This window comes from Puma concolor, chromosome B1, assembly GCF_028749965.1.
Source record: "Puma concolor isolate L17-30 chromosome B1, mPumCon1.1.hap2, whole genome shotgun sequence".
In the NCBI taxonomy this organism is placed as follows: domain Eukaryota; kingdom Metazoa; phylum Chordata; class Mammalia; order Carnivora; family Felidae; genus Puma; species Puma concolor.
This window is the reverse complement of record NC_141670.1, coordinates 92,335,601-92,479,779: the sequence shown is the minus strand read 5'-3', so window position 1 is coordinate 92,479,779 and position 144,179 is coordinate 92,335,601.

Genomic DNA, 144,179 nt, shown 5'->3' with positions numbered 1-144,179 from the left:
GTACACATCACGAGAACACTCAAAGGAAAATAAAGTCTAATATAATCATTATTAAATGTTTATTAGTCACAGCTCAAAATCTCATTTATTGTATTGCTGCAAAGAAACACCTATTTCCCAAGCACAAACATCTTTAAGTTTTGATAATTAAAACTTTGGATGTCAATATTCTTCTAGCTCAAGGTAGGCGGTATTATGGTGCTTATCTAGTAATGAAAGCTTATTACTTACCATTCAGTTTTTCTATTTAAAACTAAACCACATTATTTTGTAGCTTTCCTTTCAAAAATATCCAACCTAATACTTTCAAAGTGTTGCTTTGTCACTGACATAGCAAAATATGGAGAAAGAATAAAACAGAAGATAAATAAACTAAGTAAAATGAAATACTTTGCTGGCTTACCATTATAAATTATGAAAAAGAACTATTTTGGGCATTTAGAACTTAGAAATTATGTTTGTACTTTTTCTCCCTATCCATGATAAATGCTTAATGAGAATGAAAAAAAATAACTTAGGGAACCAAACAACATTTTTTTTTCTTGTCAAGTTTTATTTAAATTCCAATTAGCAGGGATGCCTGGGTGGCTCAGTCAGCTGAGTGTCCTTCCGACCCTTGATTTCAGCTCAGGTCATGATCCCAGGGTTATGGAATCAGACTCTGTGTCAGGCTCCGTGCTCAGCATGGAGCCTGCTTAAGATTCTCTCTCTCTCTCTCTCTCTCTCTCTCTCACTCGCTCTCTTTCAGGCCACACTCTCTCTGTCTCTCTCTAAATAATAATAATAATAATATAATAATAATAATAATAATAATAATAATAATAGATAGATAAAGTCCAGTTAGTTAACATACAGTGACATTAATATTAGTTTCAATTTTAGAACTTAGCAATTCATCACCTACATACAACACCCAGTGCTCATCACCACAAGTGTCATTCTTAATGCCCCTTTATCCATTTAATCCATTCTCCCTGGACCTCCCCTCTAGCAACCCTGTTGTTCTCTATAGCTAAGAGTCTGTTTTATGGCTTGCCTCTTTTCTTTTTCCCTGATGTTCATCTGTTTTGTGCCTTATATTTCACATACAAGTGAATCATATGGTATTTGTCTTTTTCTGACTGACTTATTTTGCTTAGTATAATACTCTCTGAAGCTCCACCCACATCATTGCAAATGGAAAGATTATATTTTTTATGGCTGAGTACTATTCCATTGTATATATACATCATTTCTTCTTTATCCAGTCAGCAGTTGATGGACATTTGGGCTTTTTCCATAACTTTGCTATTATTGATAATGCTATTATGAATATTAGGGTTCATGTATTCCTTTGCATGAGTATTATTGTATCCTTTGGGTAAATACCTAGTAGTGCAATTGCTAGATCATAGAGTAGTTCTATTTTTAACTTTTTGAGGAACCTCCATACTGTTTTCCACAGTGGCTGGACCTGTGTGCATTCTTGTCAACAGTGTAAGAGCATTTCCCTTTCTATGCATCCTCGGCAACAACTGTTGGTATCTGTGTTGTTAACTTTAGCCATTCTGACAAGTGTGAGGTGATATTTCGTTGTAGTTTTGATTTGTATTTCTCTGGTGATGAGTAATATTGAGAATATTTTTATGTATCTGTTACCCATCAGTATGTCTTCTTTGGAATAATGTCTTTTTGTGACTTCTGCCCATTTCTTAACTGGATTATTTGTTTTGGGGTGTTTGATAAGTTCTTTATACATTTTGGGTACTAATCCTTTAACAGATATGTCATTTGCAAATATCTTCTCCATTCCAAAGGTTTCCTTTCAGTTTTGCTGATTGTTTCCTTCTCTGTGAAGAAGCTTTTTATCTTGATGAAATCTCAATATTTTTGCTTTTGTTTCCCTTGCCTCCAGAGGTGTGTCTAGTAAGAAGTTGCTATGGCTGGGGTAAAAGAGGTTGCTGCCTGTGTTATCCCCTAGGATTTTGATGGTTTCCTGTCTCACCTTTAGGTCTTTCATCCATTTTGAATTTATTTTTATGTGTGGTGTAAGAAAGCGGTCTGGTTTTATTCTTTTGCATGTTACTGTCCAGTTTTCTCAACACCATTTGTTGGAGATACTGTCTTTTTTCCATTGCATTTTTTCCCCTGCTTTGTCAAAGATTAGTTGACCAAATAGTTTTGGGTTCATTTCTGAGTTTTTATTTTGGTCCATCGATCCATGTGTCTATTTTTGTGCCAGAATCAAACTGTCTTAATGACTACAGTTTTGTAATATGGCTTGAAATCCAGAATTGTGATGCTTCTGGCTTTCCTTTCCAAGATTGTGTTGGCTATTCGTATCTTTTGTGGTTCCATACAAATTTTGGGATTTTTTTTGTTCTAGCTCTGCGAAGAATTCTGGTGGCATTTTGATAGGGATTGCATTAAGTGTGTAAATTGCGTTGGGTAGTATAGATGGATTAAAAATGTTTGTTCTTCTAACCCATGAGCATAAAATATTTCTTCATTTCTTTGGATCCTCTTCAATTTCTTTCGTAAGTATTTTATGGTTTTCAGAGTACAGATATCTAACGTCTTTGGTTTGGTTTATTCCTAGGTATCTTATGGGTTTTGGTGTAATCGTAAATAGGATTAATTCTTTGATTTCTCTTATCACTTCATTATTTGTGTATAAAAATGTAGCATATTCCTGTATCTTCATTTTGTGTCCTGAAACTTCCTGAATTCATGTGTCAGTTCTACCAATTTTTTGGTGGAGTCTTCTGGATTTTCTTTCTAAATACAGTATGTATCATCTGCAAATAATGAAAGTTTGACTTCTTCCTTGCTGATTTGGATGCTTTTTATATCTTTTTATTGTCTGATTGCTGAGGCTAAGATTTCCAGTACTATTAAATAACAGAGTAGACATTAAATATCAGAGTAGACAGGGTGAGAGTAGACATCCCTGTCTTGTTCCTAACTGTAGAAAAAAAGCTCACCGTTTTTCCCCATTGAAGATAATGTTAGCTGTGAGTTTTTTCTATGACCTTTATGATATTGAGGTACGTTCAATCTATCCTTACTTTGTTGAGGGTTTTTATCAAGCATCGATGCTGTACTTTGCCAAATGCTTTTTCTGCATCTATTGAGAGGATCATACGGTTCTTATCCTTTTTTTAAATTAATGTGTTGTATCATGTTGATTGATTTGTGAACATCGAATCACCCTTGCAACCCAGAAATGAATCCTACTTGATTGTGGTGAATGATTCTTCTCAAGTACTGTTGGATTCGATTTGCTAGTATTTTGTTGAGAATTTTTGTTTCCATGTTCATGAGGGACATTGGCCTGTATTTCTCTTTTTTAGTGGAGTCTTTGTCTGGTTTTGGAATCAGGGTAATGCTGGCCTCCTAGAATGAGTTTGGAAGCCTTCCTTCCATATCTAGTTTTTGGAATAATTTCAGAAAAATAGGTATTAACTCTTCTTTAAATGTTCTGTGAAGCCATCTGTATCTGACCCTAGCCTTTTGTTTGTTGACAGAGTTTTGATTACTGATTCAATTTATTTACTGGCTATCAATCTGTTCAAATTTTCTACTCCTGCCTGTGTCAGGTTTGGTAGTGTATATGTTTCTAGAAATTTAACCATTTCTTCCAAATTGCCTGATTTGTTGGCATATAATTTTGCATACTATTCTCATATAATTGTTTGTATTTCTGTGTTAACTGTGATTTCTCCTCTCTCAGTTGTGATTTTATTTTCTTTGAGTCCTTTCTCTCTCTCTCTCTCTTTGGATAAGTCTGGCTAGGAGTATATCAATTGTATTTTTTTTTCCGAAGACCAGCTCTTGGTTTCATCAATATGTTCTATTGTTTTTGGTTTTTTGTTGTTGTCGTTGTTGTTGTTTTTAGTTTTTATACAGTTTATATCTGTTTATTGTTTATTATGTCTCTTCTTCTGCTGGCCTTAGGCTTCATTTGTTGTTCTTTTCTCCTCTTGAGAGTAATGACTTTATGAAAAAGAGGTCATATAATATCCTGGGCCTGGCACATCTAGAAGGGTCTCTGTTGTGCTGTATGCACTCTGCTGCTGTGTTTTGGCCACTCTATCCCTTAGGTCAGGCCTCTGCAATTTCTTCTTGGCTGCAGTGGGCAATATTTGGGTCTTACCAGAGTGTGGTGAGTTTTAACTAGATGTGCTCTGGTCTGCTTGTGAAAGAACTGAACTTCACAGAACATTGGTCAGTAGGTATGGTGTGTGTGGGAGTTTGTGCTGGTCTTCTGGAGAAGGGGCCCACTGCACTGGTCCTCAGTCACAGTTACCCTGGAAAAGCAAAATCAGTGGAGCACTGGTGGCCGGCACTTGGTATAAGCATATTAGTCAGGCTGTGATGTTTACTAAAGTTGGTTTATGCTGAGGAGCAGAGGAGGGAAATGGTGCCCACTGATTGCTTTGTGCCCAGAGGCAATACTACCTCCTACAGATGCACTCCAAAAAGTATAAACACTGTGAAGCTCTAGAAATCCAGTCTTTGAGCTCTCCTGGCTGCAAAAATACAAAATTCAGCTGGTTTCATTTTCCCAGCCAATGGCTTTGGGGAAATACTCTTGTGCATATCCCTGTGTGCCCCTCCCTCTGTTCACCTCTCTCTGTGACCTGGGCTCCCTCCCCTCCACAGCACCTGTGACCTGTTTCTCCCACCAGCCAAGTCTCTGCACTTCCTATCTTCCTCAAATTGGCCTCTTCTCTCCCTCTAGTTGTGCAGTTTGTTCTGTCAGTCCTCAGGTCAGTTTCTTTAGTATTCAGAATGATTTGATAGTTATCTACCTGTGTTTGAGGGATGAAGCAAATCGACGATCCTCATATGATACCACCATCTTAGCTCCCCCCCCCCCATAAAAAATTATCAGGACTGGGGCGCCTGGGTGGCTCAGTCGATTGAGTGTCCCACTTCAGCTCAGGTCACGATCTCGCAGTCCGCGAGTTCGAGCCCCGTGTCGGACTCTGGGCTGATGGCTCAGAGCCTGGAGCCTGCTTCCGATTCTGTGTCTCCCTCTCTCTCTGCCCCTCCCCCGTTCATGCTCTGTCTCTCTCTGTCCCAAAAATAAATAAATGTTAAAAGAAATTTAAAAAAATTATCAGGACTATTTATTTAATAACCCCTCATAATTCTTTTTAAGCTTATATTTGACAAATAAAATTATAAGATATTTAGAGTGTAAATTGTGATATACTATACATGTACATTATGCAAGGATTCCTACCATTTATAAATTAACCATCACTTCACATATTTTTCTTTTTGTATGGGTGAAAACATTTACATTCTACTCTCTGAACAAATCTCACTCTTACAATACAGACTTATCAGCTATAGTCATGTTACATTAGATTATCAGACATTATTCTTCCCATAGCTGTAAGTCTGTGCCCTTTTACCAACCTCTCCCTATTTCCCGCACACCCCAGCAACCACTTTTCTATTCTCTGTTTCTATGAGTTTAAGTATTTATTTAGATTCTACATATAAATGATATCATGGCAGTATGTGTCTTTCTTTGTCTGCCAATTTCACTTAGCATATTGCCCTCAAGGTTCATCTATGTTGTGAACAACAGGTTTTCCATCTTTCTTATGGCTGAATGGTACTCCATCAAACCATTTATTTTCCATTCATCCATTGACAGTTACGTTGTTTCTTAGCTATTGTGAATAATGATGCAATAAACATGGAAATGCAGACATAGCTCTGATATCATGTTTTCATTTACTTTGGATATATACCAGAAGTGAGATTGCTGGATCATATTGTATTCCTATTTTTAATTTTTTTAGAGAATGCTCATACTCTTTTCCAAAGTGGCTGCACCAATTTACAATAGTGCACAAAGGTTCCCTTTTTCCACATCCTTGACAACACTTGTTATCTCCCATCTTTTTGAAGACAGCCATTCTGACAGGTGCAAAGTGACATTTCACTGTGGTTTTGATTTGTATTTCTTTAATGATTAGAGATTTTATTTTGAGCACCTCTTCATGTACCTATTGGTCTTCTTTGGGAAATGTTTAGTCAGATCCTCTGCCATTTTTTAACTGAATTGTTCATTTGTTTCTATTGAGTTTGTTATTTATTTATATATTTTGTATACCAATCACTTATCAGATATATGATTTCCAATATTTTCTCCCATTCCATGTGTTGCTCGCTTGCTTTTTCTTTTCGTCATGTTTCTTTTTTTGCTGTACAGTTTTTTAGCTTCATGTAATCCTATTTATTTGTTCTTGTTTTTTTGTGCTTTTGTTTTTAGTGTCTAATTCAAAACACATTGCGAAGACTGATGAAAAGTTCCTTACATTTTATTTTCTTCTATGTGTTTTATAGTTTCAGGCCTTCAATTTTAAGTCTTTAATCCATGTAGAGGTTTACTGTGTATGATGTAATATGGTTCAGTTTCAGTGTTTTGCATGTGGCTGTCCAGTTTTCTCAGCAAAACATATTAAATAGACTGTCTTTTCCCCATTGTATATTCTTACCTCCATTGCCATAGATTGACCATATATGCATGGGCTTATTTCTGGGTTATCTGTTCCATTGCTATATATGTCTGTTTTGATGCTAGTAGCATTCTGTTTTGTTTACTATAGGTCTGCGATACGGTAAAATAATTAAACATTTTGCCTCTGGCTTTGTTCTCAGGATTGCTTTGGCTCTTTAGGATCTTTGGCAGTTCCATGAATTTTAGGATTGTTTGTAATATTTCTATGTAAAATGTTGTTGGATGGGGCGCCTGGGTGGCGCAGTCGGTTAAGCGTCCGACTTCAGCCAGGTCACGATCTCGCGGTCCGTGAGCTCGAGCCCCGCGTCAGGCTCTGGGCTGATGGCTCGGAGCCTGGAGCCTGTTTCCGATTCTGTGTCTCCTTCTCTCTCTGCCCCTCCCCCGTTCATGCTCTGTCTCTCTCTGCCCCAAAAATAAATAAACGTTGAAAAAAAAAATTAAAAAAAAAGAAAAAAAATGTTGTTGGAATTTTCATAGAGATTGCTTCAAATCTGTAGATTTGAGAAAAATGTACATTTTACACAATATTAATTCTTCCAATCCATGACAATAGAATATCTTTCCACTTATTGTGTCTTCTTCAATTTCTTTCATTAATATTTTATAGTTTTCAGTATAAAATCTTTCACCTCCTTGTTTAACTTTATTCCTAGGTATTTTATTCTTTTTGATGCAATTATAAATGTATTTGTTTTTTTAATTTCTCTTTCTGCTGGTTTATTATTAATGTACAGAAATGCACCTAATTTGTGTATATGGGTTTTGTATCCTGAAACTTTACTGAATTCATTTATTAGTTCTAAGAATTTTCTTGTGGGAGTGTCTAGAGTTTCTGTATATAATATAATGTCATCTGAAATTACAGACAATTTTATTTCTCCTTTTCGCATTTAAATTCTTTTGTAGTTGTTGTTGTTGTTGTTGTTGTTATTGAATTCCTATGGCTAGTACCATGTTGAATAAAAGTGATGAAAGTGAGCATAGCTTCTTGTTTCTGAAATTAGAAGAAAAGTTTTCAGCTTTTCACCATTGAGTACAATGTTAACTGTGGACTTTTCATATATGGTCTTTATTATCTTGATGTATGTTTCCTCTATATTCAGCTTTTTGAGAGTTTTTATCATGAATGGATGTTGAATCCTGTCAAGTGTTTTTGTTTTCTGTATCTGTTGAGATGATCATATTATTTTTATCCTTGATTTTGTTAAGGTAGCATATTACATTGATTGACTTGCTGATGTTAACCATCTTCGAATTTCTGAAATAAACTCCCCTTGAATATGGTGCATGATCCTTTTAATTCATTGAATTAATTCATTGATTCATTGAATCCTATTGAATTCAACTTGCTAATATTTTGTTTAGAAATTTTGTATCTTTGTTTATCAGAGATATTACTCTGTAATTTTCTTGTGGTTTCTTTTTCTAGTTTTGGGATCAGGGTAGTGCTGGCCTCATAAAACTTAAAAGTGTTCCTTTCTCTTCTATTTATTTATTTATTTATTTATTTTTTTGGCACAGTTAGAGAAGGATTGCCATTAATTCCTCTTTCAATGTTGGTCCATCTAGTGCTGACATTTTTCTCTTTTGAGAGGCTTCTGATTACTGATTCAGTCACCTTAACGTAATTAGTCTTCTCAATTTTCTATTTCTTCATGATTTGGTTTTGGTTGTATGTTTCCAGGAATGTATCCATTTCTTACGGGATGTCGATTTGTGGGCATATAATTGTTCATAGCAGTCTCTTATGATGCTTTGTATTTCTGTGGTATCAATTGCAATGCTTGCTCTCTCATTTCTAATTTTATTTACAAGACTTCTATCTTCTGGCAAATCTAGCTACAAATTTGTTTATTTTGTTTATCTTTTTTTAAACCCAGGTCTTAGTTTTATTGATCTTTGGTATTGTCTTTGAGTCTCTATTTCATTTATTTCCACTCTGATCTGACTTATTGCCTTCCTTCTACTAATCTTGGACTTCCCTTGTTTTTCTTTTTCCAGTTCCTTGAAGTGTAAAGTTAGGTTAGTTTTTGAGATTTTCCTTGTTTCTTTTTTTTTTTTTTTTTTAATTTTTTTTTCAACGTTTATTTATTTTTGGGACAGAGAGAAACAGAGCATGAATGGGGGAGGGGCAGAGAGAGAGGGAGACACAGAATCGGAAACAGGTTCCAGGCTCCGAGCCATCAGCCCAGAGCCCGACGCGGGGCTCGAACTCACAGACCGTGAAATCGTGACCTGGCTGAAGTCAGACGCTTAACCGACTGCGCCACCCAGGCGCCCCTCCTTGTTTCTTAATATAGGCATTTATCCTATGAACATGGCTTTTAGAACTGTTTTTGCTAAATCTCACAGTCCTGGTATGTTTTATTTCCATTTTCATTTGTCTCAAGAAGTAATAAATTTTTTCAGGACTGTATATTTGATATTCCTTTATAAATCATTTTGTGATAGTATCAACTTTGGTCAGAATACTGGATTCTTGATGATGTTCCACCATGAAAAGTAGTTTGGTCTATAACTTTGAGGAATAGTTTTGTTCTTGTTTGTTTCTGAATTTATTTTTTAACAAAGGAAAACACCAATGTAGCTGATGTTACATTGTTCTGTTACTTATTATGGTGACTCAAAGTTAATCCACTACTGAGAAGGTATGTCACATAAATGCTAAGCCTAATGAAAAGAAGCCATGCTCATCCAGAAAAGCTAAAGTTTTCCATAGATGAAATAAATGAATATTTCAAATTCAGCTCAAGAGTACAAATAGCCATTTTGGCATCTGCAACATCTAGGAGCAGCTGCTTCCTTATCTAAGGAAATTCCAAACTCTTCTCAGACAAGAAAGTTTCCACCTTAAGAAAGTAGGTTGACACTACCTTTCTATGCTATCCTACATAAACCAATTTGTGAATGAGTAATCATATGAATCATATCAATTCACTCTTCAAAAGAATACTTTTACTCTATCAATGAATCAAATATAAAAAAAATACATAAGCCTACTACCAGGATTGCCAATCAACAGAGGTCTGGTGGATTGTTTTTTTTTTTTTTTTTTAATTTTTAATGTTTATTCATTTTTGATAGGGAGAGACTGAGTGTGAGCAGGGAAGGGGCAGAGAGAGAGAGGGAAACACAGAATCTGAAGCAGGCTCACCACAAAGCCTGATGCAGGGCTCAAACCCACCAACTGTGAGATCATGACCTGAGACAAAGTTGGACTCTAACCGACTGAGCCATGCAGGTGGCTGTAAATATTTTTTTATAGTTAAAGATAAATTATTTAACGTATTAATATTGTTAACTATGTTTTGTTTCAAAGTCTTTCGATGTCCTAAGTTTATAATTATGTCCCTTATTTTCATCATAATGTTAGAGATGCCATTCCTAAGGTCATAATAATGCTCTACTATATTTTTTACAGAATATGAAATACAATTTTCATATTTAATTCATTAATCTATTAAAACTTTTTTTAAAAGCATGAGCTAACATCCACATATTTTTCACACACAATTAAATACCCCAGAATTACTTGTTATTTATTCAATTCTACACCCAATGATTTGTCATGTTATATCTGTGATATACCATAGGTTCAAGTAAAAGTATACTTTTAAAAAAATGATTTTAGTGCTTATTTATTTTTAAGAGAAAGAGAGAGAGAGAGAGAGAGAGAGAGAGCAAGCAGGGGAGGGGCAGAGAGAGAGAGGGAGACACAGAATCCGAAGCAGACTCCAGGCTCTGTGCTGTCAGCACAGAGCCCAATGCAAGGCTCAAACCCACACACCTGAGCCGAAGTGGGATGCTTAACGGAATGAGCCACCCAGGCACCCCACGTATCATTCTTTTATCTCTGTTTGACTCATTATTTTGTCTAAAATTGCATATATCAAAATCTCTCAAATACTACAATTTACAATAATCGTTGCTATCTGAAGAGACACTCTCATTTTTTTTAATTTTTTTAATGTTTATTTATTTTTGAGAGAGAGAGAGAGAGAGTGGGGGAGCAGGAAGGTGGGGGAGGAAGCAGACAGAGGGAGACACAGAATCCAAAGCAGGTTCCAGGCTCTGAGCTGTCAGCACAGAGCCTGATACGGGGGTCAAACCCAGGAACCTGGAGATCATGACCTGAACTGAAGTCAGACGTTTAACTGACCAAGCCACTCAGGCGCCCTGTAATGGTATTGAATATTCTTAATACATTAGTCTAGAAAAGAAATTATTGCTTTTTTAAGAACATAAGGGGTTGCAGATATAGAGACCTTTTTTATTTACTTTTTGTTCTTTGCATTTTTTAACGACACTGGCTCTATAATTTTGAATACCATACAAATGATCTTTGGCCTATGTTCAAGGAAGAGAAATATGATTATATTTTTTCTACCTAGTGTTGGTATGAAGTTGGACATTTTATGTTGGGATCACTCTTTCCATAAGTAGATTTACTTTTTTGCTCACCCTATAACTGAACCTAAATTACATCCTAGTTTTACCTGGGTGTTTTAAGTTCTATTTTTCCACAATTGCTTGGGTAAACATTTCCTTCTAATACCATCTATTATCTTTATTTTTATAGTTTCTATGCCTCTATGTTTTTCATTTCAAGCAAATTTTGTTTCTATCATTGAGTATAATAATAATAGCTGAATTATTATTAACTATTCCTTATATATTACTAACCACTAGGTCATTTAAGAATTAGTATCAACTAATTTTGTTTTGTTCCACTTTTGTCTTGAGAATAATTCATTTTTCCCCCATTTCTTCATATGTTTAATAATCTGGAATACATTCAGGATAGTAGGGTATTATTTATTTCGACAATCTGGATGATGTTATATTGCTTGAAAGAATATTGGGCATTTATTAAATTGCTTCCTTTGTTCTTTTTTTAATGTTTGTTTATTTTTGAGAGAGAGCGAGAGAGAGACAGAGATAGAGCATGAGAGTGGGAGGGGCAGAGAGAGAGGGAGACACAGAAATGGAAGTAGGCTCCAGGCTCTGAGTTGTCAGCACAGATCCCCATTCTGGGCTCGACCTCACAGACAACAAGATCATGATCTGAGCTACTGTCTGATGCATAACCAACTGAGCCATCCAGTTGTCCTGCTTCTTTTGTTCTATGGGGCAGTTAATTTGGTTGTCTCAAGCTATAATCTCTATATTTTGAGTGAAAGGTCAAACCTGGGTTCACTTATTTTATTCTTAGCTGTGGTGCTTGGAGTCTGCCCCATACATACATATTTTACTGGCCAGTGAGAGATTTTGGTCAGAATCTTCTTGATTCTTTCCTTTATGTGTCCCCTACATGATCCAACGAGCCTGGTTACCCCCACTTTGAGTGTCGTTCTTTAGGTCACAAAAATAGTGGGCTATCTCTCAGAGATTTAGCCAGTCCCACATTGCTGACCACGGTTAACAACCCTAAAAATTTATCCCAAACCATTTTCTATTTTGAAGTACCTGCTTTTTGTTGCTCTCCAATGCCTTCAGGTGTTTTTTTTTTTTTTCTTCTTCTTCTTTTTTTTTTTTTTTTTTTTCTTTTTCTGGGGGCAGGGGGGAAGGGGGAAGGGGAATGGAGTTTGTCCAAAATTGGTAGCTGTTACCAGCAGGAGGGTCTGTCCAACAGGAACTTACATACCCATATCAGAAGCAAAGTCTACTGTCATCAACCCTAATGCTAACACTGGTATTTGACTCCAACATGGCCCTCACTTTGATTTAATGTTTCCTTCTGTTGTTTTTGTCACTGTTGTTTTTGATTGGGTGATGGCCTTGTTGGCTTTCTAATTTTGGCAAACTCATGAATAACATAACCGAAATAATTTATATTTCCTGTTCTAAGTAAATTTCTTCAGCAGATTTACAAATGCCTCATCTATTATGATACTGAGCAAGAGAAGGCATCGTTCATCATCCATGTTAGCATGTACATGCCTTTATTTTTAAGATCTAATACCTTAATATATCTATTTACATCTTCTATTTATATAAACATATCTATCTATATCCCCTACTTACATTTTTAATGTAAGAATTCTACAATGAAAAAAAATTCTAACAAGAGTACAAGGAATAAAGAGCTAGTTCTTAATGTTTTTCATGCAAATCATAAACACATTGGTTGTTTGTGGAAGAAGAATTCAATTTTCAATTCCTTTGTTGAGAAAAACTAGTTACATTTCCATTTACAAATCTCCTCAGGGATGAAGGAAAAATATTACGTAAATAAAAAAGCAAAATGTTTGGATGAGTTTAAAAAAAAAAAACATTGAGCTTGATATTTTCCTTAATACGAAGTAACATATATACACTTTTAAGTTTTAGCGCAATAAAAAAAATCTTTTTCTCTAAATTGGCTTGGAAGTTATCTGAAAAAGCACAAATCAATGATGCATCTGTTCTTCATCATGCTTATTTCCATGAAGATTTGTGAGTCTCTATGTGGAAATATTTACAGGAAATATAAAATTCTTAAAAGAGGAGGCACAAGAAGAACCCAAGTTATCTGATGACAGCACGGCTCAGTGACAGACCTGAAAATTGTTCTCACTTCCTTAAGGAATTAATGGAATTTGCATGAAAATATTTGAAGACATCCTAAAAATAATAAAATAGGAATGAGAAGAGCTTGTTGTCAAACTCGTAACTTGAACTTTGAGTTGATTACCCTAGCTCTTTGTTTTCAGTGCTCCCTATGAACAGCATAAAGCCATTTAGGTTAACGGGATAACAAGTGGTATGTAGGTTGTTTGAATTAAGTTCCCATTGGAGCTCAAGCAGAGCCATGGGTAGAGTAGAAAAAAAAAAAAAAAAAAAAAAAAAAAAAAAACCTATGGTGAAGAAACAAAATTCATGGCCTTTGTACTTACAGTTACATTTCCGTTTTTTACTAGGCACATGTCAGTTAACCTCTCTAAACCATCATTTCATTTTAAAAATTAGGACTAACAACACCTGTTCTGCCAAACCCACAGAATGTTTAGGAGACTCTAATGAGGAAGCGCATGTGAAATTATGGAAATTTGCGAAGAAATTAATAAAGAGAGAGACTTGAAATATGTCTTGGGAGCAGATCTGAAGTTAAAATTAAATTTCTTTGTAGTTTTCAGATACTTAAGCAGTATTAAGTACATTACAGTTAATCATTTATTAAGTGAGCAAATCAAACACCATCACACTTAAATTCTTTTGTTAAAAGGAATTCTTCAAACAATTATACTGATATGTATTTTTAAATTTATTTTTCAACAAATATTTTAAGATGTTACTATAAGCAAACTCTATACTAAATACAGTGAAAATGGAAATAAATAGCTTGATGCTGTCAGTGAGCTCACAGATTAGTAGAAATAAACATATACAACTTACTCTGACCCATCATATTAAGTGTCATAAGTGCACAGTATGAGTGCTACGAAAAAATAGATGAGAAAAGTAAATTTTTCACAGAATGTTGTAAAATAATTAACAGAAAAGATAACACTTGACCTAGTTCTAAGTGGAAAGCCAAGGAGAGGAAAGACAGCAATAGCCACCATTTCAAAATAATAGCCAGCAGTTACATGACACTTTATACCATTTAAAATGCTTTGCATTTGTAGACTGACTTCATTCTCACAACATACAATATCAGACAAAATCCTACTAATAAAGGTTAGGTGACTCTCCCAATAGCACATACCAAATTAGGAGGAGAGCTAGGATTCAAGCTCCAGCAGTCTCTGGCTACCATGCACATACTTAATCTCTGTCTTCTATTGCCACGGTTGATCATGTCCACAATTTTCACAAGTTACAAATGGAAGTAAGCATCCACACAAAAGAAACATGTGGAAATGTACTGGCCAGTTAGAGCAGAAGGAGGGACACACTGGGAGAGCAGTCTCTACTACGTGCACAGAAAGGACCACATGTTTAAACCAATATGACCACTTTATTGTGCTATATAGTCAATCAAATAATACTAAGCTTAATTATCCTCAATCACCTGCTTTGAGAGATAACCTATTGTCAGATAACTTATCCATTGCGCAGGATAGCAGATAGTTACTTTCTGCATGAATAGAAATAACTATATCTGGAAAACTATTTACTTAGCCTCCTCCTCTCATGCAAATGAAAGGAGTTGGGATTAATACTATTGCGATAAGTTCAGGATTGTCAGTGTGAACCTTCTGTTAGTAAAGGCAAAGAAAATTCTCAGACAACAAATGCAAACAATAGCATAACGTTTATAAGTAAAGGAAAATCATAATAACATAGATATATATTTTATATGAAATGACTCTATTTAAAACTAATATCGTGCTACTTAGTTCTTACATGGTATAAGGGATATCCATAAATTACAAGTCACATCTATAGTAACTAACATACTTTCACACTAGCTTAACAGAGTTTTATAAAAACAGATGAAGAATACAGGATTATAGGAACTCAGTAGTTTCCATGGTTTCAGAGTAAAACTAATGATTCCAGGATCAAGTGAATAGGTATGAAATTTCACAGATTCTTGAAAAATACAATGACAATGAGGTATTGATTAAACATATGCATCTGGCTGGAAACTGCATTTCAGAATTCAAGATAATAAAATATTGGTGTTCCAGTAAATCTTCAAAGATTACCGCTACTCTTTACGGTGAAGCTTCTAAGGATTATAAAAATGTTTTCTTTTTTAAATATGTATTGCCTAGTCATTTGAAAACTTCAAGCAATACTTGAATTTGGTAAACATTGAAACATCCCTAAAGACTACAAACTCATACATTCTTTCATTGTATCCTGAAGGTAATTTTAAGGTATTCATAATTCACTTAATTTAATATAAAATGTCATATTAATGTATACATAGAATTCAAGTTATCATTCCTAACAACACTAGTAGGCTCAGATAAATCTTCAGAGAAAAATTTTTAGATGTTCAGGCATGAATTAATAACCCGAAACTTTCAATTACATATTTTCTTTAAATATAGTTTAGTTATGTACCTTTAAAGGGTTCAGTAAGAGTGATAATATCAATTTACAATTATTTATTACCTTATTACTTTAAAATTGGCTAATGAGTTCTAACCACTTGACCTTTTTGAATAATCACGATGTGTGGGGCAGGCAATTAAACAATAAGAGTAATAGAGGTCCAGAGAGGATGATACATTGAAAAAGTTAAGAAGCTGAAATGAGAGTATGGTTTCCTTGATTCTAAAAGCAATTATTTTTTCCTTATACATTGTATCTTCTTCCAGGTACAGCTTGGTTAATCAAATCATCTATGGAAAAGGAGGGGAGTCTATTATCTTTGATACATCTCTATCAAATATATAGCAGCCTGCAAAAACTATACAAGAACATTATGGACCTTTAGTCAAGTCATCCTAAATAATTATTACACTGTATCAGTAATACTTGTTGTATTAAGGCTTACTGTTGCCTTTCAGTGTTACCTTCTCTGCTCATGTTAAAGTCTTCAAGGTTAAAATAAAAGGGGAAAAAGGCCTCATTAAGAGCAGAAAGATTACACCAGATGGGCTCCAGTAAGGCTCAGCAAAGTCTCTGTGGTGTCCTGAATGAATAGGAGGAAGAACTGATTAATTCAAGGCCTACAATGCCTATGTTCTTATCCCTATTAAAAATATTTGGATGTTTTTCCAAAGTAGTGGAGAACACTACTCAACACCTGATGCCTTCTCCATTTTTTTTTCTTGTTAGCATTTACCTTCCATCCTACTCTATATTTTATAGTTTATTCTGTTTATTATGTATTATCCCTACCTGAATATAAGCAATCCAAATGCCAGGCATTTTATCTCTTACCTTATTGCATTCCTTGTACTAACAACAGTTTCTGAATCAAAGTAGGTATTTCTAAACATTTATTTATGATTAATATTATATTGTCTGTAATTATTATTTTATGGTTAATATTTTAAATATTCATAAATATAAAAAAAATAATTGAATGAATAATTCAATTAATTATCTTTTACAAATCTCACCCAATTTTATTTTTGTTTAATAATCTATTAACTTATGAAACATTCCTATTGGTTGCCTATCATGTGCCTGGAATAGTACTGCAACAATGTGTATGGTAAGCCATGGCCTGTCTTCAAGGAGCATATAATCTTATGGGGAAAAACATATGTTAAACCAACTATTGTGTTTTTAACTATTACTGTTCATATAACAGATGGGCACATTTTATTTCTCCTGGGGGCATAGAGAAGGCCCCACAGGGAAAGTAAAATTTATTCTGAAACTTCAAGGATTATTAATATGAAAAGAATTATTAATGTTAATGTTAATGTCAAGGGTTGAAGTTGTGACCAGGCATAGAAAACATCATGTGTGAAATTCTTGAAGCAGAAATAAGCTAGGTGTGATCAAAAATAAAAGAAGTTTCATGAGATTCTAGTCTAGTGATCTGGGAACAAATACCAGAAAATATGGCTTGACCTGGAACCTGTCATGTAAGACCTTGTACATCATGAAGGGTATTTTTATCTTTATACTAAATACAATGAAAAATAATGGAGTATTTTAAGGAAGAGATGTGATTAATATCAAATTGACACTTTACAAGATGGGTTTTTTTAGCAAAGTGGAGATGAAAAATGGATTAGTACAAGACAAAAGTAGATGCAAAGGAATATTTAGGTTTATTTTAATAATCCAATTAAAAAAAACAAAGATGTGTTACCTTTGCTGCTAGCAGTGGGGGTAGGGTTAAGTGGATTCACTCACTCACTCACTCATTCATTCATTCATTCGTTCAGAAAGTTGGTTTTCAAGTATCTACTATTTTTCTTTCACTCTAGATACTGAGCTATTAGAGGTAACAAGACCCACATGGGGCTTGTAGTTTATAAGGCAAATCAAACATTTAAATATACCAGTTGTTGAAAGATGATGGCAAAAGGAACCTGCTTTCACTTAGGCTGTGAAAGTTGGCTTCTCAAAGACAGTGACCTGCCACCTGAAAACCTATATGATTCAATCCAAGCAAACAGAGGACAGAAATCACTGGCTAGAGATGAAAACGTGGGTAAAGGAAAATCCTTGCTGAAGGACACAAAGTTTGAGGAATTGAAACTAAGCAGAATTATAGCAAACAACTGGAAAGAAGAGAATGGGGACGGAAAAAAAAAAAAAAGTTCTATTTTACAGGCCTTCAATGGGTATGAATTATTTTTAGGTCATTGAGACTAATATATGAAAAATGGATTATACTTGAAGAAGAGTGAAACAGTTTTTTTCTTCACACTATAAAAGATATGTACTAATTAAATTGTGTTAAAATTTCTTAATTTTAATGTAGTTTAATTTATGACATTTCCTTTATGGTTACTGCTTTTTATGGTTGACTATCATTGTTCTTATTTATGCATTTATTTGTAATCAAATCATATGCAAATACACTATCAAATAAATGAAAAATGCTTCTAGTACAATACTCTTACTAATCTGGTTAATGACACATTATAATAGCTAAAAATGTAGGCAGTAACGAAAACATCAAGTCTCTTCCAATCTTTCCAGAGGATATACTTCCCCATTTGTATGCTACCGGGTTTTTTCTGCCTTTCTCAGTTCTCATAAAGGAAGCATGGCGGCCCAGTATCTCCTGGGTTTTCACTGCTTACAGTCAGGATGCATTCAGGTACACATTTCCTTTAATTTAATATTTCATTTCAGTATTTAAAGGTATTTAACTTTCGAGGGGTAGGAAGAATTTTAGGAAGGATATGTTTATGATATTTGGGAGGTTGCACATTTAACCAGCTTGGATGTTCCTATAACACATTGTCTGAATACTTAGTCATAAAGCTGATAGTTTACTCTTCATCTCCCTGAATTTCTCAATTATTTCAAAATTCAGAAGTGAGAAGAAATTGCACTCATTAGTGCTTTCAGATCCGCAAAGTGTGATCTTCTGCTAACATGTGAAAGGCAATCCAAAGATGTCAAATGATGCAAGTAGTGAATACTGCCAAATTTATGGTATGCAATCAATGGAAATATATCACTAACTCAATTATGAATAGATAAAATTTGGTTTAGATGAACTAAATGCACAAAAATATACAAATGACATAAAGGATAGTACTTTGGAATATATGAATAATAGAACACATTTTTTTAGGTTTCTCCCCACCACTAAAAATGAAAACAAGACAGAATTATGACTGAGAAAATAATGCCTTTGTGAGAATATTATATGCAATAGAGAAAAGACTAAACATCAGATATGAAGCATTCATTTCTAATTTCATATTATTTGATTTCACATTTATTTACTCCACTTTGTTCTTAAATCATATAACATTAACTGCTTAGTTTTATTTTTCCATTTAATATGTAGGTTAAAATGAGATAAATATTGTGTTTATAATAAAATGTAATTAGTTTAAAAATAAGTAAGTGACATTTGTGTGGTTTAGAAATAGTTTCTCTTTTTTTTTTTTCTTTTTCTTTTTTTTTTTTTTTTTTTTTTTAATTTTTTTTCAACGTTTATTTATTTTTGGGACAGAGAGAGACGGAGCATGAATGGGGGAGGGGCAGAGAGAGAGGGAGACACAGAATCGGAAACAGGCTCCAGGCTCTGAGCCATCAGCCCAGAGCCCGACGCGGGGCTCGAACTCACGGACCGCGAGATCGTGACCTGGCTGAAGTCGGACGCTTAACCGACTGCGCCACCCAGGCGCCCCTAGAAATAGTTTCTCATGCATTAAATACTTATGGTATTATTCCTTATACTAATCTTAGTGTTGATTACTAATTACCAATCACCTCCTTGCCAAGTACTATGCTAAGTGTTTTTCATGTATTATTTCAACCATTGAGCACAATTCTAAGGTTGTTCTTATCATAGATTTCAAACAAGCAGGCCAATATTTAATAAGGCTAAATAGCTTTCCCAATGTAACAGATTCAGCATGAGGAGTAGCTCAATTTCACCCGAAGAAATCTAACTCAGAGCCTCTTACTGTAATTCACATTCTATCCCAAACTATAGATCTTGTCTTATGAAAAAATGATATGAACTTTATATCATTTACTCAGAAATATACAAGGCCAAAAAGAAAATATATGTAAATAGGTATATTAACTGTGCTTGTTAATGAATTCACTAAATATTTTTATTTTTGTTTTTTTTTTTTTAATTTTTTTTTCAACGTTTTATTTATTTTTGGGACAGAGAGAGACAGAGCATGAACGGGGGAGGGGCAGAGAGAGAGGGAGACACAGAATCGGAAACAGGCTCCAGGCTCCAGCCATCAGCCCAGAGCCCGACGTGGGGCTCGAATTCACGGACCGCGAGATCGTGACCTGGCTGAAGTCGGACGCTTAACCGACTGAGCCACCCAGGCGCCCCTATTTTTGTTTTTTTATTCTCAAGTTCATTAACATACAGTGTAGTCTTGGCTTCAGGAGTAAAGCCCAGTGATTCATCTCTTACATGTGACACCCAGTGCTCATCCGGAAGACTGCCCTCCTTACTGCCTGTCAGCCATTTGACCCACCCCCACCCCCAGACCCCCATCAACCCTCAGTTTATTCTCTGAACTAAAATATTTTTAAAAGAGAATAAATACGTATATACTGAAACTATTTTTTTACATTCTACAATTAATAGGAAAAAGACATAAATTAATTGTTAATGAAAAACCATCTTTGTTAGGTCATATTTTAAAAGAGAAATGGTTCCAAAACGTTGACAGCAAAAACATCGTAAGTTTTACCTGAAAGGTGTGAATATAATGAAATCTGCTCTTCAATTACAATTCTGATCACCACGTTCGAAGGATTATATACAGTTGTCCAAATTTGCCATGTGGTTCTCCCCTTTTAACCAGAAACAGCTCTTATAAACTTGACTCAAGAGTGGTGACAAGTTATTTTCATTTCAAATAAAATTGTGCTAGTAGAAACAAGTTTTGGGGCACCTGCTTGGCTCAGTCGGTTAAGCGTCCCGACTTCAGCTCAGGTCATGATCTCGTGGTTTGTGAGTTTGAGCCCCGCATCAGGCTCTGTGCTGACAGCTGGGAGCCTGGATCCTGCTTTGGATTCTGTGTCTCCCTCTTTCTCTGCCTCACCCTGCTTGTGCTCTCTCTGTATCTCAAAAATGAATATTAAAAAAATAAATAAATAAAAAAACAAGTTTTAAAGCTATGCATGTATGGCATTTAAAATCACGTTTCCAAAACAATTTTGACAATTTGTTTTTCAATCAAATATTTGACCTTTTCAAAACATAATATAATTGACGGTTTCTTGGAACATTCAACACTCTGTCTGAGCCAATGTGGATGGACTAAAGAGGTCTCAACACAGATTTGCCCACTGTGGAAACCATGATTGTGGTTCTGGTAGGTGTATGTAATGAACAATAATGTGTTTCAAAAAAGTGAGCCTATAAGGAACTATAAAGAAAATAAAATAACAATGGATGTGAAAAATGAAAACAAGAGATTGTAATGAATCTGTACAAATGCACACATTTTTTTAACTAGAGAAATTCAAAGGCAAATAAATTTAAAACTCAGACGAATATTTTTCATGAGTTATTTTTTTGCTTGTTTTTATTTTTTTATTTTATTTTATGTTTTTAATTTTATTTTTTATTTTTTAAAATTTACATCCAAATTAGTTAGCATGTAGTGCAACAGGAGTAGATTCCTTAATGCCCCTCACCCATTTAGCCCATCCCCCCTCCCACAACCCCTCCAGTAACCCTCGGTTTGTTCTCCATATTTTATGAGTTTTTTTTTTAATTTTTATTTGTTTTTGAGAGAGAGAAAGAAAGAGAGCGAGCAAGGGAGAGGCAAAGAGAGAGGGAGACACAGAATCCGAAGCAGGCTCCAGGCTCCGAGCTGTCAGCACAGAGCCCGAGGCGGGGTTTGAACTCACAAACTGTCATGACCTGAGCTGAAGTCAGACGCTTAACCGGCTGAGCACCCAGGCGCCCCTAGGCACCCCAAGTTATTAATGTTCCTTGGTCAAGCACATATTTGAACATCTTCTCTAACGTTTCCACATTGTACTTTTTTTTTTTTTTTTTTTTTTTTACTTATTTGTGGACTATACGTACCAGACCATAAATGTATTTAACACAGTGACAGCAGTACCTCCTATGGGTACCCACTCACACTATATTCTCAGCCAATAATTGTTGTTATTGAAGTTGAATATATTGACTACTACTTCTGAATAAATTTCAATAGATATTTGATCAGCACTTATTCACTGTTCTGTAAGTTCTAGGCTTTCACCTTGACAGCTTGCAAAAGAAACCGCTACTAGGTTTAATTACTTTTTTCCCATCATGCAGAACGTTTTCTTCAGGCACATCAACCATTAAACATTTATAATCTTTCCGAGGAAACGCATTGAACTGGTAGAGTCTGAGATGCCATAAGCACATTTCTATCTTTATCTGGAGGTTATGTTGAAATCTGTAAAGAATCCTGAGTTTTTAAAATTATTTTGTGCAACAGAGGGAATTGGATGGGGGGAGGCTAAACATGTATGTATATTAATTGTTCCATGCTAATTTCAGGGAGGACAGTTCCACACTGAAAAGGATATTTAAGCTAAGTTTGATCTTAATTCTTTTTATAGATTCTCATTGATCTGGTTCTGAAGCAATTACTTGACAAGGACATAGAAAATCATAAAGGAGAAGCTCAGCTAATGACAGTATAAAGACACTTCTGATAAGTGGTCAGAAATATGATCAAGGGCGATTTGAGTTGCTTTAATCACTTGGTATGGGTTTCTGAATTGCATTAATGATGGTCACATTTGTGTGTTATTAAGCCTTATTTTATACAGGCAAGTGCATGCCAAGAATGTAATAACATTTAAGGCAAAATATTAAAAGTATAATGGTTACACTTTCTACTTTTATTTCCTATTACTTGTAATCGGCAACCAGCTTTAAGATTCTCTAAAATTTATATTTTTAATGCTTTTAGGAACTTCCTTGGACATTTGAAATCCAAGAAACAAAACTCATATAAATTAATTATACATATAAATTAATACTGCTTTTCTTTTAAGTTGATCAATCAAAATAGAATAAATTGAAACTTATGGCATTATTAAATATCTGGCACCATTATTTTGAACATCCTTACCCAGAAAAACTTTCTATATGATTGCATACTTTATAAGCAGGATAATAATTCCTAATGCCTAGGAACAGCCACAAAATCTTAGCGAATGAATATAATAGAAGTCTACCTCTCATATACATTATAGTCCATCACAATTAAGGTGTGCTTACAGTACTGCTGTCCTCCAGGAAGGATCCAGATACCCAAGCTACGTGTATCTTGTGACTCCATCATCCCCATCTAAGGTCTGCCTCAGAATCATTCCACTGGATCCTCTGCATACAGTTGGCCAATGAGCAATGAAAATCTTTGATAGATAGGCTCCTGAATGGCTCAGGCAGCTAAGCAGCTGACAGGATTTCAGCTAGGGTCATGATCTTAGAGTTTGTGAGATCAGGCCCCATGTCAGGCTCTGTGCTGACAGCATGGAGCCTTCTTGGCATCTCTCTCTATCCCCTCTCTCTGCACCTTCCCCACCCTTGTGCACGTGCACTCTCTCTTGCTCGTGATCTCTCTCTCTCTCTCAAAAATAAGTAAGTAAAAAAATAAATAACCATAAACAAAAGAAAGCCTATGATAGAAACGATCTGTTGTGGCCAAACCTCTGAGTGTGTAAATACCTCCTACTCACAGTCCTTTGGCAAGTCACATAGGAAGCAAGGAACCACAGTAGAACTGCAGTTCTGGGAAGTATTGTCTCCCATATGCCCAGGTTGAAGACACAGGATTTGAGAGAAATAATCCAGTCTCTGTCACACATATTATCTACTTAGGCATCCTGTCACCCTCTTTTTTAACTAGGAAATGGATGAAAGCCTATTTATTCACCCAACAAATATAAATATCACAAGAAATTACAGTTCTAAGCAATATGTTAGGTGCTAAAAATACAACTGAATAACATCAAAAAGGTCTCTTGTCCTCCTGAGGCTTATATTTCAGCGAGACACCAAACATGGGGCAAACAAAAAGTTAAATAACTAGAGTTACATTAGCTCTCTGAAAGTAGTAGCTGGGATAATATTTTCAAGATTCTATGGGAGATCTTTTAGATGAGGGAATCGCCAAGATAATATTTGTCAGTTGAAATCTGAACCACAAACATGTGCTATGAAAGGAAACCAGGGAAAACATACCATGCAGAGGGAACAGAAAAATACAAAACAGCATAGTGGCTGAAAAATAATACTTTAGTTGTATGACATTCGTTAAGTTTTGCCTTGGATATCAAGGGAAAAGAACAGATTTTTCTATATTCCAAAGTTTTCTTTTGAAAAGTTTACCCTGACAATATTTCAAAAAGTATATTTATCATAATATGAATAATATTCAAAACTGCTTCTATTTTTTAGAAACCAAACCACCTCATTTAAATGTTTTCCTTTTATAATATGAAATATAGTACTGTATGCTTTCCATGGGAAGGTTATACTGAACTTTCAGACTATCTGAAATCACATAGTGTTTTCCATATGTAACAAGCCATTTCACATCACGTTAGTTGAAGAGAAATATCCTATTCATCTCTTCCTAAAATCTAAGTTACACACCTATATATAAAATAGATACATATATACTTTTGGAGTATTGTATCCCTTTATAATGTTGAGTTTTGGAAATTTCACACTACATGTGGAATTATTTTTCCCACTTTATCGAGATATACTTGACGTAAAACATTGTGTAAGTTGAAGGTGTACAAAGTGTTGATTTAATATACTTACATACTGCAAAATGATTGCCCCCATTACATTAGGTAACATTTGGTACACATCACCTAACTACTCTTTTTTTTGTGTGTGTAGTAAGAACATTTAAGATCTACTTTCTTGGCAGCTTTGAAGTATGTCGAACAATATTATTACCTATGATCACCATGCTGTACATTATTTATTATTCATTGTTCAACTAGAAGTTTGTACTCTTTGACCTACTCATTTCTCCCACCCCTCAGCTCCTGGTAACCACCATTCTACTCCCTATTTCTGAATTCAGCTTTTTAAGATTCCACATGTAAATGATACTATACAGTGTTGGTCTTTGTCTGACTCTCTTCACTTAGCATAATGCCCTCAAGTTCCATCCATGTTGCAAAAGCAGGAATTTCTTCTTTCTCATGGCTGAATAATATTCCACTCATCTGTTGACTAATACTTAGGAGGTTTCCATATCCTGACTATTGTCAATAATGTTGCAGTGATATGGAAGTGCAGATATCTCTTCCATACACTGTTGTCATTTCCTTTACATGAATACTCAGACATGGAATTGCTGGAACATATGGTAGTTCTAGTTTCAATTTTTTGAGGAAACTTAATACTTTTTTATACTTCCATAGTGGCTGCCCAAATTTACATTCCCACCAACAATGAACAAGGGTTCTGTTTTCTCCACATTCTCACCAACACTTGTTATCTCTTACCTTTTTGCTGATAGCCATTCTAATAGGTGTGAGGTGATATCTTATTGTAATTTCAATTTGCATTTCCCTAATGATTAATGATGTTAAGCACCTTTTCCTGTACCTGTTTATTTGCACATCTTCTTTGGAAAAATGTCTATTCAGTACTTTTCATGTTTTAATCAGATTGGGGTTTTTTGCTAACGAGTTATATAAGTTCTTTATATATTTTGGATATTAATCCCTTATCATATATACAATAAGCATATACCAGTAGGCATACAGAAATCAACATGTATATACAGAATATGACTCAAGCTTAAAGAACAGTATATGTTGAAGTACCTGGGTGGCTCAATCAGTCAAGCGTCCAACTCTTGATCTTAGCTCAGATTATGATGTCACAATTCAGGAGTTTGAGCCCACATAAAGCTTTTAGCTGATGGTTTGGAGCCTGCTTGAGATTCTGTCTCTCCTTCTCTTGGACCGTCCCCGACTTGTGAGTGCTCTCTCTCTCTCACTCTCTCAAAATAAATAAATTTTAAAAAAGAGTAATATATGTTTGTTACATATGAAAACTAAATTTAGACATATTTTTCTATTTATTGGCACTTAAAATTGTGACAAAAATCTATTCTTTCAGATACAAAATAATGTATTCCTTTGAATAGTTCTTAAACTTTAAATTTTAATGAGCTTATATATTTTGTTTTAATGTGTTATTTATCCTTGATTTAAATTTCAACTCACTTTATGACCATAATGAGATCCATAGAAAAAGCACCATTAATTCATATTAGAAATTCCCCAAATCCCTTTATACTGATTCCCAAAATAAGTAGCATCAGCCTCTCAGAGACATAATGCTAATTTTTATTGATGGCTACCATCAGGAAATTAGCAAACAATGCATTCTAAATTTCATTGTGAAAATCATAGAAAGTAAAATTATGAGCTTGCTGATGTTATATTGTTATATTATGCTAAGAAGTTCCAAGAATATTTTATTGGAACATTTTGTAAATACCAATCATTTTCAAATCAAAGGCAGAAAAAGAGTAACAAATTATTTGTAGAGAAAAATTATCTTAATGTTCATTGTTTCTTAAATTCCATATTTATTTAATATATAAGTAACAATCAGAATATGTGGTGTTTTCTTAACATAACATCATTAAACTTATATTTTCATAATTATTATTATAGTTAGTTTACTATTACCTTTCCTTCAAATATTCATATACACTTTGTTAAATATCTGTGCATATATTCTTTTTTGAAGAGTTTCTCTTTCATTTTGGTTAAGTTATTTTATTAGAATTATTCAAAGAACATAAATTACAGTTATCGAAATTTCATTTATAATACTTTTTTCAGTGGTGATCATATAAAATGTTTTTTTTTAATTTCCAGAAAATATAAATTAAAATATATCTACTTATTAATTGATTTTTATGAATAAAAAAGGGAACCTGAATGAAACAATAGATGGTTTGAATTTATTCTTAAAGTAACTCTAGTTTGAATTCTCAGTGAATTCTGTGTAAATGACTAGATGAAGGGCAGGCTCTTTCTTTCAATATTTTATAAAATGTTTGAATCTATACTGACATATTTTTTGTGTTACTTCTCTTCCAAGTGTGATTTGTTGCTGGTGGTATAAAGAAATGTAATCACTTGGGTTGAAAATGATTTGATTTGAATAGTATGCATAAATGATTTGAATGCAAGTATCCTTTCACTGAAAGAACATTTAAATAAAAATTAGAGAAATATGGCTGAGGGATAATTATTGTCATATGAATGAAATTGAATAAAGAATAAGAGAAAGAATCTATTTGTAAGCCTAACTCATAATTTTAATACTGGGCATTAGCATTCATTGGACTTGAGTTACTAAATAATCGAGAGATGAATTACAAGCATTTATATTTTGGAAAATAGTATCAGTAAAATGACAACACACAATAAACACATAAATTGAATATCTGAATTCCATACAATATGTCGGTTCTTCTTTGTGGGTTCAGATATCAGAAAATGTACAAATGCCTCTCCATAACCTCTGGCGTATTTGTTTGAAAAGATCAGTGAACTGGTTTCTACCAAGTAGTTATCTGAAATGAGATATTTAATCTGGAGAATTGAATTAGAAAAAAAAACCTACTAGAGCTCTATGGGAAAAAAAATAGGCATTTAAATTACAACTTGTGTCTATAAGTCAAAACAGAAAAGAAATATGTGATTTGTTCATAGTTTTATTTAAAAAAGCATACTAATAATTACAAACAATGTGAAATAATAAAATAAAGTTTATCACTAAGGAATAAATTTACAGTTTTTTCAGTCTGGGTTACATGATAGTAATAGACCAGAATCTTAGCAATTTTAAACAAAAAATATTAATTTTTCAACCTATCTACATGTTTATCACAGATTATCAGATCTTTAGGGGTTTTCTGCTTATCATAGTCACTCAGGACTCAAGGCTGATGAAATAGCCACTCTGGCTGCCATTTTCTAGACATGAGTATAAAAAGCTGAAAGATCTCACACTTGCAAATAAGTGTTTGACTTATACATAACAAACAACCAGAACTAATTTTGTGCCTTCCTCCCAACCTACCCATCTAAAAAGTACCGAGAGGGGCGCCTGGGTGGCGCAGTCGGTTGAGCGTCCGACTTCAGCCAGGTCACGATCTCGAGGTCCGGGAGTTCGAGCCCCGCGTCAGGCTCTGGGCTGATGGCTCAGAGCCTGGAGCCTGTTTCCGATTCTGTGTCTCCCTCTCTCTCTGCCCCTCCCCCGTTCATGCTCTGTCTCTCTCTGTCCCAAAAATAAATAAACGTTGAAAAAAAAAATTAAAAAAAAAAAATAATAAAAAAAAAATAAAAAGTACCGAGAGTATATACATCCAATGTGCCCTTGAGGTTAAGATCTGAAATAGTGCTTGATTCAGGACTAGCTACTATCACAACAGGCTCTAAACTACATAGCCTTCAATGCCAAACCAACCTGTTCTTCTATTATAATGCCATGTTAATACAAGTGCATAAATATGCCATTCAGCACTCTTTAACTATCTATGAGACTAAATAGACTATAACAGACAAATACTAAGTGAAAATTTTGTTCTAGAATCTAAAAAGAGACCAAAGGAAAAAAAATCAGGTAAATGTACACATTTGTAAAAATAAGTATATAAATTAAGAACTACTTAGAATATTGCTGTCCTATTGCCTCTCTTATTGGTGTATTTAATAAATTGTATAATTGCAATATCATATTTCATTACCAGTCATTTCTAACAAATTAGTTTGATACATAAGAACCCACAAGTTTTGATACATGAAACAAAACAAAACAAGTCATAAGCTTGTTCCTTTGGGAAGCTGAACTGTAGATGCACTAGTTGTGGCAGCCCATGTCTTATTGCCCCCCACCATAGAACATGGCACAGAATTGTCTCCTGAGGGATAAATGCAGTGAAAATGTACCCACCAAATCTCATTCATCATTGGTCGAAAGTCACCCTGTGAAGTGTTAATACCTTATACTTTCAGATTTGCACATGCCTGGGTAGTTAAGCAGGCTCTCATAGTCTATCAGAGAAGTCCCAGGACATAATGTAGAACATAAGTAACATTTTTGAGGAGATCTTCAGTCAAGTTACAACTATTTCAACCTGGTATTCCCAAAAACAATTCATATAGAAGACGGTCAGAGATAATTTGAAGTAAGACACAAGATGTATCCACAGAGAAAAACAAAATCATATGACTTCACTCATATGTGGAATTCAAGAAACAAAACAGATAAACATGGGAAGGGGGGTAAGAGAAGAGAGAAAAGCAAACCACAAGAGATTCTACTGATAGAAGAGAAACTATGGGTACTATGGGTTGATGGAGGCAGGTAGGTGGGGGGATGGGCTACATGGGTGATGGGTACTAAGATGGGCACTTGATGTGATGAGCATTGGATGTTGTATGTAAGTAATGAATCACTTAATCCTATTCCTGAAACCAATATTGCATTGTATGTTAACTAAACTTAAAAAAAAAAAAGAGATGTATCCAGTTAAGGACCATTATTAGTGTTAGCTATTGTATTCAACTCCTTAGCTGCTCCTTTAATTTTCCTAATGTGAGTTTCTTCCAGTATATATTTAAAAATGAGGTACCATACCACATTAATTTTCAATCTCCTATTTAGATATTTCTTCTATTTTTTGTGTGTGTTTCTTTTCTACTCCTTTTTTTTTTCTGCCTTTCCCCTCATTAATGCTATTCTTGGAACTCCTGGACACAATTTTCCATTAGATGTTGCTTCCTTAGTGGAAGTAAGAAAGTAAGTTGACAGAATAAACTGGACTTTCCTCACCTTCTCTGTGTTTATTTTCCACAACACTGACAGACAATTGTATCAAATTTAACTGAGGGATTTGAGGTAATTGAAACAAAACAACAAAAACAACTGCAATATAGGAGCAGAAATTTCATAACTATATGCTAAATATAACATTTTGTAAGTCTAGGGAAAATAGGTTACCATTGCCAGGTTACCACTGGTGCTAACCAGGCTTCCTTAACCTAGGTCTCTATCTTTCCCATACTCTACTTATTCTAATCACTACTTTTCAAATTTGCACCTATCAGTAGGGATACTAACAATTGCTCCAGGATCCAACTTCCTAATATATACAATCTTCATATATTCAATACACAAATGACTTAATTAGCATATATCCCTAAATTTGATACATTTAGCTTTGAGTAGCATCCCAAATAACTTCAGTGATGGACAAGGACATACCAGATATTTTTAAGACACATAGAGCCTCAAAGTATGAAGTCTTTGTAGATCATTTTGAGTAATTATGAGAAACACACACACACACACACACACACACACACACACACACAAAAGCACACACACACACACACACACACACACACACCCATATTCAGGCATTGAGAGTGCTGTTGGCACTGTATAGTTTAAATCCATAGAAGATAAATATTTTCCTAACTGGCTTACAATTTACAAGGATCTAATATATGAGATTATCAAGTTCCACTATAGCTATATTGTTCTCCAGTTCTCTTTGTTAAGTATCTTGCTAGTTTGTTTATGTGTTTCCTGTTCGAACAAATATCACAACCACAGATGAGCTGTGATGTTGGTATTCCCCACATATTTGTCGTTGAATTGAGAGTTTTCTTTTTTTTTTTTTTAACATCCCCCTTGAACATGGGAATTTAGCGTGCACTGCTCCAAATCAAGTCAGCCTCAGATGCAAAATTTCTGGTTTTCATGACTTGCCCTGCCTTCCTAAAATTTCCATGCTGATGTAGCTGGAAGGGGGGGACCTAGCCTGAAATAAAACACTGCATGCTGTCGCTGTTTTTACCTGAGCTTTAGTCATTTTCCTTGAACGATTACTTCGCAATTTGTTCTATGCCTTGGGTTCATTTCCAAAATCCTGATAAGACTGTTTTTCACACTGTTGCCTAATTTCAGCATTGATTTTATTTTTTTTAATTTTTTAAGTTTATTCATTTATTTTGAGAGAGAGAGAGAGAGAGAGCAGAGGAGAGGCAGAGAGAGAGGGAGATAGAGAATCCCAAGCAGGCTCTGCACCATCAGGGGGGCTCAGATTCACAAACGGTATGATCATGACTTGAACTGACACCAAGTGCTAGATAGTTACCAACTGAGCCACCCAGGCACCCCGCAGCATTGATGTTTAGAGGAAGAGGATTTGTTGAATTCCTTACTCTAGAGTTTCAGAAGTCCTGCTTCATTTTAGCTACTGAAAATATTCTCTAGGTAATTCTGCCATAGCAACTACTGTTACATGATCTTCTATTGATTCCCTTTCCCTGGAAAACCCTAATATGAGAACTACAAAAAGAGAAAAATTTATTTAATAAACACTGTTAAATACATACAGCTAACTTTCAGAGATGCCTTGGTGGAAAACAACAATAGAACACCTTTTGCCTAGCTATTTTTAACATTTTTTAATTTTAAATTAATATATTTTCATATATATTTTAGAAACCAATGCATTCCCTTCCCCTGACCTTCTTGTGAGACATAAATCCCTATCAGAAATTTCAAACAAACAAATAAACAAATCAAAAAACACCTGACGTGTAGGCTTTTACATTTCACTACACTGATAATAAGCAAGAATAAGTTGTGCAAAAAAAAAAAAAAAAAATCTATAATGCTTAGATAATGCCAAAGCAAGATCTTTCAAGTACTGGTTTCTCAGAAATCAGCTAGCACCAGGCCTACCTGTTCTCAGCCTAACCAACTGTAAGGTAAAAGAGATTCTGGACAGGGAATGCAAGATAAACACAAGGAGATGCCACCACCTGTCAGGTTGACAGACCACTAAATGGCTGCATAACAGGCCTGTTACAGCTGCCAATAAAATGAGTGAGAGAAAAAATGGGAGAAATATCAAGAAGAAAAAAGAGACAGCATCCAAATTTTGCTTCTTACTTTCCATCTCATACTAAAAGTTTAATCCAAAACCAGAAAACAAAAAGAAAATAAAGAATGAGCACGTGGTGGTGGGGGGGCACCTGGGTGGCTCAGTTGGTTAAGGGCCAACTTCGGCTCAGGTCATGATCTCATGGTCCATGAGTCTGAGCCCCGCGTTGTGCTCTGTGCTGACAGCTCAGAGCCTGGATCCTGCTTCGGATTCTGTGTCTCCCTCTCTCTCTGCCCCTCCCCCACTCATGCTCTGTCTCTCTCTCAAAAATAAATAAACATTAAAAATTAAAAAAAAAAGAGTGAGCATGTGGGCCAACTTCTTGTACACAGAAACAACAAATAAATTCATTTCTGCATCCAGTATCACATGGGGGAAAAAATCTCAGGAAACAAATCCCAAAGAGAAAAACAGACCACATTGCAAAGGCTATAGTACTGTAAAATATCTTGTTTTTGCATGAATGTGTAAGAAGGGATTAAAGAAAAATAGAAAAAAAGGACTTTGAGATTCTTCAGGAGGCTCTCAACACACACACACACACACACACACACACACACACACACACACACACCAAGATCCTTAAATCTCCCAATTAAAAATCATCTGAATCAGCATGCCTCATATTTATGAAATATTTACTGATTTTTAAGCACACAAAAACACACTAATCAGAACATTTTCTGTGCTGTTACATATAATTATTTAAAAGGCAATGTGACATTTCAGAATAATAATAATAAGGCAACATTTCCCACCTGTATTCTAATATTTTCTATCATAATAATAGTTTCCTATGGTAAAAGAAGAAAAAGGAGGAGGAGGAGGAAAAAAATGAAGGATGAGGGGTAAGAGGTAAGGAGAAGGAGACAAAGCAGAAAGAGGAGGAAGAGGAAGAAGAAATGATTATGTTCTTAAATATATTCTTAAACTGCATAAAATGTTGAAGGAGATATTCATTCTTCCATTCAGTAAATACGTGCCAATACAATGCACCAGCATGGTTATAGAACTTGAAGAACATAAAATACTGAAAAACAATTATTTCTATTTTGGTAAAAAAATGGTTTCCCTTCTATCACAAAGTGGCTTCTATGGCCATCAGCCATAACTGGGCTGGCTTTGTGACTTGCTAGACCAATAGAATAAAGCCAAAGTGGCAATATCTGTTTCAAGGTTGAGACAGTTTATGACTTAATGCTCTTAGAAACCAGCTGCCGTTTAAGAAAGCCCACTGCCCTGTTGGAGAGCAAAGCCAGGTGGCTACAGAAAGACCCTGGAAAATAAGAGACTATGAGGAGAGACAAGAGGTCCAACCAGCCCCAACCATTCTACCCACCCCAGCTTAGGCAGATATGTGAATGTAACCATCTTGGATCCTCTCATCCTGGTAAAGTTCCCTGAGCCAATGCAAACTAATCCCAGACAAGATGGAAAAAGTATCAGAATGAATTTCCCACAACATTCAAATGTAAGTATAATATCAGGACCAAGTTAGTCACATTTTGCCATATTAAAATAAAATAAATAGCCTGAAAATTGTGTAAGCACAATAGTAAGCTAAAAAGAGGCTAAAAAGAATATAAAAGGCAGATGAATAATTCCCATTGGAAGAGAATATTTTCCAAAAGGCTGAAATTGATTTCCCTAATGTTTTGAAGAATTTACTAATTCCATTATACATAGGATCAAAAAGGAGATGATAAAATAATGGAATAAGAGAGCTGAACTAGGGAAATAAATTGAGAACAATCTATTGAACCACCATTTACTTTCTAAATAAACCTGAAAAATAACAATAATATCTAATATTTGTTGAGTAACTACTATATGCCAAGAACTCTTGCGTGTGTTACCACTGTCAGTCCTACAGTAATACTTCAAAATACTAGTCTTTCCATTTTAAAGATTATGAAACATAAGGCACAAATTGGCTACACAACTTTCCTAAGTTTTCCTTAGGATAGTGCATTATAAAGGAAGCATACAAATCTTTGTTGTATGTCTTCAGAGATACTGCTTTTAACAAAGTACCACCATGGTACACTGCCTCTAAAGAATAAAATCAAAGTCAATGTCATGCAGGGAATAATGCAGAGGCAGGAAAAAGACAAGATGATTAAAATCATAGATAAGGAGAACAGATAGCACTAGTTCAATACAAGGTTAATTTGTGACAAGTGACAAAAAATCAATAAACAAAATAGAAATTCAAATACATAATAGCAAGTTTCTTTTATGAAATAAAGGAATAAATGAATACTTTGATTGAATTTAAATTTTAAGGGGATAATTTGATTCAAAATTGCCAGCCTCAAAGCACATTCAAGTTATATTATTATTCAACTATAAAGATATTTTCTTCCGCCATCCAGATAAGAAAAACATAAGCATCTAGACACGAACATTAACATGAGAAAACAAATGCAAACCGGCCATGAAATACTGAGGAAAAATCTAGAGTAGTATATAATCGGGCAATTTGCCCCTGTTCTGTAAAGACATAAGGTAGAAATTCTCAACCATCAATGAGTCAACGAAATGCAACCTCCATGAGAGCTTCTTCTATAAACTAAACGATGAAGGGTAACAAAAAAGAGACGAGTTGAAATAATGACTCTGAGTTATAGGCAACAGGATACTAGTACTAGTTCAAAACAATGAGTTTGTTTTACTTTAAAACTAGAGACAAAAAAGTGACAGGACTTTTGATTAAAGATCAATACATAAAGACACTAGCCAGTCATCACTCGATGAACATTTGGGCTGTTTCCATAATCTGGTTCTTGGGGATAATGCTCCTATAAACATCGGGGGAGAGGGGATGTATCCTTGGAAATAGTATTTTTGTATCCCTCGGGTAAAGATCTAGATGTGCAGTTGATGGATTGTAGGGTAGTTCTATTTTGATATTTTTAAGGAACCTCCACACTGTTTTCCAGAGTGGCTGCACCAGTTTGCATTCCTACCAACAGAGTAAGAGGGTTCCCCTTTCTCTGCATCCTCAGCAACATCTGTTGTTTCCTGTGTTGTTCATCTTAGCCATTCTGACTGACATACTGAGGTGGTATCTCACTGTAAGTATGATTTGTATTTCTCTGATGATGAGTGATGTTAAACATCTTTTCATACGTCTGTTAGCCAACGATGTATCTTCCTTGAAAAAATATCTATTCTTGTCTTCTGCCCACTTTTTTAACTGGACTATTTGTTTCTTGGGTGCTGAGTTTGATACATTCTTTATAGACTTTAGATACTAACCCATTTTCAGATATGTAATTTGCAAATATCTTCTCCCATTCTGAAGGTTGCCTTTTAGCTTTGATTGTTTGTTAGCCTTTGATTGTTTCCATCTCTGTGCAGAGCTTTTTATCTTGCTGAAGTCCCAGTAGTTCATTTTTGTTTTTTGATTCCCTTGCCTCTAGAGATGTGTCTAAAAAGAAGTTGCTATGGCTGATGTCAAAGAGGTCACTGACTGTGTGTTCTCCTCTAAGATGCTGATGGTTTCCTGTCTCCATTTGGAATTTTTTTTGTGTGTAAGATGTAACAAAATGGTTCGGTTTCATTTATTTTCACGTTGCTGTCCAGTTTTCCCACCGCCATTTGTTGAAGAGACTTTTTTCCATTGCATAGTGTTTCCTGCTTTGCCAAAGATTAGTTAACCATATAGTTGCGTGTCCATTTCTGGGTTTTCTATTCTGTTCCATTGATCTATGGATCTGTTTCTGTGCAGGTACCATAACGTTTTGATGACTATAGTTATGGAATATAACTTGAAGTCTAGTTTGTGAGGTCTTCAACTTTCCTCTCCTTTTTCAAGATTTATTTGGGTATTCAGGGTCTGTAGTGGTTCCATACAAATTTTAGGATTGTTTGTTCTAGCTCTGTGAAGAATGCTGGTGGTATTTTGATAGGGATTGTGCTCCATGTGTAGGTAACTTTGGATAAGTGTACACATTTTAACACTATCCATTAACATGATTTTTTTTTTCCATTTCTTTGTGTCATCTTCAATTTCTTTCCATAGTGTTTTATAGTTTCAGAGTACAGATCTTTTTCCTCTTTGGTTTGGTTTATTCGTAGGTATCTTATGGTTTTGTGTAATTGTAAATGGGATTAATTCTTTGATTTTATTTTCTATTGCTTCATCATTGGTGTATGCAAATGCCACAGATTCCTGTATGTTGATTTGTATCCTGCAAGTTTGCTGAATTCATGTATCAGATCTACCAATTTGTTGGTGGAATCTTTTGGATTATCTTTAAAGAATAGCATCTGCAAATAATGAAAGTTTGACTTCTTCCTTGCTGATTTGAATGCAGTTTTTTTTCTTTCCATTGTCTGATTGCTGAGGCTAACACTTCCAGTTCTATGTTAAATCACAGTGGTGAAAGATGGCATCCCTGTGGTATTCCTGACTGTAGAAGAAAAGCTCTCAGTTTTCCTCCAACAAATATGATATTAGCTGTGGGCCTTTAATATATAACCTTTATAATGTTGAGGTATGTTCCATCAATCCTTACTTTGTTGAGGGTTTTTATCAAGAGTCAATGTTGTACTTTGTCAAATGCTTTTTCTGCATCTATTGAGAGAATAAAATGGTTCTTACCCTTTTTTATTAATGTGGTGTATCACATTGATTGATTTGCAAATATTGAACCATCACCCATGCAACACAGGAATAAATACCACTTCATTGTGGTGAATGATTCTTTCAATGTACTGTTGGGTTCAGTTTGCTAGTATTTTGTTGAGAATTTCTGCATCCATATTCATTAAGGATATTGGCCTATATTTCTCTTCTTTAGTGGAGTCTTCATCTGGTTTTGGAATCAGAGTAATGTTAGCTTCATAGAATGAGTTTTGAAGTTTTCCTTTCATTTCTATTTTTTTTTAAATACTTTGAGAATAAGTTTTAACTCTTCCTTAAATATTTGGTAGAATTCTCCTATGAAGACATCTGGCCCTGGCCTTTTGTTTGTTGAGAGAGTTTTGATTACTGATTCAATTTCTTTTCTTATTATTAGTCTGTTCAAGTTTTTCAGTTTTTTCCTGTGTTAGTTTTGGTAGTTTATGTGTTTCTAGAATTTAACAATTTCTTCCAGATTGCCAGATTTGTTGGCATATAATTTTTCATAAAACTCTCTTATAATTGTTTCTATTTCTGTGGTGTTGGTTGTGATTTATCCTCCTTATTTGTGATTTTATTCATTTTGGTCCTTCTTTTTTATGTACCTTTTGTAGAGCACTTGTCATAGTTGAACATGCACACTTTTTTGTGCAATTATTTAGCAGTATGCCCCTACTCTCAACAGACTGTAAACTCATTAGAGTAGGAACAATATTGGCATGAGAGGGAGAATATGAAAATTAACAAGCTGATTTTTCAATGGAGTAGTAATAACATTTATGCAAACTCTTGTTAGCACTCTTTGTACAGACATGTACATTTAGCTAATTATTTCACTTAAAACAACTCTGTAGGTTGTTGTTATTTATTTATTAATGTTGAGAGAGAGAGAGAGAGAGAGAGAGAGAATATCCCAAGCAGGCTCCTTAAGGTCAGCATGGAGCCCAATGTAGGGCTCGAACTCATGAACCATGAGATCCGTACCTGAACCAAGATCAAGAGCTGGACGTTTAACCAACTGAGCCATCCAGGAGCTCCCTCAAGTTCTACTTTAAAGCAAAATTTGTTTTTGTCTTTGTCTTCATCTATTGCTTATCACGTCTTTTCCAAAAGCAATGAAACTTGTTCAAACATGGAGTATATTTTAAAGCGTAAAGCTGAAATTTTTCCAATAAACACATAACAATGTTTAAGGAGAAGAATGTTATGAAAAAATTGAGGAAACATTTTATTTAATAACTACGGTCATGTTCTTTATATGCATATTTTATAAATATATTAAGATATAGTTAAATAGCAAACAAATTAGCAATACTTCTTTTTAGGGATTGTTTTCAACATTTTTAACTCTTAGCATCTTATAGACAACAAGACAATCAGAGTGGACACCTGCCGTCATGCACCAGCAGGTCCACAAGGACCCTTGCTATATATCAGGTATGATTTCTTTCATCCCAGACTATGGCATCAAGGTGGTCTGGGGAGATTCTGGGGAAAAGATCAAAGTAAGCTGCATGCTGTGTTGGGGCTTTGAGAAGGATGAGCTCAGAACTGACAATATCTGTTGACACTGGTTGTCCTTCAGCCTGGTTTGTGAACTTCAGGGTTGAGTTAAGATAAGCTGGACATATTTCCTGCCATGTAAATGTTGGTTCCTCCATGTAACTCGTTAGAAGACTAGAGGATGTAGACTCTAGTTGGGCCTCATCTGCTAGACTGAGTAGAAACAGTATGTGAAGATACAAGAGGTCCCCACCCCAAAATCGTCTACAATAGAGCAGATCTTCAATAAGTGATTTCGGACTGAATGAATAAATGCTGTTTGTGAGAAATTACTTAAACTTCAGTAATGAATTGTGGGGAAATTTTTTCTTGTAAGAAACCTATACCTACCCAAAAAATAAAAATTATTTACATTAATAAAGGCATTTTTTAAGAAAGTTAGAAAAATACAAATCTGTATCTCTCTAATCACATTTTTCTTATTATTCTGCAGGTTGGTTTATTTAATTTTATTTGACCTCCACCGTTCTATGTATAAATATAGGGTGACAATGCTCTCCTCATAATCAAACATACAGAAAATAAAGGATGAAGGAGAGAAAAGTCACATGCTTTGAACAATTTGACACAAAGCAACCTATTTCATTGTAAAGCAAAAGTGCAAACCCTTCTGGTGGGCCACCCTAACTGTTTTGATAACCTAAAAAGAATCAACCATGTAATGTGTGTTCTACTTAAAATTAAAATGGCTTACTTTAGGCACAGGATACATTTCGTTAGCTCTACTGATCAAACAAAAAAGGTTTATGAATTCCAGTGATGAGAGCAAGATGTGAGAAGGTAGGGAGTGAACCATGATGCACAAAACAAGGCTACCTCCTTGCGATTCTGCAGGAGTGAAGAAACACTGGGAGGATGTGATTGAGAAACACACTCTACCAAGTACTTTTCTTGTTTTCTGTAATCATATATTTACTGTTTATTGTACTTAATCATTTGTTTGCAAAAATTTGCACTGTGACGCGTTCGAAAATAGCGAAAGCTAACTTACAAATAGGCACACAGTATAGAGCAAAGTGAAATGTGTTTAGAAATCAGCAAAAGAAAAAAATAACTTTAGGAATAGAAGATGAAGCTTGGATAGTTTGATATACAAGTTGCATAATATGAGGCGGTCTGTAGTTAAGAAATAACTGTCACAGAGTGAAGAACTAACATCCAACTTGACAAGGAAAAACAAGTTGTAAGTTTAAAAATTCCCATGATTTTCCTAGAAACAGTAACAAATCTGATATTTAGATGAAAGGTGATATTTTATTTTTATTGTAAGATTTTAAACTGAAATTCTGTGCACTTATTACCAGCTATGAACATTTTCCTGAATAAATAAATAAATGAACCAATACAAACTGCTTTGAACGGAAGCTACTTCATTCATTTCTGATTAAATATGTAACATATATTTTAAAGGAACATGTAAATCATCTTTAACATTGAGTAAATATCTTTTGTGGTGTTACTTTGATTATTCAAAGGAATGGATAAAATTATTCACTTGCATCAAATTATAATAATTGTTGAGTCTTCTGTTGATTTAAATTCATATTATAATATAAGTTTGCTTCATCTATGAGGTTCTACGATAATCTATGGCATATTCACTTCCAAGGAGGAAAATAAGACCTAATGTTTATTTTTAACCCAATTTTCTCTTAATCATGGGCCCCAATAAAGTAGAAAGATTTCTATTTTCCAGTGTATTACCAGAGTAAAAAGAAATATAAATATACTGAGGTATGGTCATCAGTCCTTACTCGCTTTCTAGATATGATAGTGCAGGGAAGTTGGCTCAGTTACTAATGAGTTTATTATCATGTGGCTATACTATGGTTGAAATAATCAGACTTCTACATAAGACATATCATGTCTTACTATACATTCATTCATCTGATTGATTTTATATTTCTTCCTCTAATATATTCCCTGATTGTTTACAGATTTGCTTTTACTCATTTCCTAAAAGTGGTTTTGTTTAAATTATATTGCTCCCGTAACACCATAATATTAGACTCATCTTTATTTACTCAAACTCTCAGTCTGCTTGCTTGTGCATATGAAGTTTGGTTACTAAAAACTCATTTAATAGTTATAAGTTACAACTCTGTCTATGAATAACTGAACAAGATGCATTACCTGGAACGCTTGGGTGACTCATTCAGTTAAGTGTCCAACCTCATGATCTCATGGTTTGTGAGTTCAAGCTCCACATCAGGTCCTCTGCTGTCTGCACCAAGCCTGCTTCAGACCCTCTGTTTCCCTCTCTCTCTGCCCCTCCCGTGCTCATGCTCTCTCTGTCAAAAATAAATAATCATAAAAAAAAAAAAGATGCATTACCTAGTTGTTTCACAGAGTGTAAGATCTTTAGCTTTATCAGGATGAAGAAAATCCAGGACGAGAAAAACTTCGTCCCTGTAGCGTTTTGTCTTTTTTCATTTTTTTTTTGTTTTTTACACATCTAATATTCATAATAAACACATGTACTAATAAACATTTGGTTATATAGTATATACTTATATTATCTCTTAATGTTAGATTTTTGATCCTCAAGAAATGACCTTCTCTATATTAATTTATTTTTTCACTCAAAAAGATTTATTGAATGCACATCATCTGTAGAAACTATGTTAGGTGCTTTGATAACTGTGAATAGGCTGCAAATTGAAAAGAAAAATGCTTTCAAAGTACTTTCAAAGAGTGAATAAATGAGAAAATTTAAGAAATGGCATAATTTTATATAACTGCATTCTTGAAAAGTCTCATACTGGATATAGTTTTACATTTCTTACTAACTGCTCTTTATTTTTAAAAAATTCAATGTTCTTAACCGCATAAATAATTGAGGGCTATTCATAGTCTATCCCTAATCTCAACAGAGGATAAAGACTTGTATAGCTGAGGTGACTGTCAAATTTATCGTCTAAATCAGTATAGTTTGAGGGTGAAAAGAACACCGTTAGTAATTATGCCAAACAACAGTCTTGAATCAGGTTACTCAAGGTAAGTCTGTACTTGTGGTCCTGCTAGGTAGAGTTTTTCTGAGCTAGAAAAGGAATTTTTAATCAGTTTTCTGATTAAACCAACACACAAGTCATTTTGCCAAACAGATACATTAAAACAAAGAACAGTGAAGACAAAATTAGGTTGCATTTTCAAGTAAGCCTCATTGGAAAGGAACAGAGTCATTTTAGAGTACTTAAAAGGAAGGCAGTCAAAATCATTTCCTGAATCCTCTATGCAGTATCGCCCAGTTCCTGTGTTTGCTATGACATTAAAATGGAAAGCTTGGAGTTTGGTGACACATTGACTTCTTTCCATCATCAAATACTCACCCCAAAATGATGGTCTTTTATGTGTTGTTCACAGATTATTTAAAAATATTTGGATCCTTGAATTTCTATCAAATGTTCACATTTCTCAGTATTAATTTATAGAAAATATTCTTGTTTTCTTTCTCATCAAGTGATGAAATGACCTCCTTCCAGTCCTCATATCTAAGAGAAAATGCTTCCCACACTCCCTTCCCCACACCCTTACTCCACATCGCAAATTTTATTTTATCTCCTGAAGTCATATTATGTGTTCTCCATGTTAGATGAATTGGTGTTACTTAATATTTAGATATTTCTTTGTTGACTGTTTTGTTTCATTCAAATATGAGCTATTTAAGGGCTGAGGTTCCCTCTGTCAATTTCCTCTGTCACTACTTTTTCCTAATGACTGGAAGAATGTTTATAGTAACAGGTGTTCAGTAAATATTTGTGTGATTAATAAAAGATTTGCCTCTAAGATGAAACGATACTGATAAATTCACCCAGTCAGCTGGTTTTAGAAAGTATTATTTAGAAAACGATGCTAAGAGTACCCGGGTGGCTCAATCAGTTAAGTGTCCAACTTGGACTCCGGCCATGATCTCACAGTTTGCGAGTTTGAACCCCGCATAGGACTCTGCTGTCAGCACAGAGCCTGCTTCAGATCCTCTAATCCCTCTCTCTCTCCCCCTCCCCCCGCTTACTCTTTCTCTCTCAAAAACTAAATAAACATTAAGAAAAACTTTTTTTAATTAAAAAAAAGGAAAATGATGCTTATTAGAACATAGTTGGAAGTAGGTACCAAAGTTACTTTTAGTAATCAAATGTGTGTGTTAGAAAATATTTGAGCACTAAAACGATCTGGGAATGTAATTTTTTTTTTAAATATGAAATAGAATAGACACATCTGTAAATGAGAGTGTTAATAACCATTAAAACTATTTTCATAAAGCACACTATTGCTGTTTGTGAAAATAACAGATACCTGATCCTGATTTCTGAATGAGAACAAAGAAAATTAAGTGCAAACCTGAATTTACATAAATGACAATATTATGACGATTAAGGTGTATTGATAGATATTTCAAATCATATACTCTATGTATGTATACATCTTCTGAGATATATACTGGTAACTTAATACCTTTTACAGATATTAAGACCAGCATCACCACCACTAATCTTAGCTGCACTATATATCCTTCTTCCAATCATGCCATAGGTTAGATATGAAATACAACTGAGTTCCCAGAACTCAGAGTAAAAGAATATGGAGATGTTTAATACTTATTAATGTGAAAACTGAATGCTGGCAGACATTCTCAACATTCATTGATATCGTGAGTTTATGCCTTAGCATTAGAATTATAAAATTTATCTTTAGCAGCATATCATTTTCTACTTTCTCTCTATAACTTATGATTTGTACGGCATTATGATTCTCCTATAATACATAATTTCCCATTTTGTTTTGACGGAAAGAACCAAAGCGATGAGATAATTCCTCACACAGGCCATCATGAGTAAAGCAATGCGCCCTTCAAATTAAATATTTCTCTAATATTTAGCCGGTTAACAGTGGTTTTAAAAGTTGGTATTTGTAACTGTATGTTTTACTTTATTCTTTGATCACAAGAGAAAAATAAATACCAAAAAAAATGCAATGGTACATATGAACTTTACAGTCTTACCAATATTATGCATTTCTTCTGAAACAGTTATCTTCTGAAATAGTAAAAATAAAATTGATTAGGTGTATAAATGTGAATAATTCTTAAGCTATTAGACAAATATTTCTGATTATTAATCCTAAAAGAAGTTTCCCTTCCCCATGCAAAACAACCCTCATGGTTGTTTAGAAACATGAATCCTTTATTTATTACTTTTTCATTCCTAGTTTTCTCATCTGTCGAGTGGGAATAGCAATGTCATCTGGCTTTTAGAGATTGATTTGGGAGTTCATAGGGCATAACTCAAAGGTCTTTAGATCTCTTGCTGGGAATACTAGAATACCAATGGTTTCTGTTTTTGTTTTTGTTTGCTTCTGGACTTTTGTTGCATGAAAATATGAAATTTGGAAGTATCTAAATAGTGTGAGTATGTGAAACCATGGGGAGAAGGGCATAGAGCTCCAGGACAGAGATTAGATAGGGTTTATCGGTCTTCCTTCTTGCAGTGTGGACCTACTTCCTATTCATTCCTTCCAGATAGGTTTCCCGAAACCATGTCCTTTCATAAAGGGCCTATGTTCTTATGATCTTACCTCTGCTAATATTTATATACACCTCTGCTGTCCTAACCAGTCTTCTGTTCTATCCTTTTGAGCTTAACCCCACCCCCTTTCCTGATAATTTTCCTCTTCAACACAGTCCCCCATGCTGAGTAGGTAGCATTGCTATTATGCAGATTTTTATTAATTTTTTTTCTGAGAGATCATATTGGCACATCATTTTCATACCATGTCCTCTAATCCGTTCACTATAAAATCACGTGTATAGGGGACCTTAAAAGTATCAGAATTCCCTTACTTCCATTTTCACTAAATATCATAAACCTTTGTTTTTTTAGCTCTGACGACTAAAAAACATTGACTGGCTTGTAATCACACGACAGTCTGGACAGAATTGAAAAAAACAAGAGTCTAGGTCTACAAGTATGCCTGCCTTCCTTCCACCATTATTTGCTGCTCAGAATTAAAGTCTGATTAAAGCATGGCCAAGCATCCTCTTGAGGGAGAAGGAAGGGAAAGGAAAGTGATTGAAAGGTTAGATTATGCTTAAAATTTGAGTTTCTTTTCATATTGTAATGGTGGCCCAGGAAAGAAAGGATAGTTACTACTGGAGTCCCCAATTTAACGTTAAGTGTCTTGCCAACAGAGTTGAAAGTGCTTTGGATAATATCAGATCCCTTCACAATCCCCAAGTCTACTGTCTCCAACCCTGAACAAAGAACAACAAGTGCGAATAATACAGACAAAGATGATAGAAAAGTGAGAGTTTCAGATTACCATGGGGCCCTGCTCTGTTTACGAGTGGGGTGAAATTCCCATAGCTAGAGGCACTTCTTTGAATTGAGGTGAAATAATTATCTTCAGAAAATCACTGTTAAAATATACAAATGGTTCAGGCTTCATTAACACACTGTCACAGTTTACTTTATAAAATTAAAGAATTTGTGGTCTCAGGGCTCTGCAAATAAAAGGGAAAAAATGTCAGTTTTGCTTCATGAAATTGCAAATATCTCATACACAGCACCGGGTGGAAAGGGAAGGTCTACAAAGAATCCTGCAGTGAAGCTTGACCTCCTGAGGGTTGTGATTGAAGTATAAGGAACCAGGGTGCCTGAGGTACGCAGCCAGCAGTGAGTCTAAAACCAATTCTGATTTTTTTATGCTACAATTTCACCTGGGGTTGTTTCTGATATGGTCATGCTTATAATGTGTCAGGACATGTGAAATGTCTCCTTCTGTATTTTAAACTCATTCTGTATTTAAACTGTGTAGAGAAGAGTTTGCAGACTTTATTATGCTGCAAGACTGCTATATTAATTTTGAAATTTCTGCTGGCAAAGATGGCTAACCATTAGAATAAGCTTTTAAAAAACATGATAAAATGTGTGTTTTTTTCCCAAAAGTTTTATTAAAAAAAAAAAAGATCAGGAAATACGACTCTATTTACAAGTCTTCCTGAAGACAAGGGATAAACATAAGAACCTGTCAATATACTTTCTCTGTTTAAAATAATGATTTTATAAGATTATATAAATTTGAAGATATACATATGAATTTTATCTTGTTAACATTTACATATGCCAAAGTGAAATAAACTAAGAAGATGTACTTAAGAGACTTCTTTGCAAACACCTAAATCTGAAGTTAAAGTTTAAGAATAGCCCAGACATTTCCTTGGCCCTGTAGAACCATAACCATTATAAAAATACATCTCAATTGAAATTTTCTTTCAACATGTAACACAATGATGTACCCATGCTAATTGAAGGTATTTAAGTGAGGTGGAGTATCATGAGGGATGTATTTATGTTTTCATTTCAATCTACTTGAGCTGGAGAATATCTGATAATTAAAGCAATGACTGAGCTTGTGCCTTTCCAGTCCTTCTTCACAGGCAACAGTGGAAGAAACATTACAGCATATTACACTTATCTAATTACTTTGTGTGTCAATTATACAACAGTATTAAAAATATAATTGTTATATTTGGGGTTCTTTTATTTATTTATTTCCTGTATTTTTTTTTTCTCTTTCTTGCTTATAGATGTAATAGTCTGCTGTCTGTGGTTCAAGTCATATGTTTTCTGTTTTCACTTCCTTTTGATCTTGAGTTATTTACAGTATGATTAAATTAAAACAGAGAACAATATATATCAATGTTATCATCACACCTCTTTAATGATGTGAGATTCCATCTGAATTGTTTTATGTCGGGAGAGGAATATTAATTATTGCATTGGGGCAGGAGAGTGTGCATTTTGAGGAAGTGGATACACTTTCTATTTTTCCCAAATTCCTAAGTTTTAGGAATTTTCTTGATTTTACTTTTTCCCGTGTGTGTGAATAATTGTGTAAAAATAAGAACAAATTCTGGAATCAAGTATAACATACATTATTTAGGGTTTCTGGGTCACAGTCCCATCATCAAATGTTTCACCTGCAATGGGAAAGATTGAAGTCACAATCCAAGTCTGCATGAAGAAATGAAAATAACTAAGTGGCCATTAATATCTGATCCCAACCTCTCCAATTACACATTTTGATAAAATACTAATTAATGCTTTAAGAGTTGAACTAATGCTTTCAAATGAGAACAAATCACTTAGCATCAAACCTACACTGAACCAAAACCATTATTTTGAGAGAATGACAATGAAAGACTCTATAAATTATTCAAAAATGTCACACTAATCACAGTAACTTAGTGAACAACAAAATTATCAAAGTTTCAAAGATACAGATGTCTTTCCTCTTTTCTAGGTCAGTTAAACAGACATTACCATGTCAGCAAGAAAACAAGTGTTATTTTTTTTTCTTGTGAAGCCTACAATGGACAAAAAATCTGGCTATAGGCCAACATAATAATTGGATATCTCCTATTTTATTATCTCTGCTGAATTATCTCCTTCCTGTGACAAAGCATACTAATACTATCAGGATTTCAGCAAAGATTACATGAACAACTTTGAAAATTTTAACACTTCAAGACCAGCCTCCAGAGTAACAGGCAATTCAACATGTACCGGTTGAAAACAGCTACAGAGAAGCTGTCTTAGTTCATTCCATCTGCTGTAACAAACGTACCACAGACTCAAACAACAAGTTCTGGAGTCCAGGAAGACCAAGATCAAGAAGCAGACACACTAGATATCTGGTGGAAGCCAACTTCTTGGTTCATAGATGGCCATCCTCTCTCTGGGTCCCCGTGAGGCAGAGGGACAAGGATTGTTCCCTCGGGTCTCTTCTATAAGGGTTCTTCTATGAGGGTTCTGCCCTCCTGACTTAAATGCCTCCCAAAGGTTTCACCACCTGATATCATCTCTTTGTGGTTAGGTTTCAGGCATATGAATTTGGGGGGAACACATTCAGTCTACAGCAGGAGCTGACTACCTGGCAGTGTTCATTTTTACCACTTATGCTATTTGTTACCACATCTTACTGCATCCCCTATTATTGGATCAGGACTGTGTATTCCCTTTTGCATATTTGACATTGCTTTTTATCAATGTTTAAGTTAATTTGCAAGTTATTTAATCAACATGTTATTCTAGTACCAGTGCTATCTGATATTCAGCTATCTGAACTAAGAATGGTAAAGGAGTCTAATTCAATTCTTTTCACCTATGACAATTTAACTAAACTATAAAATACAATGAATGTCACTTCATAACTGCAGAGAAGTTCCCCTAGTATTCTGAAAATTAGTGCAGTTGTAAGATGTCAGCGCTTTGATCTCTATTCACCAGTGGGATCAGGTTCATGTGTCTTGTCAATAAATTTAATTAAAGAGTTTGATATGTTGTGATTAACTGACTTGCACTCTTAAGATTAGATGAAGTATAGTGCTAAACTTATTTAATAAGCAGAGATGATGAATAAAAGGTAAGAAATTAAATAACATTTTGTTTTAAGCCTCTTCAACGTCATGAGTTTTATATTTAAATAAGGAAACCTAGGGACAGGTTGGAAAGTCATTTAATGAAGGAGTCTCAGGAATGCTCAAAAGACATTTCTTAATTTAAATATTGAAAAGCTTGACACAATCACAGGCTCTATCTGAAATTATTCCATACTGTTTCTTACGGATGACAATGAAATAATTTCATGAGACATCAATTCATTCCTGACATATTTAAAGTATTAAAAAATGCTGCACAATTTACAAAAGTAGTGGAGGACAATCAGTAGGTACATAGATAGGTCAAACAATTCCATGGGGCACCTGGGTGGCTAGTTGGTTAAGCATCCAAGTTCGACTCAGGTCATGATCTCATGGTTTGTGAGTTTCAGCCCCATGTCAGGCTCTGTGCTGACAGCTCGGAGCCTCGAGCCTGCTTCAGATTCTTGTTTTCCCCTCTCTCTCTGCCCCTCACCCACTCATGCTCTCTTTCTCTCTCTCTTAAAGATGAACATTAAAAAAAAAAAGTTTCCTAACATATAATAAAAAAAGCTCAAAGATCAGAGTTTTATTGAGTGTTAAGCTATGGGTAGAAAAGTTACTCATAACAACTCTATTGGCCCATTTTTTTTCTCCATGTGCCCATATTTGTAAAAGGGTTTATAAGAAGGTGGTAAATACTCCTCACCCAATGCTAGATTTTGTGTTTGAACATATTTTAATTAATTGTTCTATTGTTTACTATGTTTAAAGCTATTGTGCTTTTCTGGCTAGCATATAATAAAAGCTATAATTTTTAAAGATTACTAATTTGATACCATGAAATGTAATTATGAGAATGGCAATATTCACACTCTCATGATTCTTCTAAATCTCTCAATTAAGGTATGTAAAATTATAAATTATACATGAAGAATCAACAAATTATCAAACCTAAATTTGAAAATACTATGTCCATTATTCTAGGCAAGGGATTTCTTTTATATGAGTGGCCTACGAGTGCCATGGTCAAAAGTAGTACACACATTACATCAAATTGTCAATAAAATAAGAATATTAAACCTTATTATTATCATTTTTTTTTTTTGCCTATAACACTACTGTGCCCATTTAAACTTAGACTATTAATTGTTCTGATCACAGTGTAGGTAAAGACTCTGGTGAAATGATACTGCTAACAGTTTTCAGACTGTAACCAAAAGATAACCAAAACCACAGTAGGTTTTAAATCCAGGACAGTCAGCTTGCAATGAGAATTCCCATTGCCAGTGAGGAATTCTGGGTAGCAGTGCTTTAAATAATGGATGTAGCCGAAACAAATTTATATACACTGATTATTTTAGCTTTCAGGGTAAGGAATTTTATTAGAAAATGTTCTTTTTAAGCATTGAAAAAAAATCCTTAAAGTGTAAATAAGCCTTGGGGAGTTATTTCAACTAATGACACAGTCTGAAAAGAACCGAAGCAGCAAAATTCCATGTCAAAAGTTTAGATTGATTGTGACTATAGTATAGAATTTTATAGCCTCTCTGGAACAAAGGAAATATCACCTTTTAATGTGAAGTCATAATTTAATTTTCTTAGCTGATGTAAACTATTTTGCTGACTTTTAATGAACCCAGGAAAATGCTTAATGTTTATATATGTCTTCAGATGTTATGTGTCCATAACCTGGGCCAATAAAAATGGGTTGCAGAATTGGATATAAATTAAATGGGATTCGTTTTTCCTTTCATTGTATGTATTTCAGATAAATAATAAGTAAGGTCTATTATAGAAAGAGGAGAAGCAAGAGTCATTGTTATCCTTTGCCAAATTATATATACCTGCTTGTCTGTGCAATATGGAAGTAGGGTACCAACTGATTACCAAAAAGGGCCTGTAATTGTCCACTGAAGAAACTGGACCTACCTAAAGACCTTGAGACTCATGGGATACACCATCTCCCTAGGTCAATTTCAAAATAGTCTGTTTATTGCCCCATGTCTTAAAAATTGTGAAAGTTGGGGTGCCTGGGTGGCTCAGTCCGTAAAGCATCCGATTTCTGCTTAGGTCATGATCTCATGGTTCATGAGTTCAAGCTCCACATCAGGCTCTGTGCTGACAGCTCAGATCCCGGAACCTGTTTTGGATTCTATGTCTCCCTCTTTCTCTGCCCCTCCCCTGCTCCTGCTCTGTCTCTCTCTGTCTCTCAAAAACAAATAAATGTTAAAAAAAATAAAAATAAAATTGTGGAAGTCATAATTACAGTAGCCCTCAGAATATTCTAAATTTACCTGTTTAATTATTTAATTAAACCCTTTAATTCTTTTTAGTCCATTCACATTTGTATACGGTTTAAATTTACATGTAGCAAAGATGTATTTTTAATATTTTCTCCCTAATATTTAGAAAGTAATTCAACAGTCTCAACCGACATGATTTCATCAACTATTTTAACAAGTAAAAATAGTTTGGTTTTTGCATTTTTCTTTGAAAAAGATGGCACCATCATCAAAAAGGGAAGACCATTGTGTGTTCCACGATCTATCTCAAAGTTTGCTATGCAAGTAAACCCATGGTCAGTTAGCTTCACCCGGTACATATAATGAAGAAAGGTCAACTGTAAACTAAAAATGACAATGAATCCTTTTGGAAATGAGTCATAACAGGAAAATCCCATAATACTGCCTCTTGGCTTTCTTCTTAAGTTCTTTTTAAGTGTACATTTAATATAATTGGATGAAAAAGGATATAGTCACCACAAGAATAAAGACTGGCATTGTATAAACCTGATGCAAGAGTGTTTGAGACTTCATAAGAAAGGAACTTTTTTAATGTTTAGTTTTATATTTCCCTCTCACAAATTATGCTCACAAATAATTCATTTTTGGTATTCTAGCATGAAAACTAAGTAGACATAGTAAATATTTTAAATTCTTTATTTTCATTTCAACCATAGCTATAATAATCTTCCTTTTTAAAGATTGTTACCGCAACTATCCACAACCATACTTTGGAGTGACTAAATAACATGTATTATGCACCCACCAATTAGGACCCACCAAATTAGGATTTGCAATCCTAGTTACAAATTAGAGCTTGACCACACTAAATAGGAACAAGTGTGTTTCTCACTTAGTTCAACTTCAACAAATTCTTTCCTAAAGCCACAAGGAAAAAAACATACAATTTAATCAGCCTTGAATCTGTAATAGTTTTCAGAAATGAACTTGGTACATTTTTTAATTAGTTTTATATGCACAACTGCTAGCTATTGCTTTGATTAGTAAAGTCGCAAAGTGCTGCTGAGTGTGGGTGGGTAGCTTGTTTACTGGTATAGAGCAGTGTCTTCTCACTGGGTAACATAAATGAATCATTACCTGTGGGCCTTTAATGCTTCAGTGGTCACAGTGACTTCTTTATAGGCATTCAAAGCAAGGTAGGTAAAATCAACAAACACAGGGCCAAGTCCATAGAAACTACCCCGTAGAGAATGGAGGTAATTATCTGGAAAATTCAGTACAACACATAACATATTTAGGAAAAACTTGGGATTAAAACAACAACAACAGCAACAAAAATTTCATCCAGTCCCTAGCATTTGTCCCAAACTGTAATTAAATTGTATCTATACCCCACCATCCTTGCTTTAAGGTCAAGGACATTATTTCAATTGTGATTGATGATGATTTCAATTGTGATATGATAATCCAGAACTGATTAAGAGGGCATTGGTAAATGTCTTAAGTGAGAGTAGAAACTAGATACTTTAACCAATATTTTTCACAGTTAATCACTAGAAAAAGGGACGTAAAGTTTAGATTATTGTGTTTATTCTTGTTCTGTGAGCTATCAAGATGAAAAACATGTAATAATATTCATTCCATGTCTACATATCTATAAAACAGGCCCTGATGCTTCCACCTGATTCTTACATTTTAGTACAATGATTATACCCAAACAAAGAACTCTAAACACAAATTCCTAATAGTGAATATAACCAAGAATTTTATGAAAAAAAAATTGTGTGTTAATTGCTTGTAGCCATCTAAGCACATCTCTACAGTGACAAACAAGGAATGAATAGAAGTTATTTGCGTAACTTACTTCTAAATAAGAAATATAGTTTAAGAAAAGTAAGAAAGACATTGCTCTAAATAAATTTACAATTTTAAAGTTGTCATCTTGAAGCCTATGATCTTATTTTTCAATTGTATTGCCTTTGCTCAAAATATTGCTTTGCATTTTTTAAACAAAAGAAACTCAATTCTCTGCATTAAATCTAATGACACAAATGTTTCTATTCCTACCTCATTAAAAGTTAAAAGCCATGATGGCTAATGATGTTGAACACCTTTCATGGTCTTATATGCTGTTGTGGACTGAACAGTGTCCCTCCAAAATTCATATGTTGAAACCCTAATCCAAAAGTTGACTGTATTTGAATATAAGATCAATAAAGAGGTAATAAATCTTTTCTTAATGTCTATCTATCTATCTATCTATCTATCTATCTATCTATCCTATCTATCATCTTCCAATTTACCTATTTACTTATTTATTTTTGAAAGAGAGACAGAGATAGGGAGCATGTGAGTGGGGAAGGGGCAGAGAAAATGAGAGAGAGAATCCCAAGCAGGCTCCTAACCATCAGCAGGGAGCCCAATTCAGGCTCAGTTTCAGAAACCGTGAGATCATGACCTGAGCCCAGATCAAGGGTCGGACGCTTAAATGACTAGAGCCACCCAGGTGCCCCAAGAGATAATACATGTTAAGGGAGGTCTTAAGAGTGGGGACTTAATCTGATAGGAAGAGGAAAAGAAACAGAGTTCTTTCTCTCACTCTGCACATAGATGGAGAAAAGTTCACGTGAGGACATTGGGAAAAAGTGGCTGTCCCCAAGCCAGGAAGAAACCTCACCAGAAACCCTGACAGCACCTTGATCTTAGACTCCTAGCCTCCAGAACTGTGGGAAAATAAATATCTGGTTTTTTCTAAGCCACCCAGTGTGTGATACTTGGTTACGGCAGCCCAGCAGACTAATACATATCCCAAGTGTATATATTCTTCAGTGAAATATTTCTTCATGTATTCTGCCCATTTTCTAATTGGAATAATTTGTTTTAATGCTGGGGTTTGAGAGTTCTTTACATACTCTAGATATCAGTGCTTTGTGCCATATATGGTTTGTAAATATTTTGTCCCAAACTGTATTATTGTGGAGGAAAATTTTTGTTTACCCTTCGAGGTTCTTCTGGGTGGTCTAAAAATCAAATCGATATGAGATATATTAATAAGAGAAAATCAAATTTAACTTCATACATTTTGGGAATCCATGTAAAATGAGATTCCAAAGACAGTCAAGTAAAATGAGGTATACATGTCATCCTGAACTAAGTACAGGGGCTAGGGGTCTGTGACTTCAATGGAAAGAAAGCAATTCCCAGGAAGGTGAAACAGAATAAATGTTTGGTAAACAATTTTTTTCTGGGCCATATTGAAACAGTGGGATATAGAAAAGAATTAACAAATCAACCTTGCTACAACCCTCCCTATCTAGCACCACCATTTCATATTAGACTATAGTTATCTATGGTGATAACCCTATTCCTGGAGTAGTTCCCTTATCTAAATTTTTTAAGCAATTAGAAGAAGGTCAAAAGTTCTTCCTGCATCCTTTGGACCTTCTTTGCAGCTCAAAATAATCTGCATGACGAAGTGGCATATTTTGGTGTGACTTGCTCTGAGCCCTACAGTAGCTTGTCTTTCCATCATTTTAACAGGTATTTACAGAGAAAAGTTTAATTTTGATGAAGTCTAATTTATCAATTTTTCCTTGTATGCACTATGCTTTTAGTGTCAAGTTTAAGTATTCTTTGACTAACCCTAGTTCTGAAAACTTTTCTGATGTTTTCTTTTTTCCCTAAAAGTTTTACAGTTTGGCATTTCATATATAAGTCTGTGACCCATTCTGAATATATATTTTTTTTGCATTATGTATGAAACTTGGGTCAAATTTCTTTTTTTTTTTTTTTTTTTTGTACTTACAGATGTTCAATTTGCTCCAGCACCATTTGTTAAAAAGGTTATCTTAATTTCACTGAAATATTTTTTCACTTTCATTAAAAATCACTTGGGCACATATATGTGGGAATTTCTGGGTTTTTATTCTGTTTCACTGATCTATATGTTTATATGTCCACTAATACTACAGAGTGCCTTTATCAACATTTCATTCTTGAGTACTCCAGGAATCTCATACTGTTGAAATTAGGTAGATCAATTCCTCTAAACTTTCTTTTTGAAACTGTTTTAGTGATTGAAGATCTTTTGCCTTTTGCTATAAATATTAGAATAATCTTGTGTATATCTATAAAAATATTGCTGTGATTTTGGTTGGGAAAAAGTTAAACTTGTGTTTTCCTATACTCATACACTTCTGACACCAGTTGTGTGGGTTGTTCCACACCAAGATATTCTCTCTTCTTGGTGGAAACTGACTACTGTCCTACAATTTAATTCAATTCTGACACTAACTACTTGGAGTTAGTACAGACCCTACAGATTAAAGGGATGCACTAAAGGTGAGGTAAAGGGTATTAAAGTCAATCCCACAAGACTGCTCCCCACTTCAAACGCCAATCACAAGTTTGGGATTCTGGTATTTCTGACTGGTTATAAACTCAACTTGTCACAACTCCTTTCTTGGGATTGGTAACTCGATAAAATGACTCAAAGAACGCAACAAAGCACTTTACTTACTATTACCAGTTTATTATAAAGAATATAATTCAGGAATGGCCAAATGGAAGAGATGAATAGAGCAATATAGGTGGGAAGCGGTGCAGAATCTCTGTGTCCTCCCTAGATGCACCACTCTCCTGGTACTTCCATGTGATCATCAATCCAGAAACCCTCTGAACCCTTTTGTTTAGGGTTTTAATAAAGGTCCATAATGTGGGCATGACTGAGTAAATCCTTGGCCATTGGTGATTAAACCCAACCTCCAACTCCTTTCCTGTCTCCTGAAGTCAGAGGGATAGGGCTGAAATTTCCAAACCTGTAATCACATGGTTGGCTTCTCTGGCAACCAGATCCCATCTTCCAAGAGTCACCTCATTAGCACATACTCACCTGTGGTTGGAATGGGGTTATGATGAAAAATAAAAGGTACTCCTCAAGCCCCTACCACTCAGAGAATTCCAAGGATTTAGAAGCCCTGTGCCAAGAACCAGAGGCAGAGACTAAATATGCATTTCTCATGTCACACTTGTATATTAATTTGAAGGGAACTGACATTTTTCTATGTGGAGTCTTGCAATGCATGAGCATATGTTTCTCTGCATGTATCTTTATATATATATATATATTTAATTGTTTTTCCTTAGGTTTCTAGTTTTCAGCATACAAATCTTATGTTTTCGTTAGAGTTACACCTAAGTATTTAATTTTTTTGAGCAATTGTGTTACACCTTTAATTTTAGAGTCCATGTGCTAATTGTTAGTATATAGAAATACAACTGATTTTGGAACATTTGTCTGTTATCCTTCAACATTGCTGAACTTACTTGTAAGTTCTGGGAATTACATGTATAAAGTTCTTAGTTTCTACACAATCAGGTCATCTACACTAGAGAATTTTTTTCTTCCTTTCATGTTCTTATGCCTTTTATTTTCCATTTCTTCCTCTATTGCACTGACAAAAACTTTCATGGTTATGTTAAATAAGGGTGGTGAGAGCAGATCTTCTTGTCCTTTTCTCAATCTTAGAGAAAAGACCTCCAGCCAGTCTCTCATCATTATATATAATGTAGGTGTAGGTTTTTTGTTGTTTTGTTTTGTTTTGTTTTTGTTTTTGTAAATTTCCTTAATTAAGATGAGTTAGTTTCTCTCATTTCCTATTTTTCTGAGACATTTTATTATGAATAGGCATATAATGGGTGTCAAATGCTTTTTTCTGCATTGAGAGTCTGGTCATTTAATTTGTATATCTTTCCTCTCTCTCTCCTTTCCCCCCCAAGACTATAGTGATAGTAACGTGCTGATTGCTTATAGTCACAGAGACCTCTGTGGCTTTTTTTTTTCTTTCAGGATATTTTGTCTCTGATATTCAAGTGGTAATTTCTATTGTTCTATCTTACAGCTCATTATTTCTGCATATGTCCTCTATCCTTCCTATTCTATTGACCCCATCTTTTGAATTTCTTTTTTATTTTTATTTCAAGTTTTTATTTAAATCCATGTTAGTTAATACATATGGTAAAATTGGTTTAAGGTATAGAATTTAGTGATTCATCTCCTACGTGTAACACCCAGTGCTCATCACAAGTGCCCTCCTTAATACCCATCACCTTTTTAGCCCATTCTCTACCTCCCTCCTTCCATCAACCCTCAGTTTATAGCAATTATTGTATGTTCTAGTTCTAAAATTTCCATTTTATTCTCTTTACATCATTTATTTTACTGTTGATGCTTTCTATTTTTTATTGAGACATTTTGGTTTGTTTTAAATGTGATTGTAATTGCTCATTGAAGCATTTTCATGTTGGTTGTTTAAAAATATATCAGATAATTTGGGCTGCCTGGGTGGCTCAGTCGGTTGAGCATCCAACTTTGGCTCAGGTTATGATCTCACCGTTCACGAGTTTGGGCCCCGCCTCGGGCTCTTTGTTGACAGTTCAGAGCCTGTAGGCTGTTTTGGATTCTGTGTCTCTCTCTCTCTCTACCCCTGCCTGGCTTACTCTCTGTCTGTCTCTCAAAATAAATAACCCTCTCAAAAATAAATAAGCATTAAAAATTTTTTAAAAAATAAAAAAATAAAAATATACCAGATAATTCCATTATGTCTGTCATCTTGGTTTGGCATTTATTGATTGCCTTTTTTCATTTCATTTGAAACCGCCCCATTTCTTTGTATGAGTGATTTTCTATTGAAATTTCCATATGTTATATATACACACACACACACACACTATATTATGATATTTTGGATTTTTATATTTGGGCTAATTGCTCCAGCATGGCGGGGAATGGTCCACTTTCTCACTGCCATTTGGTACAAAAGTTCACCTTCTCATATGCTACCTTTAACACCTCAAGTAGTGGACTTGTCACTACTAGGTAGAGGTAAAAGTTTGTCTCCCCCATTAAACCTTCCCTGATAGTTTCCTGATGAGAAGTGCCTTGTCAGTGCTTCCTACATGGTTTCCACTGATGCCATGGGGAAGGGATGCTGATGGCCTCTTTGCTATTGGGCTATGATGAAAGACTTATCTATCCATGAGGTCTCCTCCAGCCCTCTCTTGTTATCCCAGTGGTGGGGGGGAGGACTGCCTTTTCCCTACTGGTTGGGAATAGAAGTCCAGGATCCCCATCCAGCCTTCTATGAAACCTCATTAAGGGTGACTTGTCGCAACTTGGCAACAGTGGACACGTATGATTTTTTCTTGGCCCTCACAGGCATGGGTAAGGGTTGACTGTGGTGTTTTCCAGGAGTATTGTGGTAATTATCTGAAAGTTTGTTTTGCTAGGATACCCCTTTCATGGTCGCTGGATTGAAGAGAGAGGCTTTTGTTTTATCTTTTTTTGTCTGCATCTACTTGCATTCGAGGGTGACCAGCTTCTTCAGCCTCAAACCTGAGATGCATGAAGCAAAAATAAAACCTAGGGAGTTCATCACCATGTCACTCCCTCCATCCCATTGGCTCTAGCCCATCAGTCTTCTATCTCTCAATCTTCTAAAGTTTGCTTCACACATCAGCCTTACACATATACTTGTTAAGTTACACTTTGGTTGTGCTTGTTGGTAGAAATAGAGAAAAGGACATTTATTCCATCTGAAATTCTGGAAGCAGAAAAATTGAGTTTCCCTTTTGGGGGTAAATTCAAAGACTGTTTATGAGACACAGAAAAACAACGTCTCATTATTTATAATCACATCCAACTTGTGACAAAAACAGCATTTTCTAATATTAGTTGATGAAAAAATATTAGGGTTGAAGTACCCAGTGAGAAATGGGATTTGAGGAATGTAGTTATGCTGTTCAGAGAATTGAACTGGACAAGAAATTTTAATTTGAATACTACTTGCATATCAGTAATTAGTCAATTGTGAAAACAACTGAGGTTGCAAAGAAAAAAAAATATAGAGCAAGAAAAGAAAGACAAAATACTTTGAAGATAACAGTGAAACGATCTGAGAAAACAGTAGTAAAAATAATTTGCTATTTTTTCAAATCTATGCAAAAAATAGCATATCCCATTCATTTGTTCTTATATTCTTCTCTAAACATAGTTTTGCAAATATATACTAAAGAAATTTATAAGCACTTTATATGATTAAACTAGGATTTTTACTTCAAATGAGTGTATAGCCCTTTTCTCAGTCTCGTTATATTATGGTGCATCATTTAAGCAGTTTGATAATATGACATCCTGAGTGAGAAGGCAGGATAAATTTGTTCAAAATTTACTTCTTTATATTTTGAAAAATGAAATGTTTACTCTCCACATCAATAATAGATAAATACCCTTGATCTTGAAATCAACTATAATTCTCCTGAAAAACAAATATAGTGAATTGAGAAACATGTTTATATTTTCTCCTTTATGAAACTTCAGCATACTGGAACTAAAGACATGCTATTTCATAAGCCAAAAAAGACAAACAGAATAGGAGAAGGGATGACACCAGATAAGAGAGGTGAGTTTAATTATAGAAGAGTAAAACAGTTTAGACTGGTAACTAATATAGAACACCAGGGAACATTGAAACCTGAGTACTATAGGAGAATCCAGGAAAAATCAAACTGAACTGCACTGCGAAAATCCAGAATGTTTCAATTATTGGCGGGATCAATACCTCAAGGGATGGGGGTGGGGTGGTAAATGGTAGGGCTAAATATGTGACAGTTAAGTCTATATAGTCTATTCTAGAATTCCTACTCTCTTCCAAAATATGCAGGCAATTACCACTCTCTAATCTAGGATAAATTTTTATGATTTCTTCCAGAAATTATCATATGACTATGAGATTGCCTAAAAGGAAATCTTATTTTTTTAACTTATTGATTTATTTTGAGAGACAGAGAGAGAGAGAGAGCAGACGAGGGGCAGGGAGAAGAAGAGAGAGAATTCCAAGTAGGCTCTGCACTGTCAGTACTGGATGAAATGCAGGCCTCGATCCCACAGACCATGATATCATGACCTGAGCAGAAATCAAGAGTCAGATCCTCAACCAACTGAGCCACCCAGGTGCCCCAAGAAGCCCTGTTTTTATCTAGTTTCATTCATGTACATAAAGCTTCAAACTATATTGAAAGATTCACCAGAAAGTTAAACAATGTTTTGTTTATTTACCATAAAGTTCAAGGATGAAAGAAATAAACAAACAGAACAAAAATAAGCAGAAGAAGCAGAAATAATTCTGCTAGCAAAAGCTATACTTTATAGCTAATAGAGTTTACATATAAGTATATATACATACACACATGCAATTATAAGTGTCATTGTGGAATATCATGTATGGAATATATATATATATATATATACACACACACACACATATATACATACATATATATGCACTGCATATATATTTATAATGTAAATATTATAAAAAGGGATGTTTTAAATACATTTATATATATATATATATATATATATATATATATATATATATATAATAGAACATATTGCATCCATAATAAACGAACAAGATACCACAAAATAAAAAAGATATTTTTTTAGTTCCTAACATGAAAAATAAATTATAGGGAAATGTTAACAAAATTCAATAGAACAATTCAAAGGAAAATTCAGGAATAACCAGAATTATAAACAAATGGAAAATACATGAGAAAAGGAGAGAAAAGATAAGAAAATAAAGAAAATGTTTTCAAAACATTTCCTTCACAAAAAATGGAGGAAAATGATCAAAGAAATAATTCAAGAAAATTTTCCAGGGCTCCAAGATACATATTTAATGCTAAAGGACTTGAAGAATTGGCAGATCAGTAAATGCCAGTCTCACCCAAAGCCACATTAGGCATCATTATGAAATCAAAACCCTGGAATAAAGATAAGATCCAAAAAATGTACAGGACAGAAAAATAAAAGAATAAAAAGAAAAGAGAGAGAGAAGAAAGAAAGAAAGAAAGAAAGAAAGAAAGAAAGAGAAAGAAAGAAAAGTAAAGAGGGAAGAAAAACAAAAACAAATATATAAAAAGAATCAAGAGGCAGAATGGCAACTATCTTGTATATATATATACATACATATATATCTTAACATATATATCTGTAATCTATCTATATATATAAATATATATACATCTATATACATGTCAAAAGACAGATATATCTTTAATCTATATAAAGATCTATAGATCAATAGATTGATAGATATACACATGGAGTTATAGGGGTTTTTAAAAGTTGTTACCTTTCTCTGGAAGCTTCTATAGAAAGTGTTCACTCACCAAAACAGATGTGGGGTGGGGGGAATATGAAGAAGCAAGAGGAAGAGAAACATAAGATTGATTTAACAGAAATCCAAAACAAGAGTGAAGCAAAAAGTGGCCGTGTATTCCTGGCTTGTTAAATGTTGAATCAGGAAAACACTGTAAAAGAAAAATAAAGGTGGGTGTCTGGATGGCTCAGTTGGTTAAGCTTCCAATTCTTGGTTTTGGCTCAGGTCATGATCTCAGGGCTTGAGGGTTCAAGTCCCGCATCGGGCTCTGAGCTGACAGCATGGACCCTGCTTGGAATTGTCTCTATCTCCTTTTCTTTCTCTTCCCCTACGTTGCTCACACACTCTCTCTAAATAAATAAATAAATAAACTTTGAAAAAAAAAAAATATAGAGGAGGAAAGAAGGAAGGGAGGGAGAGAGCGAAGGAGGAAAGAGAGAAGGGGAAGAGGCAGGGAAAGAAAAAAAGAGAAAGAAAGGAGAGAGGGAAAGGACAAAGGGAAGAATGTGATGGAAAAAGAAATATTTAACAAATTGTTAAATATATTGTAAATCAGCTCTCACAGGATGATACTTGTGCATCAGGGGTTAACTATCATAGATTGTTAAATATACTATGTATCAGCACTCAAAGGATCCCAGTTGTGCATCATGAATTAAGTATAATAAACATAAAAGTTGGAAATGCAAGCCAGAAACATTCATAATAGTAATCTTATACTTGATGATAGATATATCATATGAATATATTTATGAGTTGAGTGGCGTAAGATAGGAAGTGCATGACAAAAAAAAAAAAAAATCTTAGAAATTCTCCCTGCTTCAAAGGCATTTAGACCTAGCCAGCACTATTTTTTTATATCTTGAGGCAAAAAGTGACGAACCTGGGCTGAAGCTACTTACATTCCAGCATGTTGAGACCTGTCAGTTTTCTTCAAAATCAGGTAACCATTACTCAGGGGAGTGCATGACAATTTTCCGTAGATTATCAGGCCTGGATTCGTTTTCAAGTATTTAGTTTCAGATTCTCAAATTTCATATATATTCTTTCCTAAATTGACCTGCTTAAAAGTTTATAATATGAGTTGTACTTTCCCCTTTGCCCTGCCAGAATCCTTCTTTCTCTCTTTATAAAAGAAAGGCAAACTTATGCATTCTCAATTGTTAACATATTGCATTGCGCTAATGTGTAAAAAACTTCAAGGCACCAAACAAAGAAAGAATTACAAACATTGCTGGTGGTGCTGCTGTGAAAAATAATGGTGCGGTAACAAATGCTATTATAATTCAACAGGGTTCTAATCCTTAAACTTCAACAAAATTGATTAAAAGTCATTAAGTTGAAAAATGGCAAATCGTGAAAACTATTTTTAGGACATACTACTGTTTTATTTGGATTATAAATTTCATGTTATGAAAATAATTAGTTGACATCCCTGTAAAAAAATCAGACCAGGGCTCAGTCGGCTCAGTCAGCTGAGCGTCCAACTTCAGCTTAGGTCATGATCTCACAGCTCATGGGTTCGAGCCCCCTGTCGGGCTCTGTGCTGACAGCTTGGAGCCTGGAGCCTGCTTCTGATTCTGTGTCTCCCTCTCTCTCTGTCCCTAACCGACTCGCATTCTGTCTCTGTCTCTCTCAAAAATAAATAAAACATTAAAAAAAAAAGATTTAAAATAAAATTTAAAAAATTACCTTAGGTTTTTACTTCTGGTAATGATGGAATAGGTGTTTCAAACCAATCTTGTTTCATTTAACAGCTAGAAGAGATGGACAAAATGTTTAAAGTATCTTCTTAAAGACTCTGTTTGAAGGTGTTAGTAAGCAATCAACGCTGTGAGGACTTGTGAATCCCAAGTCCAGGAAAGGAGAAAGGACAAGAGAGGTGAGCTTATCTTTTAGGGTAACTTTCAACTAGAAACAGTTATCTGTTGCCATAGTGAAAGGAAGGCTGTGTGCGAAATTCTAAGCTAAGCAGAGCTTTTAATAGACTAGTTGGATTGAGGGGACAAAATTGAGATTCCGGGGCGTGACAAGGAAAAGATTCATTATTAATAGGGCTCTCTTGAATCTCATCTCCACTTGAACTTTTTGTTCTCTTTTTAAAGTCTTCATCCAGTGCTGTCAACATAAAAGAAAGGAGCAAGATGGGGCAAATCAGGACACCATATGCTGAGGAACAAAGGGAAAGGTAAATACGGGAGTAAATCTAAATTAATATGTACTTCATAGAAAATAATAGTACAAAGAAAATTAAAATAAAGATTTAAAACATATGCTAACAACAATAATATAAAACACTTGCCAATATTGACCATATGTTGGGTCACAAAGCAGAAGCCCAATAAAAGCCAAGGTTGGAATCATGGTAGAAATGTACCACACGTATTTTTTTTTTTTTTTTTTTTTTTTTTTTTTTTTTTTTTTTTTTTTTTTGGTAAGGAAATTGTGTGCTAATGTTCAAATGCTGTGTTAAAATGTAATATTGTTTCAGACACAATATAAGCATAAAACCTTCTCATTCTAGTCAGCAAACAAATAATATAACCTGAAAAATGAAAAAAGAAAAGGATGGATATTTATCTTTACTAAAGATATATCACTGTTCTTACTTTTAGATATGGGATAAAAGTTTCCTTGACTATCTTTTCTTTCCTTATACTTCAGTTTGTTTAAAAACAAACCTATAATATTTTTTTCTGATAGTGGATAAATTAATCAGGAGTTGTGACTCTATATTGAATGAAATATCTAAAAATTATTCTTTAATTTTTTCCTTCACTAATTTAAAACACCAATTCCCCTGCTTTTTACTTTGTTCCAAGACAAACCCCACTTAGAAAAAAAAAATAACAATGAGGAAGTGAACTCATTATGTATGATAATTAGATATTTTAAACATATTTAGAATTTGTAATACAAATTTGGGAGGGATATTACCTAAATCCAATGAATGTTAGCTTGTGCAAATTAAGAGTTGGCCTTGTTTCCCAATAAAAACTAGGGGAAACCCAATGAACAGAATGCCAAAAAGAAATTAGTTTAATCAAATTCCAAAAGTGAAATTTATGAAATTTGAGATTAGTGTCTACAAAAAGTCTCAGGGTACTTTATTATTAAATCTAATTTCTAAAATATAATTCAACATATTCACAAATTGTATTAAAGAGAAAAAGCAAAAACTAATATGAGAACCAGTTGGTTGATACTAATTGATAACCAGAGCTGTAACTAATATATTGGTTTAGAGTTGCTCTGAGAAGAATAATACATATTATTTAAATATGATGTCTTTACAAAGACAAGGCTTACCTCTCTCACCTTTTTTTTCTCTTTTTATTATATTTTTTTCAGAGAGAGAGAGAGAGAGAGAGAGAGACAGAGAGACAGAGAGAGCAGGAGAGGCAGAGGGGCAGAGAGAGAATCTTAAGCAGGTTCCACACAGGGCTCGATATCATGACCATTAGATCAGGACCTGACCTGAAATCAAGTCAGATGCTTAAGTGATTAAGCCACTCAGGCGCCCCCTCTCACCTTTCTTATAGGATGAAATATCATTCATGACCCTATAGAAATAGCTGTTGTGACAAGTTATGCTAATTGGCCATGGGAGGGTTTGACAATTTTGATCAACCACCTCCCCTCCATCCCAGTTATTATTAAAATACTTTGGTCTTTGTATATTTTTTCTAACTAGATTTCCATGACTGCTCTCGGTGCCTTTCACACTACCCTGTCCTGAGAGAGACTGTTCTACTTAGAACCGAGCTATAGGGAGATGTATGCATATGGATAACAATATTTGAAATAACTTCTATGCTGTAGTGAGACCCAACTCTGTCACACATTTATAAGATACATGGTGAGAATTAAGCATATCCTTGTGACAAACATGAAAGGTAATGGCTACAATTTCCATTTTCAAAACCTAACACACAGCAAGCAGGTCAATTGCTCAATATCTTACAGCTACTGTGGAAAGTGGCATTTGAATATTTCTTATCCATTCCCACAATTTATGTACTTGATTTCCCTCATAAAACTGCATAGGAAGCTTATACTTTACTATGTGAGACATGATCTTATCTCTCTGGATGAAGCAACTCAGGGGGATATATCTATGTATCTATATCTATCTATATCTATACCTATATCTATATCTGTATCTATATCTATCTATCTATCTATCTATCTATCTATAAGTATGTCTATGTCTATATCTGCCTATCTATGTATCCATTTATCTATCTATACTTGACCTTTGAACAACACAGGTTTGAACTGCATGGATTCACTTAATATGCATATGTTTACATTACAGCACTGCAAATGTATTTTCCTTACTTTTGTGAATAACATTTTCTTTCCCCTAGTTTATTTTATTGTAAGAATACAGTAAATATTGCATACACAAATGTGTATGAATCAACTTTTATGTTATCGGTAAGGCTTCTAGTCAACAGTAGGCTATTAGTAGTTGTTTTTGAGTCAAAATTTATACCTGAAATTTCTCCTGCCATTGCCTCTAACTCTTTCATTGCTCCAGGGTTAACTGCATTTCCGAGCAGTGGTTTCTAAGGTGAACTGTCACAAAGTATCTGCTGAACAAGAGTGGCAGTTCTTGGACAATGACTATCAGAAATAATCCTTTTTTTATGAATTATTTTTTTTAAATATCCAACTCAGAGACCACAGCAGGAAGGCTGAATATGTATATATTTGACCGGAAGTTGAAGTAATTTAAAATGGAGGTTTTTCATTTTCCTTCTAAATTGGGAAACACAATAACTTGCAAAGAATTAAAGAGAAGGTTGGATCAGATATTTGAAAGAGCAAATATTTTTAAGTAGTACAGAGAACCAGAGAGTAAACCAATTTAGAGAAATCTTGTGGAATTACTGAGCAGTGTAATAGTTTCTGTTAAATATAATATCCTATAAAGGATAACTTTATAGATGCCTTGTCGAGTGATTATCTTTAGTGATTCTTGGCAATTCAGACACAAGTGTGGACGAAATAGAACTAGGGAATCCTCTCGAAGGTAGGTTTTAGTCTTATAAGAATGACAGACTAACATATACAAGGACTTAACATGATTGGGTAAATAACAAATGAACTTACGGACAGCTTAATATAAACATATTTCAGTAATACATTATAGGATCCAAAAAATTAGAAAATGTTTTCCTCTGGAAATAAAACGTGCTTGAGTTTTTTTTTTTTTTTTTGTTTTTTTTTTTTGGTCTGAAATGAGTAAAGAATAAGAGTAAGAAAAATCATGCAAATATCTTCATCTTCCTTTGCTCCCTATCAAATGCATTGTTCCATAATACCAACCTATTAACACTGGTTCCAGTACTTACCATAAAGATGAGATTCTCCAAGGTTCTGAATATTTTTTGGCCCCAGAATTGGTGTGAATGTATCAACCATGTGGTCATATGGCAGCTTTCCTCCCAAGCATTTTAGCTAATTCTGTGTAAGGTGTTAGACCTGGAACCAGAAGCAGGTAGAGTGCTTATATCCATTTTATATTTTCCTGAGGGTGTAATGTGTGGCTCCAAGTGATATCCTGTCAAATGTTTGGTGTTGTTGTTGTTGTTGTTGTTGTTGTTGTTTTACTTCCTTAGAATGATAAGATATGCATTTCCCTGTATTTTATAGAACTTGAAAAGTGGGAAGTTTAAGGACTGAGGTTTAAAGATTTAGATATTTTCCCATGGATTTTCTCAGCAAAGAAACTCATACATCTTGGTTAACTTTGTTTAAAAACAATTGACAAGGGGCGCCTGGGTGGCTCAGTCAGTTAAGCGCCAGACTTCAGCTCAGGTCATGATCTCACAGTTTGTGGGTTCGAGCCCCACGTCAGGCTCTGTGCTGACAGCTCAGAGCCTGGAGCCTGCTTCTGATTCTGTGTCTCCCTCTCTCTCTGCCCCTCCCCTGCTTGTGCTCTATCTCTCTCTCTCAAAAAATAAACATTAAAAAAATTAAAAAAAATAAATAAAAAATAAAAACAACTGACAGTAATCACAGTCAGTTAACCTCTCATTTGAATGAGAGGGAAAAATCATTACATGTTTATGTCAAGTGATATTAACCCCATGTGAGAATTTGTTCAAGGGTATTCTACAACAGAACTCATGACAAAAAAAAAGTGTCTAATAAGCAGGGAAAGCACTCAGAGTTTAATGTACTTGATGTTCCCAGGAAGTCAAAGACAGGTGATGTTGGGATTTTTGAACAAATGGTCTATTTGGATGTGAGAGTGTCTGATGTCAGAGCTGGAACATTTTAGAGTGATTACAACTTAGAGGATATAAATGTGGGAGTTGATGGCAGATGCTGAAAAAGGAAAATTCATTGAAGTCAAAGAGCTGAGAGGCCAAGGTTTGAATGGATCGTCTATGTCTTGAACTTATCTAGACTGATGGCAGTTCTTAAGATGAAAATCAACTAAACTAATATCTTCATTTAGTAAGTGAATACATTAATGAATTAGTGAATAGATAGCATAGTATTTTCATATCCTGAAACTTCAACTAGACTGATATCTGTTGAGTAAATCTACTTGTGTACTTATTGAGTAACAAATATCATTAATTATCTGAATGATTCTAATAGCCTCCTAAATGGACTGTGCTCAGACTTTAAGCTCTTTTCAACATATTGCCCAAGCTGGCATCAGTTATTTTCATAATGTGCTTTCTCACAAGATGACTTCCTGCTTTCAAAAAATACAATACAATGCCCTCCACAATCTAGTTATAATTTAATTTTCCGTTATTGTAGCCCCATTTCTCATCTCTCTATTACACATCCATTACTGTTCTTTATTCTCAGTTGACCAGATAACATTTTATGCATTTTACAGCATCTACTTTTTTCTCACTGTACTCATGGAATGTCTCTCTACATACATCCATCTATTTATTCAGAAATATATACTGGGGGATGCCTGATTGGCTCAGTTGGTAGAGCATGTGACTCTAGGTCTCGGGGTGGTGAGTTCAAGCCCCATATTAGGCATAGAGATTACTAATATATATATCAGTATACTAATATATATATACATATATATATATTGTCTATGACATTTATGAGCTCAGTGATAAAGATAAGTTAGTTAATAAGACATATTTCCCAAGAAGTAGGAAAATAAACAAATGCACAGAAAAATCATTAATTATGATAAAACCTAACAAGAAAGAAAGAAAGAAAGAAAGAAAGAAAGAGGAACCATAACACTCCTTTTTTTTTTTTCTTTCCTTTTTTTTTTTTTCTTTTTGATTAGTTACCTAGAGATCTGATTTTGGTAGAATTTTCAGGAAAAAACAAAAACAAAAAAACTTTTCATAGAAGGTGACTTGGCTGAAACATGAAGTTAAGGAAATTTAAAAAGTGAAAATTAGGGTTATGAATGGTCAAAGAAGACTTGAGGAAGAAAGAGAGTCTAAAAAGTCTCTGACAACCACCCTAACAACAGATGAGTTTAGGAGATAGGCTGAGTTAACATAAGGCCGTTGGATTTATTAAAACTGAAATAGGAAGTGTGTGAGATGATTTAGCAAGTGGCATGATCTGATTTACTTTTTTGCTCACATTCCCTTAGGAGTACAGAATGGACTGATAGATGCAGGAACCATAAGGCCAGCAATCACAGTGAAATGAAGACACTTTAACTGTGGAAAGAATAGGCCCATGTTTTGAAGACCTTATCATTAGTGCTTGCAGTTTGGCTTATATGTTGGGGATTAGAAAAGAGAAAGAATCCTAAGATATGTAGGTTCTGACTTGAGCAGCTGAATAACTAGTGGTGCCTTTTAGTGAGAAAGTAAGACTCATGGAGGGGAATCTGTTGAAGCCATAATTAATTAAAGGCTCAGCTTTGAACCTGTTAAATTTGAAATGTCTGTGAGATATCCAACAAGATGTTTCATGCAATTGGGCATGGAGGTCTGAAGCTTAGACGGGACATTGGTTTTGGATACGGATGTGGATAAAGATATAGCTCAAGACAAAATTAGATATGTGTGTATACATATATACACAAAAGTTTTTTCATGTAAAAGTACTTACAGAGGCAGCTTGGTGGCTCATTTGGTTAAGCGTTTGACTCTTGATCTCAGCTCAAGTCTTGATCTCAGGGTCATGAGTTCAGGCCCCATGTTGGGCTCCACACTAAGTATGAAGCCTACTTAAAAAAAAATACATAAATTAAATTAAATTAAATTAAATTAAATTAATTAAATTAAAATTACTTACATATTTGTATATATGTATGTGTATACATTATATATCTGAATGAAGATATGCATGTATATGTATGTATGTATGTATCGTATGTATATGTAAATACTTTGCGAGCACAATGTCACCATGTGGATGACACTTACGTCCATAACAATGAATGACCTGTTATATTTGTTTATCTCTTACAATATTTCCACCTCTGTGCTACTACTGCCCATTGTAACATTTTTGTAGCACTAATAGTTTACCTCATATACAGCTTATTGTGTACGTATTTGTTATCATACATGGTAACAAACTTCTCTGGGAAAAGTTTGCTGTGTGACCTTTTTCTGTATCTTCTATATTGCTTAAATTGTGTACATGTGTGTTTTCTGTACCATATATGATTGAATTCAGTTTCATGAAATTTTCAGTCTTGAGCTCTTCTGTCCAATATTACATACCTTTCTGGTACATTTATTAACCATTGTTTTCTTTATATTAATTTATCCAATGCAGCCATACAAATAGGCAATCTGGATGCACACAGTACTTTTTTTTACTCAATAGTAAGATTTTTGGTGAAAGGCTAAAAATGCACTTGTATTTTTGCTGCTATAAAAATTACCACCATAGGGGCTCCTGGGGTCACAGTCAATTGATCATCTGATTCTTGACATCGACTCAGGTCATGGTCTCATGGTTTGTGAGTTCCAGCTTCCCATCAGGCTTTGCGCTGACTGGGTGGAGCCTGCTTGGGTTTCTGTCTCCTCTCTCTGCCCCTCTCCCACTTGCTCTCCATCTCTCCTTCAAAAACAAATGAATGAATGAATGAATGAATAAATAAATAAATAAATAACCACTGTTTCATTCAATGTTTTAGAGTTCCAGAAGAGGGAATAGGAAGCTTCAACACATTGTGCAAATCAAAGAACCCTAGATAAAATTATTGGTCTTGGTTATGGGGCTTAACCCATGGGGTGGGGTTTGATAAACAAGGTATGTTTTTGGGATAGGTGGATTAGCAATAAAACAAAAGCTGTAAGTGATTTCTCAGAGTAGTGTGCACATGTTTTCACCTCCTACCTAAAACGTCTCTCTCTAAGACCAAAACTTCCTATATTCTTTCTGGGTTTTTTTTCTATACCTTGTTTCCCACCCTCCTCATTCATCATTTTATTTCTCCTATTTTAGAAATTCTTATGCCTGTTTGCACTCTTGGAAGGTTGTTCTTAATACTTAGTATGAGGGGTGCCTGGGTAGCTCGGTTAAGCGTCCAACTTCAGCTCAGGTCATTATCTTGCAGTTCCTGAGTTCGAGCCCCGCATGGGGCTCTGTGCTGACAGCTCGAAGCCTGGAGCCTGCTTTGTTCTGTGTCTGCCTCTCTCTGCTCCTCCCCTGCTCATGCTCGCTCTCTCTCTCTCTCTCTCTCTCTCATAAATAAAGAAACTTTAAAAAAATACTTAGTATGAGTCTATTTCCATATATTCTTCAAATTGCTTTCATCAAGTTTGTAATTATGTGAGATGTAGATTTCGATCATGCATTTGCAATTAAATATTTATCTTTAACTAAATTACATAGAATATCACTGTCTTGGTAAATGTCCATGAGAAAAAAAAAAGTTTAAGGAAGTAAAGAAAAACAGAGGTTCATACCTTTAGGACCAAAAAGATGTAACAAAGTATGAGCATGAAACTGCTTATCTAAAACAACTCATTAGTTGGGGCGCCTGGGTGGCGCAGTTGGTTAAGCGTCCGGCTTCAGCCAGGTCACGATCTCGCGGTCCGTGAGTTCGAGCCCCGCGTCAGGCTCTGGGCTGATGGCTCAGAGCCTGGAGCCTGTTTCCGATTCTGTGTCTCCCTCTCTCTCTGCCCCTCCCCCGTTCATGCTCTGTCTCTCTCTGTCCCAAAAATAAATAAACGTTGAAAAAAAAAAATTTTAAACAACTCATTAGAAATGCAATTATTTAAGATAGATGATAATTAATTTAAAATGGCCCCTCCCATATTTTACATAACTAACACTAAAGCAAAAGCTTACATAAATACCTCTATACTCATGCCAGGCACAGGAATTATCTGAATTAGTTCAGCCATGTTCATGCATCCTACTTTCCTAATTAAGGCATAACATATTCCCTGAACTTTTCCATAAATGGAATAATGAGCCCCAAAAGCATGTGCATAAAAATAACAGACGTGGGCTGCTTTCTTTTCTGGTTAATATCACCTGTGGATGTGTCACATACCGTGTATTTAAAAGGATCTAAAAAGAAAGCGGTTATTCAAACAGGAAATGAAAACCACTGTTCCTAAGACATGAGCTTGCTCTATTGCTCAACATTTAAAAGAAAGAACGAACGAATGAGAGAATGAAAAGAAAAGAAAAAGAAAAGGTTAAAAAGGATGCCATGGTGGGCTAGCATTGATCAGTCTCCTGGAAAATAAAATTACTCAGTTAGACTCTTCTAGAATAAAGAGTTCAGTGACAGGAAAATAGCCATTGTAGTCCCAGCATTAGGAGGCTGAATTTTCCGTATAGAGATACTTTGCAGCATTTACTTTTTAAATTTTTTTATCTTCTAAAAATTATTGTAACAATGTATGACTGCCTGTGTGTGTGTGTGTGTGTGTGTGTGTGTGTGCATGTGACATTTTTCTGTTACTTCACAGAAATAGAGATAAAATATCATTCTATTTAGTCACTGGATGTGATAACAGCTAAGATCTACAAAAAATCATAGCGATTCTAAAATTAATTTTAGACAGTTTTTATAAAATGATATATGTATTTGTAACAGCTATTCAAGTAACAGATTTTCAGTAAAATTAAACTGTAAGGAAAAAATTTTAAATTACTGAAGTGACCAGAAAGATATAATTGATCAAACGAATATAAAAATTGATATTAGTTTTTTTTTTTCTTCATTAAAGATTGTTTTTACCTGCCAACTTGTTATGCTTCAAATATAATGATTGTATCAGACTGGAAATAATCATAACTTCAACTATGAAGAAAAATACATGTGGTTTATTATGGTGTTTCAGAATATTTGGGGAAATATTCCTTGTCCTTAAATTTGTGTCCATTTTGAATTATGCAGTGTGAGTTAGAAATCAAGATTTGATCTCTTATTTCTACTTAAACTACTTTTATCAGATGCCTTACTTCAAAAGAGAATCTAAAAAGTGTCCTTTATGTGTCTGTCACCTCTCAGATGTCACCTTATTTGGTTTTGCTGTTATACCCAGAGCAGTGATTCTCTTTCATTGGTAATTTGCATTTGGCGCTCTCTCAGACATTGATTTTCACCTCTGTTCCCAATACAGCAGCAAGGCTTGGAATGTCTAAGTTGTGTTTGATATTTCATTTGGGAGTTCTTTTATTCTTTCATTGCCACTAAAATCTATTTTTCAGAGGAGTAGGGTTAATTCGTCAGAGTAAGTCTAAGATCTTTAATGCTTTAAAAGTACCATGATAGTAAACTTGGTTTATGAAATAGAAAGGGGTCACCCAAACTTTTTGGTTAATAAGCATCATTATTTATCACAGAAGTTTCAAAATTATATTTACATAAAATTTGTAGGAAATTACAGAATAAAGGAATTAAGACTAAATTCTGAAAACTTAATTTTTCCTTTAAAAAACTTTTCCTTTAAAAAACTTATTTTTCCTTTAAAGAATAGTTTTCTTCATTTCTAAGAGCTAGCAAAAAGTTTAACACGTTGAAAATGAGCTTCAGACAAAGATTGACAATGAATATTAACCCATGTTTAATCTGTATAGAACTACACAATGTATCACACAGGAGATTGAGAAGAGTTACAAAGTTTATCTCACCAACTTCTGCAAACATATATGCTAATTTCTAAAGCAAAATCAAAGAGCCACTTATGAGTCAGACTTCAAGTCTTGTCATGTCTATAGTGGATAAGGTCATCTATTCAGATTTAAGTATACAGATGTCCAATATTTATTTAAATATATATATTCAATAAAAGCTCAGACCTGATTTATAAGAAAGAATTGGAAGCAAATATTGATGTTAGGAAGGACTGTTACCCTACTCCACAGAAAAAGGCTACTGAAGGCAAGACTAAATAAGCTAGATAGGATTAGAAACAGAATATTTTTTGAGTAGATGTTTCAGAATGATGTTTATACATGTACATCTAAGATCACAGCAGTGCTCCACTCCCACCTGCTTGGTAGAAACATGTAAAAATAGTATAAAACACAAATAAACTTAAAAATAAACCTGAATGAAATGACATACAGTCCTGATTTCCATTAGAGTCCCTAATGATGCTCATTACAACCCTAACTGCATTTTAATGCTGAAATATAATGCCTCTATTCATCATCAGAATGGAATACGGATGCTGACAATTGACGAAACTTAATAATAGAAGAGTTCACAAAATTCAAAACTCCCTGTGTATATTTTCAGCCTGAGAGCAAATGTGTGATGGATGTTGATTAGCTCCACGAAAAGTGAAATGACACTTCTGAAAGCGGAAATAAAGTGCTCTAAAAAGGTTAAGGGACATCACTCATTTCGGCAAATAGGCAGAAGACAACGTGAACGGCTTTCTGACAAAATTAAAAGAATTAAAGGGCTTTCTTAGTAGATTACTTTTCATTTCAAGGAGGTATTGTAAACCAAGTTTTAATAGTCCGCAATTCCCATTTTCGAATCTCTATGAGAAGACAGCCTGCGTATGTATACATGCATGTGGTTCTTTTACTTTTTGAGAAAAATGAGCTCATTTGTTTTTATATAGGATCTTACATTTAGAGATAGAATTTAGGCCGGTGGACCAGTATCACTCTCAGGCCCAGAGAAATCAAAAGGTTAGGAAAGGTCAGCTAGTCCATAGAGATAATCTGTTTGTACTCTCTCTTCTAACAACTGCATTGAGATTCTATTACCAGGATGAAAGAGACTGTATTTTGATTCTGCTGCTGTTAAGAAGTGAAGATGTTAATGTTTTGTCTTTAAATTTAGACTTGATAAATGTTCACAGTAGACCCTTGCCGAGGAGAAGTATGCCTTACCGTCATCTTTTGTTCAGGGCTGATTTTTTTCCCTTCTGTCTGGAGTGTGTTTTCCTCAACATTAAAGCGTGAGCATGTCTCTTCCTGTTAACGCACCAATTTCAAAAAAGCCCCATATATTATTTGATGACAATATATCCTAGTGAATGTTATCCTAGGGTAAGATTATCCTAGGATCAGAATGATCCCGGTGAAACTAACATTAACATTCAAAACATAGGATAGTGTATCTCCAAATCTGTCTTTTTCAAGATGGTACGACTGATATGTCACAGAACCTAAAACATGGTTGAGACTGAGAGGTCTTGGGAAGTTTAAAAAAAAATTTCCCTGTGTAAATATCTTGGCCTGGTTCTTTTTTGCAAGGTGATTTCATCATTACTCTTTTTTTCTATGAAAATCTGACTGTGTAAGTTTTTTGTGTGGAATAATTTTGATAAACTCTTTTTTCCTAGGAAATTTTTCATTTCATTTGCAAGGCACCTTCTGTGAATTTCTTTAAATTTTCTCTATTTAAATATTCGTTTTCCCTTTGCCAGGTCTTTACTCTCTGTCTCTATAATGTTGTCCATCTGTATCTCTCTCTCTTTGATCAAACTAGTGATTTGTTTAAAAACAAACAGTAAAATTTTAATATATAGATTTCTTTTTACATTCTCCAATTTATTAATTTCTGCTTTTTTCTTTATCATTCTCTTTCTTCTTTTTTTTTTGTAAGTTTATTTATTTTTGAGAGTGAGAGAGACAGAGTATTAGGGATAGAGGGAGATGCAGAATCCGAAGCAGGCTCCAGGCTCTGAGCTGTCAGCAAAGAGCCTGACGTGGGCTCGAACCCACAAATCATGAGATCATGACCTGAACCTGAATTAAGTCGGAAGCTTAATTGACTAAGCCACCCATGTGCCCCAGTGTCTTTCTTGTTCTTTCTTCCAACTTTGCTATTCTGAGTTTTTTAATCTGAGGATTTAATTTACTCATTCTCATCCTTTTATTTTTCATCCTATTATTTTTAATAACAAACATACATACAGCTATAAAGTATCCTCTGCTCACTGTTTTAAAGCCCATAAATTCTATTGTTTTCATTATGCTGATATTTCAGTTGTATTTTCCCTTTCATCCAAGAATTTTTTAATAGAATCCATTTCTTTTTTGACTTGGCTCTTTCCCATTGTTTTTCTTTTTGTTGTTTGTTTGTTTGTATTTGGTTTTATTTTTCATGGTTTATCTGTATTTTGTAGTCCTTCCAGTGAGTGACATATTAAGGTTATCAAAGACTAGGACACTTGTTTTTTTTTTTTTTTTTTTTTAATGTTTATTTATTTTTGAGAGAGAGAGAGCGAGTAGGGGAGGAGCAGAGAGAGAGAGAGAGACAGAATCGGAAGCAGCCTCCAGGCTCTGAGCCATCAGCACAGAGCCCAATGTGGGACGCGAACTCACGGACTACCAGATCGTGACCTGAGCCCAAGTCAGATGCTAAACCGACTGAGCCACCCAGGCACCCCAGTAGGGCCCTTGATTTCTAATAATTTATAAGAACACCATCAGTGTCACTGGAAATTCAAATAGCATTACTCATGAAATCATTTGGAGTAATTCTAATGTTCAAATGCCTGGTTTGCTTTGGGAGGGGTTTGCTATTTTGCTTTTTATTAACAATGTTTTTAATGTAAGCTAACCATATGGCTCTAGTCTCTTTTTTAGTTTCTATTGCTCTTCTATGAAAAAGATTTAACTCCTAATACTTTAAAAGCCCTACAAGCAGTTCTCAGACTATATTTATGTTTACATTTTTTATTTATATTTTATGAGATATGTTTAAATATTTATTATACATTTATATACTTAAAAAAATTTTTGTGGCCTGACCTAGGGAAATCCAACTGCTTTTCTTTCATCTTTCAATCTGTCACCATGCATGTTATGTCTTGGAATTTTTTTTAATGTTTATTTATTTTTGAGAGAGAGAGAGCGTGAGCAGAGGAGGGGCAGAGAGAGAGGGAGACAGAGGATCCAAACCCAATGCGGATTCAAACTCAAGAACCATAAGATCCTGATCTGAGCTGAAGTCGGATGCTTAACAGACTAAGCCACCCAGGCGCCTCTATGCCTTGGAATTCTACCCCCCCCCAAAATAGCTTCTGTTTCACTCCAGACACTAGCGCACGTGTTATTTTAATTTCAATGATTTTGCTGGTAATAAATTTTAGGAAACATAGTTATTAAATAACAAACCTTGAGGTTCCTGTGTGGCTCAGTCAGGTTAAGCATCAGACTTCGGCTCAGGTCATGATCTCACAGTTGGTGAGTTAAGCCCTGCATAGGGCTCACTGACAGCACAGAGCCTGCTTCACATCCTCTCTCTCTCTCTCTCTCTCTCTCTCTCTCTCTCCCTGCCCCTCCCCCCACTAGCTTAAGCACTGGTGCTTGCGGGCTCTTTCTCTTTCAAAAATAAACATTAAAGTACTTAAAAAAATAACACCCTTGATGCGTTATGAAGCTTGAAGAAATGTTATAGCCATCTTCTTTTCTTTTTCCATTTCTATATTCGTTCAAATTTTCCTTTTTTTTTTTTTTTTTTTAATTGAAAGACATCCTGAACCCGTGAGTAAGCCCACCACTGGTAACTCTCCCACCCCATGCAATGAAGGTGAATTCAGTACTAGAACATAGGTAGACTCAAACTTACAGAGTATAAAAGAAGCTGTAATATCAAAATTCTATGTTTGCTGAATATTTTGTTTGGTTTTTACCTTCATCTATAAAGATAACGATAGCTGTAAGCATCCATTCTATACCATTTTCTTGAGCAATAAATTCACTTGCAATGCAAAGTAATATCATATAACAACTGGAGGCATAAAGCACTTTAGCTCAAGTGATGGTTTTAAATTAGTTTCAAAAGCATTGATTAAATTTTATTCAGCTATAGAAACATATCATTATAGCTTTCTTAGCCTAAGAAGTGTATATGTCTACCTTATGCTTGTAATAACAGATTTCTTCACCATTTGTCAAGTAACTAAAAAATATGTTTAAGTCACTGAAAAATACACAGCAGACATTTAACAAATAAGATGCTATTAATAAAGTGATATTAAAAGCAGTATTTTTCTTTTAAAATAATGTTACTTGTAAATTAAAGTGGCATACCCTGAAGTAATACCCAAGAAGGCCAATGATTCCATTAATCTCATTAGGAAAATATGAAATATAAATTGCTTATGAGAACATAAAAGACTAATTTATCTTCTGTTAGTTCCTTTATGTTAGGTTCCTGGATACTAAAATTGCTAACCTGTTAAAAAACAAACAAACAAACAGACGAATAAACACTACTAGGTAAAAGATTAGGGGCATTATATATGAAAAACTAAGTTAGCATTTTGTATTAGGATCACCAGACATTATTTACGAAAAGTCCATTAAAATTCACAGCCTCTTAAAGTTTGTTAGTTCAAGGTAACAGTTTTTTCTTTCCAGAACAGATTGTTCTTCCAATTTTATCCATATTCTTGGTAAACTTAGTTCAATAAACATGTTTTTACTTCTTTATCTTCTTCGCCTAATTACCTTCAGATTTTAGGAGAGATCTGTAATATAGAGCTTGATAATATACTCCACATGTCTTCCATCTGACAATATGGTTCTGAATGTATAACAGACTTAACCGTTCTCTGTTACCTCTCAAAGAGCAATTTCAAAGAACGAAGTACTCACTCTATTATACAATGGCCATAGATTAGAAGGAATTTTAAAATACTCATAACAATGTGTTGTCTGAATGTGTATATTGATACCTATGTAATGATTTCCATGATCACGTAAAACTCTGCTCTTCACAAAATAACATGAACATAAAATAATGATGTTCCAATAATAGATCAAACATTAAATAGATTATTCACCTGTTAAACTAATTAAACAGGAGGCCACTAGGCTGAGGTGGCTTTGATGTTATGGTAACCCTCATAAGTGCACCCAGACCTAAGCCTATGACACTTCAAGGTGAGAAAACTAAAACCTAAGGATAACGAATCACAAACAGCCAACGGGGCTTTAAGTTAAGGGCCAATCAACCATCTTCTTACTTTGCTTCCACCTTTTCTCTCTACAAATCTCTCTCCAAGCTCCTCTTGGTGTCACATTCCTAGTCATGTCTGGGTTGGCACTGCCAGATTAGGATCCGTTTTTGTTTGAATTCTTAATTTTTTAAATATGTTTCAGGTTATCTTTAATAACTACCACCTATATATTCTCTACACTTACTGACAGTGCTCTCATATTGAATCCTTGGCCTACTGTAACTTTGGTATCCAAATCACCAACTTCTTTTTTTTTTATTTTTTTTAACGTTTATTTATTTTTTAGACAGAGAGAGACAGAGCATGAACGGGGGAGGGTCAGAGAGAGAGGGAGACACAGAATCTGAAAAGGCTCTGGGCTCCGAGCTGTCAGCACAGAGCCCAACGCGGGGCTCGAACTCACGGACCGCGAGATCATGACCTGAGCCGAAGTCGGACGCTCAACCGACTGAGCCACCCAGGCGCCCCTCCAAATCACCAACTTCTAAGCATGTCACTATTTCTTCATCTTGGTTGATTTTCACTTTTCATGAGTCACCACTTCAAAGCTAATTTTATCTGAGTTGCCTTAGCTTCTTACATATCGTTTTCAGGTAATCATCATCATTGTGCCTATCTCTGTGTTATGTAGAGGTGAAAAAAGGCCACACTTAGTCTAGAAGAGGTTGAAAACATGTAATAGCAATCAATGAACTAGCTGTATTGGGGGAGCCGCAAATCAGTAATTTCAAGATTTTTTAAAAAGTAATCTCTACACCCAGTGTGGGGCTCAAACTCACAACTGTAGCTCAACAGTCTCATGCTCTACTGACTGAGCCAGCCAGGCGCCCAAAGTCAGTGGATCTCAAACTTGAGGTCACATACATCTGTTTCTGAAAACCTTCTAAAGCTAACAATAGCATTCAAATAGTATTCAAATCCTTAAAAAAATCCTAGGCTACAAAGCATTGTATGATTGGCTCATTACTTCCCACCTCCCATTTTTATCTCTCCTGCAACCTCATTGGTTTCCTTGCTCTCTCTTACATACCTAAGCATACGCCTATCTCAAGACTTTCGCATTTATTTTTTCCTTTAGGGGACATTTTCTTCCCCCAGCTATACTCTTGGCTAGCTCCCAAGCTTCAGTGAGGATTCTGCTAAAATGTCACACCCTCCCCACAGAAAACTTCTTCCAGATCACCCTAAGAGGATACCCCTAGTCACTTCTCTACTCTACTTTTTACTCTACTTGTTTTTCTTGAATACATTCATCATCATTAGCATTATTTTACAGTATTTATTATTAGTCAACCCCTTGAAACCAGAGATTCTGACAGTTTTTTGTTTGTTTGTTTGTTTGTTTTATTACTGTAGCCCCAGGACCTAAAGCTTTTCTTTGCAAAATAGAGTGCTGTAAGGACTGAGAGTCTGCAGCCCCAAGACGGGCCACTTTGGCAGGAAGATTATGCTGACCTGAAAGCAACTGAAAGCCTATGGGCTCAAGAGAAACTTTTGTGCCTCCCTTAACTCTGTAGAAGAAACTAAATTGGGATCTTTCCCAGAATAAGGGTTGTTAGTAGATACAAATTTATCTGAATGACCCATCTGTATGGGTCATTAGACAGAGCAAATGTCTAATTACCAAATATCCACTCTTTCTCTTATCACCTTTTGAAGCATTCATTTCCTCTGAAGTCCCAGACCTCCAGTCCCTTCTTCTTAGTTCACAATGACATATATACTTCATTTTGCATGACTGTCTTTGGAATTTCCATGCCTGTGTGGATTCTCTGTATGCTATTAAATTTGATTTACTTCTGTTAATCTGCCTCACGGCAATTTGAATCTTAGTCCAGCCGGAAGGACCTGTGAAGGGGACAGGAGTTCTTGCTCCCCAACAGTGCCCAATACACTTTGTGAATAAATAAATAACTTATTCAAATTTTATTTATTTTATTGCCTTCTCCATATCAAATGCAAGAAAATAATTTGAAAAAACTTGGGGTTTCTTCAGAGTAGGTTAGAAGATCAAAGTGGATTGAAGGGTAAACACATAGAAGTGAAGCTTGCACAATGATTTTTAGGGGGACAATATAGGCTTTATATGGTTATAGAAAAAAAAATCAAACTTATTTTGTAAAACTTTTACTTTGATTGATAACCACTTGTGCCTTAAGATCAACACAGGCTTAATTTTTGAACTTTCAGTTAAGGGGTAAATCATTCACAAAAATACACAGTAGCCTGCACATTCCTTCTACAAAATGTAGAATTCCTTCAAATAATAAGCCTCATTCTGGGTATTGTACATTTCCAATGGTCTATTATTAAATTAGAGAATGCAAAGAAAATGTTCACTGTCTTCCAAAGTAATAGCTCTATCAACTCTACAAAGATATTTTCAATATTTCCCTGAGATCATTAAGACACCTTTTGGTAAACATCTCATATACTTCCTTACATCTCTAAGTGGGGACCCTGATTAGCCTCAAGGAAAACAGGTTTTTAGAAACTAAAGAAATAAATGCCAAGCCATAAGAAAAGATATGAAATATATTTTTGCCAAATTGAGCTTACATTTTAATAACACATTTTACATCACATTTGGTATCCAGCAACTTTTAGTGAGGCTCTATATTCTTATGCAGATTATGTAAAAATGCTACTTGCATAACATTCTGGAAAGGAGATTTAGAAAGTGTTATCTTCTAAAGATCATTTAAATATAAGACTATGGAGCAATTATCCATGGATGCTTAAAACATCAGATGGTGGAAAAATCACCTCATCCTGTTCAATGAGAGCAATCTGGAAGCAAGTAATGTGTATTGTAATTGTTTTATTATTTTTAGTTGGGAAGAAAATGCTTACCAGAACCTGATTACCTGCCCAAGCCTAGAGAAGCAGGTATCAAGAAAAAAAAAAAAAATACACCTTGTCAAATGATGTCTACTAGTCGAGGAAGTGCTTACAGTTTGTGTACAATGTTTGAAGACACTTTAAAATTAAAATCTTCAAGATTCTTGACATACTTTTTAAGATTCAAAGATTACATGAAAAAAAAAAAAAAAAAAAACTCAGGAAGAGACTCAGGTTGCATCCACTAAACCACTGAACGTCAGACCTGAGAAAGAAAGGGGGAAAAACAGGATTTTATGTCCAAGCTGCTATATTTTTAAATAACTTACAAATGCCAAAAGGAAAACAGTTTTGCCACATTTTACACTTTTCAGACCAATCAAAGACATCAGACTAGAATAAAAAAAAAAATAAAAGAAAGAATCAAATTTCTGAAAATGTCCCCTTTGAGATTATATACTCCTAATTCAGCTTTGGATTCTGCTTCTTGTCTCAGCTCCTCTAAATGAATCCAGAGCAAATGTGAAAATGCACGCTCAGGGGTTGGAAAAGGTCACTGCAACATTTATTCATTCGGCAAATACTTGGATGCCCATCCAGTGCCTGGCATCCTCTTAAACCAGTCGGTTCAGCAGAAAACTCCTACAGAGTTTACATTCTGAGATGTCTCATTGCCCCCTGTTATTTTTTTTCCTCCTAAGCCATCTGACCATGACTTCTCTTACTTCCATTTGATTCTGTTGTTTCTTTTTGTATCATTGTTCCTAACTAAGAAGCTAGTTTGGATTTACTATCTTTGTTTATCATCAGCAATTTGGATGAAAATAGCAGATAGTTTTATTCCTTTTTAAGCTTTCTGCCTGATAGGAAGATGTTCAGCAATGCATTTAATTATCCTAAACCATGTTATCTATTTTTTTATTCTTTTTTAAGACCTGGAAACTGTTTGTATTCATTAAACTCTGAGGCTCTGAATACTTGTAATAGTCTTACGTGCTCCCTACTATTTCTAAAGGTAGTTTAAGAACAGCAATCTGCTTGGAAGACGTAGCCAGGGCCTTGCATTGAACTTTAAATACATTTGCCTAGTGTCAAGCCAATATGTGTGGTCACATAACACTAGCACCATTTTATGTGAATATAAGGTACTGTTTATTACAGAAATTTACAGGCAGGCATAAAACTAGTAGGATATGCTAAGGTGACAGAGAGGAAGAAAGAAGGAGAAGACAAGTTAAGGGAACAGATGTCTGGAAGGCTGGTGTTGCCATTAATTGTGAAGGGGAAGACAGCATCAAGATTGGTGGGGAGGAGGGAGAAATTAAGATTTTGGTTTTGATTTCAAACACGTCACGTTGGAGTTGCCTATTCAGAACTCCAAATGGAATTATCAGCTCTGGTGTTAGTGGGAGATACTCGGATGTTAGGTAAACAATGAGGTCTCATTGACATATAGAGACATTTAGCATTATGAAAGAGGATCTCTAGGAAGAGCTCGGAGATAGGAATTGTAGTCAGACTACTCAACTGCTTAGAGGGTGGGGAACCGAGAGAAACTCTCACAAGGAGGATGAGAAGAGAGGCTACTGTGTAGGAGGAAGCCTAGGAGCTTGTGATGTCTTAATGGCCAAGAGAAGAACTGTTTGAACAAGGAAAGAAGTGATCCACTGAGTCAAATACTGCTAACGCACATATAATGAGAACTAGGAACTGATCACTGGAGTCTGCAATGTGGAGCTTTTTGATAACCTTGCCAAGCATATTTACATATGTCTAGGGATAAAAGCCTGAATCAAGTGGGTTTAAGAAAGAAAAAAAAAAAAGAAAATTGAAACCAGGAAGTATAAACAGCTCTTTATAGAATTTGGACTAAAGGAGGGCTGGAGAGAAACAGTGAAGCCATTCATACACAATCTGGTCTTCCTTTGCAAATGAGTCAATAAGAGTAGTTTCCTGGGCATAATATTCTAGATTATTTTAAAATATGCCTGAGAACAATATTCTGTACTTTTTTTTTTCCTACTGAACTCATTCCATCTTTTATTACAGAAAAAAAAAATCTGTCTTTCTACAAATATGACTATTTTCTTTGGGCTTGATACTAAGTGCAACGTTCAAAGCCAGGTAGACTTTTGTCTCCAAAAATCACTGTTTTATAATCTCAAGCCACCCAAGTGTGTAAATTTTCGGAGAAAAAATACACTTATCTTTTCTATGCTTCACTTTCGTAATTTACAAAAACTGCTGATAAAATTATTTGCACAAAATGGTATGTGCAAACCGGTATATCGTACCGGTTATCTGGTATCCGTACAATCTTTCAAGAATTCTAACGATGCAAAAACTTTTATTTTTCTCTTCTGCTACTTTTTATTTCCTATGAGTCTCTTCAGTGTTTAATTTGAAGGAAGAGTTTTCTATTCAAAACTTTAAAAAATCAATTACATCACTGGGATTTCAATTTCTAAGTCAACTCTGCAATTGTAAAGGAGTTGAATTTGGAAATAAGCTTGACATTCAAACCTCATAGTATTGGTTCTATTGCTGCTTAGCACAGGGATGTAATCCTCACAAAAATACTATTTGATCCTAGATAAGGAAAAAAAAAGGTAATGGGTTGCCCCTCCACATGAAACCTTAAAACAGAGTTCTGGGTTGCTGCCATTCAAATGAATAGAAGCCGGCAGCAATTCTAACACCTATCCAGTTTCAATTTTGTAACATCTGCAGGCATCATTCTGGAAACGGTAAACATTTTAATGGTCAGGCCCTGTCCACTTATGCATTACTATTTCCAGCATTATCCCCTATTTCTATCTGGAAAGAGAAACTAAAAGGTGACAGATTGCTGTGAATGAAATGAATGGAGATCCATTTGCATTCATTTCAGCAGCCACACTCTCTCCTTTCTCATCCTTTGTTGTCCTTCAGAGAATTACCTTAGTACTCTGGAAAATTCAAGAGCCACACACGACATTTTGATAATGCAGCTGGAGCTCCAAGCATCAGCCCCTGAATCGATTTAAGAGCATCAAACAACTTCATAATTACAGTCCGTCTCTTCCCTTGAAATACAAATTCATCCTGATTGAATTAAGATTGAAGCAGCACATTGTTGGAATATTGAATTTTTATAAATTTAACAACTTTTAAGTGCCCAGGGCACACCCACTACAATTCAGAAAGAAAATAGCACATTATTTACTTCGTATAAATTTGAAATGTGATTAAGCAAAACCCTTGCATTTTGTTTGGATTTCCCTGTGTTATAAAGAAGGGTTGATTTCAGTCCCTTGGTAATCACTACTAGAAGTGTTATATTTGAAAGATAATCAATGTATGTACTGAATGCATGAATATGATAATGCAGCCTAAATGTATATGCACTTATTCGATCTGTTTTTGGAAAAGGGCTAAAAAAAAAAAAAAAAAAAGAAGAAGAAGCTGGGGTATTTTTACTATTTCCAAGCCTACCTTATAACATAGATCAAATGTTATCCTGGATTGTACCATGCTAAGGTATCTCGTCTCATGTAGTTGACCAATTAAAGGTGAACTATTCCCATAGAACAAAGTCAAATATGACACTACTTATTATAATGCCAGATCAGTCAATAGTTCAAATTGTTCTCCGAAGGAAATTCTTTTACAATTTTGGAAAAAGGCTTACTCTGTGGACTATCTAACTTCCAGCAAGTAATCATTTTTAGGAAGGAATAAACATATGTATAGAGCTTTAATTGGGAGTTTATTTATAACCAAAATGAAGACATAAATGTATCACTTTTAGTGATACATTTCCTCTCGCTGTTTTCCTTTTGCCTTCTAAGAGAAATACGTATTTCCTGTCAAAAACAAAGTTTTTTGGAAGGAAACAGAAAAATAATAGCAGCTAACATTGAATCAGCCCTGGAATCTCTGTATTTTCAAGTATAAAGACCTATATAAATAATTTTGCAATATTTTTATATGATGATTAGTAAAGTTGCTAACTGTACTGTAATATTCCTGTTTATTTGTTAATATGTTTATTGTATCCAAAATCAGAAGTCCAGGTAGAGAAAAAGAAGAGGGATGCCTGGGTGGCTCAGTCCGTTAAACATCCAACTCCTTGATGGGGGGTGGGAGGGAGGGGAGGGTGGGTGATGGGTATTGAGGAGGGCACCTTTTGGGATGAGCACTGGGTGTTGTATGGAAACCAATTTGACAATAAACTTCATATATTGAAAAAAATAAATAAATAAACATCCAACTCTTGATTTCGGCTCAGGTCATGATCTCAGGGGCATGAGATCAAGCCTGACATCAGGCTCTGCATTGAGAATGGAACCTGCTTGAGATTCTCTTTCTCTCTCTCTCCATCTGCCCCTACCTCCCTAGTATGCACTCTCTCTCTTAAAAAGAGAGAGAGAGAGAGAGAAGATCATTTATCTCAAAGGTGGAACCCTGTGACTCTAATATGTTGTATCAGTATTTGCATTTTGAAATATTGCATTACAGTAAATTTTAGGCAACTAAGATTTGACTCTACTGAGATTTTTAATTTAGGTAACTAACACAGTTCAGACGAGATTTTTCCCCCCTTGCATGAGAAAATTTTGCCCAAACTTTTCCTTCCAAACATCACGAATTCTTTTTTTTTTTAATTTTTTTTTTAATGTTTATTTTTGAGACAGAGAGAGACAGAGCATGAATGGGGGAGGGGCAGAGAGACAAGGAGACACAGAATCAGAAGCAGGCTCCAGGCTCTGGGCCATCAGCCCAGAGTCCGACGTGGGGCTGGAACTCACGGACCGCGAGATCATGACCTGAGCTGAAGTCGGACGTTTAACCAACTGAGCCACCCAGGCGCCCCAAACATCACGAATTCTTATTGATGACTTTTTATTTTCAATAAGATTTTCATTGGGTTTATTTGAAGTGGTCATGGGTATATTACGTGAACAGTTAAAGCTGGAAAATGGTAAAGAGGAAAGGAATCTTCTCTATTTTCTACTTTTCTAAAACAAATGAAACTCTCATGATGCTCCAAACTGTCAATTCAGATTGTAAACAACATTTTTATTTTTATACAACTGTGGGAATTAACAACCAAACAAGTCAGGAAAAGGAAAAACAGCAATAGCCTCTTTGTTTAGATTGACTGGTGAAATTACAATAGTGTCATTTATTCAGTATGTGTGTGGATAAAATATGAAACAAGACCAATAAATTATGCTCCAAATAAATGGCAATGTTTCTATCATACCTAAAAATAGATCATCCCTTCAATTCGCATTTGATTTTAGGTTACATACAAAGATGTGTATGTTTCACTCAATCCATGCTTTAACTTAAAATATATCAACATTTGCTACCCAGACTAGCTTTTTTTTTCATTTAATAGAATTAAAAATATTCCACTTCTCAAAAGCTGAGTCAAATTATCTTTAAATGATCCAGCTCACACAAATCTAATTTAATTTCAAAAACTGTATTTTTTCTACCATCCCTCTCTACCTAAGATGTCTTAAAATATGCAGACTTCTGCATGCAATTGGACAGAAAATATCTTCAACTATGTTAAATAAGGTAATTCTTATGTCAACCATTAATCCCCAAGTCTGTTATATGATTTTCTTCAAAATATATTTTATTTTTCTTATATATTATGAAGCCAAATGATCTTCAAAATAAAAGAAATGATGCTATGATGTGTTAAGTTGCTATCTTGACTGAGAAGCTCATAAATGAGGTATGAAACAAAACATTTCAACTGTTTCTCAAGCTTTATAGAGTAATTATTTTCCTTCACTGCCTATACGAATCACCAGGGATATTCTTATTTTTTTATTTTTTTAATGTTTATTCATTTATTCTTAGAGAGGGCAGGTGGAGGTAGAGGCAGAGAGAGAGGGAGAGAGAGAAGGAAGCTATAACAGAGAGAAAATTAGTTTTCCTCCCCTACAGTGACTTGTCAGAGTCAAAAAGAGATCTACTGGACATTTCAAAATAAAAGGGCGATATTCTCAATTTAGATGTGCTTTTTTATGAACTATCGTGGCACGGCGCATCAGTAGAAATCAGTGGGGACCATAAAATGATAAAAATCTTAACAATTCATAGCTTTCACTTAGTATTATAAAATTCTTAAAGTCAGAAATATAAAAGAGTTTTTAAATGTATGTTTTTGTTTTTGTTTTAATCTAAAACAGAATCCCTATTCTTATATGTATTAAGAGTAGAGTGGTTCCATGGTTTTCAAAAACTGCAGTGTATACCATAATGTAAGGCCATCCACTATGATTTTTTGTTTTGTTTTTAAGCACATTCATTATGTTTTAAGAAAAGAATTTCTTATAGTCAGCTGAATTGGCTTTGTTTTATTTTCTACTGGTCCTAATTCTACTGCTTCAATGACTTTAATAGATACATTCTATATACTTTAAATTTATTTTAATGTTTTTTTTTTTGAGAGAGAGAGAGACACAGAGCCTGAGCGGGGAAAGGCAGAGAGAGAGGGAAACAGAATCCGAAGCAGGCTCCAGGCTCTGAGCTGCCAGCACAGAGCCCAACGCAGGGCTCGAACTCACAAACCGTGAGATCATGACCTGAGCCAAAGTTGGCTGCTTAACTGACTGAGCCACCCAGGTGCCCCCGTAGATATGTTCTAATACAAAGGTAAATAGTAATATAGTTCATTTAATAAACAAACAGTGGTGTGTGTGTTGTGGGGGGAAAAATCAATTAATTTTGTTAGATGCTCCAAAATTTAGATCCTGCCAATTGTCTGAAGGTTCATTTTGTTTCTGAGGCTGATAACTTTTTTTTTTTTTTCTCATGCAATACTAAATGTGATCTGATTTTTATCCAGGATTACTTGTATATTTCATTTCATTCAGTTGGATGCTTTGGGCACTGCTGTTTTCTGTATTTGCGTGGATATCTAGCTTCTTTGAATCTGTAACAGAGTTAAACTGCAATTTCCGCTTATCCCCAAAATAACCTACATGAACTCAGATCCTAGTTATTCCTTCAGTCTCACCAGTCAGAATGAAACAAACCCTAGATTTCTCATGATTATAAATTTCTTTAGGTAGCCTCAAGCTTCCCTGAAAGCTCCCCTGGTGTCTTCCTCAGTAAAAGTTTCTTTCCGGGAGGACTTCAACAGAGTGCTAATAATCTTTGAGTACTTCCTTTCCCTGCCCCTGACTACCAACAGGTGAACATAGGTGGTAATTCTTTGGCAGTTATCTTAGATCTTGTTACTTAGCGATCTTTCTGGAACAGCAATATTTAAAACATCTAAGAGCTTGTTAAAAATTCAGAATCTAGGGGTGCCTGGGTGGTTCAGTCGGTTAAGCGTCCAACTTCCGCTCAGGTCACGGTTCGGGCCCCGCGTCGGGCTCTGGGCTGATGGCTCAGAGCCTGGAGCCTGCTTCCGATTCTGTGTCTCCCTCTCTCTCTCTGCCCCTCCCCCGTTCATGCTCTGTCTCTCTCTGTCTCAAAAATAAATAAACGTTAAAAAAATTAAAAAAAAATTCAGAATCTAAGGGCTCACCCAAGATCCACTGAGTCACAGCCCTCATTTTAACAAGACACCCAGGTCATTTGTATGGACATTAAAGTTTGGAAAGCTCTTATCCTTGGGACATACTATGTTTCTGCACAATTCAGTACCTCCTTGAGACATCTCTCCAAATTCTGTTGGTGAGCTCCTAGGTACTTACTTGGTTGCAGTACATCTATAACCACACATCAAAGGTATAACACTATTCCGTTTTCCTGGTTCTCAAATATTCGAAAAAATGACCAAATCCCATTTAATTATTCTCTTCTCAGTCCAAACTTTTCTGGTTACTTCAACCATTTCTCTCTTTTATAACTGATCCCAGACATCTGCAAACCTCAGTCATTTAGAACATCTACTAGATGATTTCTAAACCTGTCAATATCTACAGCAAATGCAGATTTCTGCTTTACAAACCGCACAGAAAAAAAAAAAAAAAAAAAAAAAAAAAAAAAAAAACACTGAGAGGTAAATGCAAATAGGAGACAAGCATGACCAATTACGCATTACCAGGGCACTCATGTCTTAATAAAGTTGAAAACTCAATTCAATTTTTAGCTTTTCTCAGAGAAATGTTGCCCGACAAGATACAGAATGATAAATGTTGACCCCTTAAAATCAGTAAGGTATAAAGTGTAACAAAAATTATTAATATAACCATGTGATTAAGTAGGTCTCTATCAATGAATCACAGTGACGGGATTATTCTGACATTAACTGCAGGTGTGAAAAATTAGGTCATAAGTTAAAATCAAGTGCAAATATTGTCAGATTCTGGAACATTTCTTTTGAGATATTAAAAAGGACATTTTCAATTTGCAGAGATATACACACTTCAATTGAAAAATATATCTCTATGGCAAATAATATTTTTCATGAAACAGTCCAGTATTTGAAACTCTGACATAGATTTTTTTAAGCATTTGAAATATGCATTGCTATATTTCAAAACAGGTGACAAATTTCCAGATGACATTTTTAAATAAGAGGTATTTTAATATGAAAATATACAGCTAAGCATTTCCTGTATATGTACTTGCTTAATTGTAATAAGCCAATAAAACTGAAATATTCTAGATTCCAAAGATGCCTTCTTTTGTCAAATATTGGCATATTTTAAATGATAACTCTTTGGATATCAAAAGTTAAATTTACAGGGTGCCTGGGTGGCTCAGTTGGTTAAGCGTCCGACTTCACCTCAGGTCACGATCTCACGATTTGTGAGTTTGAGCCCCGCGTCAGGCTCTGTGCTGACAGCTCAGAGCCTGGAGCCTGTTTCAGATTCTGTGTCTCCCCTTCTCTCTGCCCCTCCCCTGCTCACGCTGTCTCTGTTTCTTAATAATAAATAACGTTAAAAATTTTAAAAAAATAAAATAAAAATTGAATTTACATTTTAAAAGTTTTAAGTATCTGTGTTTTTCACATACACACATCTTGAAAACCCAATAGGATGAGTTGTTTGTTTCTAAGATATGGTTAGACTTCATCCCTAGCAACACACAAAGACAATTTTGAACATTTGTCCAGTGGGTAAAATGATGTAATGAATTAGATCAAAATGGTTGGCTGTGGAAAGTCTTTAGTGGACTTTATCCTTTAATCAATGATAAGTAATAAGAGGTTATTGAGAAGGGAAATTATGTGACCTAGGTTTTGAAAAGTTAACTGTGGAGGAAAAGATGAAAAGACTTTTTCAAATAATTCAGAACCAGGGACATGTCAAGAGATGGCTATAAATAACCAGAAGAGGGGCGCTTGGGTGGCTCGGTGGTTCAGCGTCCGACTTCGGCTCAGGTCATGATCTTACCGTTTGTGGGTTCCAGCCCCGCGTGGGGCTCTGTGCTGTCAGCTCAGAACCTGGAGACTGCCTTCGGATTCTGTGTCTCCTTCTCTCTCTCTGCCCCTCCCCAACTTGTGTTCTTCTTCTCTATGTCTCACAAAAAATAAATAAATGTAAAAAAAAAAATTAAAAAAAAATAACTGGAAGAGAAAACTACTCTTTTTTATACTTTCCTGGTTATACATTTTTCTAGCGATTCAATTCTTTTCCAAAGTCACATTATTCCTATCCTATTGCTTTTTTCCATATATGCCTTAACTAACTCAATGTCTGTACGTGACATGACTGTTATGACTCATAACCTAGTACCAAAATCGTAACTGAAAGCTATGATTGATCAAGTCTTATATTTCTATTTAACTTTATTTTTCTTAAAATATTAGGATGTTCTGATATAATTTCCACATATCCCTCTCACCATGATGGGCATTGTGTTGGCCCAATTACCTCATAATTAAATATTTGTATAAAATTATTCTAATGAATTAAGTTCAATTTCGTTGTGAAAAGGAAAAAAAATGAAGAAAATCTGTTCAAGGAAGGAAGAAAGGAAGGAAGGGAGGGAGGGAGGAAGGGAGGAAGGAAGGAAGGAAGGAAGGAAGGAAGGAAGGAAGGAAGGAAGGGGAAAGAAAAAAAGGAGCACTCTATGCCAGAAACAATAAAAGGAAATGTAACACATTATAAGAATGAAGAGATAAAAGACATGACCATTGACTTTATTGAATATAACAATTAGTGAGGGAGAAAAGCCAGAAAATAGATAGCTTAGAAATGTTTAATAACTGCCATAATCAATGGGAAACATAAGAAAGGAACTTACAGAGTGAGGAAGTCTTTCAGGCACAATTTCTAAAGGAAGATAACATGTGTGGTGAGACTTCTGCAATGAGAAGGAATTTATGCAACTTTTTTTCAGTCTTATTCTTTATGATACTCAAAAGTGCAAGATTTGTTTAGCGCTTTAAGGAAGAAATTGCCTTCCTTCTCTTATTATCATGGAATTTCTCAATTCTATAATCTTCAAGTGTACCAAATGGGTTAGTGACAGGGTTAAGAATGATGATTGTATAAAGAAATGTTATGCAATGCATGTTATGTATGTTATGTGTAAAGTATGTTATGGGTTATTGCTCTGAATCCTTAAAATGCTATTTATGAAACAAGTACATTGTTACTACATCGTTGGTTACCTAAACCAGTTGCATCAGATTTTTTCTTTCACTTGAGTGTAAATCAGAATAATTTCAGGAGAATTTTTGGCTCACAGAAACAGTGGGGGAATGTGAGCTATGACTATTTAGGTTTAGTTAGTTTCAAAAATTAAAAAAATAGAATTAAATATCATTTACATTTTTATACATTTCATTAATTCAATAAGTGAAAAGATCTGTGTTTTTAAGTTTTACTCTGTAGTGAGTTAAAGGAATTTAGGGCTGATCAAGATAAAAGGTGGCAATAGCACATAATGAGCTTTATTTGGGGGCAGCTTCGGGAGGTTGCATGTGAGGGTGAATCCCTCACAGCCTGTGACCTTCCAGAGGCAACAGCTTGAGCCACTACCAACCAGAAGAGGAGGAAGGGACGGGAGCTCTGGGTTCGGAGGGGATCACACAGGGAGCTTACATGTCCTGTTGACGTTGTTTAGTAGCACAGGGAAGACTTCGGAATCAGAGAATTCTGAAGGGCAGCAGTGGCACGAGGTCTTCCTTCCTTCCTTCCTTTCAGTGCAGTGCCTAATGTGGGGCTTGAACTCATGACCCTGAGATCAGGAATTGGACATTAAACTGACTGAGCCACCCAGGAGCCCTGGCATGTGGTCTTTCTTGGTCCCAGGGTTTATCTTATCTATTATTAGCAGGTGTTGTGTATAGTGTGTGAGGTTTGCAAAGAAGGAAGCCTTTACATGTCTAAATACCTGTTGATTTTAGCTATATTTAAAGCAATTGGTTGAGTAAAAATTGGAGTTTGGGTTTTGGCGCTAATGGTTTCAGTCTGCCTTGAAGAAGTAAACAATATGGGGTCAATATACAGGGTCCATCTTTAACCCTTTTATATAACAGGCATATAGAATGCTGGCAGATATTTGACATTGCTTCTTTTAAGTCTAAGCGAGCAGCTTAGTTTACTAAACTAAGTGGAGAATTTACCTAGTAGGAAAACCTGTCATTTCTTGACAATAACATATTCATTTTGTGACTTAACTTCTTTAAAGCACATCAAATACTATACCTTTGTTTCACTTTCACTGAGTTCCAACTTCTTTTTTCTATTTATTTCCTTTTTAATTTCACAGAGCTAAAAAGATCTGCCTACTGTATATGCAAAATTCATAAACACATAAGAATAATTTAGCAAAATGATTTTGGAAATATCATTTAACCATTATTCATCTATAAAGTAGATAGATACTTGATCTCTAAGGACCCTTCCAAAGTTAGATACCATGATTAATACTTTAATATTGTCTTCACTGATATAAGAATCCTAATGTTACATTTACTTTATTAATATGCTTAATAAAACCTTTCAGACATAGATAATAAAATATTATCTTTCAAGTTAGTTCAAGCTGGTTTAATTAAAGGCAATAATGGAAACATTTCTATAAAATGCCAGGTAAAAAGTGGGTGCACGGTGCACATTAAAGTGTTAGAACTTCTACTATTTAGAATAACATGCAAAGATCACTAGTTTGAGTATTTCAAGCTCAGCATTGTTTGCCAAGAATTTTTCTACATTATTTTGTTACAGCAGTCTTTTTCACTAGATAGCACCTACCTAATTTTAGGGACGAGGAAACAAAACCTCAAATTAATCAGTAATTTACTCAAGGTGATTTAGTTTAGTTTTTTTTGTTTGTTTGTTTGTTTTGTTTAGTTTTGTTTTTTCCCCAGAGATAAAGAGCCCATGTGTGTGTGTATGCTGGAGAGAAGGGGAGGGGCAGAGAGGGGCAGAGAGGGGGCAAGAGGGCCGGGGACAGAGAATCAGAGGCAGGGTCTGCACTGACAGCAGGGGGCCTGATTTGGAGCTCAAACTCACAAACTATGAGATCATGACCTGAGCCAAAGTTGGATGCTTAACCGACTGAGCCACCCAGGCACCCATCGAGGTGTTTCAGTTTTTAAATAACATAGTTTATATTCAAGTATCTCTTTATCAAAAACCTCATGATTTGATATATTATTATGGATTCTCAGTTCCAGATACTCAATAAGATTTGTTGTTTCATCTTGTATTTTCAATATTCTTAACATCAATATTAAAGACTTCCATCTAAATATAGCCTCTAATGCCTTCTAAATTTCATATAGGCCACAAATGCATTTTATTATACCTATTTTCGAAATCATACAGTTATGAAGGAGAGATGTGATTCAGAGATTTGTTATTTTAAAGCTTAAGTAAAGAGAACAATTTAGCTATTTTAAGTAATAAAATAAAGACCATTTTCATATATACTTACGGAATTTAAAAAAAATAAATGAGAATTAATTTAATTTTAATTAGAAAAACAAGGGATTGGGGAAGCCTGAGCGGCTCAATTAGTTGACTTTGGCTCAAGTCATGATCTCACAGTCATGAGATCGAACCCCACATTGAGCTCCTTGCCAGGGCTCTGTGCCAGATGTGGATGGAGCCTGCTTAAGATTCTCTCTCTCTCCCTCTCCCTCTGCCCCTCATTCACCCTCTCTCTCTCTCTCACTCTCTCTCACTCAAACAAACAAAAACAAAAGAAAATTAGGGAAGTAGTGTTATCCTTCTTTTCTTATATCCCTAATTTATGAAACACAGGAAGAGATACGTGACCATACACAGGAGAATATATACAGACCTAGCCTCGTGACTGTGATATCACATTATGGCTACTACAAAAATGACCCATACTTTAAAATAAGCAAAATTATGTGGTTGAAGTCAAAATAAGACTAGTGATACCTCTAATTTTGTATGATGTTGAGTTGTATTTTAAGAAAGTTGAAGAGCTTCTTCTGCTTTGACAAGCAAATGGCAAGATTGAGGAAAGGCTTATTGTACTATAATTGTGTCATTTTTAAACAACTAAATAGGGGGATTTGTGGCTTAGTCGGTTAAGCATCAGAGCCTTGGTTTTGGCTCAGATTATGATACCATACTTGGTGGGTTGGAGCCCCATGGTGGCCTGAGGCTGCTTGAGATTCTCTCTCTCCCCCTCGTTCTGCCCCTCCCCTACTCACACATACTCTCCCTCCCTCCCTCTCCCTCTCCTCTCTCTCTCCCTCTCTCTCTCTCTCTCTCAAAATAAATAAAAACTTTTAAAAATGGCACTATTGAAAGTCCACCAAAAATTAAGAATAGCAATTAAAATTTGATATTAGCAATAAATTTCCAGCATTAAAACCACCCACTATCCTTTATTCAAAGAGATGCTATAATCATTTGAGTGACTGTATAATTAATCACTTAAACCAGGACATTTATGAGAGGTAAAGAGTGGAGGTTTACTAATTTTGTTTGAATTAACAAGGGTCTTCCTAGAAAAGTAGCGAAATATATTCACCTTAATTATTTTAAGATGCATTGCTTGTATAGAAGTGTTAGAAAAGTGTTTCTTGCCAACATGGACACAAAAATTACACTTTGGTACTTTCTAATATTGTTTTCTACATAAGTCTTTAGGGAGAAGATAGAAGCCAAGATTGTAGCCATTTACTTTACATAAAATCAGGTATTTGCAAAAGTCATTTTATTCAAATATAATGAACTTTTGATATGGACTCTTAAAAACTCTTATTTCAATAAAAGCAATATGACATTCTGGGTAATATTTTTTTTCTTACAAAATGAGTCGGAAAGGTGTTTTTTTATTCTTTTGTTTACATGGAAGCTGTTCATCAGGGACACACGTTCTATAAACCCCACAAAACATAGAGAAACAGGCTCTGAATTTCCCAGTACTGATGTTTTCATACATATATTTCTTATAGTTTATGTTTTCATTAAAAATGTATTTTTTTTAAGATTGCTTATTTGTTTTGAGAGAGAGTAGGGGAGGGGCAGAGAGAGAAAGAGAGGGAGAATCCAAAGCAGGCTCCACGCTGTTCTCACAAAGCCTGAGGGGCGGCTCGATCTCAGGAACCATGAGATCATGACCTGAACCAAAACTGAGAGTCAGATGCCCAACCGACTGAGTCATCTGTGTGCCCCTGTATTTCTCATTTTGATTTTTATTATATATCCATTAATCACACTTATACAATCTTTTTTACTAGAATTTAACCACCTTGTGGCAGAAACTGTGTCTTACTCATCCCTTTATTCTCCACAGCATCTTCTAAGTCCTGCATATGATATGCATGGAACAAACATTTTCTCATTCAACGTTTTTATTTTTATTTTTGGGACAGAGAGAGACAGAGCATGAACGGGGGAGGGGCAGAGAGAGAGGGAGACACAGAATCGGAAACAGGCTCCAGGCTCTGAGCCATCAGCCCAGAGCCCGACGCGGGGCTCGAACTCACGGACCGCGAGATCGTGACCTGGCTGAAGTCGGACGCTCAACCGACTGCGCCACCCAGGCGCCCCAAACATTTTCTCATTCAAAAATGGATTGATTCTAGCATTATTACGCAGGTTCTGTTAATGTCACAAGTTATAATCAATATACACTGGGTTTTTTTTGTTCAAAAATCCAGCTTATAGTTTATTATATTTCTTAATTTTCTTTAAAAACCTACATTTGTTATACATACAATTTGCCTTCATCTAGTCATTTCAAAATTCATACTGAGAAAAAATAGAGAATTACAAGCCATGGTTAATAGTTAGCAATGGATCTTCACATGAAAGCTATATCTTAAATATAATTTCAGTTGTAAAAATTTTGTGTTATATCTTGTATCACAAGGGTCAGCAAACTTTTTTGTAAAGGACCAGAGAGTAAATATTTGTAGTTTTGCAAGCCATACAACCTTCACTGTAACTACTCAAGCCTGTGGTTGTACCATGGAAGCAACCAAAGAAAATATAAATGAATGTGGCTGTGTTCCAATCAATCTTTATGGACACTGAAATTTACATTTCATGCAACTTTTATGTATCATGAAATAATATTCTTCATTACATTTTTTTTTTTACCCATGGGAAAGCAATAGCTTTGAGGACATATGAAAATAGGCAGCTGACAGGATTTAACCTATGGGCTATACATATAATCCCATTGTATCAGAAAATGTCATTCATTTTTCAGTCACACCCACATTTCACCACCTAAGATACCTATAATTCTCAATGGCTGATTTTCAATTATGAAGGACAAACATCTTAGTTTTATTTTATACCTAGCACTACATGAAAGCTGAGATTGAATAAAGCTGAATTACATGGAATAAGCTTAATACACTAAAAAAATACACTAAATTACACTAACTACACAAATAAATAAATGGAATTATAAATATCTGATAAGCATGCAAACGTGCACATACATCAACACAGCCTTGGTGGACAAAAATTAGAATGCATAGTATCTTTAACTGAATTCAATCCAAAATGTACATTCATCTTCCAATCCATAAAATGGACTTTACAAAAGGAAATGTATGCTATTCTAGCCCAATTGAGGATGAAATTAAAAAAAAAGAAAACCTGCAAAGATTAGTTATCATATTATAACAGGATGCACAGATATTATTTTTCACTTCTCAAAGATATTATTTATTTCAGCCTATTAAAAGAAAAGGCACAGTAATTATTTTTTATACACAGAAAAATTGAGAATTTTAACACAGATTATTTTCTTAAATTGCCTAAAATTTTCTTTTTCTTATTTATGTTTGACGCTGACAAAGCCTCCCATCAAATTTAACAAAAATCTCAATGTAATAATTAAAACTGAAAAGAAAATTGAATACTTAGGTATATTATTACTAACATTAGTCTGACATATGACCACTCTAAAAATAAGAAGGAAAGAGTATGGAGTCTACAATTAATCCTTATAAATATATTTAGTAATTCCCTTCAAGAACATATAAACTGGGGTGTTAGAAATATTTGTACTTTGTCTTGTGGGATCTTGATTATGAATGGTTTGTGATTTTAATCATGATTTCCATGTATGAACTTTGATGTTCATTGACTCCTCTTTGCTTTTTTTTGTTTGTTTGTTTTTTTGTTTTTTGTTTTTTGTTTTTTTTTGAGGTTAATTTTCTGGGCTGTCTCACTTGTCCTGAACTAAACATTTAACTGATTTAATTCTAATTTATCTCTAATCTTTTCCTTCTTCTTCTTCTTGATTTGGGGATGGTATTTTCAGCCTTTCTGTAAAAACAGACTATTTTGACAGTCAGTTTTGTACAAATACAAAGGCAACAAGAATATTTTCACATGTCTGTTTAAATATGTTTTAATGCCTAATGCTCTATTCAACAGACATACTTGACCCACTTCAAAGCCATTCTGAAATTTATCCTGATACCTCCCTATTTAAAAGGAATGAACCAAAGTTGAGAAATAAAGACTTATGCCAAGCAAATAGTTCAACAGACTGAGGTATACTTAATTCAAGATATTTTATGCAACTCTAAACAAAAACACAGAAACACCTCTATTAGTTGACTCATAAAGTACCTAGTATTTTCCATATGGAAATATTAAGATAAAAAAGCAAGATGCAAAGACGGCATATATCATTAAAAAATCCCATTTAATTAAACACAAATTACAATCTTTATATTTTGGGTATATGCACATATACACAATATGTCTCTAATGTATATGCACGTATCTATGATTATAAATATGTGATTTTCCCACAAAAATATTTGGTAGCAGGTGAGAATAATTACAGTCGAGGCCTAAATTAAAGACTTTGGATATCAAATAAAAAACAATAATGACAAACATAGGGGAGGAAAAAATCAAAGACATAAGAATTGCAGAGAAAAACTAAGAAAAATGACAGATAAATCAGGGAAATATACAAATAACAGGAGGGGGGGAAGAAATGAATGGAGTTGAGATAATATTTGTTCCAACAGAAGGAGAATAATGTCCCTAAGATACACAAGGATCTGGATATGCAAGCGATGCCATTAGGTTGAGTAGGACTGATAACAAAACAGCACAAACTTTAAGAAATTCAAAACTTAAAAGAAAGTTTTGACAACTCTTACTCAGAAGAAAACAAGCTACCTGATAAGTAAATTTGGTTTCTTTTCACCAACCCTGGAACCCAAAGATGGCAAATAACATTTACAGTGACCAAAAGGAAAGAGCTGCCCCCCAGAATCCTACATGTAATAATGATGCCACTCATTTGACAAAGTGAAAGAAGTTTATTACACTGAAAATGTATCGCTCACCCCATCTGAGAAAAATATGTGAAAAGGAATCTAGCAAACAATAAAAGAACCAGAACGGCACCTCAAGAAAGAAAAAAAGGGCAGAGAAGAGAAACCTAGTGACCAATGTAAAATTATTTACTCAGTTTCTAATAATCCTTTTTCTCTAAGAGAGCTGTTCTAGCCAACAGGGATGATTCTATCCAAGAAATTCTACTTGAATTTACCTCAATGCCAGCAATTGACCAAAGTGTGGCCATGTGACAAATGGTTTAATCTCTATGAAAGTCTCATAGTAATTCTTTCTATAGGAATTTGGAATTGGAATTCAGCAAAGCAAATTAACTACTCTCAGTACCAGTGAAGCAGTGTAAACCGGGAGCTTTGCAGTGGCCATATGCCCTCTGGAGCCCTAAAACTCCAGAAGCAAAGGAAAAGTGGAGGAAAAAAAAAAAAAAAAAAGAAAAAAGAAAAACATCATTCCAAGTTCCTATTTGTTCAACTTTTACTTGGATTCTATCGAACATTTAAATTCACTTCTTATACAGTTAACTTTTATTTAAGCAGCATTGAAATGGATGTTTCTCATTAGCACCCAAAAGAATCTGGATTTAAACCACCGTGGTCAGCCTATATTCTCGATGCATGTGCTCTGCCAGGTCAGGATTCAAGTACTCATACTAGGTATATGTTCAGAGAAATATCTGTGCCCTCAGTAAATGTGTATAGTACAGGAGTGGAGTATTATAATAAGGACCAAAATATTATAATGCAGGATATAATGGACATATTTTGGAAGACTAAAGAAGAAAGGGAACTCATTCAGTTAAAGAGATACAAAGGACTTGTGAGCCGAGATGATACTTGAACTGCATGTTAGAGCATAAGTGGCATTTAAACAAGTGCAGAATGTGGGAGAAAGTCATGCTAGACAGCAGAAACTTGTATAAAGGCCCAGAGGAGTATGAGAGAAGGTCATTCTCAAGCATCTATAAATAATCAAAAAGTGTTGGGAGAAGAGGGAGGCATAATGGAAAATGGAATATAAATAAGACAGGCAACAAATTATACTCAACCTTTACCTGAGTGTGATGGGAAGCCACAGAAAGATTTAAAGCTGGGTGAAATGATAAATTTTAAATTTTAGAGGAGCACTCCGGAAGCACCTTGGAAGATACGGAGTGGCCAGGAAAGCAAGTGAAGAGACATGTGGAAGCTATTTGAAACTTCTTTTTGCAATACGGTAAATAGCTAGAATAAGCAAGGGGAAACGGTGACAGGCAGGAGAGAACGGACTAGGAGATAACCAGCATGTTCCACAAGCATGGGACACTCTCAGAGACTCTTTGTACCCACCTTAGGTAGAAACTAGACAGGAGGGGTAGAAGGAACACCCCGAGGAGAGTCCCAAGTCCTTGAAGGAGACAGGATGGGGGGGGGGGGTAAGGACGATGATAAAAGCTACACATTATAAACCGGGGGCGGGATGCTTAACATCTTGACATTGTTGCTTAGGAGACCTTGGGGGCGGGTAGACCAAGAGTCACAGGTGCAGAGCACGCCTGGGCTCTTCTCTTCCACTTCTGCCCCAGGGTAACCCTTGGAGTCCTTACAATGCATGCGGGCACAGCCCCAGCAGGTGCAGAAAGGCTGCCCTGACTGTCCCAGCACAAACTTTGTAGGGTTAAAAACTCTCCCTGGCAACCTGCATGGGGAATTTCCCAAATGATAGGAAGTCCGTTAGAGGACACCCACTGTGCGCGATAACTCCTCCCAGCCCAGAAAGAACAGATTATAACCAATCCCAAAAGAGCCTAGGGCCCGATTTTGCCTCACAGAACCTGTCCTGTCTCCCACCTTGATAGTGTACTTTCTCCTCAATAAACTGTTATGTGTTTGCTACTTTCCTTCTGGCTGTCTTTATTGGAGCATGGACCCTCACGTAAATTTCTCGCGGGGCGTCCAAGGACCAAGACCTCCATTCACACAGAGCAGACTCACTCTCACCTCTAATGCTTATCACACAGGTAAAAATACGAAACTCATTCACACTGTTTACATAAGGACGTATTAGGTTGGATGTGTCAGAGCACCCTGCAAAATTAAAAAAGTAAATACTCTTTGGTATTAGTCTTATTAAGTGCAGATTTATCGTTAGAAACTGAAGTCTTTTCAGTCACTCTTATTATAGCTCATTTCTTTTATATAGAGAACAGACCACTACATACTTGTCTTAACTCTGTCTCCCTCAGCGTTTCTCATTTCTACCTTCCTTCCTTTCTGACATCTCCTTTCTGTTGACATTTTCTCTTTGTAATTCCTCAACTCCCTCTTTATCTTCTTTCCCAGAGAGCACTTTTTCAAAATGTTGATACAGGCTAGGAAGAGGGATTAATATTGAGCTCAAATGTATTCATGTATTATTTATTGAGCACCTATAGTGAACTAGGCACTGTGGTAATGAGGCAAACTTGATTTCTGTCCCCACTAAGCTTATAGTCTACCAAGTAAGAGTCAGTTAAGGAAGTTTTGATGGAAGGAGAGGGAAGGGGAGGGGGAAAAGGGAAGAAAAGGGAGAGAGGCTTTGAATTTCTGGGGAATCATGGAATCAGAACCTAATATACGGCTAGGAATGTCAGTCTTCAGAAAAAGAATGTTTAGGAGGAGAACTAGCATATGAGGAAGGAGTATTTAGGGACTGCTTGGAGTCAAGGGAATAATAATTTTTCCGGAAAAAAAAAGGAAGAACCTCTTGAAGGTCCTGCTGCGGAAGCTAACACAATAACTTCCAGGAATAAAGAAGTTCAGTTGGCCAAGAAAACAGATGGTGAAGAGAGAAATACTGAGAGAGTCACTGCTGCCAAGGATGCCAGTTTAGTATTATGTTTTACTATGTAAAGAGCATTGCCTTAAGAATCATGTAGTGAGGGGCGCCTGGGTGGCTCGGTCGGTTAAGCATCCGACTTCTGCTCAGGTCATGATCTCACGGTGGGCTCGAGCCCCACGTCGGGCTCTGTGCTGACAGCTCAGAGCCTGGAGCCTGTTTCAGATTCTCTGTCTCCCTCTCTCTCTCTGCCCCTCCCCTGTTCATGCTCTGTCTCTCTCTGTCTCAAAAATAAATAATCGTTAAAAAAAAAATTAAAAAAAAAAAGAATTCATGTCGTTTCATGAAAAAAAGTTTCATGTAGTGAAACCAAAATACCCTTAAAGCAAAACTCCATTTAAGAAAGAACATCTAAATCAAAATATTTCTAATTATTATCACGTCTGGAAATATAGGGGATATGAAAATGACTTGAAGAGGAAAGAGGAAAATGGTATTTCATGAAATTAAGTAAATATTATTTCTGTAAAAGAATACCATTCTCTGATTAGATTTTAAAAAAGATAATGTGCTGACTGAAAAACTGATTAAAGGGATTGAAATGTTTGCATAGGGAAAGGGACATGTTTGAAAAATAGACATAATTGTAGCATAATATATTGTCAGAAAACACTCCAAGATAATGTTATCTCCGTATAGACACAGGGTTTCCCACTGGGCAATCAAGGCAGAAAGAACAATTGATAGGCAGAAGCTGCATCAAAGACTGCAAAGCCAGAACACCTCATCTCCACGTGGCATGACCTCCATTACTAGCAGACCTGTCACTCACACCCACTTGGGAAGTTCCTGGTGGCATTCAAAGAAGTTGACGCTTACAGGGCCAAGTGGAAGAGTCACGTTACATGTAAGTAAATTGCCTATCAGTCTACAGCAGTAGAAACTTCTCAGGAAATGCTGCAAAGGTCAAAAGAAAAGTAATAAAAAGCCCATTGACCAACAATGTTATAAGACATAGACAATATCTGTTTTAAGGTATAGCTCTGATGTTTTTCAAAGACTCAAAAATGTATTAGAAACTCCACAAACACTTTGTTCAGAAATAAAGGCAATTGGAATCACTAAAAGTTCATTCTAGTGTGGGAGAAAAAGTCTAACCTGTTAACCAATTGAAATTTAAAATTGGGTGCGCCCATCTATTTAATTAGTTAATTAATTAATTTGTTCATTTATTTATTCTTTCTCTCTTCCACTAATTCATTCCTTTATATCGGGTCTGTTAATAAAACAGCTTTTTTTATTTTATTGGGACTACTAGTTATTGCCAGTGTTCAGTAAGAACGAAATAATACTATGCTACTAATGCCTGGAGGAAAATGTAAAATAATGTTAAGATGTATGAATTTATTTTAGAATTAGGAGATTCATATTTTATTTTTCTTTTTAAAACATTCAATCGTGTTTCATTATATTTTCAATCTTTTATTCATCCATTAGTTTCTTCATTTGATATAAATTTTATTGACGATTGTACTCGACATATGAATAAAATAATCAAATGTATGCAATCACAGGAATTTTATGCATGTTTTATAGTTTTCCTTGTCACTATAATTATATTTCTATGATCAGAGGTTCCCATGACCCCTTCCTTGGGTTCGATTAATATACTAGAACAGCTCACAGGACTCAAGAAACCCGTTTACTCACTAGATTGCTGGTTTATTATGTAGGGTATTAAAGGATAGGAATCAATAGCCAGATGAAGAAATACATATGGTGAGGTTTTTACCAATGGAGTTTCTGTCTCTGTGGAGTTTGGGCCCAGCATGGTGGCACATGGAATCATTTTGGTTCACCAAACTCTGAGCTCTCCAAAGCCCATCCTTTTATGTTTTTACAGAGGCTTTATTACCTAGGCATGATTGATTAAATCATTAGCCTTTGGTGGTCAATTCAATCTTGGGCCCTCTTCCCTCCCTGGAGGTCAGTGGGCAGGACTGAAAGTTCTAACATTCTCATCACGTGGTTGGTTCCCCTGGGAACCAGCCCCCATCCTTAGGAATCCTGCAAATGTCACCTCATTAATGTAACAGGTCTAGTTGAAAGGGATTTGTTATGATATTAAGAAAACTTTATCATTCGAAAAATTCAAAAGGTTTTAGGAACTATGTGCCAGAAATGGAGAAGACCAATATGTATTTCTTATTTTGAATCGCAGTATCATACTTCTTGTCTTCTATTTTTTTTCTTTCAACAATAATGTCTAAAATGATATAGCAATTTGTATTTTTCAAGCATGGCCACAATATTTTCTCTGTTGAAATGTAATCGTGTTATTCCTGCCATGCTATGAGAAGTCCTATGTTCTCTTCCTGTATCTAGGTAGGCTACTGAACAGGAAGGGAGTGTCTTCTAAAGCTAAGTAACTGAGAGAGAAAAAATGTCTCTGTCTCACTTTGGGGGACACTCCCCTTTGGAGCACTGAATCCGAGTACTTTGAGACATCCATGCTGTGAAAAGCCACAGTTACTCCTGATGGGAGACCAGATGGAAAAAAAAAACAAAACAGAAACAAAATCAAAAAACAGATGCTACATGGAATGAGAAGACTACCAGATCGTCCCTATCTTCTCCAGCTCACAGAGTACTAGCAGTAGTAGCTATCTGGCTACAAACTTCTCAGATCCTGAGCCAGCACTGCACAGATAAGCCCTTTGTGATATCCTGATCATAGAAATAAGGAGAGTTAGTGAAATTATTATTTCTTTAAGCTACTAAATTTGTAGTGACTCACTACACAGCAATAGAGAAGCAGAGGAAAGACCAAATTCATGTTAATGTCCATAGATGCTAAGGTCACAAAAATGCACGGACTCTTCTTTCAATGTTTTCACAGTCTAGTTGGAAGAAAAGAATTAATGCATCAAAAGGGCGACGCGCTGTAAACAGTACCACAGAGTTAAACATAAGATGTTTTGGGAAGCCAAGAGGGCTGTTGGGAGAGGCAGTGGACCCTGAGCCTCCCTGAACATTCTTGCTGAGTATGCCAGGAATACGTTTTCCAGGGTTTTGTTCACAGCACCAACAATGTAATGAGCATCCTGCTAACTCTCCCATGAGTAATAAAGTTCTCTGTCTCTGAACCAATAGCGTAGTGCCTTCGGTCAGCACTCATGAAGCAATGGCAGTCTGGTTCATTAGTTTGCAACTAGATTAAGGAACAATTCAGCAGAAGTCACATTTGGACTTTTATAGCTTCTCAGGTCTATGTAGGGTAACACACTCCGTTTTCATGGTTGTATGGGCTGCCTGTTTTCGACTAATGAGAAATTAAAACCAATTGCTTTAAAATACAATTTTTGGAATATTTTTAATGATAGTGTAACAGTATGATTGAAATTAATGACAGTCTAGAACAACACTTAGATCGCTGGGTAAGAATTTGATTTTATCTTGTTTGATCAAGAGTTTCAAACAATAGGTAAAAAATCAATTTTCCTTTGTTGTTGATATTTTATTTTTTTTAATTTTTCCCCTAATTGGTGATATTTTAAAATTTGGTTTATCTGTAGCTGGATTCCATCTGTTGGTGTTAGAATTCACAAAAGGCCTTCTTTTTGCTCCTTATTTCCTTAATTTCTACCTTTCATTTCATTCCCTCATTTGCTTCAATGGCCTGGCAACTTCTCAATTAGTAATTGACAATTACCATCTTTTTTTTTTTAAATGTGATTGTCTCTTGTATGTCTTAATATGATTCATAAATTGAAATATAGACTGGGGCAAAATGGTTAAAGACAATTTTATCAAGTAAATTACTTGTGTCCCAAGAACGATATGAAGATAGTTTCTTGATTTACAGCATCTATTTTTCTAAAATGATTTAAGTTCCTCCCAATTAAGGTACAAGATACAAATGCAATCATTATCATCAGTGATAAGTCTTCATATTATTAATCTGTATAATATTTTTTCTTTGATTTACATGCTTGGATTTTCAAATATTTTGTTATGAAATTTGACATATGTTTCTTAAACAAGTATTGTTATATATAGTCACATGCAAGATGTTCAAGTATTCTAAAACAAGAGAAGAACTTAGTGATTTTATAGTACAAATTAAACACAGATGACACTAAAGAATAAACAAAGAAATAAATAAACAAATAAATAAGTGAGTAAATGACACTGGTTCATTTCTCAATATCATACACTAAGGAGCTCCCCTTAAAATACAAGTTTTCTGGGGCTCCTGAGTGACTGTCAGTTAAGCTTCTGACTTCAGCTCAGGTCATGATCTCAGGTGAGTTTGAGCCCCATGTCGGGCTCTGTGCTTACAGCTCAGAGCCTGGAGCCTGCTTCAGAGTCTGTGTCTCCCTCTCCTTCTCTCTGTCCCTCCCCTGCTTGTGTTTTTGTTTTCTCTCTCTCAAAAGTAAAGAAACATTAAAAAAAATTAAAAACAAATTAAAAACACAAGTTTTCTGAATACAAGCTTCTATAATCTTAAATATTTTTGGTAGAAATAGATTTTTTTGGTAACTTTTTCAGGTCTAAGTATAACGAAGAAAAATTCACAAATCTTACATTGACAGATCAATGGCTTTTACCTTGCAACACACCAGGATCACACAAATCAGCGTATCAGATATTAATTACCAAATACCCAGAAACCACCCATGGGCCCTCTCACTGTCATTGTGCTCTTCAAAATGTACACTAGTCTTTTTCATCAGAAATTTTGCTTTTTATATGTCGTAAAATGTCATTGAAATGATGTCCCATGGAATGTACTCTTCATGTTTCAATACTTTCTCTGGACATTCATTATGCTAGGAAGATACATCTACCCAGTTTCCTAACAGTATTTTGTAAATGTATATTGCTGCACTCTGAGGGAATGGATCACGTTTTGCAATCTATTGCAGCCTTGATGGACATTTAACTAATTCTAACACTGATGGCAACCATTTGAATTTGGGGTGTTCTCAGTAGTGCTCTGCACATTTTTTTTACATGTCCTCTGGTACACACACACACACTCATTGTTGGTACTATATCTTGAAGTGGGATTTCTATATCACTGTGTATACATAAGCTCGGTATCAATATTGATGAAAAGTTTTCCAAATTAGTATTACCAATTGCCAATTTATACCCACCAGAGTACTAAATGAGAAATCCACTGTCCTCCTATCCTTGCCAATACTTACTATTGCTTTTCTGTTCTCATGTTATTCTCTCTGTCTCTCTCTCTCTCTCTTTCTCTCTCTCCCCTCTCTTTCTTTCTTTCTTTCTTTTCTTTCTTTCTTTCTTTCTTTCTTTCTTTCTTTCTTTCTTTCTTTCTTTCATTTCAGCCATTCTAATGAGCTGCAGTGGTATCTCAGTGTTTTTAATTTGAATTTGTCTCCAATATGGGCTATTTTAATATTCATTTTAATATTGCATGTGTTAAAACATTCAAAAACATTGTTAAGGTTATAAGCAGGTGATATTCATTTGGATTTAATAATTTATTTACCCTTTGTACTGTTCTTCATTATTTCCTCTTCTGGTATGTCCATCAGAGATCACTTTATTTATTAACCCTTAAAGAGAAAATTCTTTAATGCAGTGCTATGGGTGAAAATTTTTCTTATTTTTTTTCTGAAAATATTCTTATTATTACTTCATTTTTAAGGGATGCTTTAGTCGACTACATGCTTTTATGTTGGTACTTATTTTCATTCAGAATTTTAAACACATTACTACATTATTTTCTTTCTTCTACCATTTCTATTATAAAGTTAGCTATCAGTCTAATTTTTGCTTTTTTTACAGTCATGTGTCCTTTTTATTTCATTGGGGCTGAATTGGATGTTTCTTTTTATTTTTGTTTTCAAATTGTTTCATATGATATGCTTAAATATGGTTTCTTGGTATTTATTCTTCTTGTAATCTGTTTGGTTTCATAAATTTGAGGCTTGATGCATTTCATCATTTTGTATATTTTTATCTTAAATTCTGCCTCTCCTCTCTCCTTCTGAAACCCCACGTGCATTTATTTTGAACTTTTCATCATTTCCGATGTGATTCATATTGTTTTCTCCTTCATCCAAATCTTTTTTCTCTGTCACCACTAAACCAGCTCTACAAGAGATCCTAAGGGGGATCCTGTGAGGCAAAGTACCAGAGACATTGCTACAAGCATGAAACCTATGGACATCACAATGACTCTAAACCCATATGGACTAAATGCACCAACCAAAAGATATAGGGTATCAGAATGGGTAAAAAAACAAGACCCATCTATTTACTGTCTACAAGAGACTCATTTTAGATCTGAGGACACCTTCAGATTGAGAGTGAGGGGATGGAGAACTATTTATCATGCTACTGGAAGTCAAAAGAAAGCTGGAGTAGCCATACTTATATCAGACAAACTAGACTTTAAATTAAAGGCTGTAACAAAAGATGAAGAAGTGCGTTATATAATAATTACAGGATCTACCATCAGGAAGAGCTAACAATTATAAATGTCTATGCATCGAATATGGGAGCCCCCAAATATATAAAACAATTACTCACAAACATAGGCAACCTTATTGATAAGAATGTGGTAATTGCAGGGGACTTTAACACTCCACTTACAGAAATGGATAGATCATCTAGACACACGGTCAATAAAGAAACAAGGGCCCTGAATGAGACATTGGATCAGATGGACTTGACAGATATATTTAGAACTCTGCATCCCAAAGCAACAGAATATACTTTCTTCTCGAGTGCACATGGAACATTCTCCAAGATAGATCATATACTGGGTCACAAAACAACCCTTCATAAGTTTACAAGAATTGAAATCATACCATGCATACTTTCAGACCACAATGCTATGAAGCTTGAAATCAACCACAGGGAAAAGTCTGGAAAACCTCCAAAAGCATGGAGGTTAAAGAACACCTTACTAAAGAATGAGTGGGTCAACCAGGCAATTAGAGAAGAAATTAAAAAATATATGGAAACAAATGAAAATGAAAATACAACAATCCAAATGCAGCGAAGGCATTCCTGAGAGGAAAATACATTGCAATCCAGGCCTATCTCATGAAACAAGAAAAATCCAAAACACAAAATCTAACAGCACACCTAAAGGAAATAGAAGCAGAACAGCAAAGGCAGCCTAAATCCAGCAGAAGAAGAGAAATAATAAAGATCAGAGAAGAAATAAACCATACACAATCTACAAAAACTGTACAGCAGATCAATGAAACCAAGAGTTGGTTTTTTGAAAAAATAAACAAAATTGGTAAACCTCTAGCCAGGCTTCTCAAGAAGAAAAGGGAGATGACCCAAATAGATAAAATCATGAATGAAAATGGAATTATTACAACCAATCCCTCAGAGATACAAGCAATTATCAGGGAATACTATGAAAAATTATATGCCAACAAACTGGACAACCTGGAAGAAATGGACAAATTCCTAAACACCCACACGCTTCCAAAACTCAATCAGGAGGAAATAGAAAGCTTGAACAGACCCATCACCAGCAAAGAAATTGAATCGGTTATCAAAAATCTCCCAACAAATAAGAGTCCAGGACCAGATGGCTTCCCAGGGGAGTTCTACCAGACGTTTAAAGCAGAGATAATACCTATCCTTCTCAAGCTATTCCAAGAAATAGAAAGGGAAGGAAAACTTCCAGACTCATTCTATGAAGCCAGTATTACTTTGATTCCCAAACCAGACAGAGACCCAGTAAAAAAAGAGAACTACAGGCCAATATCCCTGATGAATATGGATGCAAAAATTCTCAATAAGATACTAGCAAATCGAATTCAACAGCATATAAAAGGAATTATTCACCATGATCAAGTGGGATTCATTCCTGGGCTGCAGGGCTGGTTCAATATTTGCAAATCAATCAACGTGATACATCACATTAATAAAAGAAAAGATAAGAACCATATGATCCTGTCAATCGATGCAGAAAATGCATTTGACAAAATTCAGCAGCCTTTCTTAATAAAAACCCTCGAGAAACTCGGGATAAAAGGAACATACTTAAACATCATAAAAGGCATTTATGAAAAGCCCACAGCTAACATCATCCTCAATGGGGAAAAACTGAAAGTTTTTTCCCTGAGATCAGGAAGACGACAGGGATGCCCACTCTCACCGCTGTTGTTTAACATAGTGTTGGAAGTTCTAGCATCAGCAATCAGACAACAAAAGGAAATCAAAGGCATCAATATTGGCAAAGATGAAGTTAAGTTTTCACTTTTTGCAGACAACATGATATTATACATGGGAAATCTGACAGACTCCACCAAAAGTCTGATAGAACTGATACATGAATTTAGCAAAGTCGCAGGATACAAAATCAATGTACAGAAATCAGTTGCATTCTTATACACTAACAATGAAGCAACAGAAAGACAAATAAAGAAACTGATCCCATTCACAATTGCACCAAGAAGCATAAAATACCTAGGAATAAATCTAACCAAAGATGTAAAAGATCTGTATGCTGAAAACTATAGAAAGTTTATGAAGGAAATTGAAGAAGATACAAAGAAATGGAAAAACATTCCATTCTCATGGATTGGAAGAATAAATATTGTCAAAATGTCAATACTACCCAAAGCTATCTACACATTCAGTGCAATCCCAATCAAAATTGCACCAGCATTCTTCTCGAAACTAGAACAAGCAATCCTAAAATTCATATGGAACCACAAAAGGCCCCGAATAGCCAAAGTAATTTTGAAGAAGAAGACCAAAGCAGGAGCCATCACAATCCCAGACGTTAGCCTCTACTACAAAGCTGTCATCATCAAGACAGCATGGTATTGGCACAAAAACAGACACATAGACCAATGGAATAGAATAGAAACCCCAGAACTAGACCCACAAACGTATGGCCAACTAATCTTTGACAAAGCAGGAAAGAACATCCACTGGAAAAAAGACAGTCTCTTTAACAAATGGTGCTGGGAGAACTGGACAGCAACATGCAGAAGGTTGAAACTAGACCACTTTCTCACACCATTCACAAAAATAAACTCAAAATGGATAAAGGACCTGAATGTGAGACAGGAAACCATCAAAACCCTAGAGGAGAAAGCAGGAAAAGACCTCTCTGACCTCAGCTGTAGCAATTTCCTACTTGACACATCCCCAAAGGCAAGGAAATTAAAAGCAAAAATGAACTACTGGGACCTTATGAAGATAAAAAGCTTCTGCACAGCAAAGGAAACAACCAACAAAACTAAAAGGCAACCAATGGAATGGGAAAAGATATTTGCAAATGACATATCAGACAAAGGGCTAGTATCCAAAATCTATAAAGAGCTCACCAAACTCCACACCCGAAAATCATAACCCAGTGAAGAAATGGGCAGAAAACATGAATAGACACTTCTCTAAAGAAGACATCCAGATGGCCAACAGGCACATGAAAAGATGCTCAACGTTGCTCCTCATCAGGGAAATACAAATCAAAACCACACTCAGATATCACGTCACGCCAGTCAGAGTGGCCAAAATGAACAAATCAGGAGACTATAGATGCTGGAGAGAATGTGGAGAAACGGGAACCCTCCTGCACTGTTGGTGAGAATGCAAACTGGTGCAGCCACTCTGGAAAACAGTGTGGAGGTTCCTCAAAAAATTAAAAATAGACCTACCCTATGACCCAGCAATAGCACTGCTAGGAATTTACCCAAGGGATACAGGAGTGCTGATGCATAGGGGCACTTGTACCCCAATGATTATAGAAGCACTCTCAACAACAGCCAAATTACGGAAAGAGCCTAAATGTCCATCAACTGATGAATGGATAAAGAAATTGTGGTTTATATACACAATGGAGTACTACGTGGCAATGAGAAAGAATGAAATATGGCCTTTTGTAGCAACGTGGATGGAACTGGAGAGTGTGATGCTAAGTGAAATAAGCCATACAGAGAAAGACAGATACCATATGGTTTCACTCTTATGTGGATCCTGAGAAACTTAACAGAAACCCATAGGGGAGGGGAAGGAAAAAAAAAAAAAAGGAGGTTAGAGTGGGAGAGAGCCAAAGCATAAGAGACTCTTAAAAACTGAGAACAAACTGAGGGTTGATGGGGGCTGGGAGGGAGGGGAGGGTGGGTGATGGGTATTGAGGAGGGCACCTTTTGGGATGAGCACTGGGTGTTGTATGGAAACCAATTTGACAATAAACTTCATGTATTGAAAAAAAGGTTTGGCCTTATGTTAGGTGATTTGGGGGAGCGGTTTAACAACGTGATACTTTGCTCTGGATTGGATATAGTCAGGAAGAAGAGGTAATTCTATGGTGACCTATTTTAACAAATCCTACCTAAAACACAGGAGGAATGTAGTAAGGTTAAAACTGTCATACGTGCTGGAGGCAGCAGTCACCTATCCACGAGAGAGAAATGTTTGGTTAGGTTCAAGATTTAGACCATGTTTGTTTGTTTTTTTCCTTATCTAAGTTCAATCTTAATTATGGAGTAGTCTTACTTTTGTCTTGATCCATCATATTCACAGCGTGGCCTTGCCTTATCCTGCTCTTTTGCAAAATGCATATATATTCAGTAGGTGAATGCCAAGACCAAGCTGTGAGCCCTAGCCATCTCCTAGCAACATCGATGCCTACTTGATAATGCTAGGGCTGTTGCTAATGGCGAGAGGCTGCTTTTCTTCTTCTCAAGGATACAGAGTATTAAAAGCATTCCAAATAACCCATATTGCATCATCTCTGCTCGAATATATGTTACTGAAGATAATGCAAGTCATCTGATCATGCATTCTTCTTTCGTGCATATAAGAAATGGTGGTATAAAGATTAAAGGACATGACCTGTATTAATCCTAGGATATTAAAGTATAGTGCTGAATAGAAACAAGGGCTTTAAAAGAAATCTTGCGCAATCATAAAATACCCACAGATTACGTCAGTTTGCATGTTTTTCCTGCACAAATGGAAAATGCAAAATAAAAAATATGTAACCTTAAGAAAAACCCGAGAGTTTTATTTTTGAGCCTAGATATTCTCTCTAGTTTTCTGTGGTTCCTTGCCTACTTGTGCTTCTGTACATTTGTCTTTCAAAAATCAACCATGGCTTCCTCTTAAAAGAGTAGTGTGAACTCTACGTTTCATAGACATTTATATTCAGAATTATTGGATGTGCATTTTACTATAAACTTGTAGCCTGGGTTAAGAAGTTACGATACATGGACATTATAGTTTGTTTTTAAAGTTAAACAGTTTGAAAGACCATTATAATACGAAGCAAAACAAAAATCAAAAAGTAATCCTGATGTAATGGTAGATCAGCAACCAAAATATTTTGTTAACATTTAAATATAGATACCTATTTTTGAATCAGTGACTATATATCTGACTTTATTGTTAAATTTTACTGGTCATATCCAAAATATGTCTTCAAAGTGTACATTAATAAAATAAAATAATCTGGGATACTGCTTTCCCAAGGAATCAGAAAATCATAAGGTTTAATGAATAGCTAAATAATAAAGTCATTCATCTAATACCCCAAAAAACTGTTTAATTATAATGTTGATTTACACTCACGAGCGCGCACACACACACACACACACACACACACTACTGCTTTAAAGTGCACATTGCGATAACCATGTATACTCTGGGGCTGCACTGTCCAGTATCTCAGGAAATGGTGAATAACTTTCAAGCTGCTATGATTTGGGAGCATTTCGGTAGATGCCTGAATATCAAGCCCTGCATATTGAAAATACTTGATGTCTGTAGGCCTTATGTTCTGCTGCAAGGTTGTTGATAAAATCATGATTTTTATTTTCTAAACACACATACAAAGAGAGAGAGACAGAAAAAGAGAGAGAATGAATACTGAGTCCCACATTTCCACTTCCATGCCATCTACCTATTGGCAAACAACACATTTGCTCAAGGATAAGTTAAGTTATTTAGAGCAAATACTAAAATTTTCCTTCAACCAAGTTGGTGGATTGTGGGGTTGAGTCCCCAGGAGTGCCCTCTGGGCCTCATGTGAGAATTCAACTGGAACTTGTACATCTATGCCTTGCCTATGACCAGGGAGCTTCACAGGCCAAATCCCAGTTTTAGGTACTGCAAAGACCAGAGTCTGGGTTTTAACCTCAGCTGGTAGAGTTGCTGTTCTCACTGATCACAGTCCTTCTGATTATGCCTTGATTCTTTATTACCAGGTTAAGAATCTGTATCTCTAACACTGATGATTGCCGTCCTCAGGCTTCCTGCTGTACTCTATGCCAATTAAACAGTCTCGAGCAATACTTGGTTATCAGATGTATTTAGACATTTTTAGTGAATTTCTGTTCATACCAATGATACATCTGTTCAGTTCTGTATGAAAATTCCATTTTGCAATACCTTTTATTTTTTCCCTTAACATTTTTAGAATTTATTTTGGTTAGGTCTAAGTCATTGATAATTCAAAGATCTCAGGGTAATTTTTAGTCACCCTTTGTATTAAGGTTGTCAAACTGTATTTTAAAACCATAGTATGCTTTTAACATAAAAGGGATGCTATTCTTAATTTTTAATGTAAATGCTACACTGAAAGGAGAAACTGCTTTGCCTAGGTGAACCATGATACATATTTCACTGATAAATAATCTTAACGATATAAAGGTTATTGGAAATTTAAATATAGGACTTGAATGATAATTCAGAGTTTATCATATATCAAAATAAAATAGATGTTATTTTCCTTTCTTATAAACATCTGATTTTCATGTTAACTATATTATTTTTATTTTAGAGAGGAAGAGAGAGAGCATGAGTGTGGGGGGAGGGCAGAGAGAAAGAGAGAATCTTAAGCATGGTCTGCACATAGCACATTCGCAGGGCATGGGGCTCGATCCCACAACCCTGAGATCATGACCTGAGCTGAAATCAAGAGTTGGATGCTCAACTGACTGAGCCAGTCAGACACCCCAACAGTGTGAATTTAAATCTCACTCTTAGCAGTTCAAGCCTATAGTTTAGTATTTTGTTTTCTAATAAATTTAAATAAATTAATCTGACTTTCAAAACATCAAGACAAATTGATCCTAACATAAACGTCAGTTTCAAGCTGATCTGTTATATAGGAACTTGATGCTAAAATAGATTATTTAAAACTAGTATAATATACATGATATACAATTCTAGATATGTTCTAACCTAATAGGGATTTTCACTTGCACAAACTAACATGGTTTTTGAAGGTATTTTCCTAATAAATAATAAATAAATAGCAATTGTATTATTCTTTGGGAAAACAAACTGAAAAGTGATTTTTCTTTCTGCCCTTTCAATTCCCTGCTGGAGACTGAATTGAGAGGGAGTTGAATATATTTGCTGAGGACCCCTACGACAGGGCAGGATTAAATCCGTGAGCAGAACCTGGGATCCCAGGTGTCAGGAACAAGAAATTAACAGAAAAGCGGAGCTGTGGCTTAAATTTAATATTCTCAACAGTTATTCTTGCAAAGAGCAGCGGTCAGGAAGAAATGGAGCTAGAGAATTCATAGGGCTACTTGATGATAAAACATTTGCAGAAGGGGAAGCAGACCTGTAAAACGTTAATAAGTGAGGCTGCCATTGGCACGACACCATGAATTAGTCAGGCATAAATACACTTCCTTGAAGTGGGAAATACACCAGTATTAGAAAAGAATCTTTATTCTGTTGGCTTTTGTCACTTTTTTGCTCACCAATTTGCAGACTACTCACCAATTTTGTTGTTGTTGTTGTTGTTTAGAAAGAAAAAGTGCGGGTGGAAGAGGGGCAGAGAGAGAGAGGGAGACACAGAACCTGAAGCAGGTTCCAGGCTCCGAGCTTTCAGCGCGGGGCTCCATGCGGGGCTCGAACTCACAAACTGTAAGATCATGACCTGAGCCAAAGTTGGTCGCTCACCTGACTGAGCCACCCAGGCGCCCCAACCTACTCACCAATTTAAAGGAGTAAGTGAGCAAGATTTCTGGTATTTTCTGATTTTATTCTACCATCTGTTTCTTGATTGCAGTCATGTCCTCAGGTCTCTGGCCTCAGATACTCTGTTGGTACTTTTCTAAAATAATCTCCACTATGGATTTCATTTATCACTTTCAGTCAAATCCTTATCAAATTTGTATCTCAACACTTGACCTTCAGTTCCTGTTCTTAAATGCCTGAGAAGCATCTACCCAGGGTATCTTAAAGGCACCTCAAACTTAATATATCCTCTACTAAGTTTTCTAATTAAAAAAAATTAGATGTTCCTAAAAATAAAAGTACAGAAAAGAAAATATTCATTTTCCCACTACCTTCTTTAAACTCTTCTGATATTGTGGTGTAATTGCTACAGAATTATTCAATTGTTTTTACAAAAGTGTTATATTCTTATTATAAAAATTTCAAACATTACAAAAGAAGCATGAAGATGACAGTGAAATATAAGAGCAAATACCATGACCTAATTTAGGAATATGAAGGGAGTATCATTACAGGAAATTGTATCAACTCAAAATTTACTATTAGCTCTTTAACACAACCTCTCCTTTACCAAGTTTAATATATACGTTCATCTTTCATTTGACTAAATATAGTGGTCACATGGATGATATTCTGCTTTGCCCTGAAGAAAAACTCAAGGGTGCTATATTTATTGAATTTCTTCATATTGGAGAGGTCTGTCTGTTGATTTTAATCCTAAATGGGCGGCATACTGGTGATAAATTCTCAAGGCAGTATCACCCACAGATTTTGTAGATGTTCCTACATTGTCTTTTACCATTCATTCTGTTTCTTTGCTTTAATAAGAGAGAGAGAGAGAGAGAGAGAGAGAGAGAGAGAGAGAGAGAGAAGACAGGCTTGATCATTTTCACCTAATTTGCTTTTTTTTTTGGCCTGTATTACAAAGTATTTTTTCTTTCCTCCATCTTTGAAAAATAATTGTTGTATTGAAATATGTCTCTGTTTTCTTAAATTCTTTAGGAGATAGGATTCCTTTTGATGGATTAGTCAGTTAAGGGTCCGACTCTTGATTTTTGCTTGGGTCATGATCTCATGATTCATGGGTTCTTGGCTGGCAGCATGGAGCCCGTTTGAGATTCTCTGTCTCCCTCTCTTCTTTGCCACTCGCCCACTCTCTTTCTCTCTCTTTCTCAAAAATAAATAAACATTTTTAAAAGAACATAGAACCCACTTTTTGACAATTAGTTCCTTCATTTTAAGAAAGTGCATTTTATTTTCTGTATTATATTTTTGAACTCTAAAAATACATTATAATATCTCTTTAAGCATTTTGTCCTTAAATGTTTTTGCAATGATTACAGTTATCTCAAGCCTTTCTACTACAGTGATTTGATTTTTAGTAGTGTATTTTCTCTTTCTTTCTTTTTCTAACTATAAAGTCCAAATTGATGTTGTGTTAATTCTCAGTTTCTCAAGACTGAAATCCCCTTTGTATCTCATTCTGTTGTTTAATCATTTAATGCTTGAGCTCTTATTTTGCTATATTGTATTCTTATTATGCTGATTCCTGTAGCAATAAGCTATTGCAAGAAATTTGCTTTTTTTTCCTTGAACTGGCTTCTTAGACTTTAGAATATTATTATTATTTCATCTGTTTTAACATATTTTTCATTTATTGCCATATGATATTTTGTTCATTACCTGCTCTTATTTTTGTAGGCTTCCTTATTTGGGGTCAAATCCATCCAACATTGAATTTTTTGAGGACTACGTGAGAATTCTTGTCACTCTTCCCACAGTATCTGAGGGCAGTTTGTTTTCCCCTCTGAGCTATAGTCTGAAGGCTAAGTATGCTTGGAGTAGAAGGGGAGAGAAGGTGGAAATCTCAGATGAGTACATAAGGCTTAAATCTATTTAAGAATAAATGAGCTATGCTCTGTTTCTTCTGAGAGTTTTAAAAATATCTGCACAGAAGCTTATTCCGCATAAGGGTCAGGGACAGAGAAGAGAGAACAATTTTTATGTGGTCCCTATCATTTACTCAGTTTAAGAAGACTCCCAGAGGGTTTATTCTATCCAGACAGAGTCATCTCTTTCATTTATTTTCCCCAGCCTACCTACTTATTCCCAGCAGCTGTTTCCACTAATTCTCAAACAAAAAGAGAAAATAAATGATATGCTATTCTGTTTTGCTTCTCCCCAGATTCGAGAGTGTTAATCAGGATTCTTAAGGTAGTGTGAACTCAACTCTGCTGGTGCCAAGGGGTGAAATACTGTGCTTGTCCTCTATTTAAGAAGTTTCTATTACTTTGACATTCAGACTTTAAAAGTACAAGGCATAGTATATGCTTTATCCTTTACTTGATTACCACTTGAACGGTTTTATTTGTTTTTATTCTTACCACATTAGGCTGATTTTCATTAACTTTTAGGAAAGTCAAATTCTAAGGCACATTTTAAAACAGCCTTCCCAAAGAGCCTGAATTCCCAGACTTTTCATTCCAAATCACAATTTATTCCAAATCAGTTCAGTTCTATTGCTAATCTAAGGATACCACTGAAGTTCTTTTTGACTCTTTGCTCTTGCTTCTCTGCCAACATACAATCACTCTTTGAAGTACATCAGTTCTGTGCCTGAAAATACTTTGATGATTCTTTATCTTTTTTTTTAATCTCTGAAATACATATTTTTAGTTCCATCCTACATTCCTTCTATAATGGACTATTAGGCAAACCACTTCGTTAGAATTTTGGCCGCTAATCCACCTAACTTTTGAAAATAACAAAGAAACAAGCCTTTATTGCTACCAATAATGCAAAATGCATTTTATTTGTCTCTCTAACCCTCAGATATTTTGTGGCTTTTGTGTTATTGCAAACATGGCCCAAATGAAACAGCTAGCTAATCAGGGGCAGAACCAGGAATTGAATCTACATTTGACAGAATTAACCATTCCCATTCTATCACTTTGGATATTTTTTCCATATGACTTCTAAGCTAATATATGAAGTGTATGCTTTCCATTTTCAGATAATTAAGATGATAAATTCATTATGAAAATATAAATCTAGAGGGGCATTATAAACTTTTTTTTTAAAGCTTCCTTCCATATTAGATGATATCTCAATAAAAAAAACACAATAAACTTGCTAGGGGGACTTCCTGATTTTCAGTATTGCCAAAAGCTACTGACAATGTTTTATATTAGAACATAAATGGGGCGCCTGGGTGGCTCAGTCGGTTAAGCGTCCGACTTCAGCCAGGTCACGATCTCGCGGTCCGTGAGTTCGAGCCCCGCATCAGGCTCTGGGCTGATGGCTCGGAGCCGGGAGCCTGTTTCCGATTCTGTGTCTCCCTCTCTCTCTGCCCCTCCCCCATTCATGCTCTGTCTCTCTCTGTCCCAAAAATAAATAAACGTTGAAAAAAAAAAAAAGAACATAAATAAGGGGATAACTACATTTTGTCGTTTGACATTTCTTAATGTTGGGGAGCCCTGACCAATTGGAAACAAAAATAAAATAAATGGAAAGAAAATTATCCCTTTTCCTACAATATTCCCACTGAAACTCAAATTAATGAGACATCCAAGTGTCGCATAACAAGGAACACTTCTGATCTGTTTCTCCCACTCACTGCAGTAACTGTCTATTGATTTTATGAACCATTAAAATGGGGTCATTTTAATTATAGTTTTTAAAAGTGTGGTTGAAACATTTCAAGATTGTTTTTACCTAATATTATTTTAATTTGATATAAATGCATTTTCACTGGCAAGGAATCTGTAATTTCACGATTTAGAGTTGTATGTGTTTTCCAGTGGCCCAACAGGGTTTGATTGTATTATGCATTCTAATTTCAAATTTTCTTCCTTTGAAATGATAAAGCTACGTTTCAGCCAGAAGTGGTCCCTTATATATGTAAGCAATGTGTTCCATGACATACTAGGTATACTAAACAGTTTCTGTTCTTTAAAATGAATACGAATAACTACTTGCCCTTTGAAGAGCTGTAACTCTCTTTGAAGGCAGATATGAAAAACTTCTAAGTCAGCATTGTGTTAACAATACACTAACTTTGCTATCAATACTAAATTTTCAAAATCAAGTTTCTATCATTTAAAAACATTATTAGATGGCTAGGGAAGAAAAATAAAATAAGTTTCACTGAGCATTCAATATGTGGCAAACAATATGGTAGCCATTTTACATTTATAATCTCATTTAATCCTAAAAAAATGAAAAAAAAATCTATAGAGTTAGATTTTGTTCCAACTTCATAGATGTGGCTGTAGAAGCTCACAGAAAATATTAGAAAGGAATGCAGCTACTGCATAATGGAGTGAGTACTACAACTCAGCTCTGAAGGGCTAAAATACATGTCATGTTCATTATCCAATCACACCCACGTTAATGTGGTATAAACAAACCATCATCCACCCACTGGATAGTTACCACCCACAGGTGCGCAAGAACTTTGCTGCACTCTGGAGTGTAACATCAGTACGGGAGGAACTAAACACTACACAAAGAACATAAATGCTCTTCTCAGATTATTTTGTATCCATTTTACAAAAGTTTGCTAAGGGCCAAATTCATAGTTAGCTTTGAAAGTATGAGTAATTTTTCCCTGCTTTAGAACAGTGTCCGTCCCCCCAACGTTGAAGTGATATTTATTGAATCTCATATACACTGAAGTTAGATAATGGGTGGTTCCTGATAATAACAGGATTTCCAAGCAGCAGCTTTTTGGTGGGCAAATAAATGTAAACTGATTCATGACAGGAAGCAAAGAGCATTGCTGCTGACTGCTAGAAATTGACAACAATCAATCAATTTGGCATGCAGCAATTAAAAACAAGGTAGCTGTAATTGAATAAATGTGTCAACCAGCTTATAAATAAAGGGGTAGAGGCAGAGGCACAAATAGTTACAAGATCTAAAAACACTGGATCTTTTCATTAATCAAAAGGCAGACTTCATAACTCTACTCGGTAATGAGCCTTCCAAGTAATGTCTTTTTTATTGTTCAAGTATCTTCTAAGTCAACAAATATGAATATATGTAGAGTCATACATAATTACAGCATAAAGCTATGCTTTACAAGTGATATGTGGGCTTAACCTTCATTTTTTTCAAATAATACTAGAAACAAGGAGTATTGTGGTGTGAAAAGGTTCAAACAATTTTATATAGCATTTGTGCATCATGAAAAATTAGATCTCTTGAGAATGCAGGATGCTTCTTATAAGATACAGTGCATTCAATCACAGTAATACAAAAATTGTGAATTGTGTAGGTGATGCATTTATTTTTTTGATAAGTGATGAGTTTAAACATGAAGCAGATAACATGTTTTTATACTGTGTCAATTTTATTCTTTAGTTTATAAGAAAATTAAAAAAGAGATAAAGATAATTTTAGAACCAAAGTAATTATAGATTATTTTACTGCTTTTTCTGAAGCTTAAAATAACTCTTGAAGACTGAAGTCCAAAGCAAAATTAAATTACTCATATGATAAAGGATCAGTTTTATATAACATTCCTCTTTAACAGTTTATACATAGGCAAAATAAGATGGTGTGAAGTATAATATAGTGACTTTCAGCCACATTGACTTTACTGTTTTTACTACTGTAATGCATAATAAAGAGAAGAGTTAATGTTAGTTACATGTCAGTTATTTACTTCATATAAGAGTAGATACATGTAGGAATTTTTAATCAAATTGAATATTTCCAAACCCTGATATATGTTGCTGATACATAATTTAAAGGGTAAAAACACTACTTATGTACTTTTATTTATTTGCAAAGATAATCATATGCTGATTTAATATGCAGATGTTTGGAGTAGCTTGTGTTGAACATATTTCTAGACAATGGACAACACTTGCAAGTTGACTGGACGGCATTCATGGATGCTATGTTGCCACTGATTATTAGAAATCAAATAAATCCTAAGGAAAAAAAATAGATTAAGCTAAAATATAACCCAGATTTTCCAAATCTATCTAGAGCTCATTCTGCTTCACTATGTTGGTCCCATCATGAATATTTGAAAATTTTCTTTTTTTTTTTTTTAATTTTTTTTTTTTTCAACGTATATTTATTTTTGGGATAGAGAGAGACAGAGCATGAACGGGGGAGGGGCAGAGAGAGAGGGAGACACAGAATCGGAAACAGGCTCCAGGCTCCGAGCCATCAGCCCAGAGCCTGACGCGGGGCTCGAACTCACGGACCGCGAGATCGTGACCTGGCTGAAGTCGGACGCTCAACCGACTGCGCCACCCAGGCGCCCCGAAAAATTTCTATGTAGTAAACAAGCATATATTTGAAATTAGAGTGTGTGGATTTTTATTCTTTAGAAGAGAATTAGAATAAAGTCACTAACTTCATCCTTTATGGTAGAAGGAAATGAGCCAAGGGAAAACACATTGTACTATCAGTGTAAATTAACCCTTAGAGTTATATAATTTTCCTGAAAATGGGAGATAATGAACCCACTCACACTATAGATGATCCAAAACATGAGGTCTCAAAAGAATCAGATCCCCTGAATTATGACAGAAGGATACAAACTGTTCCCTAGGGCTTTTTTGAACTGTGGCTTGTTGAAAACAGAAATAGTGGGTAAAATTTATTCCCTGAAATAAAGCTACCAAAAAATGAAAGGCTAAAGTGAGAGATACAATCAACAAGAGAAGAAAGTCATATGCTTTTTTCTCCTCTGTTTTGATAGGCAATAATTTTTCAAAATGTGAAAAAGATTATTTTCCCCACTTGGTTGGCATTCCTATAGTAAGGGAAAATATTTGAAAAATAATAGTTTTGCTAATCAAATAAAAGGCATTGATGTTCAATCTTGCTCAATCTGTATGCCCTACATACACCTAAAGCATATGTAGCTAATGACTTTGGAGGTGGTTAATCTTTACTATTCAGCAATTATTTCTGTGTTATTGTTAAATTTTTACAAGTTTTCTAATCCATATTTAGACCACAATTGAACATAATTAGGCCTTTTTCATTCATGTTATCTTCTTCTTCCAAAATTCACTACACGAATACTTGATTTTCACTTTTATTTTTATGTTTCCATATTTTTATAAATATCAGCTGCTAGAGTAATAGAGAAGTTGAGAGCTTTTCCTTTAAATCGTATAAAGGCCATGTCAAAAGGTCATCAGAGATGAAAACTACAGGAACATTATGAAATATAGAATATTTTACTGCTAACCTGCTCTGATAGACACATCAGAAAATATCGCATAAATGCAAATGGCATTCTAGAGCAAAAGGCTGTCACTTCTGTCTTTGGAAAATAGCTGTCTAGCTTATCTGTCTTTCCCCACCCTCATAATCGCCTTGGTACAAGTAGGAGATACACAATATGCATTGGAAGGCACATTTATGTTTATGTAAAAGAAAAAAGTGAATGTATAAAAATGAATACAGTGATGCAAATGAGTAAAATATGTGTATATGCAACATGAAGATCTCAGCTATATCAAGAGAACTAAGTAGTCTCAAGTTTTCCAAAGATTTCTAGTTCTTATCCAGTAGCAAAAACAGAACATTTATTTTTAAAACACTGAATTTTCAAAAACAACAACCACAAAACCCAGATTAATTGATCTTTCAAAAATATCTCTTTTAGCTAGTCATGTGTGGGAGTGAAAGTGTAAGAAATAAGGACTATTCTCCAGCATGAAACAATGAAAGGGTAAGGGGCACATTTTCTCCAGGGAAGAGATGATCTAAGCATCATAATCCATGTGAACAGTGTGAGAATTACTTATAAAAATATTAATTACTTGGTGTGATGTTCAATTTTACATATGAACTTGACGGGGTCAGAGTGTGACCCGATATTTATTCAAACATTATTTTGTTGGGGTGCTTTGTATAAGATTAACCTTTGGCTTGATAAACTAGTAATGCAGATTGCTCTCCCAAGTACAAGTGGGTCCCATCCATAGTTGAAGGCATGAATAGAATAAATGGCTGATTCTCCTGTGAATAATAGTGAACTCCTCCTTCCTGACTGCCTTGAGCTAAGACACTGTTTTTTTTGTTTTGTTTTGTTTTGTTTTGTTTTGTTTTGTTTGTTTTGTTTTGTTTTTGTTTCTTCCCTGCTTTTAGTCTCAAACTATAACATCAACTTTTGGCTCCTAAGCCCGCCATCATTTGGACTGAAACTACACTATTAGGTCTCCAGCTTGCCAACTACAGATCTTGGGACTTTGTCTCCATTATTGCATGAGCCGGTTCCTTATAAAGCATCTTTTTATATATATTTACATCCTATTGGTTATGTTTCTCTGGAGAACCTTGACTCAGCAATTGTCAAAATTGGCAAATCCATCTAGTGCCTTTAAGATTTGTATATAAGAATGTTCCGGGGCGCCTGGGTGGCGCAGTCGGTTAAGCGTCCGACTTCAGCCAGGTCACGATCTCACGGTCCGTGAGTTCAAGCCCCGCGTCAGGCTCTGGGCTGATGGCTCAGAGCCTGGAGCCTGTTTCCGATTCTGTGTCTCCCTCTCTCTGCCCCTCCCCCATTCATGCTCTGTCTCTCTCTGTCCCAAAAATAAATAAACGTTGAAAAAAAAAAATTTTTTTTTAAATAAAAAAAAAAAAAAAAAAGAATGTTCCAACTAAGCATTTACTGGTCAAGTATTTCTTATATTATATGTAAGTAATCTTCAATGCACTGTTTGAAGTTATAAAAAATCACTTGTTCTCTGTTGTTAAGAACTTGCAATAGAATTGGACACTTTGGACATGTACACAACTAACAATACTGCATGCCAAACAATTATTGGTATAATTAAGAGATACATAAACTACCAAGGTACTTAGGAAAGGAAGTGATTTAGTCTATTTAATATGAAGACTCAAACATACCTCCTCCTGCATCAGTAAGATTCCTTCAGTAGGAAGTTTTGATGTAGACATGGAAAACTTACCAATGAAGAACAGTAATATAAAAGAAATAGTAAGTTATCATAGAGCCTTTGCAATAGTTCTTCTCTTAACATTTATTTGTAGCAGGTTCAACTTCTCTTATCCCAATCCTGTAGAGCCTTAGGATAATGTAGTAGGGCCTTGTCTAGTCTAGACAGTGGCTTTCTATTTACCTAGATTGGCACAACTCTGAGTTCCTTACATTGAGTAGGAATCAGACTGACCATAAAAGACCACAGACTTCTGGTACCTCAAATGATATACATATATATGAATAAGATTCATGAAATCTATTTCCCTCGAAAGGCAGACTATAAAACCTCAGAATTTGTGTGAGAGATTATATTGTACTAAAGCATAAATGACAATATAATCTCTCACACAAATTCTGAAGTTTTATAGTCTGCCATTCGAGGGAAATAGATTTCATGAATCTCATTCATATATATGTGAACTGAAAAACTAAAAATTCTCTCATGCAGAGCTACAGGAATATTAAGTGAATATCATATTACTTTAACCACACTGACTATCCTACCATAGCTGCATGATACTGGAAAATACTAATACTTGATTTTTCAGATTTAAGAAATAACAACCTTTGTTTTATGGACATCAACATACTGGTTCTAAAGTATATGCGAAAAGGCATAAGACCCAAAATAGGCAACACAATATTGAAGGAGAACAAGGTTGGAGAACTGACTCTACCTAACTTTGAAAATTACTATAAAAGCTACAGTAATCAAAGCAATATGGTATTGGGAAAAGAAAGGATAAATAGATTCATGGAACAGAACAGAGTCCAGAAGTAGACCCACATAAATATAGTCAGCAACCTTAGACAAAGAAGCAAAGACAATACAATGGAACAAAGGTAGGCTCTTCAAAAAAATGATACTGGAACGAGTGGATATCCACATGCATAAAAATGACTCAACACAGATCTTACACCCTTCACAAAAGTTTACTCAAAATGGATCATGAGCCAAAATGTAAATGCAAAACTATAAGACTCCTAGGCTATAACAAAGGAGAAAACCTAGATGGCCTTAGGTATGGCCATTGTCCTACACCAAGACATGATCCATGAAAGAAATAATGGATAAACTGGACTTCATTAAAATTAAAAACTTCTGCTCGTGAAAGACAATGTCAAGAATAAAGAAGAAAAGCCATAGACTAAAAGAAAATATTTGCAGAAGACACATATGTCAAAGGGCAACTATCCAATATATACAAAGAACACTTTAAACTCAACAATAAGACAATGAACAACCCTATTAAAAAAGGACCAAAGATCTTAATGGACACCTCATCAAAGAAGATTTACAGATAGCAAATAAGCATATGATAGGATGTTCTTCATCATATGCCATCAGGGAAATGCAAATTAAGACAATAGTGAAATACCTGCACATCCATAAAAATGGTCAGTACCAGAACAGTGAAAACACCAAATATTGGTGTGGATGTGGGTCAGCATCAGAAACCATATATTGCATTGGGAATGCAAAATGGGACAGCCACTTTGGAGTACAGTTTGGCTGTTTCTTACAAAATAAACTTTCTCTTACCATATGATCCGGCATTTGCACTCCTTGACATTCTCCCAAAGGAGTTGAAATCATGTGTCTACACAAAAACCCATACATGGATATTTACAGCAGCTTTATTCATAATTTCCAAAACTTGGAAGCATCAAGATGTCCTTCAGTAAGCATCCAGAAGATGGAATATATTCAGCAATAAAAAAGAAATTAACTATCTGGCCATGAAAAGACACAGAGAAAACTTAGATACTTATCACTAGGGAAGAAGCCCATCTGAAAAAGCTACGTACTATTTGATTTCAGCTAAATGGCATTCTGGAAAAGGCAAAACTATCGAGGCAATAAAGAAGATTGGTGACAATAAAAAGATGAAGATCGATGATGAACAGGCCGAACCCAAGAGGATTCTCATGTGAGAATGCATAGAAGCACATCCCCAAACTCTTATTTGACTGATATGGAGAATTTGCTAAATATTTTGCATATTGATTTACAGAACAAATCTTTCCCTGCTAGGTGTTAGGCGCTGCTCTCAGCATGGAGCTTACTTTCCAGAAGGGAAGGCAGAAGATAAACACGTAAATACATTATCACACTGCTAGGTGTGGTAGTGGGAGGAGAGAGCAGCAAGGGGAAGAGAGAGCAAAGATAGTAGGGTATTTTTGTATAATAATCAGCAAAGATCAGCCTGAGATGGTGATGTGGAGAGGGACTGAGAGAGTGAGCAGAAATAGCAGTTCAAGCAAATGCCTTGAGGTAAAAACAACTTAGTGCTCTGAGGCTAACAGGTTTCCCATGAGTTTTCTTTAAACAAGAGACAAAAGATATTCAGGTTATTAAACAGCTGTTAGAGCATGGCTAGTATGCACAAAGGAGTACATTGTCATCCATTGCTTGACTATTTCTTCATATGCAAGAGAAGGGCTTCACTTATCTAAAGATTTATCTTTTTGCTCTTTTTTTTTTTTAATTTTTTTTAATGTTTATTTATTTTTGAGAGAGAGAGACAGAGTGTGAGTGTGGGAGGAGCAGAGAGAGAGGGAGACACAGAATCTGATGCAGGCTCCAGTCTCTGAGCTGTAAGCACAGAGCCCGACCCCGAGCTCGAACTCACCAACCTTGAGATCATGACCTGAGCTGAAATCGGATGCTTACCAAGTGAGCCACCCAGGCGCCCCAAGACTTATCTTTTAGGATGGCTAGATGGACAGAGTATAGAGGCTCATCTGTCTAAAGCAAGTCCATACTCAAAGGAATTCCAGGTCCAATTGGTTCTCAGAGCAGCATGGCAGGTTTGTGTGGGGGGCCTTTGTTTTTCCTCAAAGACTCACTTGCAAAATTACCAAACCCTGCCTTCTTCTGTTGCAATCCCTTGATTTTATAATGGAGTGTACTCTTTTGTGCTATCTAAATTGGTATTGTTGCCTTCCATCTGCACTGACACACTGTATGTCCATCTCCCCAAGTAATATGGGTGTTTTATGATGCACCCCAAGTCTGTGCAGGAACCGACCTCTTCCTCCAGTTTACCAATGTCTTCTCTGCCCTTACTACCCTTCCGGTTCTGAAGCTCAACACTAAAAATTAAGACCAAAAAGCAGACAAGCAAAGAACCTTTTTGAAATCCTATTTGTATTTACAACTAAGTAGTGCTTCCTTGTAGTTTCACATATCCAGAGGTTTGACCCTGTTTTATTTTCATTTTCGAAGGACTGCAACTGATTTCATTGTAATGTGACCAGCAGTCCACAACCTTCAATCTCTACTTAATACTGTTCTCTTTGCCATCATTAAACTTTGTTTCAATAAGCCTCAAAACTATTGACTAATTTTATTTCATTCCATTCTCATAGGAAAGCTCTTTTGAGACATAGTCAAGCCACCCTCGCTGCTTCAGAATAAACTATCCAGATAAAAGGGCTAGAAGCAAAGTAGAATGAAAATAAAGAACTCCCTGACTTGCCCTTTCTGAACTTTTATCCCTCCCCAACACTTCTACCATTCTTTCTTTCCTTATCACTAGTTGCATATTTATTTTCTCTCCTTCCTTCCTCCTCTCGCCTTTTCTTTTTCATCTTCCTCTCATTCTCCCTCTCTTTCTCTCTCGGTTTCCTACTCTCTTTCATCTGCCTTTCCCCACTAGTTTGTAAGCTCTGGAGATAAAGGATTTTTTTCCCTGTGTTATATATCCCACATCTAGAATTGTGCCTGACTCAATAAATAAATGAATAAATTTATAGAATGAATGAATTAAAAACCACCTGGAAATCCTATCAGATGACTGCACAGTCATGCTATGCAGGGTTGTCTATGCACTGAATGCAGAGCTTGTCTCTGTTGATATTGTGGTTCAAGGGCAATAATATTCTCTAGGCAAAAGATTTCTCTGAGCAGAGTATCTCTATAGCTCTCTGATATTCCCAGTCATTGCAGTTTTCGTTGTTTGAAACGCAGTGAATTAAAAACTATAAATTCCTAAAGACAACCTTCTTTACTTGAAATGGTAAAAGTTTAGTTGCCCCTGGCAAAAAAAAAAAAAATGTTTGAATTCATCCACTTAGATGAATCTTCTTTGCCTGAAGACACTCTTTTATATGTTTCATGTATAGAGACATTCTTCTTCTCATTCAAGAACATCTTTCTGAAGGAGTAATTGTAGAAACAAAGTTTGCAGATACCTTTGACAAGATGCATTCCTCATCATTGTTCACTGTAGGATCCAGCACCTGTGTTCAACCAAACAAGGCTTGGCCTATAAGGATACCAGATGTTCTGCAGGCAGATACTCAACATCCTCCAATTTTTTCCGGGACATGAAATCCTTCTCACCTTCCAAGGGAGGGCACTTATTGGTATGGCCACAAGATGACCTTCAGAGCTCTTGTGGTTGAACAATGGTATGTGTAAAGGCCAATACAACTTAACTGTACTTGAAATTTGGACAGAAATTTATTTTTTACTTGATTAGATTTAGTGATTTAAGGCAAAACTTAGAGTTTATCTTTTTTTTAGAGTTTGTCTTTAATTACTACCTCCTTCCCACCTCTTCCTCAGCAAGTTTTATATATCTAAGTAATATATATATGTATATATATATGTATATATATATACACACACATTATATATATACATATTTGCTGATATTAGCCATATCTTCTGTCACACATACATTCCCATCTCACATAACAATCACAGTGACTATTCACATATAAACTCAGTAAGACAGACCTGATGAAACCTCTTGCACCAGCCCCCTCACATTCACCACAACCAGTCCAAAGGTCATCACTCAGTTTCTTGAATATCTTTTTTTTCTAAATTTTTTTCTTAACGTTTATTTTTTTGAGACAGCGAGAGACAGAGTATGAACAGGGGAGGGTCAGAGAGAGAGGGAGACACAGAATTCGAAACAGGCTCCAGCCTCCGGGCTGTTGGCACAGAGCCCGAGGCGGGGCTCAACTCACAGAAGGTGAGATCACGACCTGAGCTGGAGTCTGAGGCTCAACCGACTGAGCCACCCAGGTGCCCCAGTTTCTTGAGTATCTTAAGTAATATTTCAGCCCAAATGAAATGCCTCTTTTTTTTTTTTTTTTTAATTTTTTTTCAACGTTTACTTTATTTTTGGGACAGAGAGAGACAGAGCATGAACGGGGGAGGGGCAGAGAGAGAGGGAGACACAGAATCGGAAACAGGCTCCAGGCTCTGAGCCATCAGCCCAGAGCCCGACGCGGGGCTCGAACTCACGGAGCGCGAGATCATGACCTGGCTGAAGTCGGACGCTCAACCGACTGCGCCACCCAGGCGCCCCATGAAATGCCTCTTCTTTATGCCTTCTTATGTTTCAGTTTGAAGCTCCAGGCTTCTTCCCTGATATTTGTGGAACCTAGGACAGAATTACGATAAAAGGCCCTATCTTACAGTTAACCAAACTATAAAGTTAAGGACACAACTCTCCAGACTGCAAGGTCTGCCCAGCTGTGAGGAGTTAGGGCCCAACTACAAACTTAGAGGGAAGAGTCTACACAAGAACATCCTAATTTTTGACACCAACTTCAAATTTGCAAGTTTCTCAAGACCACCCTCAATTTTAATCATTTGCTAGAAATTATTTGCTAGTTGAGTCTTAACAATACTCAACTTACTGAAACTTATGATACTCATATGTATTACAGGGAAAAGATACATTAAAAGTACTAAGGAGGGCACTTGTTTCAAGGAGCACTGCATGTGGTATGGAAGTGATGAATCACTGGGTTCTACTCCTGAAACCAATACTACACTATGTTAACTAACTAGAATTTAAATAAAAATTTGAAAAGAAAAAAAATAGCTATGGAAAGACATAGGGAAAAGTTTGAGTGAGTTCCAAATGGTAATTTCCACTGTCCCCAGGATGCATTACTTTCCTAGCACTGAAATGTGACAATATACATAGGATATAGTCAGTCTGGGAATCTCCTGTGAACCAAGACATCCACAGTTTTTATTGATGCCTCATTATATATGCATGATTGATTTATTGCCCATATGATTGACCTTAATCTCCAGCAATCTCATGGAGGTTGGGCTGGTATCACTTGGCCCAAAGCCCCCACCCTAAATCATATAATTTCTCTTGCTGGTGTGGCCAGCTCCTCTTCTTACGCTACTGTGTGTGGATGGCCCCACTCTGGTAAGATCTAAGTATGATGAAGATTGCTAGAAATGAAGAAATTTTCAACTGGGGCATCGTTAACTGAGCAGCTATACTTAAGGGTATTACTATATACCAATCCCAAGAACAAGAAGCCATTACTCTATAAGATTATTTGAGGGTAGGAGACACACAGTACCTAAATCTGGGGTCATGGGTAAAAAAAATAAATAAATAATAGTCCCCAGTGTTCTGACATACCAATAAACATAGCAGAAATGGGAGGAAATGACAATACTAAAGATTCCAACATTCTCGTGTTTTATGGAGTACACATTTAATTTTTGGATATAGGCAATTTCTTTGAGATAAATCTATCATAAGAGACCTTGGAGTTATACAAGTTTCAACTCCCATTTAGCTGAATTCCAGCATTTAGAGACATAGCAGTTTCAAGGAGCTGGAAAAAAATATTGTTTACAGGAAAAGTGAGCCATATAGGTAAAGAGTTGGATTTGAAAAACATATGCTATAATTAGAGGTAGGGGCATTGGCAAAAGAGATGGAATGATAGGTGCTTCCAGTGCGGCCCTTTAAGTTAGATTTTCCTACTTGGTTAGAGGTGTAAGGGACAGATGTTGACAGAGACTCTAGTGTTGGCTTCATAGGCATGAACTCTGTAGTCCTACACATACACCAAATTACAATTTACCTTTTCAAGACTGTGTAGATTGTCTAAATATTTTTCTTACTACAATAAAACTTTACAAGTGTTTACGAGAACACTGATGACATTACTGATGAGGATACTATGTATGTAAATTCGTATTTATATATCTATTTCTTTAGGACACCTTCATATATATTTACTCACTAGATAAAAGAATGCATGCCATGTTAGGAGTTTCTTATGCTCATGGATACAAATACGAATTGGTACTGCTATTTCAATGGGGCACCTGGTGGTTCAGTTAGTTAAGCATATGACTCTTGATTTCAGCTCAATCATGGTCTCATGGTTCATGAGTTCGAACCCTGTATCGGGATCTGTGCTGACAGTACGGAGCCTGTTTGGGATTCTCTCTCTCCCTTTCTCCCTGCCCCTCCCCTCTCCTGTTAGTGCTATCTCAGAATAAATAAATTAATTTAAAAATATATATTAAATTGGTACTGCCATTTCAAGTGCAATATGATGACTATGTCCAAAATGTTTCTCTCATCAGGCCACGACTTGCTTCTCATTCAGCCATGAACATAACATTTTAATAACAACTCATTTCAACATATATAAATGTCAACATATAATACTTAGTTATTTGTTTTTTATCTTTTGAAATTTTATTTTTTATTATTTTCATTTCGATTTTATAACTGTCATGTCTTGGTTACTAAAAAATTATTCTCCTTTTATACATATAATGACTATTTATATTGTTTTTCTATTGAGGTATAATCTACCTATTACATTACTTTTAGGTATGTAACATAAAGATTTGATATGTGTACATACATCTTGTAAAATGATCGCCACAATAAGTCAAATTTACATCCATTCCCATAGGTTAAGTGTGTTTTTTTCTTGTGATGAGGACTTTTAATATTTACTCCCTTAGCAATTTTTGAATATGCAATGCAGTATTATTAACTATAGTAACATATTGTACTTTATATCCCTTTGACTTATTTATAGTATAACTGGAAGTTTTTACGTTTTGACCCCCTTCAACCACCCACCTCTCCCCCCATCCCCAACCTCTGGCAACCACCAATCTGTTCTATGTACCTATGAGCTTGGTTTTGTTCTGTTTGTTTAGATTCCACATATAAATGAGATCATACAGTATTTGTCTTTGTCCAGCTTATTTCACTTAATGTAACTCCTTCAAGTTCTATCTATGTTGTTGCAAATGGCCAGATATAATTTTTTTTTACAGCTAAATAATATTGTACACATACGCACACACACACACCTCTTTATTCATTCATCCACCAATGAATACTAAAACTGTTTCCATATCTTGGAATAAGATTTCCATGATTTCCGTATCATTGTGAATAATGCTGCAATGAACATGGGTATGTATATATCTCATTAAAATTCTGTTTTCATTTTATTTGTGTATATATCTAGCAGTGAAATAGCTGGATTGTACGGTAGATCTATTTTAATTTTTTCGGAAACATCCATATTATTTTCTGTGGTTAGACAGACTAATTTACATTCCCATCAACAGTGTATAAGGGCTCCCTTTTGCCACTTATGGAGTACAAATTTGCCTCCTCCCCGGCACCTGCTCTCTCTTGTTTTTTTTGTTTTGTTTTTGTTTGTTTGTTTTGTTTTTCTTTTTCTTTTTTTTTTTTTGATGATAGCCATTCTAACAGGTGTGACATGATACCTCCTTGTGATTTTGATTTGCATTTCCCTGATGATTAAATTGAAAATTTTTCAGTATATTTGTTGGCCATTTGTATGTATCCTTGGAAGAAATATCTACTCAGATCATATGCCCATTTGTTAACTGAATTGTCTTTTTTTTTCTATTAAGTTGTATGTGATTTTTACATACTTTGGATATTCCCTGTTTATTAGATATGCAATATGTTTTCCCATTCCCTAGCTTGTCTTTTCATTTTGTTGATAATTTCCTTTGCTGTGCAGAAACGTTCTAGCTTGATATAGTCTCACTTGTTTATTTTTGCTTTTGTTGCCTTTGTTTTTAGAGTCACATGCAAAAAATTCATCTCCAAGACTAATATCAAGGAGAGTATTGCCTATGTTTCCTCTAGGATTTATATGGTTTCAGGTCTTATATGTATTTATTTATTTAATGTTTATTTTGAGAGAGAGAGAGAGAGAGAGAGAGAGAGAGAGAGAGAGAGAGAATGAGCAGAGGGAGGGCTAGAGAGAGAGGAAAGAGAGAGAATCCCAAACAGGCTTTGTGAGATCATGACCTGAGCCGGACACTTAACCACCTGAGCCACCCAAGTGCCCCCAGGTCTTATATTGAAATCTTTAATACATTTTGAGTTAATTTTTGCATCTGATGTAAAATACTATTCTAGATTCCTTCTTTTGCATGTGGCTATCCAGTTTTCCCAACACCATTAATGGAAGAAACTGTCCTTTCCCCATTGTATATACTTGGATTCTTTGTCATAAACTAATTGCCCATATATGCAGAGGCTTATTTCTGGGCTTGCTATTCTGTCCCATTGGTCTGTGTGTCTATATATTTCTTCTTTTGTAAAATGCTTGCTGTTCCTCTGGCCAAATTTTATATGGTAATATAGGGTTTTGCTCACTATTTTATATATTAACTCATGAATTACTTATTTAATGTTAGAATTACATTATGTTCCTCAGTTTGTTATTTGTCTTTGATTTTGATATTCATCTAATTTTCAATACCATCATTTAAGGTTTATAGCTAGACAAATCTATTAATCATCATTCCCACCGTATATTACCTCTGTTGATGCTTAGAAAAGTTTTCTTTATGTTAAACTTTTATTTTTTTTTCAATGTTTTTTATTTATTTTTGGGACAGAGAGAGACAGAGCATGAACGAGGGAGGGGCAGACAGAGAGACACAGAATCAGAAACAGGCTCCAGGCTCTGAGCCATCAGCCCAGAGCCTGACGCGGGGCTCGAACTCACGGACCGCGAGATCGTGACCTGGCTGAAGTCGGACGCTTAACCGACTGCGCCACCCAGGCGCCCCTATGTTAAACTTTTAAATATTCACTTATATTTACTTCTAATTTTGTATCTCTATGTTCTGAGTTTAACTTTTCTTTTAAATCACCTTTTTTAATAATGAAATTTTAAATACATATTATAGAAAAAACTTTGGGCCCCTCATGACCCAATCTGTTTTCCAAGATACCACAATTAAAACCAGAAAACTTAATGAGCAATATAGAGCTTTATCCTAAATCTCCTCAAGGAGATTTTCTCACATAGTCTCATTAAACATCCTATTTATTCAATTCTCCAATTCTCTAAATGTTTCCCTCAAGGCAAACGCTAAAATTTCTCTTTGATAGTTTCCCATCATTCTGAGCTCTTCACCCCCAACATACACCCTTATGCCTCTTTTCAGAACATCATTCACCTGCCTAACTATTGTTTCTGGACACGCAGTCTTTTTTGTCTATTTGTCAAGAGAAGTATGTAGGACGTAGTAAAAAATATAAATCTTCACTTGATCTCACAAAGTTCCTTCTAAAAAATAGACATAGATAATAGACATCTTTTTTGTTGCATACAATTGCTAGCATTGTTTACTGAGATTACTATTTCCCATCGACCTATCTATTCTGTGACTGTAGCATGTCGTAATTATTATAGCTTTACGAATATTTGTGCCAACTCTCTTATTATTCCACTGCTTAAATTGCCTTATAATAGTCACTTGTTTGTTGTTCCAAATGAATTTTGAAATATTTGTTTGATTTTAATAAATATCCATTTGGAGTTTCAGGGAAATCATATTAAATTATTACGCAAAGTTAAGATAAATGCATATTTTTTAAATAATTTTCTCCAGTGCATGACCATGCTACAGCTTTCTACTGAGATTTGTTTTATTTCTATTGGTTTTTATTTATAGTCCTAAATAAAATAGAAATAAATTAATAGGAAAGATGAAAATTTGCTAAGATAAAAAGTTGGCAACATTGAACATTTTTCATTGCTGTTTATATAATTTGAAGCACAATGTGATGTGATAGTTACCTTCACAGCCTGATAAAAGATATGGTGTTGTTATTCAGTCCATCCACATTGCTATTATTTTGTTTAGAGTATTGACTTATTTTTTAAATTACCTTTGCTCAGAAAAACAGCAATTAACCTCTCCCCAAATAATTCTCACCAAAATTTTATAGAAATTATTGTAATTATCTATGTATAGGAAATATCAGATAGAAACAGGAAACAGAGGAAAGATTTTGAGAAAAAAAATGTGATTATTTTACACATGAAATATTTAATAGAATTATTTGAGTACATTTTACTTGAATGCCAAGTAATTTGGAGAATTAGGAAAGTAGAATTAAATCAAAATACAATTCGAAACTTGGTGCTGTTATAAAGAAAATTTTTTTCCTTGTTGTTCATTGTTAGTGCACAGAAAAATAATCGAGTTTTGTGCTTTGATTATATCCTGCCACTTTGCTGAATTTTATTATTAGCTCTAATGGTTATGGATTCTTCTAGGTTTTCTACATGTAAGATTATATTATATGTGAACAGAAAATACTTTTACTTCTTTATTTTAAACTTGGATGCCTTTGATTTATCTTTTTTGCCTATTTGCTGTAGATAGGATGTTCAATGCTTTGTTAAACAGAAGTGGCAAAATCACACATTCTTGCCTTAACCCATATCTTAGATGAATAACTTACAGTCTTTTACCATTAAATATGATGCTGATTGTGGGTTTTTCATACGTGGCCTATATTATGTAGAGGTAATTCCTTCTATTCATATTTTGTTGCGTGCTTTTATCACAAAAAGGTATTGAATTCTGTCGAATGTGCATTCATCATTAATTGTCATGATCATGTGGGTTCCCCCCACCCTTTCTTTCTGTTAATGCAATATATTGATTGATTTTCATATATTGAACCATCCTTGGATTCTAGGAACAAATCTCACTTGGTCATGGTGTAAAGCCATTTTAGTGTGCTGTTGAATTTGGTTTGCTACTATTTTGTTGAAGATTTCTGCATCAGTATTCATCAGAGATATTGCTTTTTATTTTTTCCTTTCTTCTAGTATCTTCATCTTCATCTGGCTTTGGTATTAGGATAATACTGGCCTCATAGAATGAATTAGTAAGTGCTCCATTTTTTGTTTTTAAAAATAGTTTGAGGGGTGCCTGGGTGGCTCAGTCGGTTAAGCGTCTGACTTCGGCTCAGGTCATGATCTCGCGGGCCATGAGTTCGAGCCCTGCGTCGGGCTGTGTGCTGACAGCTCAGAGCTTGGAGCCTGTTTCAGATTCTGTGTTTCCCTCTTTCTCTGCCCCTCCCCATTCACGCTCTGTCTCTCTCTCTGTCTCAAAATAAATAAACATTTTTTAAAAAGTTAAAAATAGCTTGAGGGTTTTCTCCCTTGCACTCCCCCATGATCTTCTGTTAAGTTTCTCAAGATCCACATATGAGTGAAAACATATGGTATCTGTCTTTCTTTGCCTAACTTATTTCACTTAACATAATACCCTTCAGTTCCATCCATGTTGCTGCAAATGACCAGATTTCATTCTTTCTCATTGCCAAGTAGTATTCCATTGTATATATAAACCACATCTTCTTTATCTATTCATCAGTTGATGGACATTTAGGTTTTTCCCATAATTGTTGAAAGTACTATTATAAACATTGGGGAACAAGTGCCCCTATGCATCAGCACTCCTGTATCCTTTGGGTAGGTTCCTAGCAGTGCTATTGCTGGTCATGGGGTAAATCTATTTTTTAATTTTTTGAGGTGCAGCCACTCATTACCTCCTTTCTTAAACTCTTGTCACCAACTAGACCTCAAGACCTAGCCTTTACTGACCATATACTTATACCTACTAACTTTTATCTTACATTTACTCCTAAGCTTTTCTTTCTGGCTTTCCTCTTAACTCAGGCAAATGAAACCTAAATCCACTCGTCAGGTAATGGCGACTGTCCTGACAAAATCTTCTGCTGGCCCAGACCTCCTAGACCATTTGATCTATACCTAACTCATGCCTGCGCAAATGGACCATGGAATGACCTCTGGAATGACCTACAATTACCTTTACCTCATTATAACACTAAAATCTCCACTGAAGGAAGAGCCTCAGCCTAATTGACATAACATAAAATGTATGTGTAGGCATGTTTCCTTAAGGCACACATGCAACCTTATGCCGACCTCTACATATGATGACAAGGCTTTCCTATCTAAATATTCATCTTAACCCTAAATAAAAGGAACACATTCACCCTCTCTCTAGGAGTCATGGCTTTGGAAGCCATTCCCCTGTGATCTCCTCTGGCTACAAATAAAAGTTTTCTTTATGTGACAGCTGACCTGGGTGCAGTTTCTGACTCACCAAGGAGCAAACTCATGTTGGTTTGGTTACACCCTCTCTTCTCCTGTCTATGATTACGTGCATAAGATGTAACCAACACTATAATCTTTCTGTTTATCGTATTTCTTGATTAAAAAGGAGAAACGAACAGGTGTACTTATTATTTTGCATGCATTTTTTCCTGAGCTGCTTTTTTTAATATCTCTTAAAAATATTACTAATTCTTGTTTTTTAGTGGTGCATTTTCTTGCTAGAGCTCCAATTGTTTTCAAGAAATAATTGAAAGATAGTAATGACTGGATCCACTTGATAAATAAATAACCTTAATTTTTGAGCCAGAAGAATGTGTTAAGATCACCACCATCTAAATGTATAGATTAAGTTTTTGTTTCTAAACAAACACAAATATCCCCAGGCATAATTTCATTGTGTCTTTATCCTCTATTACTCTGAGTGAGCTAAAACGAAGTAAATCAAATAAAATCAACTGTAAGAAAAAAGTAAGCCTTACAACTCAGTCTTGAATCAATTAGAGTTCGTAAGTAAATTATAAAGATGCATTAATCAGCTAAATATAAAAGGAACTTCAAATACTTTCAATATTAGATCATGATAAATAACTACAACTTTTTTTCAAAAGTGGCTTAAGTTGCTTTTCTGGAATTTTACAGACAAAGCTAAAATGTCTTTTTAATAGGAGTTTATATTTTCTACCACTAGACAAATAAGAAGTCTTGGGTTTTTAATGTCTCTGGTTTTATTATTTATACATTTCACCGGCATATTTTACTCATGACAACTGAAATGTTCAAAAAGAAATATGCAAAATAGATCTTCTGATGACAATTCATTTTATTTGAAAAGATCATATGCCTTAATCCCTAAAGTAACCTCTCAGTGAAAGGCTGAAATAGTACAAGATTTGGATGTCATGTTCTATCAGAATTCAGCACTCACTTATTTTTAAAACACGTTACGTTATCTTTTCATTTGTGGTATTCAAAATCACTGTGAAATTCCCCTCTAAGTATTCATAAAACTATTTGATCATCTGAATTCATTTCACATAGCTTAGCAACAACTTATAAAAGAAAGTGGTAGAGAATTGGGTTCAATTGAATAATTGTAACAGAAAAAACGGTAACTTCCTTATTGTCGTTATACTTTCTTATTTTCTAGCACCTAAAATACAATATTTACTTGATTTTTCCACAGGTAGGACATCATTACCATCTATCCAACTGGTTATACAAATTACACTTTAAAGGATGCAAATTTCATTTTAATATGTATCTATTGATTTCATAAATCATTGTATTTATAATTAAATTGTCATTCAACGGATGCAGGGACACAGAAAAAAATGCAACAGCTTAATAAGCTTTCTCTAAGCCATTGCCCACTAGCTTAAAAAGTTCAGTCTTGTTTACATAAAATAAATACTTCTTTAGACCTACCATAAACTATGGATTTACAGTTATGATTATTTTTCTCATTGATTTCTCTATTATACTAAGGACCCTGCTGTGATTCAGGATCTGCTTTTAGATGCACTTTCATCAGTTTTTTAAGTATATTTGCATATTTCAATTCAATTACATTAAAATTATTTTTAATCTAAACTGCATCTTTTAGTTCTTTTTCCCCCCTTTCTAATCTGAATCATTCTGCCCTTGTTTGTGTAAAAATTCATGCTGACTTTTTCATTTTTTTCTTATGATTTGAGAACCAACTTTGATCTATCTAATTAAAACTTCTGTGAGGGACAAAACATAAAATGACTGCCAGGAGGCAGTCTGAAGTTATTTGAAAAGATTCGAACATCAATGATCTAACTTTCCATAGCACCCTCAAGTATTTGCAAAACCAAGTAAACAAATTGCATGATCTTTCCGAAGTATAATTAGTACTCAGTTATACTATACTCTAGTGCTTTGGTAAGCCAATCTGATACACAGCCATTCTAAGATGTTAGCAAAAGAATTCTGACGATAGGCTGTCTATAGATAAATATTGTGTGGGTGGAACAAAGGACTTTAAAGAAAGGAAACAGGATAAAACAGATTGCAAACTTTACTCCTACTTAGAAAAAAGGAAAAGGAATAAAAATAGGAGGAGAAATGTAGGCTGACATAAACAATAAATAGAGGAAAAGAGCCAAGTCCCAGAGGAATGTTGATAGGAATGAAAATAGAGATATTTAAAAAAATGTAAATCTAGAGCTATTGCTTAAATTTCCTGTCCATAGATAGCTTATTTCCTTCTATGAAGCTCTGCAGTATTGCTGAGTGAGTAAGCCAAATGTAAATGAGGCTATTGAAGCATAAATGGAGACCTAAGAGGTGAGAAAATGTTATGCTAATAATCAAAGAGGTCTCTGAAGGTCATGGAGAAAAAGTACATACGGGCTAAGATAGAGTTATCCATTTGGTCTCTGGGACTTGCTAGTAATTATTCTAATACATAGGAAAAAACAGATTCCTAGTACTTTTTAAAATGCCTATTTATATAAAGTGAATAACATGTTTTTCTAGAATAGAAATTCACTGTCAGTATAATTCTTTAGGACTATATTAAATACTCATTATCTCCATTGTATCAGAAGGCATATCCCTACCTTTAGACATTTATAAACACTTAATTTTGGGAATTTAAACTCAAGAGTGAAGAAATCATTGAAAAGGTAGTTCTAAAAAAATAATCATTTTTCTGTGTGTTGAAAATGTCAGTGATTATGTAGTTTTTATACATCCAATCATGGACTAGTCTATACCTAAACCTTTCTAAGACATGATATGGCTGTGGATGCATTTTGTATTGGGAAATGCTTTATTGTTTAGGTAATAAAATGAAAGAAATGTGCACCTAGAGATACACCATATTTTATTCTGTTTTGTCAGTCAAAAATCTGAAAGGTTTTATGTTGGGTTTATCTTGGCTTAGTGTACAATTTCTTAATTGATATCTATAATAATCACTTTGGAGCATGCAGGCCAGTTCCGAGGACACAGAGGGGGTCCCACAGGACCAGCCAAAAGGGTCCTTGGTCTCAAGCAGGACAGAAATAACATGCAAGCCAGCAGGATGTGAAAGCAGAGTTTTATTGAAGATAGAGAGAGAGAGATAGCTGGAGCATCCCGGGGACTCAGAAAGGAAAGGAGGGTATCTCATTTTTGCTTGGGGTCTGGGGTTTTTATTGGCAATTGATATATTCTGATACACATGCCCTTTCAGGCCTCCGGGACCTGTTCAGAACAAGTACAGGATCCAGGTGTCCTTCATAAGTCACTCATTCCATGAACCCAGGGGTCTCAAACTTGAGATATCTAGCTCCAGTGGTCTGGAATAGGCACACGATGGATCCGCCTGGTCATTCCTTAGATACCATCTATTGTGCTGGAAGACATCAAAGATGTCAGTATCTCTTTGTCTCTTACAAGGAGGGCAAACAATGAGCCCTGTGTAGGGCTGCAGTGCGGGTCCTAGCAAGAAGAGAAGCAGGAAATGAAGCAAAGAGAAAACCAAAACAGATTTTTCTTTCATGAGGTCCCTTAGGTTTCCCTGTCTCAACTTCAAAGATTATATTCATAAAATACAAACTGCTAAATAAAACATTGTGGATGTTTTCTTTTGAACTTCCTTAATCATTAAAGTGGATCAATTGCATAGATAATAAAATCAGGGTAAATGCATTTTAATTTGGGTTAAAAGATTCTCGTGTCTAATGGCCATAATATTACTCCTGTAAAACGATAAGATAATAAAAAATGATTGAAAGAAACAATTTTAATTAAAGTGAAATATAATGATTAAAAAAGCAAAATGAATATATTTCTCCCATATAAGAAATTAATTATGGGAAAAATAAGTGAAAGCCAGGAACACATAAGCCAATAAGTGAAGTATGCTATATTTTCACCTGATAAAGAATGCAACAAAATATCATTCCAGAAGAATGCACTTTTGTTCCATAAATCAGGGTTTCTCACATAACCAATTGTGCTGTTTATGCCACTTACATTTGAACTAAGAATTCCAGCTTCTGTGAGTTAGAAAACATAATTCTGTATTTTTATGTTTTACATTTTTTTTAAGAACATCACACTATTTTTCAAGCAGATTTATAACATGCTTCACTTTTTGCTTTCCCAGCATTGTTTGTCCACTTCCCCGTACTCCACCCGTTTGGAGAATGAATAGCACGCTTAAAAGTCTTTGCAGCTTTGGCAAATGGAACTTGGTATTTCATTTTAGTGTATATTTCTTTGATCACTGGTAAATTGAGCATGTTTTCTTTCCTTTTTTAAAATTTTATTTTAGAGAGACAGAGAGAGAGCATGAGTGGGGAAGAGGGGCAGAGATACAGAGAGAGAATCCCATGCTCAGGGCAGAGCCCGACATAGGGCTGGATCCCATCACCTTGGGATCATGACCTGAGCCAAAAAAACAGGAGTTGGACGCTCAACCGAGCACTAAGGTGCCCTGAACATATTTTCATATGATTATTATTCATGTGATATTGAGAGACTAAGAGAAAAATTACCGGGTGTACTCACAACTGCAAAGAAAAGACCTCCCCCCAACCCCCCCCCCACCACCCCGTTCCCGGAACCACTCGGTTGTGGTCTGACCTAAAGGCGGGAACCAATCAAGTTATCGAGTTCTGCTGAGTGGTTTGAAAAAATAAAAGCAGGAACCAATCAAGTTCTGCTGAGTGTTCAAATTTAAATGTCAACCAATAACAGCTCTGTAACCGCAAAAAAAAATCGCTAACTTGTTTGTGCCTGTCTATAAAAGAAGCTGTAAGATCCTAGCTAGGGGCCTCTTAGCGTCACCGGCAATGAGTGTGCGGAGGACCGGGTTCGAACCTGCAATAAACGACCCTTGCCGCTTGGCTTTGACTCTGGACTGTGGTGGTTTGTTTTCGGGGGGTCTCTCGAATCGGGGCATATCAATATTTTCTTCCTGAAAATTGGTCTTGCTCTTTGCTCACATTTTGTGTTGAAGTTGAATTTTTTCCTTAAGTTTTCATTTTAATTCTAGTTAGTTAATATACAGTGTTATATTAGTTTCAAGTGTACAATATAGTGGCTCAGCAATTCCACACCACACCCAATGCTCATCACAGCGAGTGCCTTCCTTAATCCCCACCACCTATTTCACCCATCTTCACATGCCCCTCCTTTTTGCTAACCATCAGTTTGTTGTCTACAATTAAGAGTCTGTTTCTTGGTTTGTCTCTCTCATTCTTTTTTTTTTTTCTTTTTTTAATTTTTTCCTTTTGTTCTTAAATTCCACATATGAGTGAAATCATACGGTTTTTGCCTTACTTTTACTGACTTATTTTGCTTAGCTAAATTATACTCTAGCTCTATCCATGTCCTTGCAAATGGCAAGATCTAACTCTTTTTTATGACTGAATAATATTCATATATATGTATATGAATGTATATGTCATGTATATGTATATGTATAATATTCATATATATGTATATGTATATACCTTATACTTTATACTTACATATATATGTGTATATATATACATACATACGTACATACTTACATACATATATGTATAAAGAAGAAGTGATATATATTCCCCTCCTTTATTCACTCATCAATGGATGGACGCTTTCATATGGGCTGCTTCTGTATCTTGGCTATAGTAAATAATGCTGCTCTAGGAGGGGTGCATGTATCCCTTTGGATACATGTTCTATTTTTAACTATTTGAGGAAACTCTATACTGTTTTCCACAGTGGCTGCACTAGCTTGCCTTCCCACCAACACCACATGAAGTGTTCCTTTTTCTCCACATCTTCACCAACATATTTTTTTTCTTGTGTTGTTGATTTTAGCCATTTTGACAAGTGTGAGGTGATATCTCATTGTGGTTTTGACTTGTATTTCCGTGATGATGAACATCTCTTCGTGGGTCTGTTGGCCATCTGTATGTCTTCTTTAGAGAAATGGCTGTTGTTTTCTGCCCATTTTTTAACTGGTTTATTCAGTTTTGAGAAGCTGAATTTTATAAGTTCTTTATATATTTTGAATACTAACCCATCATCTGTATGTCATTTGCAAATATCTTCTTCTCCCATTTGATAGGTTGCCTTTTGGCTTTGTTGATTGTTTCTTTGGCTGTGCAAAGCTTTTTTTGATGTGGTCCTGATAATTTATGTTGGCTTTTGTTTCCCTTGCCTCAGGTGACCTATCCAGAAAAAAAGTAGCTATGGCCTATGTCAGAGAAATTACTGCCTGTGCTCTCTTCTAGGATTTTTATGGTTTCAGGTCTCACATTTAGGTCTTTAATCCATTTTAAATTTATTTGTGTGTGTGGTGTAAGAAAGTGGTCCAGTTTCATTCTTTTACATGTTACTGTCCAGTTTTCCTAACACCATTTGTTGGGGAGACTTTTTCTCATATATTATTTCCACTGCTTCATTATCATTGTACATAATTCTCTATTTTTTAACATGTGCTGACCCAATCTAAAACTCTTCAGTTCCGGTTTTAACTATGTGTGAAATAATAGCTAGTAAATATTCTTGCATAAGAATGATTCCTAGTTTGAATTTAAAGGAAAGGCAATGTTCATCAACAAATCTTGCATGGTATTTATTTAAATTTCTCTTACCTTAATTCCAAGACATACTTCTGATCCCACACAATTTACCAAGAACTTAACTATTTTGTTAATATTTGTTTTTGAGAAAGGAAATTTGAGAAATTTATCTGGGAAACTAAGATTAAGTAAGTAATCAAGGCATCCTTTATATTATTGTGAAAGTTTGTTTATTATATAGAAAACTATGTTTGTATAAATTTATAAAAAGACACATTTATTATATGTATTCATGACTTCAAGACAGACAAGGAAATTAAACTTGTTCTAGAATACCATTCAATCAGGATCTTAAAAATTATACACTACCCACCATTGTGCCTATCATGGGGAATTAGAAATTACCCCCACCTTTTAGCAGTGAGTGGTCAGAGACCATATCATATAAGTGTGTGCGTTTGTGTGTGTGTGTGTGTGTGTGTGTGTGTGTGCGCGTGTGCTAGGGTTTTTCGCTTGTTAGTTTTTTTTTTTTCCTAGAAGCAGATATTGAAATATAAATTGGAGTGTAAAAGAATTATTTTGGTATACAAATGTCATGTGGAAATGTGAATGAATGATAGGGAAAAGAAGGTAGTCCTACAGGGTGCATTTCAGTTGGCTATTGTGATCTGCAAATAGAATTTAATCCACTGAGAAAACTCCAGAAAGTGGAATAAAATCATACCTCAAAATTATTTCACTTGAGAGGCAAAGGAACTATATATTTATCCATCCACTCTCAGAGTGTGCTGAAACCTCAAAACACTCCCAGCACTAAAAGTTCACAGACGAAAGGCTTTTGTGCTTCCAGAAAAAGTCCTAAGGTACAAGGATTGGCCCTGGAAACTAGGCATAATATACTGAACTACTTGTAGTGCTGGGCAGAGCACAGCAATAAAAGCCACTGTCTTTACCTTACGTTAGTCAGGCCTTATATTAAATGCCCAACTCTCTGAATATTATTGCTCCTTAAATGTTGGTTGTAATTAAAAACAACAAC